Consider the following 137,319-nt stretch of genomic DNA (forward strand, 5'->3'; position numbering starts at 1 on the left):
GGTGCCCCTTTACCTCAAGGTTCTGCCCCAGCAGTACCCCCACACTCTGGGTCTATCCCTCCCCTCTATCCCCACCTTGCCTCAGTGGCTACTGCCAGGCATCATCTAGCCCCCACTCACTGGGGCAGATGCAGTCTGTAATGGCCACACATTATTGGCAAGGGGGTAGGACCTGCTGCCTTTGCCTATCCCCGGGTTACACCTCTGTAGTGCCAGTACCTTCTTAGGCCTTCACCCAGGCCTGAAGCCTGGGGGGTTACCAGGCTGGAGCTCCCCAGCTCCTCTTGCCCTGCTTCAGGTACCCTGCTCCCAGGCAGCTAGGCCCTTCCCACTCCAGGGCTAGAGTGAGAGTCCTCCAGCTCCTGGCCCCCAGCCCTCTTATCAGGGCCAGCTGGGCCCTGACTGGGTGTGGCCCCAGCTGTGACCAGCTCAGTCAGCCTAGCTTGGCTGCTTTTAACCCCTGTTCTCCAGGAATGGGCAGCCGCCCCACTACAAACCCCCATCACTGGAGGGTTTTTAAGAACAGATCAGACAAACACTGTCAGGGATGATCTCCTGCCTGAGCTCGGGGGGGCTGGACTTGATGACCTCTCGAGGTGCCTTCCAGCCCTACATTTCCATGATTGTTGCACTACCCTAGTGTGGCTCTTAGAGCTCGCTGATCCCCAGCCATTACTTGTGCATTTTGACAAAGTATAGACCCTTATATGCACTTACAGTGCCTCTTTAACCCATCTGTATTCTTGCTTAAGCTGTGCATGAGATCAATCTTTTACTAACAACAGTGTGCCCTGACTGTTACACGGTCGGTTCAGAGTTATCTCCTGGTCTTTGGGCTTCGTCGGATGGGACCCACACTTTATACGCTGTGCTAGTCTGCAACATTAGGGTTGGATTAGTGAGTGAACAATGCCCGACTGATTGGTTAAGAGGGGAATGTTGCAATGTCAAGGCAATGTTTTCGAGTGCGCATGCTCCACTGCGTGGCCACAGCCTTTGTAAGGGGAGAAGTAGTTAATGCTATCTCCTGCCCTTCCTCCCTGCACTGGGGTGTCCAACCCCACCTCCCCCCAGCACAGGGACCCTGGGGCCTCTCATGTTTTCACTCTTGCTCTTCCTCGCCCAAGATGCCAGAGTGAGCAGAATGAGTTGCCGGGATAATTGGTGCCCTAGCAAACAAGGGGTAACAACTCCTCTTCCTCCTCCCCCACCCTGCTCCCCTCTCACATCTTTCCAGTGGCATTACCGCTGCTGCTGGCACTGCTTTCCTGGAACTCGGACTACTCTCGCCATAGTAATTGACGGGGAATAGGACTTCTGCCCCTGTGGCTGAAAGCTGCGCTGAGGAGTCCAGGGCTCTGAGCTGGGCTGAGGAAGAACAGACAGACCAAAGATCTGGCGAGGCACCTAGGAGCTGGGCTTTGCCATGTTTCGCTCTCTTTGTGGATCCAGCCCGAAGACACTCAGAGCCCTGCCCAAGGTCACACCAGAGCAGAGAATTGAGCCTCGGTGTCTCCCGTGCCAGACTAGTGCCCTACCCACTGAACTACCACTGTGATTTAGCGTTTGTAGGGTGGTAACCCCCTGAGGCCCCACCCCTTCGGGCCCATCACATCGCACCAGTGTAAAGACATGTCTGACCACTGCCAGCCTTTGGTCAGACAGCTTCCTGCACTGACACAAGCTGGAAATGGCCCTTCACTGGTTATTTCTGGCATTGACTATTGCAGCTCCCCTCCCCTGGCCCCCCACTTCTCTCTTTCCCCGTCCACCCCAAACACGCCTACCATTCTGACCAACTCTCCCCACTCCTTAAATCCCTCCTCTGGGCTTCCGCTGCCGCTACAGAACCCACCCCCCACACACATCGTCACGGCCGTGCACCACTTCACTCAGCCATAAGCTTTGCACCCCTCTCCCCTGCAGCTCCTCCTGCTCCAAACCCACCAGCCCATCTCTGCTGCTGACGCCCAGTTTTGAATTTCCGTTTGCAAGGCTTGATCCGGCTAGAGAGGCCAAGTCTGTACTGCTCTATACAGCCGGGACAGTCTCCCAGTAACCTAGGTCAGTCCCTTTCCATCCTGTCCCATGGTGCCTGCCATCTGCAGACATGTTCTGTTTGTGTTGCATGGTCACGGCTTCGTGTTCTGAACCCTCCAGGGGAGGGACTCTGTTACTTGTTTAACATAGCATAATGACAGCACACGTGTGATGCTCCATAAATAATGAATGGTGAGGCTGAGTCAGAGAGAAATGTGCCGTCAATACCTTTTCCTGCAGCTTTTCTTTGGATGCTTCTGATCACCAGTGTGCTTAGTTTCAGAGGTTGGAGGAGATCACCGCCCAAGGTGAGCTAGCTGCAGTCTTGCAATGCTAAGGCCTTGTGGTCGATGCTGCCTGTGAGAATTAGAGTGCACTGATCAGCCTGTGTGTTGATAATGGCTGTATTAAATGGAAAGGTTTTGCATTGACGGGAGGAGAGGGAGACCAGGAATCATAGGTACAGAAGTGGAAGAACACAGGCGTCTTGGCTAAAGGCTCCTGAGAACTAGAAGTGCTATCCAAGCTGCTAGCGAGAGCTGCCTGGAGAAATTTGGACGTAATCACGTTCCATCAGACTATGTCGTTCTGTCAAAATAAAAACTCTTTGTGAAATCAGGCTGATTTCAACAGAATTTTGTTTTGGAAGGAAACTAGGGAATAAAAGTTCTGACAATGTCAAAACATCCTGGTTTGATGTTTTCAGAACAAAACGTTTCAATTTTTCATTTTAAAATGATTTTTTGGTTTAATTTTTTATTTTGTATATTATCTAGCATCATATTATAATATATATATTTTTAAAATCGAAATAACCCGGAGAACTTCTTGTGAGGGATTTTCCTCGGCAGAGAATTTCTAAACTTTCAGGTTTTGTTCCAATTCAAAACAAAGCCAAATTCTTAATTATTCGCCTCTTAGAGTGGGTAGGGCAACCCCCACCTTTTCATGTTCTCTGTATGTACATATATATATCCTTACTATATGTTCCATTCTATGCATCCGAAGAAGTGGGCTGTAGCCCACGAAAGCTTATGCTCAAATAAATGTGTTAGTCTCTAAGGTGCCACAAGTACTCCTGTTCTTTCTGCACAGCTGTAATGCTAGCACTTCATTTGGGTCTATTGGAGCAGGTTGCACTTGGCTCAGATTTTTGCGTCTACTCCCCGTCTCCAGGCACTCGGTGGATTTTGAGAAGCTGCTGTTTGGAAGGACCGTTTGACTCAGGTTTCTAGGAATAGAGCCAGATCACTGCAGGTTAGTAGCCTTGACAATCTGATGTCTGTCTGATGGCCTTGGCACTTTGCCTTGCTGGTCTCAGTTCAAGTCCTGGTGGAGAGACACACAAACATCATTCCGGGATGTATTAGCAGGAGTGTTGTAAGCAAGACATGAGAAGGAATTCTTTCCTTCTACTCCATGCTGATTAGGTCTCAAGTGGAGTATTGTGGTGCTGGACACCACATTTCAGGAAAGATGTGGACAAATTGGAGAAAGTCCAGAGAAGAGCAACAAAAATGATTAAAGGTCTAGAAAACATGACCTATGAGTGAAGATTGAAACAACTGGGTTTGTTCAGTCTGGAGAAGAGAAGACTGAGAGGGGACATGAGAACAGTTTTCAAGTACATAAAAGCTTGTTACAAGGAGGAGGGAGAAAAATTGTTTTTCTTAACCTCTGAGGATCGGACAAGAAGCAATGGGCTTAAATTGCAGCAAGGGCGGTTTAGGTTGGACATTAGGAAAAACTTCCTGTCAGGGTGGTTAAGCACTGGAATAAATTGCCCAGGGGGGGTGTGGAATCTCCATCATGGGGGATTTTCCAGAGCAGGTTGGACAAACACCGGTCAGGGATGGTCTAGATAATACTTAGTCCTGCCATGAGTGCAGGGGACTGGACTAGGTGACCTCTCGAGCTCCCTTCCAGTCCTATGATTCTATAGCTGCAAACACAATGGCACACAGCCACGCACAGCCATACACACCTGTAAAGACACACACACACATGCGGAGATGCACGCTGACCCACACAGTTGCAAACACAAAGGCACACAGACACAAAAGACATATACACACACACACACACACACACACACAGCAGATCAGGCTGAGGTGCAGGTCCTATTTACAAACCCGTTGCAATCAACAGCTTACACAGCAGCCAGCGTTGGGGCAGGCCTGGAGCCCTGGTGTCATGAACTCGCTAGCAGGACCCCGCTCAGCCAGGGGACACTGCAGAGGGGCACTCCTGGGCGTGACAGCGTGGATCCCGGCAGCATGTTCTGCTTCCAGCCGCAGCGTCCTGGCCAGGCAGGACTGATGGAAAGACTGGTCAGCAGGAGCAGCTGCCAACCCAGCAGGGCCCCAAGGGTGCGAGCGTGGCCAATAAACAGTGAGCAAACGCCGGTCCCATTGCTCTGCATTGCTCAGAAGGTTCCATCTCACCAGCATAACCAGTCATGGGCCCACGTCTCAGCCAGCTCATTCTCAGCCCAGCGCCAGAGGCAGCCGGGCATGGAGCGAGCTGCTTGTGTCTGGGGAGATGCAGCGTGTCCTCCGCACACTGCGCCATTGCCAGACGTATCGCCTCGCTCTGCTCCCCGCGGTACCCGGCGGTAGCTGAGTGCAGCCCTGCAGCGCCCCTGCAGGCAGCCATCCCACCCCACCCTCCGCGCGCTCCCGGCCAGAACAGCTCGCTCCAGCCCTGGTACGAGCCGCGCTGTGTGAGCAATGCCTCGCAGTCACGGCTGGCAAAGGCAGCTGACAGAGCTAATAAAATCACCGTGCGCCCCAGGCTCCCTTCCACTGCCAGCAAGAGATCATCGGCACCGGGGCAGTGGGCAGGCCACATGCAGGCCTAAACCTGCAGCCCTGGGCCAAGGGGCTCCACGTTCGCACCCCCCGTGGTTTTTACAGCAAGTGCTGAACCAGGGGCTCCCTGACCTCTGATGGTGGATTCGCTTCACACAAGCACCCCGAAAGGTGGCTCCTTACCAGTCTCATTATTACATTACAGTAGCACCCAGAGGCACTAAGCAGCAGAGGGTCGTTCTGTGCTCGGCGCTGGAGCCACATGTGCATAACGTCAAACCCAGGACTTGCAGCACTGCCGGGTCCAGGAGCTTGGGCCAAACCCTGTGGCTCTGCCCCTTTAAAAGCTGATTAACTGCCCAGGCCCCAGAGTGCCGTGGGAAAATCCCCTAGCGCCTCACAGTCCTCTTGCCGCTGCTTCCCGCAAAACTCTCTTCCGGCTTCAGAGTGACAGCCCTCGCTACTTCCCACCTGGCTCCTCCAGGCCTAGTCTGGGGGGTGCACAGCCCAACGAAAGCAAGGCCTTTGGGAGCTTCTCGTGACAGCCTGGCCCCGGCAAACACAACGGTGTCAATTGTTTCCATACCAGTGTGAGCTGAGAATGGGGCGTCTGCCTTTCCTCACCGTCCCCTGGCTCTCCTCCACTGATTGGCTAACTGGGGGGCAAGGGGGAGTTCAAAGGAGGACTGGGGGGAAAATCTTTCCTTTTCAAGCTTATTCCCCCCCTTTGAAATGTATTTAACTTTTCAGTTCTTGATTTGCACCTTACTGGTTTGCTAGTTTTTCATCGTCTGTAAGTGAAATTTCTTGGGCAAGTGCGGGAGTGGGGACACCAAGTCTTAGGTACCACTGAAGATTAAATGCCCCACCCCAGCAGCTGGGTACAAGGCTGAGCTCGCTTCACTGGTCTCATGTTATATGATCTGCTCTAGCAGCTAATCCTGAGACGTTGTCATCAGTTTGCCCAGGTTCACCTGCACTGGACTGTCTCCCATCCATCACTGTATTCCCTAATGAAACAGCCGTTCTACATGTTAGCCCCAAAGCCAGAATGTTTACAAGGCTGAAAAGCTCTCTGCTCCCCCCTGTAGGAGGAAGCTACTCCCAGCTGGAGTCCACCATCCTCCTGCCCCAGTGCATTTCTGTCCAGTGAGGTAGGGTGCACAGGTTGAGGTTTGTGTGTTCTCTGCTGATGGAAATGATACTATACGGTGCAAGTCAATGCATTTATGAAAGGGGTGGACATTGTCAAAGATACGGCCTGAGCAAAATGGGTCACTCTGAGCTTTCAAAGGAGGGATCTGGACTCTAGGTAGGGAACCCAATTGCAGCAGGGAAGCCTAGTCCAGTCGAAGGTTCTGCTTGGCTCTGGTTTCCCACGTGGAGAATATGAGCCCTGTGTCGAGCTGGGCTGGTGGCAGTGCTGACTCTGCGGGACTAAGCGAATTGGGCACAGCTGGGCTGGCAGAGCCGATTTCATGAAACCAGGCCGACTATCACAGGCGGTGCTGCAGATGGGACTGGAGCAGGCGCGGTGGAGAGACACTGCCTGACACCACTTCGCCACCCCTGGGTCTTTGTCAGTGAGACTCCGGGTGGGTGGAGATTGCCATGTGACTGAGGGCTCCCTGGACCCAACATGCCGGGTCGTTTACCCATAGGGCTGAGGGCTCAGCTGGGCCCTGCGGAAGCCTTTGGGTTTCACTAAGTTTATTATGATGCAAATAGCTTGCTAGTGTGTTTTTCCCAAATCAAAGGTGTTTTGTGGCTTCATGTTCCCAAAGTCCCGTCCCCCCCACTCCCCAAAACAGATTAAAAACACCCACAATGCTCCTGTTCCCACAGCGTGACCTGAGAGGAGGGAGAAGGATTTGGGTAGGGGCTCCAGCCATTCACCGTACGCTTTAGAAGGATCCCTGGATATCATTTAGCCTGGCTCAGCTAGAGACTGGCAGAAGGTGACAGTTTTTGCTGGCTGAGTGAACGCGCCCATTTCGGGGCTAAAGCTGCCAAGCCCCTCAGCTCCCATCTTGCTCGACAGGAACTGCCGGCACTCAGCAGCTGACAGGCCCAAGCCCCGGCCCAGTAAATGTTTAGTCCCTTCTCCTGCAAAGAGGCCCACCCTTTGCTTCATGTCTGCAAGCAGTCACATTGCACTCCGCGGGCTACACCCCGGTGTACAGACAAGCCGTTGCGGTTGTGTGTGCAGGACTGAGGTTAGGTAGAACAAATATCAAGGTGGTTTGAAATAAAGTTTACCGGTTGTGCCTACATATCTGTGAGAGCAGGTCAGCCATCTTCAAGTGGAATGTTTCTCCAACAGAAAATTCAGATTCATCCAAAGGGAAATATTTCACAGAAATGCGTCAAATTCAACAACATTTCATTTAGGAAAATACCAAAACAGACTGAAGCATTCCAGTAATGGGCAAAATGTTCCAGGGCCACTTTTTTTAGATTTGCCATTTTGAAATGACTCTTTGTTTCATTTGTTTTATTCGATATAATATTAAAAAGTCAAAATTGGAATGAAATATTTCCATGGACCCAAAGTGACCATTGGTTTAGAAAGTCGTTTTGAGGGAAATTTTGAGTCATGAAAAAAAATTTTTAAAAAATCACAGAATTTCACACAATGGAAAATCTGTCACACGTTTGTGTGAACATGGAGATTTCAGATACGTAAATGATCTATCGGATTCCTGCAGACTTGCTGTCATCAGTTACCTATATTCCTCATGTTGCACTGCTTAGTGACCTGAGAGATGCATCCTTACTGTCCACCAGGTCAGTCCCGCTGACCTCAACAATCCCACTCCAGCTCCCACTCTCACTGCGTCTGTGGCTGCCACGTTATAGCAATTTCCAGCACCATGTTTGTCCTGCATTTCATTCCTTGAGAGATCAGCTAATGCACAGTAGGAACATTATGTTCTGGTGACATCTGCGGCCCACTAATAATAAGGCAAAGGTAGACAATGAAACATAGCAGATCAAATTGCAACAGCTGTTTTACCAGAGAACAGCCACAAATGTTTACTGCTCTCAAGTCGTGCTGAATGAACTGATGGCGCTTGTCCCCGGGCTCCGACACCTGCTCCAACCTCCCAGTGGGATTGCACCCTTCAGACTGCCCTTCATCAGGAAGAAAACGCCACTGCCATCTAGTCTGAAACACATTTATCATTTCGAAAGTAAACACAGACACAAACCTCTCGGGCCCGGAAAGCAGAACTCCAGGCACAACGCTGAACGCCTTCCAACACGTGCTTTAAAGAAGGGACCTAAAAAGAGCGCTTAATTTAGAATTATGGAGCAGTTATATGTTAATGAAATATTAATTGACTATGGCAATTACTAAAGTTTAACAACTGTGAGAGATAATCCCATTGTGACTTAAAATTACAAAAGCATCGATGGTCTCATTAATAATGTATATGCTAGTAATGACCCAATTAAACAAAGGTACAATTATAAATATGTAAGCAGATTAATAGCAATCTAAGTGCACAGTCGATGCTTTTGTAATTTTATTTGAAACGTTAAATGATGGCTGATGACCTTTAAAGCATCCCCTAATTAATATTTAACTCATACTGTATTTTAAAATGGAACTCCTATGGCTTGGCGTAAGAGAAATTGTATATTGCCTTTCTTGGTGCCCTTTGACAATTATATCCATAACATTCAGGCCGTACAAGCTGTTTCCTATCAGTTAGATACTTAGTACCTGGATAGGAACTCCACACCAAGAGATGGAATTAAAGAGCTACCCAGTTACAACTGCCAGCAGAAACGTGAAGAAGTTGTAATGCAAACACTTCCTTATAGACCCGGACAGAAATCCTGGCTCTGGTGTAATCAATGGGATTTTGGCCATTGACCGCCTCGGGGCCAGGATTCCATCCCAGCCCTTAAACTAAATCATAACAATCATTACAAAGCTACAGGATGAGTGTCTTTGAGACGCCCACATTTAAACTGTTATGTACGTCCCGTCTTTGTACACTGATTTGCCAGTGTAGTTTAACACCATGGAAAGTGGAAAAGCTCTCATATACAAAGTCTAAGGCCTGATCCCGCCATGTGGTCGGATGGATCCCATCACCTGCCTTGAGCCCTCTGATTTCAGTGGGGCCTGGTGCAGGCACAGGGGCCTGCCCGTAGGGAGCCTACTGCAGGATGGAGGCCTCAGCTAGTGATGAACTCAGCCCGTGTGATGAGTGAGCTAGGGTGCTGAGTACGGAAGGCTTCAGAAACCAGTAGGGTAGTGGGCCGGCAGGTGGACGGAAGACCCTCACGGAGGCTGGTGGAGTTCCATGGAGCACACCTGTGCAGATCGGATGGTGACAGCAGGACACGGCATTGTATGATATGGGAAATAGGCTGTGATTGGACTGTATCATAACGCATACGCATAGGGGGAAGGCTGCACAGGTGTTGTTGGCCTGCCCTGACTCTGCGTGTTAACCATGCAACCCGAATGCTCCTTTAACATAATACTTATCTATGGACTAGAGCAGTGGTTCTCAACCAGGGGGCCGGGTCCCTTGCAAGCATTGTTTCAGAGCGTCCGCCAACCAGGGTCGGCATTAGACTTGCTGGGGCCCAGGGCAGAAAGCTGAAGCCCACCTCATGGGGCTGAAGCCTGAGGCCCCGAGCCCTGCCACCCCGGGCTGAAGCTTCCTGGGGCCCCTTGTGGCACGAGGCCTGGGCTGTGCCCTGGTGCAAAGAGAACCAGGCCTCTGTGCACAGGAGGTGGTGCATCCTACCAGCTCAGAACAGGGCACCTGTACCTACTGGGTACCACGTGCCTCACCTTGCCAGTGTGCTCCGGGCATGTGCCATCTGTCTGGCAGAGCGACACTTGCGCGACTCCCTGGAGCGACGCGCATGGTTTGAACCCAGCCACAAGCTGCGTGGTCCCTTATTGCCTCATCACCCCAGCCGTGTTCTTTCTTTGCGGCTCAGAGCGAGTCCGGCTTTACCAACCCAACCCTACAAACCCCTGGCTCCTTCTTGGCCTGCACATCCCTGCTCCGTTAGATTTCTTTCATCTTGCAAAGGTCACCGGCCCATCCACGCAGCCCGGAATTATTGATGAGACAGGTTCAGGCAGCTGTGATCTGCCAGCAAAATGGCCCACGTGCTGCTTCAGCCACTGAAGAACAAGCTCCCCCAGCCTCCCCTCTGCATTTCAGGGGCGCGAAGGCCTAGGAAAGGGACAGAGGGAGTGGCAGGGTCGACAACCACAGTTAGTAAATGACTGACACAGGGCCACGTTAGCTCAGCACTGCCCATTTCTCTCTACTGATTCCCACGCTGGGTGTGTGCAAGGGATAGACAGAGTTGCCTGTATCCGTGTAGGTCTTGTCCTACCCTTTGGGACACACCAGAGCTTTGCCATCTCTCATGGAAAGGCAGCTCACGCGGTGATGTGACCCCTGGGTGTATTTGTATTTGATCTATTTCAATAGCACAGCCAGGATGGGGGGCTGCGGGAGATTCTGCTACCATATGAGCCTGAACATTGATTTTAGAAAGACACCCTGTGATGGCCAGAGCAGTGCGGGAAAGGCCACCGAGCGGCAGCCAGGGGAAAGCCAGGTGTTTTGCTGGATTTGCAAAACGAAAAAACAAACAAAAAAAGCAACACTGACAGCTACTGTTGGCCTCTTCATCAAGGCCTCCATCTGGCAAAGCCCCCAAGCAGGTATATTGTCCCATTGACATCAATGGGGCTACGCGTGTGCTTAAAATGAACCACACACGTAAATGGTTCAGTGGTCGAAGCCTCCAGGGGCTTAAAAGCCGGGAGTCCGAGTTCTCAGCCAAGGCCACGCCTCTCCCCCAGACACAGAAGAGGAAGTTGCAGGTGCAGGCTCAGCGGATACCAGCCAGGTTTAACCCAGCGTCGTGTGTTACTGTTCATACACAGGTTGCACCATTTTCACACGAGCCCTTTCGTTCGACCTGTTCACGTCATTCTCCAGCAGTTCAGTCCCTGTGCAGATGACAGACGAGCTGCTGCTCTCCACGGCTGGGTGGCAGACAGAGGGTGTTAGGGAGTGGGGTCTCCCCTCCAGGGCACAGGGAGCATTCTGCCGTGAAGCTGACCCCAATGGCACCATGCCGGGTTTTGGGTTTCACTGCAAAGTGGGAGCTTGGGACAGATCAGCTGAGAGGCTGGCTAAGGTCACGGTGACACCCCCCCAGACACACATCCGCATCTTGTATCTAAAGGGGCTTCCCTGACGTGGTGCCTATTGTCTGTGACCATGACACACAGCCAGGAACGAATGTTTTAGGCCTCGGCTATGCTGGTACCAGCCCCCAGTGGCCAGCCCAGGGAGTAGCTGCACTGGGGCAGGTGGGCAGGCAAAATTTCTATGTGCCTCAGCAGAGCTCCTCCCTGAGGCAGCACGGTCTAGAGGCTAGGGCACTGGGGCAGGAGTCAGGGGACCCGTGGCCTGTTCCCAGCTGTGCACTGACCCGCAGGGTCACTGCCCCTCTCTGCGCCTCACTGTCCCCTCCCACGCTTTGTCTGCCTCAGCTGCTTTCACTAGAAGCTCCTTGGGGCAGGGCCTGTCTCGCTGTGTGTCTGTGCAGGGACTTGGCCAATGGGGACGGGTCACGGGGTTCACTCACCGCTAGGGGCGCCTTCTCCTGGCTGCTGTGGGGATTAGCTCCTTCCAGGGGCTGCGCCCTCCTCTGGTGGTCTCTCCACCGGCCATCCTCTCTCACCCTGCGGCCCCTCTGGCTCTAGGAGCTGCAGCTTCCTCTTCGTGACTCGGCCCTTTGGCCAGGTCACTATGGTCCTTCCTTTCCAGGCTATCAAAGTCTTTGGGGGCAAATTGTCCCAGGCAGTCCATTCTCCATTGCCTGATCTGTGCCAGTCCCCAGCGGCTGGTCAGGGAACTCTGGCCCACCCTCTACTCTGGGTTCCAGCTCAGGGGCCTCTCTTCAGCAGCCAAGATCCACACTCGCCTATGCCTTGTTGCTTCTCCTCAGAGCCTTTCTGGCCCTCCCCTCTCTCTGGGTTTGCCAATCACACACCTCCCTTTTCCCAGGGAGTGACTGCAGACTACTTCCCTGCAGCCCCCAACTTCTCTTAGCTCCTGGGCCTTATACAGGCCCCCTCCTCTTCCTGCCCAGCTGAGCCTTCTCGCTAATTAATCCCTACTCCCTGGCTCCTCCTCCAGGCACAGCCTGGGCAATTAACTGGCCCACCTAGTTACCTTAACCCCGTCAGGCCTTGTGTGGGGTGGACACCCCACTCCAGGCCCTGATCTCAGCTAGGTCCTCCAGATGCTACACATAATAATAATCCCCAGAGTAGACCAGGTAGGGTGACCAGGAGCCGGTTTTGGACCAGAAAACCCAGTCAAAAAGGGATCCTGGCAGCTCCGGTGAGCACCGCTGACCAGGCCGTTGACTGTCCGGTTGGCGGCGGCACCGTGGGGTGGGGCGGGCAGGCTCCCCGCTGCTAGCTGCCACATGGCTTCCAGGTCGGAAGCAGCTGGCATGTCCAGCTCCTAGCCTGAGGGGCGGCCAGGGGGGTCCGCGTGCTGCCCCGCCCGCAGGCACAGCTCCTATTGGCTGGGTCAGGGCAGGGGAGGAACTAGCCAACTTTATTGTGTACGTGGTACCCTATGATGGGTTCCTACCCAGACTAACAGGCCTCCTACCCCTTGTTGATACACAATAACACTGGTTCTGATGATATTATAAACCTGAAACCTAAGTACAGTGTCTGATCAGAACTCCATGGTGAAATGTTACCCCCTAATTCAGATACCCCATGGAGCTACCTTATCTGACGTCATGCTGGGAGTCCTCAGAGGTGCTGCAATTCCACAGAGCTACTTCAGCTCCTAGAAGCTGTCTTGTTTCTAAAGTGGGCTGTTTATTTTCTAATGACCTTTTTTTAAATTATGCATTTTTCTACCACCAGGGGAACGTACATCATCCAACAGCAAATAAGCGTTGGCAGTCAAAATGACGAGGCGTCTCTAAGGTGCCACAAGGACGCCTCGTTGTTTTTACTGATACAGACTAACATGGCTCCCCCTCTGAAACCTGCTGGCAGTCAGCCTCTTCTAGACTCTCAGGTGCAGTAGAACAGCTGTAATAGGTAGCAGTGGGTGTCCCTAGATCTGAATTTAAAGCCTATGGAAGCACGGGATGAACACCAGGACTCAGATCCCCAGCTGGTGTAAGTCACTGTAACTCAGGTGAGGTCAATGGCACCACACCAATTTACACCAGTTGAGCCTCTGGCCCTGCGCTGTGACACTTTGTCAATTTTGTAGCTGGGACAATCCAGGCCTGGTGTGGTTCCTGTCCTCCTTGCACAGTTGCCTACCAATGGGTGTTCAAATGTATGGGGCTGGGATGGCATAAATAGGGCCTACTCTCCATTGGCTAAGTGTTTTCTCTAGCACTGCATGACTCAGAGAATTGGCACTGGGCTATAGCCCCTTTCACTGCATGGCTACTGGGTCAAGTCAAGAGTGGCTGAAAGTTGTTACCATCTAACAGCTGCTGGTTGGACTATGTGAAGCTAAGTGGTGGTCTAAACCCTGTAACTGCCAATGTCACATAAAGCCCTACCCTAAATGAACACCACTGGCTGGATTCTACCAGCTCCATGTTGAGTAGTGTAGCCTATAGGACTAAGCTGCTTGTGTATATATATATCTTTTCTTATAGTTTAAGTATTTGGTTTATTGTAACAGGTTTATAGATTTATATTAAAGTAAGTTTGGTTGTAATGCAAGAGACCTACAGGCCATATCCTGTATGTTAAGCTAAAGCAAAGTTAGCATATCTATATTAAGACCTTTTACTCAGAAAGCAAAGTTGACCTATATATAGTGTGTTATCTAAATAGATGAGTACCCGCGCCTATGTCTATGACCTTTTATCTAGACCAATAAACAATGGAAAATGGCATAGGGTTTTTTCACAGGCTTAACAAGTACACCACAAGAGACTGTCATCAATACGCACATACATACTAGCCTATGGGGTAAGTGTACCCTAACATTTCTGTGGGTGAGGAATGAAATTTGGGCATAAGAGGAAGGATTTCCGGCATTTGCCCTATAAAAGAGGTAACCCACCTCAACAGAGGCTCTCTCTCTCTGTTCTCCATTTCTCACTATACTCTATTCTCATTTACTTCCTCCACTCTATCTATCTATGATGCCTACTACTATTTGTAGGCTATACTTGTTCTTCTTAAACTTTAAATTTCAAGGGAACTAGGCTAAGCTTGGTTTCCCTAAGTTTTATTCTTAGTTTGTTTATTAGGTTTTGGTTTAAGTTTAAGTTAGTCAAGTAAACCCTAGTCAGCTTTGATAGCGCTTAGCATTTTCTAAGCACTGCATCCCTCACTCAAGAATTGAGAAACCTGAACCGCAAGGCCGGTCCTGTGACTCTTAGCACCAGGTTATCAAGGAAGGGTGTGAGGATGTTAACCAAAGCTTTGTTGCATATAATACTATATTACCATATGTATCTTTTGAATAGCAGTCATGCAATTGTCACTTTGTAACTCTGGGTATTTTCCATTTCCTTACTATTATTAATTTTAATAAAAAGTCTTTAAGGCTATCTCTGTCTCAGTGTGAGCTTCCAGTCATATCCTTTGGAAATTCTGTGGAGCCTGATTCAGGGCAAGAACTTTTATCTTCTGATCAAACAGATTGGCGAGCCTAAAACCCATACTAATTAATATTGATGATAATAATTATTAATATTATTATTAAGATCAAATTAAATTAAATTAATACATTCAATTCCCATATTATCCAAATTAATATTATCATCAGTACACCCTCAATCAGGCTACAGTAGTCCCATTGAAATCAAGGCCAATGACAGAATGAGCGATGAAGACTGGCCTGTCCTTTCAGCCTCAGACTGCATCTATGCCGGCAGCTCCCACCAATGCTAGTGCAGACCAGCAGCTGACATGGGTACTACTGAGTGTCTGGACCTACATGGGTGTTTTCTGCTTCATTCAGGTCTAGACAACAGGTCAGTACAAATTCCAGCAGGTGTATACTATGCCTTTGGCCATGGCTCGTGCCCATGAGCGGCCCCACGATTAGCCCACCAATGGTAGGCTGCTATGATGGAGCGTTCACCCCAAAGGAGGCCTGAGCAGGTTCAAAAGCACCAATTAACCTTATAGGCTGCACCCGGAGGAGAGCCAGGGTGGGATAAAGTCTAACTGCAGATGAAGCCCAGCTGGGCAGGGGCAGGCTGGGTTTGTCTAAAGCCAGGCAGTTGAGAGCAGGAGGGGGCTGCAGGGAGGAGCACTGGCGTGGTCCCTGGAGAGAAAGGGAGTTGGCTAAGGACAACGAGGCATTCTAGGGGCGGAGTAAACCTGGCATCCAGACTGGACTACAGAGTCTGGCACATGGCCAATAGTGGGGAGTGGAGGAAGCTCGGACTGGTAAACCCAGCGGTGGGCCAGGCGATAGAGAAGTGAGGTAGGACGGAGCCCAGGGAAACAGCCATGGGGTCTGAGACAGAGCACACCGTGGTTGCTAGGCATAAGGAACCCAGAGTAGGGATGCGCTTGGAAAAGTGGCACTGGACCTGGACTCGGAGCAGAAGACTGCCTGACCCAGCATATGGACAGCTTGTCTAGTGGGCCTGTGACCCCCTGGACGGGGATGACAAAATAATGGCCTCACTGGAGGGCTGAGTCCCAAAGAGGGAGAGAGAAGGGCCACGTTCCGAGCAACTGCTGGAAAGGGACGGCAGGCCGGGCAAGAGCTGCTCCCCAGACCCAGCCGCAAGGAGGCGGCCCAGTGGTGAGTGAACCCCAGTACAGCTACCCAAGAATTGCCAGAGCAGGCGAGACTCCCGTGGTGATCTCTGCAGAGCAGGGTTGAAGCGCATTAGTGACACGGGAAGAAGAACCTGACATCTTTGCTGCCTGGGCTATTTCTTCTCAATGTGTAAATACAGAGCAGCAGGCTGTGTCGGGACTGCAAACAACACCACCAACAGAAAGGCTTGTTTTACACGGTGATAGTCATATCCATGCAGAATCAGAGACAAGGCGCTGTAGTTTTTCCCTTGATATAGATAGCTGAGGTTAGCCCCAGGCAGGGGATAGTGGGTTGACCTCAACTAACTCCATCAAGGGAAAAATGACCTGTGTTTTGTCTCCACTGGAGCCCTCCATCACAACAGCTGCCACAGTGTAGAAAAGCACTTTGACAGCCAGGACACAGCCGCAGCGGTGGGTTTGGCACTTTCATTACCACAACATGCAGTTACAATTTAAACAACGAAAACTTGCTTCTGTATTTTTCCCAAGATTAAAAGAAACAGCCACGCAGATAGGAGCGTCCTGACGTATGTTGTGTCCAAATGAGTCCCTTTCCCACAAGCACGAGAACAGAACGCTGGTCCTTCTGTGTCCCAGAAGTTGCAGAGCATGAGAAGAATTCTAAGGCGCCTGCGTCTGAAACAGACCCACTCAGCCCAGGTGTAATCTCTTCTCCTATCTCAATATTCGCCCTTCCCAGCGCACCCTTCCAGCAGGAAGGGCGAAGCAAAGGCATTTTGCACTGAGTCCGCCAACCGACAGCTCCCTTTATCATGACACTGCCCCACCCCACCAGGGTAGATGAGGAATGATCACACCCAGCACTTAAGAACTGATCAAAGCCATTTTACTGTGGAGATCTAAAGATACAAATAAGTAGCATGTGATGAAGTCAGAAGGACCCTCCCATCTGAGAGAAATCTGTGTTGTGTGTTGGTATGTGTTCCTTATTCAGTAAGCCACTTCCAACACTTGTTTGTGCTCTTTCTTGATATTTTGTGTGTGTGTCTCTTGTCTTGTGATCCTTTGCTGCGGCTCATTTGGAATACGTCAGGCTGTTTCAGCCGTGGACTTGCTGAGAGAGATTTTATTTTCAGGCATGAAGTTCGTTGGGTGGCTGTAGGAGAACAGAAGCGGAAATGTAATGTGAAGCTATGCTAACGAGAGAGCATGTGAACGGTCAGTGAGATTCAGTCACATGTCACTTGATGTTCTAAGACACGCCTGCAGTACCTACTGTATAGGGTCACATGTTCACAGAGCTCTCCTTAGCGCTCTAAATCAGGGAGTCTTGGGCAAGGACTGTGAACTGACCGCGTCTGAGAATATTAGCAGGATGGCATGTTGTATGTGGCAGCCGTAGAAGGGATAGAAGTACAGTGAGGTACCTCACATGCCCTGGCTACAGTTCCACCTCTGTAAGCTCGCTAACAGAGCCGCTCTACGCCAACGCGAGAGAGCTCTCTGTCGGCTTAATTACTCCAGCTCCAACACAGCACTGTCCACGCTTACATCACACAGCAGGGTGGTTTATTCACACCCCAGACTGACCTAAGTGGAGGTGTAGACATAGCCACAGTCGACACCACTGATTTACAGGCAGGATTAACTCGACCAAAAGCTACTCTGTCAAATGGCTCGGGCCAAATGAACCTGGTAAATGGCCATAACCCAGGCTTCTAACAAAGAGGATTCAAAGGGCCAGGGACTCTTAGCCAGGGAAGGGCCAGCCCTGTGCATGCCCTCACTGGAATGGAGAACTGGTGTCGCTGCGTATTTTTTAAAATACCAAGAGAACGTCATCTTGGTACCGTTGTGCTATTTACAGACTGCCCCCCGGCTCTGTGCGGTATAGGAGACAAGGCCCACGTGCCAGGGGTCACTGTCTAAGTGAGACACACGGAGCAGAGTCCAGGCAGCTTCGTGGTGAAGCAGGGTGGATGTTTCTCGGGAGATTGACTTTCTGGGGCTGTACCAAAGGGGTGGGCTTTCAGAAAGGACTGGTGGGAGACTGAGCATTGGAGGCATAGAGGGAGATGTGGCCGCACAACGAGCAGCTCAGGAGGAACCAAGAGAGAAAGGCCGAAGATGTAGGCAGAACCGGGAGGGTGAGCTCAAACCGCCTGGGTGGGCCCGAGGCAGGAGAAACAGGGCCTGCAGAGGAGCAGAGAGGACCAGGTGTCAGTGACGGCGCAGAGGAGCCCGTCTAGAGATGGGAGCAAGGCTGCTTGGAGCAGAACCTGAGGGGTGAAGGGAGGAACATCTGGAGGAGTGGGAGAGGCAGGGGGGAAGAGGGGCTGGGAGAGATGTTGGCGGAGGGGAAGGGCATGGGGCCGAGGTTGGGAGGGAAAGAGGCAGACAAAGAGGAGTGAGAGGGAGCAAGGGGGCAGGGTGGGAGCAGAGAGCCGGGAAATCTGCAGGGGGCCCAGAAGTGGCAGAGAGGCCAGGCTGCAGGAAGCCCCTTTGTTATAACAGCAGTAACACATGCCAGACTGTGCAGTAGTTGCAGCAAGAAAGGCTCTTGTCTGGGGCAGTCCCACAATGCACCTGGCGCCTGGGATTATGGTAGTCTGACATCTGTCCTGTGAGAGGAAGGACAGGCTGGTGGCTAGGGCTTGACCTGCTCCACCATAGACTTCCTGAGTGACCATGGGCAAGGCACTGACCCCTCTGTGCCTCCGTCCCCGTCTGGACCATGGTCCTAGGCTTGAGGGGGCTGCCAGTCGAGGCACCAATGCCTGGAAACTGACGGAAGTTGGTTCTCCCCAGCCGTGGGGTTGTACACAGGAGCTGTGTCCCGTGTTTGTGGGACGGCTTTTAGTCAACGTCTCCAGAACTCGAACTAGAAAGGGTGGTTGCTGCCTGCTGGTGTTCCAAAGACTGCAAAAGGCAGGCTGTGCATTTCAGGGGGATCTGCTCTGATGGCCGCGGCTGCTCGCCCTCTGACTCCATGCCTGGCAGCGCTATCCAGGGGGCAGAATAATCTCCTGGAAATGCAGCGCTCAGCATCGCTTATGGCTTATTTATGCTGAGCTCCTTTCAGACTGGCCTGGGTTGGAATAACTAATTCCTGGGAAAACCCTACGACGAGATGTTAGCACTGGTTTTCTCCTGCAGCCCATGCGTCACCTCCCTTGTGAAGAACAACCTGAGCCCAGGGTTCAGACAGCAGGAGAGGGCTATGACCCCCCTGGAGGATTGAGGTTATGTAGGAAGCACCGGCTCCAATTTATAATCAGATTGGTTTGTGCTGGGCCTTTGAAGTGGCCCCCCTGGCCCAGCACCCAGCCTGTGTCAAGATATGGGGGGATGGAGGGTGGTTGTTTTTTTGCAACGTAGTTTGCTGCAGGTCTCCTTAATACAATGAACCGCACAGCAAAACCTGCGACTTCTGCACTGATGGCAGATGAAAGATATGTCAGGATTTCAGAGGGGAGAGTATCCATCATGTTGATGGACAGGGCAGAGCCTTGCTCTGGCAATGCATGTTCATGTGCCGCTTTGCATCTGCATGTAGCGTGATGGATTTTCTCCCAGGCCTTTTTAGCCCGTGGTCCTCACTTGGCCATGGAAAATGAAAGGTTGCCGTCTGATTAAGAAGATGTCTTGTCACCTGTCTGAAGCACTTGTCCAAAACAGCTCTTGAAAAATGTCACTGTCACTTGGAACATTAGGCTGGGTTCGTCAGTAGCCAATCACTCAGCGCAGCACGACCCCATGGGATTTTTTCATTGCCTATTACGTTCTTCTTCTATTTAGGCTCCAAAGGCAGCACAATATTTACCTTCTTGACAAGGAGACCACATAGATTTCCTTGACTTAGTAAATAATATCCAATGGTGCCATCCCTGCCATTTGGTAAGGCCTGAAATCACAAGCCGAATGGAGTGCCAGAACTGATCACTGACAAGTATCTGTAACCCTGGGTATTTAAAGGGACCCTACTTGCTCAGAAATGGCCAATAAATCCATTCAGCAAACTCGCTGGTTCCCATCATGCGCTTTCTTTGCATTCTGGTCTATGAACTTTGCAATCCACGGCTGGGAGAGTTAGCCGGCTGTTAGCATGTTGGGTAATAGGAGCAGCAGGCTGCAATGGGTGGGTCTGAGCGCTGCTCGGGCATGACCCTGGTGTCTCTGTCATGTTGAAAACATTAGAACTGCGTGTGTAAAATCAAAATAAATGAACACTTCACACTGCTACAGGGTCTGTCTTCTCTGCAGAGTTAACCCGGGCTCTTATGTGGGGGCTACCCAGCTCCCTGCAGGTCCACACACAAAACCCTCTCACCCAGATTCAGGGGTGCTTTCATTCTGGGCTAGCTGGTCCTTTTAAGGGGATGTGGGGGGGCTACAGGCTGGAGCCTGAGTGAAGCTTTCCTTCAAGCCGGTAAACCAAGACTAATCAACTCAGGTACTGACAGTTCTCCACAATAGCCACGAGCCACATTTTTTGCCTCCTGATGCAGGATCTCAAAGCACTGTACTAACTTTCATCAAGTTAGCATCACAGCACCTCCAGGAGGCAGGTAATTGTTCTGACCCCCATTTTACAGCTAAGGAAACTGAGGCACTACGCTGGTGAGTGTCTTGTCCAAAGCTCATGCAAGAAGCCCATGGCAGACACAGGAACAAACCCCGGTCTCCTGACTTGTAGACATACACAGATCGCTGGAGTCTGGGTCTCCAAATTTTCAGTCCAATAAAAAATTGAATTGACTTAACTTTTCCCCTCTCTCTGAGTTCATTTTCTGTGACTAACCTAGCAAACAGGCTTATTGGCAAACCAATTTCTGACCAACAGCAAATTGTAAGCGAATATTAGACAATCTTTACCAGAAGTAAGAGTAAGAGACCCCAAGGCCTGATGATACCAATTATAGACTCCTCCAGTCAGGGAACAGAAACACTATCATGCCATCTGTGTCCAAACTGACGCAGCTTACGGTCCAGATAGTGAAGAACTGCAGCACAGGGGCTGGGGGGCATTTTTCAAATTTATAAAAATTGCAGTAAAAATGCCTTGAAAATGTTCATGAAATCTGGAAACTTTTTTTTATCATATTGGTCGATTTTGGGGGTTGTTTTGGTTTGGATTTATTATTATTATTATTTGGTTTTTCTTCCTTTTTTTCTTTCTTTCCTCACTTCTTTGTTCACACTTTTTCCTTTTTGCCTTACTTTTTTTCTGTTCAAAACTGGTGTTCTTTCCCTACCAGTTTTATAAATTGAAATGTTTCAGAAATAGGAAGAAACATCTGAAGAAGTGGGTTTTTTACCCACCAAAGCTTATGCCCGAATAAATCTGTTAGTCTTTAAGGTGCCACCGGACTCCTCGTTGTTTTTGTGGATACAGACTAACACAGCTACCCCTCCAAAAGGAAGAAATGTCGACACACATGAAAAACGGGTCCATTTCACATCCTGGGCCCGGAATATTTCAGAACTTTTCCGTTTTCCTGGAAAGTTCTCATTTCCTTTTTTGATCGTCTCAGCTCCTCTGCAGAGCAACAATGACAACTGGTGGAGACTCTTAAATAGAGGGAAATTCACCTGTCACAGCAATGCCCCTTCAGGGTACGTCGACACTGTGATCAAAGACACTCGGCAGGGCCGCAGATGGCCCAGCTCAGCTGACTCGGCTCCTGGGGCTCGGCGTGTGGGGCTGTACAATTGCAGTGTGGCCATTCAGGCTCAGGCTGGAGCCTGGGGTCTGAGACCCCGTGAGGAGCAGAGCCCCTTAAGAACCAACGTTTGGGCCCGGCAGAGGGGATGATCAGACCCAGCTGGGCAGAGGTCAGGTAATTCCCAGGAAGGCGGAAGGTACTCAGCTGAAGGAGAGCGACAGGAAGCTGGTTCCCCCTGGAGAAGGGGGCTGGCAGGCAGATGACCGGTAGGAGGGCTGGGGAATTGGGTTGTATGGTGTTTGGATAATGAATGAAACCCTGCACAAGTCCTAGACAACCCAGGGGGGCTGGAGGGGAATCCTGGTCCCACTGAAGTCAGGGGCAGTTTTGCCATTGAAGTCAATGGGGCCAGGATTTCACCCTCTGGGAGGGTTTAGGCCCCAGCCCTGCAGACACTTACAGGTATGCTTAACTCCCCCCCGGGGAGCAGCCCCACTGAAGCCAAACTGGCAGGCAAGTTAAGCGTGTGTATTTGCAGGCTCAGAGGGCCTTTCACTTGATTTAAACGGCACTCAGGCCGCGGCTAGCTCGCTGCACAAGGGCAAATTTCAACCCTTGGAATAAATTGAGAAAATTATGAATGGCCTGAAGGCAAATCACAAACAGAAAAGAGGTGAACTTTGTCCAGTTATTGACTATGAATTATTAGTTCAATCCTGGGTAAACAATCAGATAGTTCTTTGTCGTATTGTCTGTCTTTCCCCTCATAAGGGCAGCATCTCCTGAAATGCAACAAGGAAAGCGAGGAGAATGGGAGTCCTGGAGGAAAGGTCATTTTCCTGCCTTTGTGGCTTAAGCACATACACAGATAATTTCTTGTCAGCCACAGGACATTTTTTTCCAAGTACAATTCAGCAATAAATTACACAGCTCACATGCTTATCTTTACATGAATTGGATTTTTACACATGGCCACGCCACCTCTCCTGGACCATGCAGTGCGGAGCTTTAGCTGGTCACTGAGCCAGAGGTGTGTTTGTTGCAAATGAACCAGGTTTTCCATCCAAAGCCCATCAGCTGCTGAGGGGTCAAAAGGCTGAAGCTAGCTAAAATCCTGGTGCACCACAAAGAAAAGAGGCACCTCTGTGACATTCTTCTCTTCCACTCTAGTGGAAGCAACAATTGGGAAAGGCAAGGACTTTAAACATTCTAACACATTGGTGTTTGCAGTGTTGTTGTAGACCTGTTGGTCCCAGAACATTAGCGAGATAAGGCAGGTGAGATACTATTGGACCAACTTCTATTGGTGAAAGAGACAAGCAATGGACTGTGTGGGGAATGAGCCCAAGTCTTAAGTTTCCCATTCCTGTACGTGGGGGGAGAGGGAGTGTCACTATCTGCGACCAGGAGCCCAAATGAGAGTCTACAACAATTATCCCTGCACGAAACTGGTTTGGCCCTGGCACCTGTCCCCAGAAGCACGGAGAACATAAGAACGGCCACACTGGGTCAGACCAAAGGTCCATCTATCCCAGTATCCTGTCTTCCGACAGTGGTAGGGTGACCAGATAGCAAATGTGAACAATCAGGACAGGGGGTGGGGGGGTGGGGGTAATAGGAGCCTATATAAGAAAAAGACCCCAAAATCGGGACTGTCCCTATAAAATCGGGACATCTGGTCACCCTAGCAGGGGCCAATGCCAGGTGCCCCAGAGGGAATGAACAGAACAGAAAATCATCAAGTGATCCACGCCCTGTCGCCCATTCCCAGCTTCTGGCCAACATAAACATAAATATGTGCACAATCTACTGCGAGCAATGTCTCATTTTGATGATTCACATGGGCAGAGCTTAGAGTACCACCATCTTTTCTTCCCACTAATCTGACCTGACTACAGATTTATCCCGTATTTTCATAGACTCTGCTCTTCCCCAGGAATTAACGATAGAAAGTGTTTGAGAGGGGTCAGGGAAGTTCCAGAATTCCTAGTTCTAAAACTGACAACCCGTTGGTTTTCCACCCATGTGCTCTGCCATATCGCACAGCTCCAAAGTACACAACGCTGACACGACTTGAGTGACAAGAAGATTTAAGTGAACTCTCCCAAGGTCCAAAGTAAAAGCAAGCCAAGATATAAGTCTACGGAGGAGTGTTTTTCAGTTGCCATAGTTTGTTATTCTCTCTCTGGAGAGAGACACAGCCAGTGATTATGTACACGAGTGCTCAGGACAACAATAATGTACAAATCCAGCTGGGAAAAGCCCAGGTATGGAACAGAAACAGTCCTCTTCCATCACTATAAGGGGAAATACCCTGCATCACCCCCACCCATGAGATTCCCCCCTCCGCCCCCCGCACTCTCCGAGACAAGGGGAAGTGCCTTCACCACAGGACTCTGAAGAGAATGCACCCAACCAGTTGTTGTTCTCAAATTGGTTATTCATTCCCCTAGGTACATCTCTGCTGCCACCCTGGGTGTTGCTTGGGAAGGGAAAAAGCCTGTGTGCTTGAGAGCAGGGTTGTGAATCTGGATTTTAAAACACAGGCCAGACAACTGGCCTACAATCCTTCCTAGAGCAGAACTGTTTTTAAATCAAGATTGGATGTTTGTCTCTTTGTCAGTGGTGGAGAAGCCACCACAACCCTCGGTAGATTGTTCCACTGGTTAATGACCCTCACCGTTACAAATGTATAACTTATTTCCAGTCTGAATTTGTCTAGCTTCAGCTTCTAGCCATCGGATGGTGTTAGACCTTTCTCTACTAGAATGAGGAGCCGATTATTAAATATTTGTTCCCCATGTAGGTACTCAGAGACCGTAAGCAAGCCACCTCTTAACCTTTTCTGTGTTAAGCTCAATAGATGGAGTTTTTGAGTCTATCACTAGAAGGCAGGTTTTCTAATCCTTCAGTCATTCTCATGGCTCTTCTCTGAACCCTCTCCAATTTATCAACATCCCTCTTGAATTGTGGGCACCAGAACTGGACACAGGATTCCAAAAGCAGCCGCATCAGTGCCAAATACAGAGGTAATAGAATCTCTCTGCTCCTACTTGAGATTCCCCCAGACACAGATTGCTCACAGGGTTAGCCTTGGGAGGGTCTGCCCTGAATTAGACATGCCAAGGCCCTGGGCAATGTTCAGGGCAGGGTGGGTGGCTGGCAGGCTCCGTGCATCAGGCCTGATGGCGCCTGGGACCTTGTGCTGCCACGTACCCATTAGCTGGAATAACTGACCCCACCTCCATTCATGTCCCTGGGCACCAGAACCTGGGTCCACTCCAGCCTCTGTGCCTCGCTCGGGCAGCACAAAGGGGTCACAAGAGAATTCCCCGAGGGGAAGGGACTTCCCAACTGGCATAAAGCCAACAGAGCTACCTCCTGTACCAGCCCCGCCCCACCTGGGGGCAGGAAGGGGACAGCTGGCTTGGGCAGGGAGGAGGGCCAAGGCTGTTGTGCCTCACTGCTGGGAGGGGAGGGGCTGAGCTAGACCTGCAGGGGCACAATGGGGCAGGCTGGTCGGTCCCAAGCCCTGCAGGAATCAGCCCCAGGGCAGTTCTTGTGCCATGCAATTCCCCCTGCCAGCCCTTGCGAACGAGGACAGGAGTGTCCCTCCCTTCCCCCATGTGCCACTGGTGCTCGCTCTGCGCTGGGCCTGCCCCCTAATCCCCTTTGAATGAGGAGCCGGGAGGATTAATTTGACATGTCAGCAGGGGGGAGAGGGGTGTTTAATTCTCCCCAATCCAGGCCCATGTTTGGTTTATCTGTAATGACGCACAGAACGTGTGGCCAGGGTGAAATCACGCAGGAGAGGGCAGCGTGCAGCATGACTCCAAATGAACAGCTGCCCCAGGGGACCAGAACTACTCACAGCGCTTTGCCCTGGAAGGGCCAGGACACAGAACAGCCAGAGCTGGCCCTGCTGAGGGGCGGCACGGCTGGCACCGCAGGGCTGGCAGTGTTGGCACAGGGAGCCTGGGAGAGACGCAGGCTCCGCTGGGCTCAAGTTCTGACGGCCCCTGGAGCTGCCCTAAGTGGCAGCCCTGCTGCAACATCCCCCATGGGGCTTTGCAGGGGAGCAGAATCATGGGGGCACAGGTCTACTCCAGGCATTTCCCCCCCACCTCACAATCCCCCCCGGCACTCAGGGCTGCTTCGGGGTGGTGCAGGGCAGACAGAACCAGCTCTGTGTGCCTGGCCATGGGCTGGGGGAATTCCCTGGCTGGGGCAGGGGTGCCAGGCAGTGACAAATCGGGTCCCTGCTGTGACAGGCCCACACGGGGAGCTCAGCGGGAGGTCCCGGATGAAGATGACCTTTGCTGGCAGGCTCCGACGGGTCAAAGCACAGGCAGGGTGGGAAGGAGGATCAGAGACTGACCACAGATCAGTGATGTATTCCTGGCAAAAGCAGGCATTAAAAGCAGGGTATCCATTGGAAGCGCTGCTCTATGAACCCAGGCAAACATATGCTGCAACCTCATGCAGCCTTTTTCAGAGAACATCTGTTAACCCTTGCCTTGCTGCAGCCTCTGCTCTGGTGGACTGAGACAGGATTATTGCAGGTGTTCACAGCAACAATGACCCAGCAGGGGTGACAGCAATGGAGCAGGGGGAGAGGCCAGCCGAGGAGGTCTGTGGTGCCTGATGTACATGCTCTTATAGCACCGAGAGTCAAAGTCCATAACCTCCCATCACTCTACCCACCTGTAATTCTGTCTAACCTGGGGGCGCTGGCACCTGAACTGTGGTATGTAGCCCTGGCAGCGCTGATCTGCAGACACACTGGCAGGGGAATAGCAAATGTTTCTCCTGACTTTAATCGTTGGCTCTAAGGTGTTACATTATTCAATTAGTGAACGGTGCTGCAAGTGTAACGAAAGGCTCAGGAGGGACCATTAACTTTGGAAAATCATGGGAGACAGGAGAGCTTCCAGAAGACTAGAAAAGGGCAAATATAGTGCCCTTCTATAAAAAGGGAAATAAAAACAACCCAGGAAACTACAGACCAGTTAGGTATCAGACCAGTTAGCTTAACTTCTGTGCCAGGGAAGATAATGGAGCAAGTAATTAAGGAAATCATCTGCAAACACTTGGAAGGTGATAAGGTGATAGGGAATAGCCAGCATGGATTTGTAAAGAACAAATCATGTCAAATCAATCTGATAGCTTTCTTTGATAGGATAACGAGTCTTGTGGATAAGGGAGAAGCGGTGGATGTGGTATACCTAGGCTTTAGTAAGGCATTTGATATGGTCTTACATGATATTCTTATCAATAAACTAGGCAAATATAACTTAGATGGAGCTACTATAAGGTGGGTGCATAACTGGCTGGATAACTGTACTCAGAGAGTAGTTATTAATGGTTCCCAATCCTGCTGGAAAGGTATAACAAGTGGGGTTCTGCAGGGGTCTGTTTTGGGACTGGCTCTGTTCAATATCTTCATCAACGACTTATATTGGCATAGAAAGTACGCTTATTAAGTCTGCAGATGATACCAAACTGGGAGGGATTGCAACTGCTTTGGAGGATAGGGTCATAATTCAAAGTGATCTGGACAAATTGGAGAAATGGTCTGAGGTAAACAGGATGAAGTTTAATAAAGACAAATGCAAAGTACTTCAATCAGTTTCACACATACAGAATGGGAAATGACTGTCTAGAAAGGAATACCGCAGAAAGGGGTTATAGTGGACCACAAGCTAAATATGAGTCAACAGTGTGATGCTGTTCCAAAAAAAGCAAACATGATTCTGGGATGCATTGACAGGTGTGTTGTGAGCAAGACACGAGAAGTCATTCTTCCGTTCTACTCTGCACTGATTAGGCCTCAACTGGAGTATTGTGTCCAGTTCTGGGCACCGCATTTCAAGAAAGATGTGGAGAAATTGGAGAGAAGAGCAACAAGAATGATTAAAGGTCTAGAGAACATGACCTATGAAGGAAGGCTGAAAGGGAAGATCTATCAGGGATGGTCTAGACAGTATTTGGTCCTGCCATGAAGGCAGGGGACTGGACTCGATGACCTCTCGAGGTCCCTTCCAGTACTAGAATCTATGAATTATGACCACCTCGTCTCACCTCTTCCATAACACAGCCAGAGAATTTCCCCCTGGGTTTCAGCCCATAATGGGTGAAGCTCTGGCAGATCTTTCAGAAAGCTATCCAATCTCGATGTCCACATTATGGAGAATCCTCCTCAGCCCAGGGCAATGGCGTTACAAGCTTGCACCTTATGTCTAGTCTTGGTTCAGCTCCCAGCCACGGGATTTAATTCTGCCTTTGCCAACCTTTCCTCTCAGATATCTCCTCTAAGTGTAGGTGCCGTGGGTGGGGCCCCAATCAGCTCCTAACCTTCTCTAGCTAAGCTAAATCGATTGAGCTCCTTCAGTTCAGCAGGTGCACAAAGTTCCTGGTGTGCGCCAGGCTCCGGAGGACCAGGGTGCGCTAGGGACCCCCCGAGGGCCATGCGGGGAGTCAGTGATAGTACCGGGATTAGAGTTCTTGGCTGCCAGCCCCGCATTCAGGGAGTTAAAAATGACGCTAGACTGAACTAGGCACATTACTTACAGATTCAGCTCCCCGCCGTGTGCCATGCCTGGGCCTGGGCTGGGGCTCCCTGCACTAGCAGGCTCAGGGTCATTTCGTGTGCTGCTGCCTCTCCTGCTGGCAAGCGATTCTGCCTTCTTCCCATCTTTAATCCGGGTGGGAAACAAACCCAGGGACTAACAGATCCCACCTCCTAGGGGATGACGAGTCCTGTAGCACGAGTGACCCTGCACTCGAGCCTGAGACAGCAGGAGTGACGCCCTCAGCTCAAACGATTCCTACCCACCCGCGGGTGAGAAGCCGGAGGACAGGAAACCTCCCAGAGAAGGAATTGAACCTTTGCTGCCAAGAGGGTGTTTGGCTTGATGGGACCATTTCAATGGTAAGCCTGTTCCCTGTGTGGTTGTTTGTTCAGATCCCAGGCAGCCAGACTCCAAGGCACAGTCACCATCCATTTCCCTGTCGCTGCAGGGGAGGGCGTAGTGCTAATGACACCCTCCCACCGCCTTCCGCTGAGCAAGCTGGCGTAATGTGGGGGAGGAGAGGGGAGATCAGGCTCCACCCATTCCCCTCCCCTCCCCACTCCCCATGGGGGAATAGTTGTGCCAGAACCCAAGGTCCAGGTAGCCTACCCAGGGCTGTGAAGAAAGTTCGCATTGCCCCTGGCTCTCCTGCACAGAGCCACCGCTAGCCCATGGCACCACACCATTCAATGGTGCAAGGGTCTGTCGATTTCTAACTGGGGGGCTTTTTCCCATTCCACGTGCTGTGGGCGAGCCGTGCTCTTTCACACTGGGCTGTGCAGCACGGTTTGCAGGCTCTGGATGGCTTGCAAGGTTTCTGAGAGGCTGGAAGGGGCTTGTGGGCTGTTCCCTGAGTGGAAATAGAGCTTTTCCTACCAAAAAAGAAAAAAAAATCCACAAAACCCAATTTTGTCAGGTTTTTTTTAAACAAAGAAGAAAAAAGTCAATTTTGTTGGTGATGAAAACAGATTTTTTTTTCCCCACCAAAAATTCGATTGAGTCAGAAGCGGGGATTTCCAGTGGTAAGCCCCACCCCTCGCCTGTCTTGTCTCGATGAGTCTCCTCTTTCAGCAGGGGCATAACAATTTCTGCAAAAAAGCGCTCTTCACACTCATTAATGTCCCCCTCCTGCATAGCAATTCAGACCATCACAGGCTCACACAACACCCGCTCCAATATTACATGACCACGTGGAACACAGATATTACAAGTGAGATAATTCATGCAGCAACTCCCAACGCTCACTAGAGCCTAAACAAGAAATGCTTGTTCATCTCTATTTTATCAACATGAACCCACGAATGAGCCAGACAGATTCCAGCTCTGCATCTGTCTGTGTCCAGTTGAGACAGGAGGACCTTGGCATGTGCTAGCATCACAAATCCTGCCTGTTTGTAATACAGTAAACAACCGCTCTTCTTTGAAAGCAAAGTACTGTAGTTTTATCGGTGTGTGATTTCCCTAAAAATCAACACACTCCAATTGCAAAGTAACGCACATTGGAGGGGAAAATCTGTCCTCATACACCCTACAGCATTCTAAAGAAACTGTAGCCACTCAAGGAAGAATCCTAGCCATCAGTATAGATAGCTCAATGACAACCTCTGCTTAATGGGCAGCTGTGGTCAGAAAAGCAAACAAAGCATTATAGATTCTAAAGCCAGAAGGGACCATTGTGATCTGACCTCTGATATAGTGCAGGCCAGAGAACTTCCCCAAATAATTCCTAGCACAGACCTCTTAGAGAAACTTCTAATCTTGATTTAAAAACTGTCAGTGATGGAGAATCCACCACAATCCTGGGTAAGTTGTTCCAATGGTTTACTATGCCCAACATTAAACATGTACACATTATTAGGGTGCATAAGGAATTGGACGGAGATTAATCCCAAGACTGTTTTAGTGCGACTATATCGATCAATGGTGTGGCCTCACCTGGATCCAGGTGCAGTAGTGGTCATCCCATATCTAAAAGCGTATTGCAGAAATGGAGTGGGTTCAGAGATGATAAAATAGAAACTGGTCTAGAGGAGGGAGATCAGGACTGTCTCTTCTCCCTGTTTCATAACACAAGAACAAGGGGACAAGAAATGAAACGGAGAAGTGAGAAATTCAAACCCAAAATAAGGAAATAGTTTTGCATACAACATGTAATGAGACTGTGGAACTGACTGCCACAGGAAGTCATTGAGGGCAAGAATTTAGCAAGATTCAAAAAGGGATTGGACGTTTATATGGAGAACAAGAATATCCAGAGTTATCATCGTTAATGACACCAAAAATTCGACCAGGGTTATAAAACCTCATGCTTCCGGTCTTATGCCGATCTCTAACTATCAGAGACCAGAATGAGACATAACGTGGGGGACACATCCCACATCAGTTACTATGGGGTTTTTAAACCTTCCTGTAAAGCAGCTGTCGCTAGCTACTATCTAGACAGGATACTAAGCTAGATGGACCTTGTATCTGATCCAGTCTGGCAATTCCTATGTTCCTATATATACCAAGCAATAGGTATTAGAAATCTGTTTCGACATAGTTTGAATACAGACAATGTGATTTCCATAATGGTGCTAGTGATTTGTACAGGCAGGATATTTAAAACAAACAAAAGGAAGGTACGTCACACAAAGCACAGTCAACCTGTGAAACTCATTGTTATGGGATATTGTGAAGGCCAAATGTATAACTGGGTTCAAAAAAGAAATAGATAAGTTCATGGAGGAGAGGTCCACTAAAGGCTATTAGCCAAGATGGTCAGGGAGGGATGCAACCCATGCTGGTACTGGATGACAGGGGATGGGTCACTCAATAATTGCCCTGTTCTGTTCATTCATTCTCTCTGAAGCAGCTGGCATTGGCCACTGTTGGAAGACAGGATACTGGGCTAGATGGACCTTTGGTCTGACCCAGCATGGCCATTCTTATGTATGAAGCAGTGTGCTCTGCATGGAAACCAATGGAAATCAATTCATTGGCAACCTCTGTGACAAACCAATTTTTCAGTAACAAACCAGTTTATAAGAAATGCAAAGCAGTCTGCATGGCATTGGAAACTCTGTAGTAAATAATATAAACTGGTGTGTAAAATACAGCCCAGAAGTAGAGAATGCCCTATCTGGCATTTCCTTGTACTAAACTAGCTTGTAGCAGGCAAATGTATTAGGTCTCAGTCCAGACTTTGTAAAGAAAATGCACGTTATCGACATTTTTGCACGTGAAACTCCAGAGACGTCACAAATTATTCCAATGAGCCAATAAAAAAAATGGCTTATTGATTTCTCTCCATTGGCTCAGAGCCCCTATATAAACTTCCTCTGCACCCAATATAGAGAGAAAGGACATAGAGGCCTCATCCTCTTCTAATGTCCTTACTTGCTTAGTGATGCAAATACAAAAATCATTTGGCTTTAAAAGATCTCCAAAGATTAGTTCTCGGCTATGACAGAGGTCCCTAGTAGATAACACCATATGGAACTTAATTGAATGGACATAATGGCTGTGAGCTAGCTCATTCGGCTCATAATGAAGAGTCTAGCCCATAGCCAGGGTAATGTTATTGACAACCTAGTCATGTGGAATTCTGGGCAGCCACTCATCTGCAAGTCTCCCCAGCATGGTAGCAGAAACGTTAACAATCCCCTCTCGAGTGCGTCCATTTACAACTCCTTGCTAAACAGAGGCGAGGAGCGAGGAGAACTTGGAAGGAACGAAAAAACAAGCTCATAAGCAAAATTAAGCCAGTAGCGACTCTAGAATGGAGAGATGGACTCAAGCAAATAGTCATCCATCAAGTCCACCCCATTCCAAATGATTGCTACTAGACCAACCAGCTGTATTCCTCCCCCCGGCAAATGCTCTCTTCTGTTGGAAAAACCATGCGCTGTAACCTGCCACAGCCACGGGAACTGTATGAGTTTTGGTCAGGAATGACAACTGTGCAAACCTCCTAAGCAACGTTGAAAAAATCAATAAAAACACAGCCAGGTTCTACGGTGACCTTAGTTTGTGTCGAAGCAACAGAGAGTCAAATTCAATCGAATCCTTCAGGAAAAACAAGAGCAGAAGTGGCCTGCCTAGTCATCCGGCACTGAAGTGTGGTCACCTTGCTCCAGTGCAGTCCTGCCGCCCCAAGCAACCAAATGCCGAGTGGGGCATGCTGTGCAGATGGCTCGACGCTGGCCCACAGACAGCTTTGCTAATGGCATATTACACAGAAAAATAGCAACCCGCTTCCTCGACTCTTCATTCATTTGCCATGTGTCACCATTATTCAAGTGTTGTTAAGCACAGAGCCGGTGCATAGGATTATGAATTACAGCCCTGACGTGAAGAGAGCACAAGGTTTAGCCGGGCGACAGAGCCTCTGACATATGTGGATGAAACCAGTGCTTTGCGGGGAGCTTTGCTTATACTCCAGCAACACGCTGGAGAGGCAGCGCCCCACATAGGCGCCGACTCCGTGGGTGCTCCGGGGCTGGAGCACCCATGGAAAAAAAATAGTGGGTGTTTAGCACCCCCGGGGAGGAAGAGGTGGAACAAGGTGGAGAGCACTTGGGGGAGGGAAGAGACAGGGTGGGGTGGGGTAGGGTGGGGCCTTGGAGGAAGGGGTGGAGTGGGAGCAGGGCCTAGGGCGGAGCGGAGTCAAGGGAAATCAAAAAGTCGGCGCCTGTGCTGCCCCATCTCCAAATCTAAGATGTCCACAGCCACGGACGACGAAGGAGAAATCGGGCTATGGTGCTGGTACCTTATCGCTGCAGCCGCACGTCGGCTGCAGCCAGGGGACTTCTTAGAGCCATTAGAAAACGAGGCTCTGAGCCAGAAAGAACAGCTCACAAAGGAAGGAGGTGGCACCAGCTCGGGGGGAGAGTTCAGTTTCTCTGGGTGCCTTAAGTGGGACTGTCCAGAGGTTCAGACACTGAACGCTGAGTTTCCTAGCTCTCTAATGGCGGGGTTTGTTCTCTTTTGTTAGCAGCATCTGCCTAAGGATCTTTACCAATGAGTCACTGATCTGTAGCATTAGCATTAATGTCATCTTAAAGTGTCCGCTCTAGAAAGTATTGTGTATTGTAAACAGAGGTGACACATAACTGTGGATAGTGGAGGGGCACAACTGAAAGGTTCTGGGGGACATGTGCCCGCCCCAGGCCTTGCCTCTGCCTCCACCCCCTGACCCACCTCGGGTGCCTGCAAAGCAGGCAACAGGAAGCTCTGGGACTCCAGCAGCAGGGAAAGAGAAGCAGCCGCATGGAGCGGGGTGGGGGGGGGCTCAGCCTGCAGCCAGCTACCCTGCTGCTTCCCTCCGCCCAGTGCTGCCTGGACACACAGTGAGTGCCACCGCCAGGGGGAGTCGCTGTCTCCTCGCTGCTGGGCGTCCCAGAGAGAGATGGCCTGAGAAATCGTCGGGGTGGGGGGACGACGACGACATGACCCCACATGTCCCCCCCATGCACCGCCTCTGATTTTAAAGATTTTTTATCATACCCCTTTCACAAGTACTGAGGGCCTGTGGGTATCTAGACATCACAAGTGAAAATCTCCAGGGGTGGGGATGAGGTCTAGAAAGCTAGGCAAAGCTGCAGAGATGGTACCTATTACTTAAAGGGCTCCCTTACAACTTACTGTTAGATCACAGGCCACGTAACACAACAAGGATTCCTCTAGTCAAGAGACTACAACAGGCTGAAAAAATTATTTCTGACAAATCTAACAATGACACCGGCAGGAATTTGAAAGGTCTTGCACATGCATGAAGAGCAAATCAAACCTCCTCATAGGGCAGAGGGCTGGAAGTGACTTCCAGGGTCTTCAAGTCAGTCCCTGCTATTGCAGGCAAAGCTGTCCTATCATTCCATTCAGAAACGTAGCAGGTTCCCTGTTAAAGCTATTTAGTCTGCCCCCACTGGTCCCATGGGAAGGCTGGTCCAGAACCTCACCCCTCTGGTGGTTAGAAACCGTATTCTCATTTCCAGCCTGGATTTACTCAGGGACAGTTTATGTCCATTTGATCTTGTATCAACATCCTCCGTTAGCTTCAAGAACTCTTCATCACTCCCTGGTGTTTACCCCCTGCCACTAATGTACTTATAGAGAGCCATTAGATCCCCTCTCGGGCTTCACTGTTTGTCAACAACACTTGCTCTCTCTCTCTCTCATTGGTTTATAACGTAAGAAGATGCAATCCAATGACATTGACTCTAATTTTGATGTTACCCACTATTGATACAATATAATGAAACTGTCTCACACAGGGTTTATATAGCACGAAGAAAGTTGGTTTATTCTCTTCCTCAGAACAGATTTCATGCTAAATGTGAAATTGGTTGTTTGCTGTGGAAAGCATAAAATATCCATGGGGAACACATGGAATTCAGAACTTTTTGCATTTTTCACTATTCAGAACCCTGAGGGAAGCAATGAAACCAACCAGAATCACATCAATTTCACTCCGCGGCTGCTTCGCAAAGCTGAGAGGAACAGCAACAGAAGCAGCTGGAGCCGGTCCAACGAGGACACAAAGAGGACATGGGATCAGGGGATGGCATAGCAGAAACCCCATTCCCACAGCAGCCAAAAAGCTGGGGGAGGAAGTTAAGAATCGGGGATGCACCACCTACTCCCTTGCACACTGCGAGGGAGGGTTAAGTTAAAAGCACAACTCCACATCAGTTAAACAGCTCCAAGAGTCTCCCTCGGAAACAGAAAAAAAGAAGGAAGGCCTGTGTAAGTGGCATTGAGGGTTGACACTTTGCCCTGAGGGAAAAGAGACTCTGGCTCTGGTCAACAAAGGAGTGTGTTCCCCAAGCATGAGCCATTCACTGATAAATGAACGGACAGGGACGCTGTTAGCCCGGGTGCCTCGGATGAGCTCAGCTGCCAGGATGGAGCAGGCAGTGAGAAGTGGTTTCTAGACAGGATGTAAATCGTGTAGGGCTGAATGCACCTTGAACTGCTCCCAGCAATGATGCAAAAGCCACCGCAGATCCCATGCACAGCACAGCCATATGCTCTTTGTCTGTGAGGGCCCTTGCTAGATGAGCAGGCAGCCATGTGCTCACCGCGTCTGCTTCATTGCATCGCATGTTGGAAGCAAACTTTCTGTCATTCTCTCGTGTTTCATCCTTTCAAGCCGCCCGCCCGCCCCTTCTTTCCTTCTCCCTCTTATGCTGGTCGCTAACTTTTAAATGACTCTTCGTGCCTTTCCCTAGGACCTGTCACACCTCGATTCTTCAGGTGAACAGGAACTGCTTGAGGCAGGAGGAAGCAGCAGGATGAAAATATGACAGTGTGCATGTTGCTTTCTGCCAGCACCTGTGACCGTGGGAAAATGGCTGTCTTGGGGCCAGATCCTGCGCTCATTTAAACTCTCATTGCCTGAAGTGGGAGAATGAATAGGCCTTGGTGTATAGGGGTCGTGTGAAATGTTTTTAATTCACACCCTTGATTTTCACTGTCAGACCGGATCGGAACAAACCTCACAGCAGCCCCATGTGTCAAACAGTGAGCACCAGCGAGCTTTTCAGCCAGCCTGATGGCTTTGTGCCATAAAAAACCCGTAATCCAGGTCCATCTTTTTAGCTCCTCGCAGGTGGGACTAGAGCAGTGCTACGCTTCTATCGGGAAATAGACATGGCCTGCGGTCAGGTTTTATCACGAAGCTTTTCTCCGCTGCAGTGTGAAGCCAGGAAAATATGCCTGGAACCTGCGCACTCCACCCTTCCCGTGTGTAGAAACACAGAATCATAGAATCTCAGGGTTGGAAGGGACCTCAGGAGGTCATCTAGTCCAACCCCCTGCTCAAAGCAGGACCAATCAGCAACTTCAGCAGAATCTTGCAGAGACCCCGATTCCCCGGGCATGCAAGGAGACTCTGCTGTGAGGCGTGGGTCTGCACAGACTGAGGGCTTCAGGAGAACATGGGCAGTGTCATAACAGAGCTCTGGCTTCTCTTAGCTGGCTAAGCACCCGAGGCTGGGGAGCCTTCCTCAGATACGCCGGGATTTCCAAAGGCGCCTAAAGGGAATGAGATTCCCAAATCCCACTGAAAGTCAATCAGTTGGACTTGGGTGCTTAACTCCCTAGACTCCTGTAGCCGTCCCACCTTGTGTGATCTGGGATGTCAGTACAGCGCCTGACATGCGTTACTATGCCCTATACACGTCTCCATTTGTGCTGCGCAAGCTGGCAACGCCGCGGGGCTGCAAAGCTGCTGCTTGGTGAGAGACTCATCCCTACCAGCTTGGTTTTAAACAGGGAACCCAACAACATTCTCTTCCTGACGGCTGCTCTGCAGTGGGGCCAGGGCTCCAGGTGCGGAGCGCCGGGCACAGCGCGGGTACTTGCCCTTTCAGAGACCATGCACAGAAAACGAGGAATCTGGCAGCCGGACTCACACAACAGTCGCCTTTGTGTCTTTTGTGTGTGTCAGGCTGGCCGGCCTCCACTCTCCCCAGCGCAGGAGCGTGGCACAAAGGGGAGAGAGACACACAGCACAGCCAGCTGCCAGACAAGAGTGTTTTGTGCAGGCTGGTGCTGGTAACGTTGCTCCCAGAGAGCGGGGCTGCCCGTGGCCCAGCGGGAAGGAAGGCAGACACAGCCGGCCGCCGTCTTCTCTTGTCTTCTCCCCACCTTGTCTCCCTTTCAGACACAGCCCCCATTAGCAACAAAATCTGTCTGTCACGGCAGCTGTCTAATCTGTCGTATGGCACGTGGCTCTTAAAGCAGCGAGTACAGAAACTCCGACCTTCCCTCTCCACTTCTCCCACTACCAGATGCCCTCTCTCTCAAGCTCTTCCACCCAAGACGCCCCCAAGCATGCTGCAGGTTTGAGCAGAGAAATTGCTTGACTTCAACCTCTGCCATTGGCTGCTGTCACTGAGCACCCTACGGGCACCTCTCTCGGTGCGTCATGAAGGCACAGCAGTCTGTTCACCTTTGCTCTTCATGGCCCTAGTGCGCAAGCAAACAGAACAGCCTTGTGCTTTCGAAGGCGCCGCTCCCAGGCTCCCAGCTTTCCTGAAATCTGTGCCTCAAAGACAGGACCGGCTCCAGGGATTTTGCCGCCCCAAGCGGCGGGGGGGAAAAAAAAGCCGCAATTGCAATTGTGATCGGCGGCACTCTGGCGGCAGCTCCACCGCGACGCTTTCTTCTTTGGCGGTAATTCGGTGGCAGGTGCTTCCCTCTGAGAGGGACCCGCCTCCGAATTGCCGCCGAACAGCCCGACATGCCGCCGAACAGCCCTGCCCCTTTGCCGCCCCAAGCACCTGCTTGCTGGGCTGGTGCCTGGAGCCGGCCCTGCTCAAAGACCCCACCTGCACTCCACAGATAACCGTTGGGCGGCTCTTCCCCCAGTTAGCACAGTTACAATTTGCAGCAAAGGGCGGGTCTAGTTGTTTTGAAAGAAGGCTGCCTAGCTTTGGTGAGGTTTCATTGCTAGGCAGACAGGCCTACAAAGATTAGCAAAACGTCCCGATGGCCAGCCGTGGTCCCTGCAAAGTGTCAGTGAATTGGCACTGAGAAAAATTATCCAAGCAACACGGGGAAATGGAAAAAGAGAGAGGACAGATGGGTAGATAATGGGACCCGGCTTCGTTAATAATAAAGAGTATTTCACAGCTAATTACTAAAAGTAATAAAGAATACGCTCTGTCTGTTGAAAATGGGGTGTTATCATGAGCCAAAAATCTGCTATTCAGAGTCTGGAAAGACAAGTTTATCCCATCTGTTACCCAAAGCTGAAGAACCGTAATGAATGCATTTCTATAGGATGCAGTTTGCCAGCTTCATTCAGGCAACAGCAGCACAAAGCAAGCTGTGATTGGGCCTCATAGAGACATGGACTTAATTGTGCCTTGCTAATGAATTTAGATTTCATCTAATAGAACTGAACAATGGACGCAACCCCAAGCTGCACAAGAACGCATCTGCGGCATGCCTGGCTTAGTGGCAAAGAGCAACAGTACACATTTGCGTGGATGGGATGGGAGCAGCGGGCAAAACCACCGCTGGAGTGTTTGAAATACTGGTAACATCTCTGGGAGGACAGACTGAGTGAATGTGCTCCCTGTCGTCTCAGAAACAGCCAGAAAGCCTATGGCGTAGAGCTCTGGGCAAACCGACTAGGGAAAAGCTGGTCTGGGTCCTCTCTGTGTGTGCTAGTCTTAGAGACAATTGCCCTTTCAGCTACTTCTAGCTCAGGGAAGTCTGAAGCTTGGCTGTGCCTCCAGCCAGGGGCAGCCTAAAAAATCCAGGAGAAGGAAAATGCAGACAAATCGCAAGGTGTAACAAAGGTGAGCTCTTCAGGCTCACAGCACTCAGTGAAACTGGCCGTACTCTGAGCAGAAACAAGACCCTATCAATATCCGTCTCACCCTTTCAAACACACACACATATGGGCGTGTGTATTAATATACATACACACACACTCACAGTCAAGGGCAGTACGTACTGAACGGTCTGATTCTCCTCCCAGACGCCATCCCCTCCTCACTTGAGTTATTTTTTTCCTGAGCAGGTTTCCAAGGCTTGAAGATGAACCATTTCCCGCACAATTTGTATTAAAAATTCCACAGGCCCAAAGGACCAGAGTCTATGCTAATTTCCACGTGTCAGTGGGACTGCATGATTTCGAGGACCCAGGGAATTGCAAAAGCAGATACATTTGGTCAGAGACACGGTACTCTTAAAACAGACAACTCTTCACCAGGGGGGATGTTTTTCTCTCTCACTTGTGGCACTAGGGACGGGTTAATGCACTAGGAAGCAGCAGAGCGTTCTTCACACATGAACAACCAGTGTTTCTGGCTAATTCTTCTCTGGGATATGGCAGCACTAGTGAGTGTTCTGTTGTCGGGCACTCAGTTGGCAGCCTACCCAGATCCAGGGTTTTCACACTCATCCCGCCGCAGGAGAACATGCAAGGTTCTCCCCGGACAAGACCTGGAGTTTGAGGGAAATTATAGGTAGCCTGCTCTGCTCTACCTACCTAATCTCAGCCAGCCCTCAGGAAGTGCAGGGTCCTACGTTTCTCTGAGCATAGCCGGTCTACCAAGGAGTAAGGAGGGTGGGTACAAGCTCTGATCCAGCAGGGAAGGACATATCTGGAGGTATTTCCGCCGGTAGCCAGACCCCTTGAGAAGGGCAAAGAGGGCTCTGAACATTCAACAGGGCATGGGCCAGGAGGCAGACCTTGGGAGCTATCCACATGTGCAAGGAATGCACTGAATTTCCAGCCTGGTTCAGGGTAGCTGTTGGGGAGGTTGCTCGTGGTTGATGGGGAATGTCCAACCCACTTTAAGGGTATTGTGCAAAGAGCCACCCTCTCCATGCATCCTGTGAGTTTAAAGGGTCACAGGCCAGGATTGAGGGTTGGCCAGCTTTCTGAGCTCCAGTGATAGCCCCCCCGGAGGGCCAGGCTCAATGACAGACAGGAGTGCAGCATGGAGAGGATGGGCTCAAAGGGTTTGGAGTGAAGGCACCTTAGCACTAAGCCGAGCTGAGGACGTGGGTAGCTGGGGAGGGAGCTTCAGGGTCTGAAGGAGCAGCCTGATGGGCATCGATGTGAAGCTTTAATTCCCTCACTGGAGATCCTGAAAAGGCATCTTCATCATCCCCCTTGCTGAAGTTGGCTCTGAGTGGGGGGGCTAGTCATCTCCTGCTGAGTGGGGAGAGGACAGCAAGGGCCACATGAGAACTAGGCCCTGCAAGGACACTGGGCATGACCGTGTTGGCTGCTATTTTTATGATTGTTCTGAGATGCATCATGTTTGGAAGGGAGTCCAGGAGTTCTCCCTGAGTCACCATCCAGAGAACCAACGCTGATGCATGTGCTGGCAGGAGCTCAGACCAGCCACTCATCCACACAGAGAATTACACAGACCCCCTTCCTTCCTGCCCCAGTGACTCCCATGCTTTGACAAAGGCCAGGGAGCTGGAGGCCTGGACAAAGGGCAGGGTGCCAAGAGGGAAGGGGAGAACCTGAGTGTTGATGTGAAGATAGGCGTCCGTCTCATCAATGCATGTCATCCCTTGGGTCTGTGGCTGCCAGACTGGCCTGGGGAGACTCCATCTGGAATTTCAGGTAGTTTGCAGATTGATTCAGCCATTTCAGATCCAGGGTCGGTCTCCGTCCTCCTTATCCCTTGTGGGCCCTATGGGTCACGTATGCAGACGACACAAAGCTAGGGGAGGTTGGCAACACTTTGGAGGCTAGAGCTAAAATTCAGAGGGGTCTTGATAAATTGGAGATCTGGGCTATAGGCAACAAAATGAAATTCAGCAAAGACAAATGGAAGGTGCTACTCTTAGGGAAGAAAACCCAAATGCACAAATACAAAATGGGGGATAACTGGCCTGACAGCAGCACTGCTGAGAAGGATCTGGGAGTTGTGGTGGATCACAGCCTCAACATGAGTCAGCAATGGGATGCTGTTGCAAACAAAGCAAATGTAACGTTAGGTCGCATTAACAGAGGCATAGCATGCAAGTCACGGGAGGTGATAGTGCCTTTGCGCTGGGTAGGCTGGAGTACTGTGTCCAATTTTGGTCACTGATGTAGCGAAACTGGAAAGGATCCAGAGGCGAGCGACAAAGATGACCAGAGGGATGGAATGCAGCCAGATGAGCAACGGCTGAAGGAACTGGGTATGTTTGTTTGGAAAAGAGGAGCTTAAGGGGGGACGTGATAGCAGTCTTCAGATACTTGAAAGGCTGCCATACGAAATATGGAGAAAAGTTGTTCTCTGTTGCCGCAGAGGGCAGGACAAGAGACAATGGGTTCAAACTACAGCACAGCAGATTTAGATTAAATCTCAGGAAAAACTTCCGAACTGTAATTTCAGTAGGACAATGGAACAGACGCCTCGGGAGGTCGTGGAAGCTCCTTCATGGCAGGGTTTCAAAAGGAGGCTGGATAGCATCTGTCCTGGATGGTTTAGACCCAACAAATCCTGCACCTTGCCCTGGGGTTAGACTAGATGACCGTGGTGATCCCTTCTAACCCTGTGGTTCTATGACCCTGCAGTGTCAGGAATAAAACCCCTTAGCCTGCCTGGGCTGGAGCAGCAGAATAAATGGCCCCTAGCATGTAGCTATGATGATGAGCTCACAGAATATTGTCCCTTTTATGAGGGTCCCAAGGGAAAGAGGTGACGCTACAGTAGGGCCTTCAGGCTCTGGCCCAGAAGAGGCCTGGCTGGAGCTCCTGGAGGAGTAGGAGGGGTAGGGGCTGTTGACTGGTGCAGATCCAAGCAGGGGAAGGCACCAGCTAGTTACTCCCTGCCCTTCCTCCCCTTATTCTCCAGGGAGCAGATATCCTTGTTTCTTGTCTGGGACCCAGGGAGGCTCCACCGAGGCCTGAAGGAAAGATGGAGCCTCAGCAAGAGGTCAGGGAACAACTGGGAAGGAGAAGAGAGTGGGCCTGGGAATCCTGGAACTGGACTGGCAGATGAGGGGCAGAACTTACACACTCATCCCCAGAGCTGGCAGCGAGTGTGAGCCAGGCTCCGGGATTGTGACTCCAGGCAGCGGGAACAAGCTCTGGCTCCATTCAATCAGACACCTACCTAGACTCCTGATCCCTTGTCTATGAAAGCCTCTGAGTGTATGAAGATCTGAGGGAATTTCTGCTCAGCACTGCTCTCTGCTGCTGTAGATGGAGCATCCTGCGTGCTAATGAACCGGACTTACATGTGCATCTGTAACCTTCTCCTGCCTTCTGCCCTCCCGTGGGAACATGCCCCCACCCCCCCAAAGTGAGATGTATAAAGATGAGGCTGTCCTTCTAAGCAACACTTACATACATAACTGCTTTCGGTTTCTGAAGTCTCTGCATGTTCCTGCAGAGCTTGTAGGAAACCTGCCTGGAGAGTCCCATGGAACGATTTATGGGGCAGATCCTCCTCTCAGTCCCACTGGTGTAAATCCAGTCACCCCACTCACATCAGTGGAGTTCCTCCTGGTTTCTGCCGGGGGGCCTGAGAGCTGAACTGGGCTGGAGGTTTTGAAATGGCTTGGAAGAAGAAGACAGGCGCAGTATCCACATGGAATATGCCAATGAGCATGTCAGTGGCTGATCCTCATCGCTAGGACCTGGCACACCGAACACATGCAAAATACATGAATGTTTGTGAGGGCTCTGGTGCAAAAAGGATACTGACTCATCTCAGGTTACCCCTAGAACACATTTATAGGCTGCCACTGAAGTCCTCCCCTCTCCTAAACTCCTCTTTCCCGCCTAACCCCGCCTCCTTGCCTTTAACCCTCAGCTAGCCCCTGGACTGACCACCTTCCTGCCCTGCATCTTTCTGCATGGCTGGACAGCGCGGCAGGGGGCTGAAATAATGGCGCGCCTCCTCCGGCCTCACCTCCCTCCTGCTCTCAATCACGTTTTCACACATTATTCCTGGTAATTGGGTGGCTTTTCACGGAGCAGGTGTGCCTCAGCCTAGCAATTGCGGGGCACTAGCACTTTTCAGAGAGGTGATAATTACCCGGCATGAAGGGTTTCCGCGTTGCTCAGCGTCCCTCCGAAGGCCGCTGAGTGAACAGTAGCAACAAGAGACCAAAATGCTGCCCCTTGCTTAGGGATGCTTGTCGGGAGGAAGGTGGAACAAAGGTCTGATCTGGCTGCACATGTGAGCTACTCCTTACTTTGGCAAGGAGAGGAGCACTGTAGCAGTCATAGTGCTTTAGTGTATCAAGCAGACATCAGCTTGAATTCGAGTCACAGCCCTGCGCAGCGAAAGGCAGCTAAAATAGCCATGGGTAAAAGGTCCCTGCACATTCACTCCGCCACATTTCAGCTAACGGCCCCAAGGAACCCACTTGGCCCTCCACGGAGAGCCGGCCTGACAGCTTTCACTTGCTTTGTGTTGCAAAGGGACCGGGCCTCAACATATGCTCCAAACAGCTGCCTGAGCCGGAGCCTAGCTCTCGGGCAATCAGACCACAGCACAGCACTGGGGCAGGGGCTTGGGATCCAAGGCTAGACATGATTTTGAAATGAGAAATCAAACCCCAAAACCCAAGCAGAGGGAAAAGGGAGACATGCCAGAGGCGCCGCGAAGTCCACCAGGGACTTTGCTATTGCTCCTGGTTTTACATGGAAGGCGCCCAGACCCCAGGGTGATAAAGCTCTAAGCCAGACAAAAAGCTAGATGAAGTTAAGAGACACAGACACATCTAAGGCTAACAAAGCTTTAGGCTTCTTTTCAGAAACGCCCTCCCTGGGGCTGGAGTGGCAGAGAAGAGAACAAGCGATACTCTGCAATAAGGGAGCTTGTGTAGCAAAAAGAAGTTGGCTTGTGTAAATTAATCCCAGGGAGGATGAGGAAGACAAGGATGGCAAAGATGGAGAGAGTTTTGTTTTGGTTACCAAAGCCCAGCTGTCATTAAGCACTAGGCTGTTGCCTTTTGGAGTAAGAAAAAAAGGAAGGATGTGGGGGTTTTTTTTGCTGGTAGATGATGTTACTCTGACCCTTACCACAATAAAGGAAGGAACTTGTCCTTGGGTGTATTAGCAAAGATCTTGTGTTTTGGGGGGACAGCTGGGTTTGTTTGTAGTTTTCTTCTGGAGCACTGAGCATCGACATTAATCAGGTAGATTGGTGGGGACATCACCCCATGATTGCTGGCAGGGCAAACATTGGTAGAGTCTGTCTTTCTTTTTCTTTCTTTCTTATTTACTTACTTACATGGCCCAGTACATAGAATCATAGAATATCAGGGTTGGAAGGGACCTCAGAAGGTCATCTAGTCCATCCCCCTGCTCAAAGCAGGACCAATCCCCAGACAGATTTTTACCCCAGTTCCCTAAATGGCCCCCTCAAGGATTGAACTCACAACCCTGGGTTTAGCAGGCCAATGCTCAAACCACTGAACTATCCCTCCCACATCAGCTAGGGACTGGAAAGAAAAGAATCAAAAGTTCAACCAGTTGTGTGTATCTTGTGTGAATTCCTGTTATGCTTGATCAAGAGACATAAATACATGCAGAGGAGTACCAGAGTCCTCAAAGCTCCCCTCACCCATTTCAGCCATCGGGCAGTCAAACGGGAAATAGAGGAATAGTTGCAGCTCTTCTTGACTTTCCGAAACACTGTACTCATCCTGCTTTTAAAATGATGTCAGAAAGCCAACGTCCACCTCAGCAAAAGGCACCATGGAAGGTGGTGTGGGGGGGTTGTTCTGCATAATTCTGAACCCACTCAAAAATCATGGGTTCCGTAGTTTGACTTGAACTCAAATATCATGGAGGTTGTGGTCTCCTTCGGACCAAATGAGGAAAGGAGCAGAAAGGAGAAGATGCCGAAAAACCAGCATGAATCTTTGAGCAGGCAGGAGGGCGAGTGAAGGGACACAGGACCAAGTATCAACTTCAGCTTTCCATGGCACACAGAGTTGCGAGCACGGGGAAGAACTATGTGTGTGACAGGTGGCATCCCAGCCCAGCTCTGCCGTCTGCCAGGAGGCTAGCAGCAGCTCCGTCTCCATGCCCACTGAGTCTCCAGCCTCTCCACCGAGAGGGCCAGTCTTGCCAGCTACTGCCAACACAGGCCAACGAGGAGGCAGTGATGTCCTGCCTTGCGGAGTCATGTTCCCCAGCAGCTTCACACGTCCCATCGCGCAATATGCCTCTGTTCCTTACAACCTCTGCTTTCTAATGACCAGAGAGAAGGGACAGGAATGAAGAGGTGGAAATGTGGGCTCCTGAGGGCTACCAGGCACCAGTGCAGTGGCTTTCATTTATGCCCTTGCTCAGCTCAGACCAATCTACTGCAGAGGGCCTGGCTCCAGCAGGTCTTCAGGACTCCCCATGTACTACTCCATAATCCCCCTCGGAGGAGCAAAAAGCTTCTGTCACACTCCTCTTGCTTGGCGCCTGTGTCTCACTGCAAAATCTGAGCGCTTCCAATCCTGAGCTGCTCATTCTCTGCTCAAACTCCACGGGGACTAAGGCCAAGAAGCACCTGTCTTCTCCTTAGGGAAGGACAGTCTTCTCCCCACCTTTCCCAGGGGGTCCCTGTCCCCACTGTGGTGATTATTGGACCGAAACATTTACCCTAAGCAGCTGGTAAAAAGTATGTGAAAGTTTGTAAGATGTCACAAACACCGAGGACTTTTTGCCTGCCGGAGAATTAACCGTAGAAAATAGGTCAAGTTATTTTCAATAAATAAATGTTATGAATAGGTGCAAAAAAACCAGACAGAAAAACTAAATTAGTCCAGACAAAAATGGCCTTTTGATATAAGTAAAGAACTCTAGTGAGATCAGACCTGGTAAACAAGAAAATGTGGGAATGAAGCTACCTATGCTGAGTTTGGCCTTATGGAAATGGATTTAATTGATTGACTAAATAATGAGGATAAAATATGCCACCCACATTTACTCCTGTGTGAGGTTCTTAAAAAGAAACTTTGACAAAAAGGAAGAATCCTCTTTCCCCGGCTATCCCCTGACCTGCCAGGACTGCAACTCAGCTCAGGCCAGGAGGAACAGACTTTCTTCCCGAGAGGAAGGCCAGCTGGCCTCACTCTTATTCAAGGAATCACATCATCATGAAATCCAGTCCTCAGCCCACCAGTGGGGATAGCTAACTACCTGCCTGTACAGGGACGTAAGTTCCATATTGTTTTCCCTTCCCTTGTTATGTTGTTTTCTGCCCCCACACACCCCTTTCATCCTATCCTCTCTCTCATTCTCTGAGCTTTTCACTGAATACTCAGATCACCTATACTGCAGCCAGCTAAGTCTGCCTTTTCAAAGGAGAGAGGATCCAGCCATATGATGTCCCGGTTCAGAACGTGAACCAATTTGCAAGCAGCAGGCATTGTGGTCAACCAACCAGCCAAAGTGTCCACTCGTAATTACCCGGCGGTCCTGTGCTCCAAAAACCTCAGCCAACTCCGGATTTCATCTATCTTCTCTACCCTGTCTCTCCTCCACTGTGTGTCTGTTTGTTAAAAACAGGATAGGCGAATGCCCTTCACATCAGGACAGAGAGTAAAATCAACCCTTTCCTTTTCATCAAAGAAAGGTTATTAATGAAAAGAAGAGACTCTGATAGCTCTGGTTATGTTTGTTTTGCAGCCATTCAACCGCAGTTTCAATCTAAATTCTTCTTTTAATTCCTTGTTCTTTCTTTGCGTTTAAATCAATAAACGTTCAACTTGAATGAATGCTTTTGGGTGTTTGCCAACTCACCAAGTAAATCCTATGTCTGTGAAAAACTAGCCCTGAATGTATCTATCATTGTTTAATGCTGGACAGTCAGAGAGTTTATAAACATCTTTAAGTCTTTAGGCCTTTGAGATCAATAGCAATACACGCCCCCAGCTGTGTCTGGAGGGGAGGAGACAGGACATATGCTCTCTTACCCCCCTCCCTGCCTCATGGCCCATTGGACATAGGGTGGAGGAGAAGGATCTGCAGATGTTTGGACTGGCTGCCCCTGTGCCTTTCAGCAGGAACTGGAGATCACTCCTGCTTTCTATACAACAGCTGATTGGCACCCAGCAAGTGGGAAGATGGAAGCTCCTGAGAGGCAGAGGGTCCGTTCCTGTCACAACAGCTGCCTGGCGCTGGCAGCACCAGCCACCCAACCCTAGTCTGGGACATCAGTGAGGAAAGTCAGGTCCATTGGGCCAAGGACCCTAGGACTCAGCCTTATGCTTAGGCACCAAGAACTCCAATTACATCCCCAAGGCCCCTTCCCAATGCATCTTCCCAGCCCCCCACCCCCACCCCTGGGGCTTTGGCAACGCCGTGCTGCTACGTGCAGATGAGGCAGGCGCTGCGGGCTGGCGTGATCCACAGTGGAGCTGCAACTGGGAGCTGGTACAAAACAAAGGCAGTCTCCCTGTGGAGACGCCCTTCCTGCAGCTGGTGAGAGCCAGAAACTGTCAGGATTGCACGGTGCCTCGCCTGGCCCAGTCCAGCCCTCCCCTGGTGTGGCTCCCAGGAGCACGCACACATAACCCAGCTGCCTCTCTGCTCATTGGCTTCGTTTCTGTCAAGGTTCCCTCCCCACTCTGAACTTTAGGGTACAGATGTGGGGACCCACATGAAAGACCCCCTAAGCTTATTTCTACCAGCTTAGGTTAAATTTATGCTGCCACCACCAAGTACGTTCCAAATATTTAGAGAGAGCCACTTGGAACTCTGCCTTTCCCCAAATATCTCCCAAGTCCCTACCCCCCCTTTCCTGGGCAGATTTGAGAATAATTCGTCCCTCAAGTCCCTACACCACTTTTCCTGGGTAGGCTTGAGAATCCCCCTCACCAATTAGTCCTGGTGAACACAGATCCAAACCCTTGGATCTTCAAACAATGAAAAATCAATCAGGTTCTTAAAAGAAGAATTTTAATTACAGAAAAAAAGGTAAAAGGAGTACCTCTGTAAGATTAGAATGGAAGATAATCTCACAGACAATCAAATTCAAAACACAGAGGGTTTCCCTCTGGACAAAACTTTAAAGTTACACAAAGAACCCAAATTTATCCTCCCTCTTATTTGCAAAAGAACTCACAAACAAGAAAATAAAAGTAATCTAATTCCTTCTCTAAATACTCACTACCCTATAGGCGTTGGATGGTTCCTTCTTTCTCTGTCTCCGCAAAAGCCCCCACACAGCACAGACAAAAGACTTTTTCCCCCTAGCAGATTTTTAAAGTATCTTGTCCCCTTATTGGTCCTTCTGGTCAGGTGTCAGCTAGGTTATGTGAGCTTCTTAACTCTTTACAGGTAAAAGAGGAATTAACCCTTAACTGTATGTTTATGACAGTCTCATCTAGTGACTGGCCAGCATATTCCAGTATAGAACTTCTAGCCTCCATTCGCTCGCTGCGGCCTCTGCCTAGGAAATCCCCATCTCGAGAGGGAAGCTCCACACCGACAAACTGGGAAGGGAGGGCTGGTTGGTTTAGGTTTAGCTAATCAACGTGAGTGACAGATGTTCAAGTGGACACTCAAAGAAAGGGGGGAGGGAGGAAAACTGGAAGAGTCTTTAGGCAAATTATTCATCTGCAAAAAGATGTCTTCTGCCACACTTCATTTCTGTTAGGTCTGGCACTCATCCCCTGGGCTCGGTCTCTCCTGGGTGCCTGGTGTTCTCTTTGAACTCCGACATTTCAGAGAACTGAGAGCAACCGAGCTGATTGCACATCAAGCCCTCGCTCAGAGAGCAAGACAGCTTGGGAGGATTATCCCTGCCGAGCGGACATAAATGGATACTGTACGCGGCCTTCCTGGAGCAGTGGTGAGAGTCTGGGACGCCTACACCGTGTGAAGCTGCCTGCCCTGGGAGGCATAAGATGCACACTCCTCTTCTCCCCTCCCCTTTGCTTCCTTTTCATCTCCACATGCCCTAATCGCACTGGGGATACTGAGCAGCGTAAAACGGGCTTTTAAAAATGCTTTATAAAAACATGGGTGGGGAAAAGGAGGAGATAAAGGCGCATCAATGCATCTGGCTACAGGGGAACTGGGTGTTTTAAATGTTAGATCCTATCCCTCGGAAGAAGGTTACGGTATGAATACAGATGGATGCTGCGTGTACGTCTGCAGAGAGCTTTGGCTTCTGTTCTGACTGTCGAGCAATCAGCTAGGGGCATGCCTGGGAGCTGTGGGATATAAGTAAGATAACAAACATTAAAGTTTAATGATAAGAAAAAATTGCCTGTGAGATCTGTTAGAACATGGAATCACCAGTTCTAAGGCCAGAAGGGTCCATTGCGAACATCTAGCCTGTCCTGACTGACACAGGGCAGAGCACCTCACCCAGTAATTCCTGCATCCAGGCCAATAATTTAGGAAGTGGCAGACGCCCGATTGCTTGGAATAAACAAGAGTGGACAAATACAGAACTATCGTACCCAGGAGGGATGATGTAGATCTCTTTCCTCATCTCAAAATCTGGTATACCTGACTCTCAGCCATGGCACATCTTAAACCTGGAAACCAAAGCCAGTGGTCTTGATCGGCTGTCACGGTTACAAAATACATGAGAACAGAGACACAGAGCACTCTAACAGATGACCACAGATGGTATCGTACTTTAATCCCTGCATCTAAGAGCTGAATTCGCCTTCTGAAAGAACAAGAGCACTGCACTTATATTCCTCAACTCCCCAAAATGCCAGACCACATTGGTGCAAGAATCTCCGTGTGCAGAAGAAAAGAGCAGCTAACTGTGAAAGAACCAAACTGGGAGGGGGCTACTACTTTTGCATCCACATTGGCAGCAGAGGCACATCCACCATCAATAGCTATACTTTAAGGATTGAGGCTTGTCTACACAGGAACATCCAGGAAAGTTGATCTGAATTAACTAAAGGTGTGTATTTGAAGCGGACTAGTTAAACCACATTAAATCGCTCTGTGGGTGCTGTTATTCAGAATTAAAGTGGCCTTAATTTGATTTAGCTTAATTCACTTTGGAAGTGAATTAAAATAAACTGAATTAAGGCCACTTCAGTTCTGAATAAGGGTGTTCACACAGGGTTTTAATGTGGTTTAACTAATCCACTTCAAATTCACACCCTTAGTTAATTCAGATTAATTTTCCTGGATGTCCCTGTGTGGACAAGCCCTAAGATCTTCAAAGCTGCTTTGGAGGTCCAAACACCCACTTCCGTTCATTTTAATGGGAACTGGGAATCCTTAGGTAGCTTTAAAAAACTCATCCTAAAATCCTTCATTTCCAATACACAAAAAAGTGGGGTGAGCACTATGGGGCGGGAGCCCCCCTCACAGTGTGCATGTTCAGTGCCTAGCACAATGGGGCCTGGATCTTATTTGGGGTTTCCAAGCACTGAGTAGTATAAAGAACAATCCTTTTGCTCTGGGGGATGGACAGTGAGCCGGGACAGGCTGCTCGGGGTCAGGTCAATCAGATGCTGGTGGAGAATCACTCTCCATACATGAGGCTGTCTAATGACCTGCAGTCAAGCCTTGGGTAGGTAAAATATATACAGTTACCTGTGGGAAATGGATACTTCCAGACAGTATAGAGTAGTATCTCTGTATGTGAGGGGTATTAACCACTAGCTACAGGTGACATGATATGATACGATCTTATTGTTGGACATCGCAGCAAGGAAAGACTTCTGCAAATGCCGAAAATCCTCGCGTTAAAAGGAGGAGTCCTGGAACTGGATTCTGGGAGCTACACTTGCATGCATCATTTTCCTTTCAATGGCTGTCACGCTGGCATGTCTTTCACCCTAGCCACAAAGCCAACAGCTACCCGTGCTGCCACTCCAGGGTCTTTCAATATTTGGCCTTCTTGGTGCCAGTCTAGAGCTGGTTATCACCGTGTCCACGAGGGTGTGTCCATGTGTACCTCCGACTTTATGATTCTCTTACTGTTTTTGTAGAACTCCCAATGAGGAATGGCGCAAACTAACCCAAGCTCCCTGCCCTCGCTGAGGGGGTTCTGAGAAGGGAGCAGGTCACAACCGAGACCCAAGGTTAGGGACACAAAGGCAGCCACCTTCCTCTCCAAACTGCCCCCCAAGGGCTTCTGGGGACCACCGTGGGCTCAGTTTCAGGCACTGGTAACCAAACTGGGGAAAAACGTGGAATCAATGCTTAAAGAGAGGCGGGCTAGCAGTCTGAGGCTGACCTGCACTAGAAAGTTTGACTAGCATAATTTTGAGCCATGTTGGTAAAATCCTGACTTTCCGTCGGTGGCTCCATGAACAACATTTGCAGCCTAAAGGCACTATTTTACCAGTACTGCCAATGTGGACGCTGCTTTATCTGTCCCGGTGAAACCAGTCCTCCAGAAACAGTCCCACAATGCTCCTCCCCATGACAGTGACCACTCTTGTCACAATTGCTGCCTAGAGGTCACCGTCACTGAACACCACCATCCCTAAAGCCACTTTTCAATACCATTAAAATAGAAAAAGCAAGTATCAGATATGAAATTGGCCCCACCTCTGATAAATACTAAAATACCAACACAGCCCTTCGATCTGGACAAGCAGAAAATGTATTCCCTTCACTGAGGCAATTGCATAGATGGAGAGATAAGGGCGGTAGATTATGGGCATATAGATTATGAACAGAACAAGCAGCTAATCGCATTACCTTTTCACTGAGAGAGGATGGAATGGTAGTTGATCTAATTCGCTATTTTAGAAATACCCTCCATAGCTGAAGACATATTTACTGAGGAAGGCTTTGATCACTACATGGATAATGAAACTTTAAAACCACTCATCATCTGAGCAAAATATAGAGCTAGATGCAAATGTGCACCAGAGGAGAACCATCCCCAAACAAATTACTACGGCTGGATGGATTTCTGGCCAAAAACCTTTCAAATACAATGACTGGAGAGTATTCAGGGCTCTTTAGCTCAGGCCTCAAGCCAAAAGTATATGGAACCAGCTCTAATTAGTCATATTCATTTATTTTCAAATAGGATAAAACAGGAAATAAAAATGTAGTGACTGCCAACAAGTACCTTTGCTTTGTGTTTTCACCACTGTCCACTGGGATCAAGTCATATCATGTTAAAATTAGAAAGCAATAACATTCAAAGGCCCACAATCACAGACTGAAGGCAGGAGCAACAGGAATACCAGGTCTAAATAAACATATACCAGGCAATGTTTTTCTTGTGACCACAGCACCTAATCAGTGCCACCTATAGCAGAGTTCAGGTACTGGGTAGAAAGTTAATTGGGGTTAGACTAGTTTACTAGAAACAAACCAAAGAGACAGGATTTCGTATCAACAGTGCATCCCAGTTATAGCAAGTAATGCAGTCATTTGATTGGGAATTAGATGCCAACTCTACTCAGGTGCACCATGGGAAATAAAGGATGGAAGATCTCACTGAGCCCCTTGTCCTGCTGAGTAGGACAGAGGCTGTGGGAATGAACGCTGGCCCAGGAATTAGTTATGACATAGATGGCTTGAAACTTTAACCTAAACTTACTAGCCCAAGGGTTAGACAGCGTGCTCGGATCCCTCTCGGGATGGCTTCCCCCAAGGGTGAAAATAAAATTGAAAACTTACCGGTACAGGGGCTGGCTTCCCCCCCCCCCCCCCGAAAGGACTGGGCCTCAGGTGGAAGGGGGGTACTGGGGGTCAGCGTCCCCCCAGCCAGCCCTTCCAGGCTGCCTGGCCCACGCCGCCCAGGGCCCCAGCAGCGATTTAAAGGACCCAGGGCTCCGCCGCTGCTGCCACTACCGCAGCAGTGCTAGGAGCCCCGGGCCCTTTTAAATTGCCAGTCCCGGGGTAGCTGCTCCTCCTCCCGCCCCCCGCCCCGTTGGCAGCCAGGGCGGGCAAAAGGGGCAGCACCGATAACATCGCTGCCCCTTTTGCGCTCCCCTGTTGGCGGCCCTGCCGCTAGGGACCCAGCAGGGCCGCTGACGGGGAGCACAAAAGCGGCAACGACATTAAAGTGGCAGCATTTTAAAGTAAGGCGATAGGGGCCAGTACCGGTGGCCACTTTTTACCAGGATGCCGGCCCAGCCCGTCCTGCCTTACTTTCACCCCTGGCTTCCCCTGGAGCCTGCTTCTCCGTTACAGCAGCTGGGAGGTGTCAGCAGGGCCGGATTAGGGTTCTGAGGGGCCTAAGGCTAATGGGAGGGAAAGGCCTAAGTATCAACGACATATTGCAAAACAAATTATGAAGTCATCAAACATTTCTCTACATACATATTTCCATATTATTTATTTATGTAAAATGAACACGGTTTATCCTACTCTCACGACACTCAATTCTCCAAACAGATACGTCTGAGTAAGAGATAGCAAGAGGGATGCTACGCTGTCCTTCTCTTAGGCCCCCTTCCTCCGAGGTAGTGGAGTGCTCCTCTATATGAAGATGAACACTGCAACATTCCCCATCCTGCTCGCCTCTTTCCATCTGGTGCGTCTAACCTCAGCTCTCCACATGGCACAGTGCAAAGCCAAGCCCTGCAGGTGTTTCCCCCAAGCTATGGCCTCTACGTGACACACCCTATCTCACTCTGACTGCAGTCTGGGAGGCAGCCAGCTTTTATTATGTAAAAGAAAACCACTCAGGTGTAAAATCCACTGACACAGAGGAAGTAGGAGTGGGGAAATTACATTGGGTGGCATTGTATTTTAGGCTGTCTTGCTCTGAAAGTTGCACTAGCTGAGGACAATGAATTACTGTTTTCACACTGAACCCAAATATTATTTGTGGGATGATAACCAGTTTGTGTAGTTAATCTCCAGTGATTGACCACATCAAGCCACTTTGTCACCAAGCTCTTCCACAATTAGAATCAGAGAATAGAATCATAGGACTGGAAGGGACTTCGAGAGGTCATCTAGTCCGGTCCCCTTAGGGCAGGGGTCGGCAACCTTTCAGAAGCGGTGTGCCGAGTCTTCACTTATTCACTCTAATTTAAGGTTTCACGTGCCAGTAATACATTTTGACGTTTTTAGGTCTCTTTCTATAAGTCTATAATATATAACTAAACTATGGTTGTATGTAAAGTAAATAAGGTTTTTAAAATGTTTAAGAAGCTTTATTTAAAATTAAATTAAAATGCAGAGCCCCCCGGACCGGTGGCCAGGACCCAGGCAGTGTGAGTGCCACTGAAAATCAGCTTGTGTGCCACAGGTTGCCTATCCCTGCCTTAGGGTGACCAGATCACCCAAGTCAAATACCGGGACGGGGGGGGGGGGGGGAGGGGGCAGGGCAAAAACAAAAAAACACCCTTCCTCCACAAGCGCTGGAGGGAGGCCCGGGAGACGCAGGGGGAGCGCAGGGCCAGGGTGAGTGAGAGTCCGGCCTGGCCCCGAGCAGGCAGGACTCAGTTGGGTGGTAGGGAGAGGAGGGGGCGGCCCGCGGGGCCAGGCCGCGGCTGTTCTCCCCCCCTGGGCAGCGGGACTCGGGAGTAGCCGCTGCTGCAGCTCCCACTGCCGCAGGGGGAGGAAGCGGCCGATGGCCAAGCCCGGCGGCTGCGGCTCTGGCGCCTGCGAACCCCCCAAGCCGGGGCCTGCTGCGGGGTCCCAGCAGCGCGCACGCTGCGCCCAGCCACTGGCCAGTCGCGTCTGGGCTGCTGCCCAGCTGGGGCTATCCCGTGGTGGCCCCGGAGTGGGGGCAGCAGGCCCCAGCCCCCCCGTCCCGCTCGGGTCCCGCAGGGGAACGAACAGGGCTGGGCTGCCGATGCGTGCAAGCACTTCCGGGCTCCGGAGCATTTCCTTGTTTGTCCAGTGTCCCGACCGCACATCGGTCAGGATGTGGGACAAAAATATCAGGACAGTCCCGATAAAATCGGGACGTCTGGTCACCCTTGGTACCCTGCACTCATGGCAGGACTAAATATTATCTATTCTAGAATGTGCAATCAGCAGTCTGACATGACGTTTTTTAAGCATGAGTTCTATGTGCACCATCCCCTGTGGTTTGCATTTGTTTGTTTTAAGCTTTCTGTAAGAAAAAGGTAACAGCTAGAAGGGACGCAGATCTTTAGATGGTTGCCCAGTCATAATATTTAGCACTTCTGTACTATTACTATGTTAGCTCTTCAAAATCACTGTGCAAACATTAAACTTAATCTAAAGCCTTTCAGCTTTTGAATGACTAAGAGTTGACAAACAGAGCGATTCCCTGTTGTGTTCTCTGCCCCCCTGAACAAAAAGACTTCACTGAAAATCAGCATCTTTAAAGAACCATGAAGGATCTTTCAAAAGAACAGTCCAACCATGGCTGCTGTAGTGACACCCTTGTTACATCAGGTCTGGTGTTTGTTTAAGGCTGATGTTCCTGTTTCATTTGCATGTGTAAATCAAGCAGACCTTGCTTATTTCCCCTCCCCCCCCCCCTTAAAGTGCCCAGAGTTTAAGGAGGAGGAACGTGAATGAGATTCTGCTCATACCAGGTGTGAAAAAGCAAAAGGGACCAAAATCTAGTCTTGTGCAAAAATCTGTTCTCCCTGAAGTCAATAAGGTTACCCCGGTGTAATTGTCAGCAGGAATTGGCCTGTGTTCTCATTCCCATCTCGAATCACATTCCAGGCTCACCCAACATCTTCTACTTGGGAAAGAAGTTAGAGTTGGGGCAGAAAACTGAGGACTAACTTCAGGTTTATTTAGCTTTAAGTTTTTGGAATGAAACTCAAAAGAAATCAAATGTGAGGTACTTTTATGATGGATTAAACTGCTGGAGAACCAGCAAATGGACAGAACCTGCCTTTAGCTTATTCAGCCAGTCTTTTTATCATAGCCTGCTAAGAAGTGGATTTAAAATCCTTGAGGGAGAGGGGAGGGAAAAAACCTACAACATTGTAGGCTGAGTTTCCTCCAGTGCTTGTGCAACCCCTTGAAAGTACAAAGATGTGTTGGCCTGTGGAACTAAGTTGAGCATAAGGAAAGAACTTGGTGGCCTGTGCATCCCAGGACAGAAAAATACATCAAAGAAAAAATTGGATGGCTTTGATTTTTAGTACCGTTCAATACAGTATTGAATACAGTGCATCATACAGCTGAAGCCCCTTGGTGGAAGGTTCTGTAAAAGTTAAAGGACAGGTATCCAGAATGGGAGGTTTTGTTTTGCCTACAAATGTGTGGGAATTTGTTCCTTATACATGGAAGGGGGGGCAGTAGTTCTAGCTGGGGCTGAATAGAGTATGTGCAGGTTCTGTGCAAGCGTCCCACCCTACTGCTCTGGTACTGCGTCCTCCCCCCCTGTACCCGGCCACCCCCTTGCTCTGCCTCTCCACAGGCACTCACCAGTTGTCCAGAAACGGGACCCAACACACATAGAAGGTGACAGGCACTCGGACTCAGCGTCCTAGAGCAGCCTGCCAGCCTCAGCGGAGGAGAGGGACAGAGGGAGCCTCTTCCCTCCCTGACAGCTAAGCAGAGCTCTGGAGAAATCTAAGTGCCAAGCGTGGTGTTCTGTGATCTGATTGTGCGAGCCGGATTCCCCTGCAGGTCAGCTCCGGCTCCTGCTCCCAGGAACAAAGCAAGGGCTACCAGTGCAGAGATTCCGGTCCCTCCATGCGTCTGGCAGATACTAATCCCAGCTCTAAGTGGGGCCGGTAATAATTTTGTTTTACGGGCCAGGCTTGCTAAGCATCCCATAAATCCAGCAGCTGCAGAGGTCATCCTTCAGTGACATCGCATGTGGTTGCCTAGCTCGTAATTTCATCTCTAAATGGAAAATATGATAATTTTATGTTGGAGGCCAGAGCTCCCCGCCTGCTGTTAAACCAGCACATCAATAACGTATCAGAAATGGAGAGCACTGGAGCAACAGCAGAAACACAACGTCCGGAGTGCATGCCTCAAATAAAACGCCCACTTTCCGGGGCCTGGAGCTGGATTCAAGAGGAGGGGGTCTGGAGTTGCTCCCCTGAGGAGGACTTCTGTGCATTGAAGGAGCAGCTGGAGCAGACTAGAGTGACCAGATGTCCCGATTTTATAGGAACAGACCCAATATTTGGGGCTTTTTTTAATATGGGTTCCTATTACCCCCCCACAGCCCCCGTCCCAATTTTTCACACTTGCTCTCTGGTCACCCTATAGCAGACTGACCTTGCTGGATTCCCAAAAAAAACCAAGAACACAGCAGCCCAGGCCATCTTCCTCAAAGACATCAGGAGGAGGAGCTATTGTTCCACACCCCTCCAGAAGCACAAAGGCGTGTCCCAGGGCCTGTCTCCTGTTTATCTATGTACTGACCCAATGGCTTTAGCTTAGTTTTGCTTTCAAATCTTGAGGGAATTGAAAGACCAAACATAGTGAAATTCCCGTGTGGTGTGAAACCATGAGAACAGGATACACCAAAAGCATTATCTGAGCCAGGGGAGATAGAAAATGGCCAAGGAGCATGCAGGTCCAGGTCTAGAACAATGAATGGCACTAACCCAGAATGGAAAATCAACAGGTGGAAACCTGAAACATCCAACAGCAGATTTCAGTTACCATCTGTCTTAGCGACTTATGGCCCCAATGCTAGAGTATGTGAGCACCTCTGTTTTTCTTTCCCACATCTGAGCTTAATTCATTTAGAAACAAAAAGTGAGTTTCTAGCCCTTATAATTGCAGAGAAAAGCCATTGTATTAGGTGTCACATTATAGCAATACACCTCAACTTTTTCTATCCCATCTCCTGTCCTGCAAACCCATACAAACCTAATTAATTAAATGGCTGGGTCTCGGCTGGCTCTCTCCACTTGGAAAGTTCCCCCAGATCTTGGTCTCTGGAGAGCACTTGGCCAGAATTTGCACAGATGGCTGGATTCACTATTCTAGTGGCTCGCTGCTGGCATAAAAGACGTTAACTGCATGCCATTATAACCAGTGCTGAGTGGGCAGTTTATGGGCAAACATCATAAACATTAGACTCTCTGCTACTGCAAGGTTTTTCAAAGTATGTGTCTCCTAAATCATGGTAGCACCTAGGAACTCCAGTCAAGGTTCAGGACAGACAGACAACAAGGGCAGCCCTGCTCCAGAGAACTCGCACTCAGACAGGACACAGCAGGTGGAGGAAATGGACAAGCTGGGAGGGGGGGACAGGAGGAGGTACCCAAATAAAGCAGAGTTTAGCAGGAGAATGGAAATCTCAGCGGGCCACTTGGCTGAGCAATGCCACTAGTACAAGAAAGTGCCGTGCTGGGACGAGATCAGCTCACGCACAGACAGCTAGTTGAGGTGATGCTGACAGCAGAGGGAAGCACTTGGAAGTGTTCGCAGCCATGGTGCCGTCTCCTTTGGCTGAAGGTTCACACCCACAATTGGCCAATCCGGCCCATAGTTTAGGAGAGCTCTTGGATTCCCCGCAGAAGCTGGGTGTTCCCATTAAAGCACCTGTGAGTAATGCTCTCCTATCTCCCCACTTGGCTAGGAGACTCCATCCCATCCTGGGGATGATGACCTGGACTCAGTTATGCACACCCCGGTCACCTCTTGTCTGGACTACAGCACAGCGACGTACCTGGATGTAAAGCCATCCGCCCGTAGGAGAAGTCAGCCAGGGCAGAGAGAGAGAGAGAGAGAATGAACCACACATGACAGACAGGGTGAAAAGTCTGGTGGTAGAACCCACCCACACAGAATACAACAGAACAAGATTAAAAATGCTCCGGGAAAAACCACGAGGGGCCGATCACCAGTTTCTTTTGTGTTTGACATGGGAGGAGCCTCGATTAAGAACTTCATGAGCTCATGTGACAGATCTACGTCCAACTACCACGAGGCCAAATACATTGCACACACTTTATCTGTGCATATTGCTGTGCGCATCCAAACACCCCAAGCCCTAAGGCTGCCTCCTGCTGGCAGAGAGTAGCATTGTTGTCATTTGTACATTTGAGGGCTGCTCAGGGACTTGGTGATGGGGCCATTCAAGACTCTGGATAGACAGATGGCAAGGCATGTGCACAGTAAGGCAATCTGATATCCTTAAAGCCAGATACATGTCATAGGGTGACCTGCCCAGAGCACCTTCCTGTGGCAGTTTGCGGCACGCCAGGCGTGTCTGCCTCAGTTTCCCTCCTCCTGATTCGACAGTAACTCTGCCCCATGCTCTCTCACCTCAACAATACCCCTCCTAGGGACTGGTTTATTACCAAAACCATGGTGCACGTGGTCCCTAACAAAAGCCTCTAAACATAGTCCACTTAACACCCCCTGTGCAGGTAGTCCTCCCAGGACACCAACTCCCTTGACGTGAACATTTCACCCAAAGGAGTCAGGTTGTACACACCACAGTATGGTTTTATCAGGCTCTGGTATCTTCCCCCACACCTTGGTGTTCATCACTCCTCTGCTGTCCCTCTGCCCAGACAGCCCCCCAGCCCTTCCAGCTGAAGTGCAATCCCAGTCTTCCCAGCAGGAGCCCCCACAGCCTCCCCGCTGGGAGGTCATCCTCACCAGAGGAGGATCACTCACCCCCCGGCCCTCTCACTGCACCCCTGGGTCCAGCTCTCCAGTGTGGAGATGTCAGTGCGTGAGCCCCTCTGCAGCGCTGCTCCCCTGCCTACATATCAACTTGGCTTAGACTCCCGCAGGCACATCCCTCTGCTGCTCCTCCAGTCAGCCCCCAGCCCTCTGGCCCTGGCTCTCTGGAGGGGGGAGGCCAGCCAGCAAACTCCTCTTGCTGCTGCCTTACCTTCAAGCAAACACCTTCTGGCTCTGGCAGCTCCGCCCTGTCCTTCCTAACTGACTAGGCAGCATTTTCGGATGGACTCTGGCAGGCCTCACTCCCCTGGTCTCCCTCCCTCCTCTCTGATTCTCCCTGGTTCTTTATAGCCCCAGGCGCTGCCCATCCCACACTCTTACCTGGCCAAATGTGAGTCCCTGTTTGGACACAGGGGAGCTGGCCTTACTGGGGCCAGCCACCGTAGGACAGGCCATGCTTCAGATGAAGAAAAATGAGAGCGGACGATGATCTGAGCCCAGAATTCACCTTCAGAATGGCCCCTGAGTGAGATGTTCAGCTCACCTGCTGCTGCTGGGCCTTGCAGCAGAATATACAGGTCCCATAATGACTGGACAATGTGTGTCACTTTTAGCCGTGAAACCATTTCCCAGCACAACCTCCTCTTAGAAAAGCTGCATAAAAATATACCTGCAACCGTTGGGTTTTTATCTACGTTTGCAAAGCCCTATGCAAATTCACCATTTATAAATGGCTTGTAATTAGAACAAAAATAACCGTTTTCTACCAGAAGGCAAACTGATATTTTTACTCTCTTTTGTTAAGTTAAAACTATTCTCTGTTTACATGTCTCCTCTCCTAGCCCACGAGCAGTAACAAGCGAAGCGAGGGGCGGACCTGTCAGCCATGTATATTTGGGCTTCACTCTTAATCCCATCCAGACAGTCTCTGGGATTGGATAGAGACTGTATTCAGAACTGATTGATAGCCGGAGAACTAGCCACCCATCACTTGCCTACAAACGCAGGGAGGGCAGAAGTTAGAAGTTGCCTCCCACCAACCCCACTTCCAAAGATTCAGCAGGCATCTCACAGGGACTTAGACCCTGATCCGCACTCAGACCCCAGCCGGTTAAACCCTACACCCATTGAAGTCAGTGTGATTCTGCACAGGTAGGAGGTGCTGTCTGCATGGATCTGATTGCAGGACTGGGGCCTATATATCATTGTCGTTGTTCCTAAGAACGGGCCCGGGTTAACCTGACTGAAGGCTTTTCACTACATCAATTAACTATTGATCTCAGCTACTCTGCAACTATGATTCAGTGCATTTCTCTTAGCTCCCTAGTTGTCCCCACTTACTTTGCCAAATGACGTCCTTTGATTCTCCATCCTCAGGAACTCTCTGCTTTCACTGACCCTAAACCAATTCAATTTGGTTTCGTACCCTGTAACATGTCTTCATTCTCATTTGGAACAATTATTTAACAGCAAGGGAGTTGGCATGTTTTTCACCCTGGCTGGAGACCGCTCCATTTAATAATTAACATAATGTAACTTTACTTAAGAGGACAGCCCCTTTTAGCTCCCAATGGCTGGGCTGCAGAAACTTCAAACAATTCTGGAGTATGAAGAAAAAAAACTAACAAAATTCTCAGCTGGCAGGACAGATTCCCCCATTTCCCTCTCCAAAACACAAAGCGCTTGTTTCTCTGGAGAGTGTTGCTTGTGTTCCTTAGTGATGACTATCAATAAAGTTACTATGGAACCAACTTCAAGTAGCTTAAGGAGCTAACCAAATGACAACTACAAGGACATGGGCAACACCTGCTCTGTTTAGGGCTAAGCATCATGGGTAACGTTTTTGAGAACATTGATGTTAGAAGCCAGAGTCTCCTTGATTTTCCTGGCGTTTTTGGAATTTTGGGACGAGGGGGGAATCAGTAGAGTTGATTGCTGCAAAAATGGAAGGGGAGTAACAATGCAAGCAGGAAAGGTTTGCTAGCAGCCACGGTGTATCTGTTCTTTCATGTGCTCATTCCAAGGCCAGGCTGGCAAGTGTATTTACTTGGCTTTTTTGTTTTTAGAAGACACTGGGACAGCATGGGAGACCCAATTGTCACTCCTGACCAACAGCTGCATTGAGATGATCACTTGGGAGCTGTGGTCAAAAAGGTATATTCTCAACTCCGGCTACGGAGAAGAGTTCAGCATTATCTTTTGGATATCTTTGCTACCATCACCCATGCCTTTGTCACTGCAAGGTTGGACTGTTGCAATATGCTCCACATGGGGCTATAGATTAAATCAGTTCAGAAGCTGGAACTGGTACAGAAGACAGTCACTTGCTTCTTAAACAGGGCATCTTAAAGACAGCATCTATCTGCATAAGGAATTTCTATGGTCCACCATTACTATACAATCAAAGCTCCTCACAGCCGTGAATGTGTTTATCTGAACCCCTCAGTGATGCAGGGCATTGCTGTTATCCCATTTTACCGATTGGAATGGAGGCACAAAGAAACTAAGGGTCTGTCTACACGGCAACTAGACACCCACGGCTGGACCGTGCCAGCCGACTCGGGCTGCGGGGCTGTTTCCATTGCAGTGTACATGTTCCAATTCAGGCTGGAGCCCGAGTTGTGGGACCCTCCCACCACATGGGGTCCTAGATCCCGGGCTCCAGCCTGAACCCAGATGTCTACACAGCAATGAAACAGCCCCGCAGCTGGAGTCCCGTGAGCCCGAGTCGGCTGGCCTGGGCCAGCTGCGGGTGTCTAGTTGCCGTGTAGAAAGACCCTAGGTGACTTTCCCAAGGTTGCACAGGAATCCGGTGTGGAGCAGAGAATGAACTGAAAACTCACAAGTCCTGGACTACTGCCCTAGCCACCTGGCCCAGCCTCTGTCTCCAGCACCCCAAAGTACCTAGGCCACCAGGAGTGCTGCGCAATACATGAAGTAGAAAATCCTTCTTAACTCCTATGGCAACCAGCTTTCACCCTGGAGGGCAAGAGTTGATTACCCTGATTATCTTAGCCTGTGTGACTACACATGGAATGATCTCACCCTTTGTAAAATCCAGCCAGAGCATCTGACTTGATGCCCTCCTCCTGCTCAGCAACGACGCGCTCAACAGAGCTGCTTCCAGGGAAGAACAGCTCTGTTTGGGGTGAGACAAGTCATAGTCCGAGGCCAGAAGGGCCCACTCAATCATCTAGTCTGGCCTCCTGTGCCTCCCGGGCTACCCAACGTCCATGCTCTCTAGCACACTGCTGTAGAATAATACAGGGGGACTGATGAAATAGGATGCTAGGGAGGGTAAGTGGTGAAATACAGTGGCATCGGACTGCTGATTTGCAGGTCTCCCATCAATTCCCACCACTTTCTAAAGCTAATGATGAAGCCAGCTGTGTCCCAGTGAAGCCTGAGGAACGGAGTATCTTCCGAGTCATTGACTATTAACACAAGCCAATGGCTCTGCTGACTACACTTTAAGGTTATGCGCAATATAGAGCCCTTGAGCAGAACTCAGATTAATCATTCCCAGTGTTCTACTCTATATAGGTTTTTATACCATGCTCATCATCACTGTATTATCCAAGCACCTTCCAGTAGTCGATTAAGCACCGTAAGTGCACATCCGTCATGTGTTGTTTGTTCTCTCATCCCCCACAGAGAGAGAGAAGTGCTTGGAGCGGAGTGTCTTGTTTGGGTAGGGTTCTTTTGTTTGTTGGGTTAAATATCCCTGTTGCTATGTGTGTGCATTAGATAAGGCAAGGTCAGAGAAATGCACCTTGCACTTGGAAAGAAAAGTGGCAAGGTCTGCGATGGCCCATTGTTCCCGGAGGAGTTCACGGCACAGTTTTGGACCACTCCCAAAGAAGGTTCTGTCTCCTGCAGAGAGAGGAGTGGTCTTTGTCCCAGCGCTTTAAACAGGCTTTTAGGTATTCTGGTCCCAGGCCATGGAGTGCTTTGAAGAGAAGGATTGAGATTCTGAACTTGATTCAAAATTCTATGGGAGGCCTGTGTAGAGAGTGGGGGGCAGGTACACCGTGTTCACGGTAGCCTGTGTTGCTGAGAGAGGCACCAGTGTTTTGTACACGTCAATTTCCTAAGTGCTGCAGGTTTCATGTCCAGGTATACGGCGTTGCGTAGTCCAGCTGAGAAGTGACAACGGCATGGATAACGGAGGTCTTGTCTGTCAGGATGGGATGGATTCGCCGAGCCAAGCGGGGAGGGCAGGACGCATTACTCGCGCCCATTGTGATGGAAGAGCTCACTGTTAGCGGGGAATCGCCTGGACTATGGACTGAGCTGACTGTTTGTGGTGTGAACCTTCAACCAATGGAGGCTGCGAACTCCTCAAAATACTTTCCTTTGCCCACCTCTGTCTTGCTGAGTTTCAGCTTCAGCCAGCCGTTCTTCATCCATGAGCTGATTGCATTGAAGCCCTGGGCCATATTGGTGGTAGTGGTGCGGTCGTATGTGGTGAAGGATAGGTAAAGCTATGGATCAGTTGAATACTGCTGGCACTTGAGTCCAGGTCCTCTGCCAGCTCACCTAGTGTTTGCATGTAGATGCTGAAAATGACCAGAGACAGAACTGATCCTTGTGAAACCCCACAACTGAGAGGTCTAATGGTAGAGGTGCAGTTTCCCCAGCTACTCACTGGGTACATCTCTCCAGGAAGGACTCCAACTATTTTAGCACATTACCTTGGATTCCTGCCACCTCTCTCAGGTGAGACAGGAGAATTTCATGGTCGGCAGCGTCGAAGGCTGCAGAGAGACCCAGCAGGAGGAGAATAGATGTCTGTCCTCTAGCCACTGACAGGAAGAAATCATCCATCAGTGCCACTAAAGCAGTTTCAGTTTCTTGTCCTGTCCTAAATCCAGAATGTGTCAGGTCTAGGATTTTGGCTCAGTTAGATGAGTTTTCAGTCAGCCTTTTGGCTCGCTTCTCTGTGAGCTTGCACAGGAAGGGAAGGGTTTGACACTAACTTGGTTGGGTGGGACTGACGCATCCAGGGTGTGTTTCTTCAGTGTTGGTCGGGACTACTGTGTGTTTGAAGGAGGAAGGGAAGATCCCTTCTCTGTATGAGGCATCGGCTATTTCGATCAGAAGTGGCACCTGTTGGTCATTGCTCTCTGTCACAAGCCAGGAAGGGCCTGGGCTGGAGTCACAAGTCTTGGATCAGGACTCCTCTGGAGCATACTGAACTCTGGGAATGCAGGTGGACTGTTGGTTGGCAGGTGGAGGCAGACCATACCCAGGCTCTCAGATGTGCGTGACCTTTTCAGTGAAGCAGTTCTTTGCAGTGCCTGATGCTCAGATCTGGTGCAGCTTTGCAGGCACTCAGGATTGCTGACGCAATTTACCGGGTGGCTCCTTAGGGTGGGATTTGGCAGCCCCATTGGAGGCTGATAGGAAGGTTCTCTTGGCCAGTAGAACAGCCTCAGCACAGGCTTGGAGTAATGGTTATGTTTCATCCTTTCGCAATCAGCCTTTGTTTTCCGCCATCAGCAATCAAGTTTGCACCCCTCGCTCTTCATCCGGCACAGGCTGTCAGCAAACCCAGCAGATCTTGCTGGTTTTAATAGGTGGGTCACTTTGAAAACAAAGTGGTCTTGTGGTTAAAGCGGTGAGCAAATGAGATTGAGACATTGATTCCAAATGTCCTGTGCAATCTTGGCCAAGACTAGAGTGGAGGGAGTGACTGATGTTTTCGGTTCAGTGGAGGAAGTGAAAAATCTGGGGGTAGGGAAGGGAAAGGTTCCTTTTGAACGAAAACTGAATTTTTTCATTTTTTCCCCCCCTCAATGAAAAAATTGTTTCCCCCCCCCAAATGTTAATTCAAAATGAAATGCCGGTTCAAATGGACTTTTCCCCATTTTGTTTAGAAAATATCAATTTTTTTTTCAGAGGAAACTAACTGAATGTATTGAACTAGATGCCTAAATACAATGGGAGCGAGGCACCTAAATACAATGGGAGTTAAGCACCTAAATCACTTTTGAAAATGGGATGTAGGCCTCTAATCCACTTAGGTGTTTTTGAAAATTGTCTCCTGGATCTGAATACTCTCAAATGTTGAAGAAGTTTGGTGAACTTTACAAGTCTAGAGTCAACTTTTACTAGTGGTGTTCTATGTTACCTGAAGGGTGACCAGCCAGCTGTGCAAAATAGGCCTAAAATGATGCCCACCTTCTTTATTTTCCAAGCTGGGTATTGGCATTCTTCCTGCAATCTTTTTTGTCTGCTCCCATTTTGCAAGTAGACAGGGGATCAGAATCAGCTCGATTCCTATTCCAACGCTGAGTGGTTTTTCTAAGGCACCTATTCTGCCAGGGGATCTAATTGCCGTACCACAATTATAGATGGCACAGTTTACTGGCTATCCCCTCACAGCCTCCCCTGTTCCCAGAGTGCTTATACATCGGTTGTTGTTTGGGGGAGCAGGGGATAGTTTGGAGGTGTTTTCTTTTTGCTTTTTATTTCCTTCTTGACACACACTTGGCGTCACCGCCAGACTTTGCAATGGTTGGTTAGTCCTAGGAAGATGCCAAAGGACAGGGTGGAAAGGCGGAGAGGAAGGACAGCGAGACAGGCACGTGTGTTTAGAAGAAGGACCACCAAGTTAGAACTTTTAGCCCAGTGGTTAGAGCAGGGGTCGGCAATGTTTGGCACGCGGCTCGCCAGGGTAAGCACCCTAGCGGGCCGGGCCAGTTTATTTATCTGCTGACGTGGCAGGTTCAGCCGATCACGGCCCCCACTCGCCGCGGTTCACCGTCCCAGGCCAATGGGGGTGGCGGGAAGCCGCGGCCAGCACATCCCTTGCCCGCCCCGTTTCCCGCCAGCCCCATTGGCCCAGGACGGCGAACCGCGGCCAGTGGGGGCCTCAATCAGCCGAACCTGCTGCGTCAGCAGGTAAATAAACTGGCCCGGCCTGCTAGAATGCTTACCCTGGCGAGCCGCATGCCAAACGTTGCCAACCCCTGGGTTAGAGCATTTGCCTGGGATGCCGGAGACCCAGGGTCAATTCTCTCTCTCTCTGTCGCCTAGTGACTATTTAACTATCCACAGTGGAACAGTCATAGACCCAGAGAGAGAATGGTGCTGTAGCCTGGTGGTTTGGGCACCCACAAGGGAAGCAGGAGACCCCAGGTCCAGTCCCCCTGCTCCAACAGCCCTTTCTGTATTTCTCCACAGTGGAACAGCTTCAACTGGAGAGACCGGGGGAGCCCCACAGCAGCACATCCCATAGCCCAGTGCTTGGCGCGCTATGCTGAGAGGTGGGAGACGCTGTTCAGATCCTCTCTCCCGCATCTGGCAGAGAGGGGAGAATTGAGCCTGGGTCTCCCACATCCCAGCTGAGCGCTCTGGCCACCAGGCTGAAAGTCATAAGGTGGCATGTCCTCCTCCTGCGCCTGTTTCGTGTGGAGCGAGGTGGGCGCCTGACTCATTCCTGCAGGAAATGCTTTAGGTGCCCACGTCGCCAGACTCCAGGTGGCTGGGGCCTGTTCATGGGTCGCCAGCAGAGATCAGCACCTCCTTGTAGCCCAGACTCAGGCACCAATCTCCCTGACAGGGGCGGGGCTTAGCACACATCCCTCTCTTCGGCATCTCCCATTGGCTAGTTTACATGGCTTAGCATAGTGTGTAAGCTGTGTCTGAATGAGCTCTCCCCTGACTGCTAAGGGGGAGAGACTTCAGGAATAGACTGTATTTACATGAACTCACCTACTCTGCCTAAATATCCAGCAGATAGAACAGTGTTGCTGAAAGTGATCAACTTTGGCTGGTGTTGGGTTACAAGTCACCTTAGTACTGAATGCAGGAGTAGTGAAATGCTGTTATTAATGTTGTTGTCTTTATTATATGAGTAAAGGGAGCAGAACTGGGCTTAACCGGTCTTGATTGAGGGAGTCACCCTCAGCTGAAAGGAACTCGCTAAGCCAGGCGCTCAAATGCCAGATCCCTGTGAAAGTAAGAGAGAGGTGGGGACAGGAGGTGTGGACTCTGCCTCAGGGTCCCCCCATCTGGTTTAAGAGTCTTGTTTTGTTAAGTGCTCACTAGAGCTGAAATCCTTTGTGGTGGGGCAGTGTTGCTGCAGGTTCACGCACTCAGGGCTGACAATCACGGAGAGCTGGGTGGAACCGCAAGAGACTGACCTGCCGAGGTCACAACAGAGAGGCAGGTGGCAGCAGAGAGATTACAGGTGAGCCAGTGGGAGGGAGTGGCAGCTAGCGAGGTGGCCAGCCAGAGCAAGTGCTCAGATGGCGGCGCAGCCAGGTGCCTTCTTCCCGGGTGGGAGGTGAACTCACACAGATGCACCTCTGAACCCTGGGTCCTCACAAGGACAACCACTGTGAGTGGGGTGGGGTGAGGAAGCAGAGGGGCACAGAAAAGGAACTTTTGGTTGTAGAACTCAAGAACTTGAGGCAGAAGGCTCTGGCCCATGCTCTCTGGGGTGGGCGTCCAGCTCAGTTTTTTTATTATGAATCCTACTTGCGGCTTTTTCCCTAATTTAATGTCAGGTGACTTCCCTCCTTTCATTAAGTTTCTTTCCTATGCTCAGACTCTGTGCTTGCGAATGGGGAAGTATTGCCTCCTAGAGGCACCTAGGGGTGGTGTGTAATTTTCCCAGGTCACTGGGTGGGGGTTCAAGCCGGTTTTGTGTTGTATTACTGAAGAGGAACCCCTAGATACTGAACCTGGCCCTGGTTGCTGCCGACTGCACCTGGCAGAAGGGTTACAATTGCAATACCAAAGTCCCACCCTTAGTCTCTGTGCCTCAATTCCCCATCTTTGCAATGGGAATAACAGCAGCCCTGCCTCGCAAAGGGGCGGTGTGAGGACAAGCACACTAAAGATGAGAGGCGCTCAGAAGCTGTGGTCATGAGGCCAGATAAGCACCTCAGATGATGATGATTTTGTCTTCCAGCTAGAAGGTTTCACCCATGGAAAAATCCCAGTGACCTTCCAAGGAGAAGTCCCAGTTTGCCCACTGTCTGTCTGCAATGAGTATAGATCATCATCTTTTCGGCTTTGGGCTTATGGCTGCTCACACAGGCCATCTGGGCTGCCTGGTTCATTTTGCAGCACATATTGTTCTTCATTTCTGAGGGCTGGAATCTCTGGTAGCCGCTCACAAGAAAAGAGCCATTGAGGAGAGCAAGAGAATAATGCTACCGCACATGCACAGGTGGCCATAATGGTGCAGGAGCGGGCAAGGCAATGTTTATTCAAGCATCCATTTGGAGGGATGATAAAGACATTTGAAACAAATGATTTGGGGGAGGGGTGAAGGGAAAGAAGTAGGCAAAGGTTTCTGATCTGAGGGTAAGGGGCTGTCAAACTGGATGGTGCAGCAGGGTGTGTAGTGATAATAAATTCCCCTATAAGAGCTCCCGCAGCCCAGCTGGGAAACTTTAAATATGTTGCTAACAGAAAAGTAAAAATTAGACCATGGCCCACAATTAGCAATACCAAACCGAAGTGCCTTACATTATTTATCTATATATGGCATGTACCTGTGTTTAGAAATAACAACGCTGTTGGACTTCCAGGAAATAAAGAACAGTTCCCTCTAGATATTTATATCTAGATACACATATAAACATGGGGGCAGAGAGATTCTAAGGAGCATACAGTGTGTGACTCCAGTCATTGGTGTGGGTATACACCAGGGATCAGAATACTACAGGGGCCTCAGAATCTTCTTCTACTCTGAAGTTATTAGAATATTAATTAATTAACTAATTATTGATTAGAAAATTAATTAATTCGTGGAACAGTTAAATTCTTCATATAAAAGAGAAATGCAAAAGAATTATTAATAATTCCCAGTGAATTGAATACGATGATGATTATTACTGTTGTCTCATTGGTTATTGTAAGCGTGCGGGACTCACCCCTGCTGCGCCTCCTGCTGGTCTTCTCAGGAATTAGCTCATCCAACCATTAGAGTGCCCTCTGCAGGCCGGTGTCCCTCAGCCGCTGGCCCCGTGTCCCTCCCAGACCCTGGTTCCCCTTTCTCTGGGGTGCTGCCCCTCTGGCAATAACCCCCAATCACAGGGTCTCCCCGCCCAGGGGAACCCCCACCCACTATCCCCCCACCTCACTTCAGTCTTGGCTACTGCCAGTCACCACTTAGCTCCCGTTCACTGGGGCAGACTGCAGTGTATCGGCCACTCCTCACAGGCAAGGTTGGGTTTGGACCTGCTGCCTCCCTCTATAGCTGGGCTGCCCCTCTGCAGCCCTGGTACTGGTCTTAGGCCCTCAGCTAGGCCCACAGCCTGGGGGGTTTCCAGGCTGGAGCGCCCCAGCAACTCTAGCCTTCCCCTAGCCCTGCTCCGCTCCACTCCACTCCACTCCCAGTACCCTGCTCAGCTCCCTAGCAGCCAGGCCCTTCTCTCTCTACAAGCAGATAGAGACTATGTGGGCTCCTGGCTCCCAGCCTTTTTATACAGGCCAGCTGTGGCCTGATTGGGGTATGTCCCAGCTGCGGCTGCTTCCCCAATCAGCCATCCCCAGGCACAACCCTCTCCAAGGCTGCTTTTAACGCCTTCGATTTTAGGAGCTGGGTAGCCACCCCACTACAGTTATGTGAACAGATTATGGTGTAAGGAACCGTGATGATACTAGACTTACATTTCAAATGTGCACACATGATCCCGCCATACGGTGAGATTTGTTTGCAAGGGCTGCTTTTTCTCCAGATTATATAACAGGACTAACAGCTTCCCATATGCCATTTCTCTCAAACCCTGCTCATCTTCACTGTAAGGGGAATTGCTTGATATGCCATAAATTAACAGTTCGTACTACTGACTGAATCCCTGTTCATCTTAAAGACACATACTGTAGATGCCTGATAATGAGAGGTAGAGTGTTTTACCTCTAGGTCCCTGGTTCAAAGCCAGCCCAGCCCAGTTCAGCTAACAGCTTTTTAATCGCAACAGCTTTTTGGTCTCAGCCAGGTGTCTAGTGGAGCCACAACACCAAAAATATGCCCAATTGTTAGCTGCCTCTGCAAAAAAGCCTAGGACCAAATGGGCAAGGAAAGTCCCCCTCCTAGACAGCTTCTCTCAGGCACATTACGGGCCTGGTCCATTGTCAACTGGAGTCAATGGAAAGAATTCACTGGATTGGCCCCTCAGTGGATTCTATAGCATTACCATTGTTCATAATAGGTAGTGCACTACTGTAAGAACATAAGAATGGCCACTGGTCAGACCAAAGGCCCAGCTAGCCCAGTATCCTGTCTTCCAACAGTGGCCAGTGCCAGGTGCCACAGAGGGAATGAACAGAACAGGGAATCATCGAGTGATCCATATTGTCTTCGCTATATGACTTAACAGAGTGCTGTAGTCTTTGGGCTACCTCTCTGGTTCCTTTCAACAGAACTTTAATTCACTTTTATTTAAAAATGACACACTGATGATTTCACGTCTCCTCCACTGCATCAGATCAAACACATAACGGTTCGTCTAAAGCCTGTCTACAAGTCAAGAACAGCCTCTGCTCATTTAGACCTTTCATTAAACATGCAAAGCTGGGGGAATTACCTCCATGTGCTTTCTCCAAACTGTCAGAATCACCACCTGCCTAGACTAATCCTCAGTCAATCTCCGCATGAGAAAAGGGAAATATTGTTGAGTTAAATCTGATCAGGGCAATGACAACCAAGTCCAGTCTCGGGGAAGCTGTTATTTCTTCACAGCCAGGATGTTTTAGTTTAATGACTGACAGGCAAAAGCTGTTTTTCTGTTTGATATGCAAAGGAATGTTTAGTTAGTATCTGAAAATCCAAAGGCAGGGACCGGTGGCTCGTAGATTCCCTGTCAGAATCACTGACATTTCCGACTTCAAGTGTATTTCCTCCTCGGTTGAGTCCAGTTCCTATGTCACGATCCCCAGGCTGCAGTCCCCTCCATAGCGAGAGAGTGAGTGGGCCTGAAACGAAGTTGGGCCAGCCAGACCTCCGGATTTGCCTGAGCCCCCTTCAGAAGCTTGGTGGATCCAGACCAAACTGCGAGTGCAGAGCTCTTCTGTGACGATCCGACCCACGGGAGGGTTGCTCAGGTGAGAGTCAGGGCTAAGGCCTAGATCCTCAAAGGCATCAGGTGCCAAAATACCTTTGAGGATCCGGCCTAAGGCCCCCTGAGTTCAGGGTTATGCCTGTGGCACCGGGTTTACCAGTGGCACCATGGCACCGAGCCCATAATCAGAAGGGGCCCTGAACAGCCGGATCTCCCGGCCGGCTGAGCCCACCAGGAAAGCTGCCCCTGCCTTGCCTCTTCTCCAAAGCCTCTGCCCCTGCTCTGCCCCCACCCCACCTCTTCCCACCCCTACTCCGCCCCATCCCCACCCCCACTCCACCCTGTCCCCCCCAAGTCCCTTCCCCTGAGCTACGCATCTCAGGGGACTGCAGCAAAGGTCGGGCCTTCCCTGCACTCACAGGGTAGCAGTAAGTGGAGCAACCCGGTCCCAGCCCACTCTGCTCCGCCAGCTCGTGCTGGGGGGCAGTTTCCTGCCTGCCCCCCAAGCCTGGGGAGGAGATGTAGCAGTGGGGAAGGGGCATGGGATGGGGAAGAGAAGGGGAAGGGGGGAAGAAAGGGGGTGGGATGGGGAAAAGAAGGGGATGGGGGAAGCGGGGGCAGTGGGGAAGGAAGGGGCATGGGATGGGGAAGAAAAGCGGCGGGGGAAGCAGGGGCAGGGGAAAGAAGCAGTGGGGTTGAAGAGGGTGGGAAGGGGCATGGGATGGGGAAGAGAAGGGGATGGGAAAGCGGGGGCAGGGAGGAAGAAGAGATGGGGCGGTGGGGAAGGGGCATGGGATGGGGAAGAGAAGGGGTTGGGGAAGCGGGGGCAGGGAGGAAGAGGCAGTGGGGAGGGGAGGAGATGGGGCGGTGGGGAAGGGTTATGGAATGGGGAAGAGGGGACGGGGGGAAGAGGCAATGGGGACAAAGGGGGTGGGGGTGGGAAGGGGCATGGGATGGGGAAGAGAAGGGGATGTGGGAAGCGGGAGCAGGGAGGAAGCTGGAGCCCAGCATGCAGCATCCCCTTGGCAGAAGCTGGGGCTCCCCTATTAAGCAGGCCCATCAAACCCTCACCCTGACAAGCCCCACCTCCCCTGCATCTGTAGCACCCCAACGAGCCCCCCAGACACCCTCCCCACTGAGTCCCAACCCCCTGAACCTGGACCCCCACCCAAATGAACCCCACGTCCCCTGCACCTAGACCCCCCTGCTGAGCCCCAAACACCTCCACCTGGATCCCTGCAGAGTCCCACTGCCCCTGCACCTGGAACCCCCCAATGAGCTTCTGTGCATCCAGATCCCCCACTGAGCTGCCCGCACCCAGACTGCCCCACAGAGAACTCCCTTGCCTCCACCTGGATCCCCCCACACTAAGTCCCTCTGCACTGGGATCCTGCTGCCGGGCTAAGCCTGCTCACCCACACCTTGTGTGCCAGGCACAGGGGGGCAGGGCCCCAGGGTGATTCTGGGGCAGGCCGGGCCCTTGCCCTGTGTCAGGGTCGGCTGCAGCCTCACTGCCGAATCCCTGTCCCGGGGTGAGGGTGGGGGAGGCTGCAGGGTAATCTCCCACCTCCATGCAACCCGTGGCCTGTGCTCCCCACTGCCATATTGGAGCCTCCACATTTATTTATTGACAAATAACATTTGCAGAATTTTAAAATAGGGTGCACAGAATTTGTAACGTTTTGGTGCAGAATCCCCTCAGGACTATGGGGTGCTGTGCGGCTGTGATGGTGGGGCTGTGAGGAAGGTGGTGGGCAGTGGGGAGGTCTATGGCCGGGGGGCGCTGGGTGAGCGGGGTGGTGTGCAGGGTGCTGTGCAGTTGTGGTGGGAGGCCAGCGGGGGAGGTCTCTGGGAGGGGGAAGGGCTGGGCATAGAGATCTGTGGTGGAGGTCTCTGGGCGAGGGGGCGCTGGGCATAAGGGTGGGGCACTGGGCAGAGGGGCACACTGGCAGCACAGGGCTGGGCAGGCCTTTGTGCGTCTGGCAGCTGCAGGTTTGTAAACAGTGCCCTCCTGCTGGGCTGCGAGTTGTGGGGCTGCTCCCGCTGCACTGTGCCTCATTGCCCCCAGCCCGCCCTTCGCTCTGGAGACTGACCACCCCGCCCCCCTGCACCTTGGCCCAGGCGGGCCTACATATAGGTTTGGCGCCGGGCCCACAAAACGTTCATCCGGCCCTGCTTGCACTGTGCCACTGCAGAGAACGTTAAAAATCAAATGCACTTGACCCTTCCCCATTTCTGTGCTTTGTTTTGCATCTCGCGCGGCTCAGACAATGGAGCTAGATTGCTCGGCGCAGTCAGTCCTCTGCCCCCTGCGGTGGTGTCTGGGGATCAACAGGGCAGGGCGATGCTTAATTTAGAGAGATTTGCATGCCCTTAAATACGTCCTCACGGAAACGACTCTGATCATAGGCGGCTTGTCAGCCCCCCCCCTTCTTTTTTACAACACAAAGAGAAACATCCTCAGCTGCTGTTCATTGATGTAGCTCTGCCAAAGTGAATGAACTAACCTGATTTACATCATTGGAGGATTGGGCCCAGCATCTACACGGTTAGTCCTTACGCCATGGAAAGAGAGAGATTCTGGAAGGCTCTAGAATTCCACTCTCCTCAGCTCACAAATTGTTCTCGCCACAGTTCCCCCCCCCGAATACTCCCCCGCATCCCATCCCCCACACAAGGAAACGAGCATAGAGAATTTGGAACAGAAGAGTTAAAAGAACTGATTAGCCAAGATGGTTCTGCCCAGACAGTGACAAGACGAAATCAGACGTTCAAGCGTACAAAAAGCGCATACGCATCCCTCGGGAAATCAGCCCAATTCAATATCCTTTGTAACCAATTAGTCCTGCTTGATGCAGAGCTGCCTGGTGTGTGCTCAGCTTTTTATTTATTAGCATGTGTTCCCCGCACAATTCCCATCGCCGGTGGGCCGGTGAGAGACTTCGCGGAGCACGGGGCGCCACCTAAGCTTAGACAGCGCTGGAGGGACGGGAACGGCACTGCACTCACACGGCATCAGCAGCGGCATATGTTTGCAAATTCTCCTCTCCAAGAGCAATGGAAATGCTGGAGGATGGGGAAGAAAGGAGAAAGTGAGCCCTGGAGGGGCTAATGAAAGTAATTAATAGAGTGGCCAGCCCTTGATGCTGCTCATGCGCTGGGGCTAATCAGTGACTCAGCTCTCTTGGGGTCCCCTGGACAGGAAGCGTTTATGAAGTCAGTGTTCCCTTGTGAGGCGAGCAGGCAGTGCTTCCTGGAGTGCAGTGTTTGTCCAGGGCAGGCTGCTGTGTGTCTCTTTGGAGCCCGCAGCCGTGCCTGGCCACAGCTAACGCCCAGACAATGCTGCAACTCCCTGCTCGGCTGTGAGCCTCTGACGCCAGGCCTGAAACCTCACGAGAGCCCTGCGCCTGGGGTGGAATTCAGCCCTTTGTCTGGTACCGCTTGGCCTCCCAGCAGGAGTTCAGGCCTCGCCAGCTGCTGTCAGGTGCACAATGGTGTTTAAGGCGCACAGCGTGTTGCCATCATGGAAATGGCTTCAGCTGTTTAACCTAGAGACACTGGACCCGCCCCCCAGCTGGTGTAAATCAGTGTAGGTCTATTGATTTCAATGGGCCAAATGCAGCCATGGTGCAACCATGTACCACTCCACAGCTGTGAACGGAATGGCAGCCACTTCCACCAGGCCTGAATCTGGATCAGTGCCACCAACTTGCATCGTGCAATAAAACCAGTAACTGCATCACCGTCATTCCAATGACTTTATTGGTCACAGATGTCTGCCAGGTTTACTGAGCTGACACGTTGACATGTCTTCTACCGACTCAGTCTGACATCACCACCACCCTCTAAAGAAAGCCCCAACTGACACCCGTCAGCTCACACACACGGGATAAAAACTCCATAACATTCACCAAATAACCCCCCTCCTGTAGGCTACAGCATGGGCCCTGCACAGAGCCTAAGTGAGATCAGCCGTCAGAAATCCTCCCTCAGTAGCCAGAGGGCTGTGCCAGAGACGCACCAGAGCGAAGGAAACCCCCTGGCTACCGCGTGCTCCTGGTGGATTTACTGGTGCGTCAACTTGGCACTGCCCCTAGACTCTCTCTATGCACTGAGGCTGCTGGACGCCCCACGGAGCACCTGAGGGTTGTAATCTCCTCGTGTGGGCTCCCTGCATCCTACTAGCCGTGCCCTAGATCACTGAGACCGAACTGAGATGGAGCAGTTTCCTGAAGCAACAGCATAAAGGGAGACAATCTGGGCGCTGCTCCTAGGGTGACCAGACAGCAAATGTGAAAAATCGGGACGGGGGGTGGGGGGTAATAGGTGCCTATATAAGAAAAAGACCCAAAACTCGGGACTGTCCCTATAAAAAATCGGGACATCTGGTCCCTCTAGCTGCTCCGCCGGGCAAGGAGACTAGGCTCGATGAGTTTCCTGTTTGCCCCTATCTGTTTTATATTCCGGGTGCATGACCCCCGGCTCCCACAATCCCATCCCACCATCTTTCATTGGGGGCCAAAATTAAGATGATAGCGTCCCTTCATGATGCATAGAGATACAAGGACATTTCTAATGGTGCAGAGTTTGCAGCATGATAGAAGGAAAATCAATGCACTTGACTATAAACTAGCACAATTCCCAGAGGACTGTTTTCATTTCCTGTGTTCAGATCCACCTTCTCCTGCTGCCAGACAGAAACCTCCTCCGGGGCGGGGGGGAAATGTGTCCCAGACAAATTCGAGTTTCCCTCCAGAGAGATGTTTTCTATCCCCGTTTCAGAGACTTGGCACTGAGACCGATTCCATTGTGCAGCAGCACTGTGGGAGCAATGTATGAATGGATATTCCAGACATCAGAGGCTGGCCCTGCGCCCATAGGTCATCCAGCCTGAAACTGGTTACATTTCAATGTGCTACTTCTGTATTTTTGACCTTGAAATATAGGGCACCCTGGCACAAAACTGATCTATGCTGATTCTCTAGAGCCAATCTAAACTCTACGTACTGCCAGAACACACATATCCCTTAGCCGGTGTGTTGTATATGATTGACATATTGGGGAGGTTCTGAGAGGAGTTGGCAGGAGAACCTACTTGATTACTACAGGCCAGACTGTTCTCTTATAGAGTCATAGACTTAGACTTTAAGGCCAGAAGGGACCATCATGACCATCTATTCTGATCTCCTGCACGTATCAGGCCACAGAACCTCACCCACCCACTCCTGTAGTAGACCCCTACCTCCGGCTAGTTATGGACTTCCTCCAATCATGATTTAAAGACTTCAAATTACAGAGAATCTACCATTTACTCTAGTTCAAACCAGCAAATGGCCGGTGCCCCACGCTGCAGAGGAAGCAAAAACCCGCCAGGTTCTCTGACAATCTAACACGTGGAAAATTCCTTCCCGACCCCAAATATGGTGATCAGTTAGACCCCGAGCATGTCAGTGAGACCCACCAGCCAGACACCTGGGAAAGAATTCTCAGTAGTAACTTGGAGCCCTCCCATCTCCGTCTGTTGGAGATATTTGCTGCTAGCAGTCACTGATGGGCCACATGCCATTGTGGGCAGTCTCATCATACCGTCCCCTCCATAAACTTCTCAAGCTGAGTCTTGAAGCCAGTGAGGTTTTTTGCTCCCCCAGTTCCCCTTGGAAGCCTGTTCCAGAACTTATGACAATCAATGGCAAAACTCCCACTGAGTTTGACGACAACAGCATTGACGCTAACTTTCACCAGTAAGAGGGTCCACCACGACCGTAGAGATGGGTGGGTGGGTGTATATATAACTGCAGAAGAGATCTCAAGGATTGCAAAGTTATTTGTCTTGTATACTGGATGTATCAGCACTGGGATTTTGAAAAATCATCCAGTTGTTGTGAGACACCGGATGATGCGACAGACAATCTATAAATGAAAACGTCTTGTTTTTCCCTGAGGATTCCCATCCATCTACACACATACTGAGTTTATCAATGAAGCAGAGATAATTTAGGTAAAAGGCAAAGTGTCTGCAATTCCCACTAACTGCAGCAAACTTCCTTGAAGCAAGCCAGGGTAAGGGAGAAAGAATGTAAGCAATGGCATAAAGCATGATTCTGCTCAGACAAGTGTTTAGCTCAGGCTTTGTGGAGATCCACATTTCTTGTGTCTTGATGCCTTCCAGATCAAACGTGCTCCTTTGGGACCAGATTTGGATTCCCTTGCTCAGAGACAATAGCACCAAACAGCCCCAACTTGCTACTCAAAGCGATTAAGAATATTAGAACCTGACCCTTTACAAGCTGACCTATTTTGTAACCATCGCCCCTGCAAACTCAGACTGGGCTCTCAAAGTCAGGATAGGTTCTCTCCAGCTTACTCATCAGTGCTGGTTGGCCAGCCAGAAAAATATATCTAGGCACATCAAGAATCAAGGTAACTATCCCTAGGTTCGTGTGTGTAGCAACAGTTCCTATTACTAGACACTGACTAACAAAACTATACAGCAAAATTTCATCCAGCCAGCAAAGACTAACTATTGCCAGAGTAACTCTATGTGTCCAGCAATTATGGCACAGAGAAGCCAGGTACCAGAGATTAAGTTCACATTAGACTGGAATGAGAACAAAAGAGTGGGAGGCTTACAAAACCAGAGAGGAGAGGAACTGAAACTTGGCAGTTAAGGTGGAAATGAAGCAACCTGTCTGATGAAGGCTTAAGGAAATGAGCTGAAACATTCCAGAATTAAAAAGCCCCTACAAGAGCACAGATAAGGCCAACTAAGGAAAACAGGATTAAAATGCATGGAATTCAGAGCGTTAAGAAACATTATTTCTGTGTGCTGAATGCCCATCCCCAGTGTGTACAGCTGTGTGTGTGTGTGTGTGAGAAAGAGAGACACACACACACACTCCTGAGTGTGAGTTACACGTCCCTTTCTGTGCTCAATCCACCTCTGGGTCCTACTGCAACAGGAAGAAGCGTGGGCCTTGATGGCTACCATCCCTATCCGTCAGCAGGGCTCGAGGGAACAAGCCGCCAGTCAGGCCCCACAGGAAGGGGAGAGAGAAGCAGGCCAGTTGGAAGAAAAGAGCCATGCTGGGAGAAGAAAGACAGTGACCCAATCTCTCCCCTGGAACATGACACATGGTCAGGGTGTGAGGGAGCCCTGGCACCTGGAGAGGAGGGGTGCCCGAGTGAGAGCTGTGGGACTGGGGGGAACAGAGATCTGTGTGAGTAGGTAGGAGGGGGAGCAGCCTGCTAGGGTTACCATACGTCCGGATTTTCCCGGACATGTCCGGCTTTTTGGGACTCAAATCCCCATCCGGGGGGAAATCCCAAAAAGCCGAACATGTCCGGGAAAATTGGGAGGTGCTGGGCCGGGGGCCGGGGCCGGGCCGGGGGTGCTCGGTCGGGGGCTGGCCCGGGGTGCGGGGCCGGGTCGGGCCCGGCGGTGCGGGGCCGGGGGTGCTGGGCTGGGGGCTGGGGCCGGAGGGAGCCACTCAGTTGGGGGGTGGGGAGGGAAACAGACTGGGCCGCGCCTCCTCCCCCCCCCTTACCTGCTGCCTGCTTCAGGCTTCCCGCGAATCAAATGTTCGCGGGAAGCAGGGGAGGGGGCGGGGACTTTGGGGAAGGGGTGGAGTTGGGGCGGGGGCATGGGCGGGGCTGGGGGCAGGGCCGGGGCCCTGTGGAGTGTCCTCTTTTTGGACACTCAAAATATGGTAACCCTACTGTAGGCACACCTATCCGAGGAGCCTCTGAACTCTTTCGATGTACTGTACTGGAGGCTGGCTTTGAAGGATTGTGTGTCCCATGGTGCAGTGGTGGGCACCCTCCGGAACAGGACTGAGCTTCTGGGGTCAGAGACTGCTGCAGGGGGTCGGTGGTCTTAATTTGCGGGGCAGGGAGCTGGAAGACAGAGCCATCAAGTCACTCCCCTTTGGCCTGGGCCGAGGAGAAGCTGCGACCGAGCTGTGTTGAGTTGCCGAGGTTGAAGACACGCAACCAGGATTAAGGCTACACGATACTTGACCACTTGTTAGCGCTGAGCCTTAGCTCACGGACACCTTCTCCACAGCGAGGCACTGAGGGCGGAAGCGGGGGGTTGTGCAGATCTGAGCTGGGCTTGCAGACAGTTGAGGAAAGAGTTAGTTACCCCTGGGCTATTGCTCTCCACCATGACAACTGCTACTGCCAGCTAGTGCCGTGCAACCTAAGCCGGTCACAGTACAAAACTGCCTCACTCCTTGTTCCAGCTGGACGGTCTTCGCCGGACATACAGAGTGCTGGCCTGCACTCCCGGTCACCCGGCGAGGGGCCCAGGGCTGTATGCTTAAGGGACACGGTGCACGCAGGGTTGGGGTGGAGCTGTGTCTAAAGCCCAGAGGGTTGGTTAGGTTTACTTGCCACTTGTTGTTGAAAGCTGCAGCCATTAGCTGAGCTATTGCAGCACCACCTACTGGTCTAGTATAGATATAACACCTTAGTCTGCATTGACCTGGTGCATGTTCTATCTGTTGCATGCTGTTAGGGTAACTTGTAAGTCGAATTGTGTTGGTTTTATTTTGGGTGTTTGCTGCCTGCATAGGATCCATTATTTAGATTTTTATATCCACAGCTGTGTACGGTGTCTGTCCAGTTGGAGGCACTGCCAACTATAAATATTCATAGGAGTAAGAGGGCTACTGCAGCGGGGAGGCTAGCGAATTCCCAGCTAATTCCCCATCTCAGACCCTTCAGGATCTCCATAATCCTTAATGGCATAAGGCACCCAGGCAGCAGGTGAACGTGGCCTGCTCCAGAGTAACCCGGGAAGAAATGGGGGGTTTACTGGTTGGAGGGACAACATTTCAGTGGCATTCTTCTCTTCACACAACGCACAATCAATCTGTGGAACTCCTTGCCAGAGGATGTTGTGAAGGCTGAGACTATAACAGAGTTCAAAAAAGAACTAGATAAATTCATGGAGGATAGGTCCATGAATGGCTATTAGCCAGGATGGGCAGGGATGATGTCCCTAGCCTCTGTTTGCCAGAAGCTGGGAATGGGTGACAGGGGATGGATCATTTGATGATTCCCTGTTCTGTTCATTTCCTCTGGGGCACCTGGCACTTGCCGCTGTCTGAAAACAGGATACTGGGCTAGATAGACCCTTGGTCTGACCCAATATGGCCGTTCTTATGTTCTGATTCAGAGAACTTTTGGCTGCACACCCCAGTGTTTAGTTGCTCATCTGACACAAAACCCACGTTGGGGTGGAATCCTGTCCCTGCTGAGCCAAAGGTCAAATGCCCACGGACGTCAGTGGGGCAGGATTCCACCTTTGGAGTTTTGCCCCTCTTCAACCAGTGTACCTTGGTGCCTTTCATGTTGTTTATGCCTCGTCACAGCGGGGCTCTATCCAGTTCTCTAGGTGCAAAGCAACAATTGGAAATGCAACCAAAACACATCAGCTCAACATAACCAGAAAGGATCTCTTATTTCATCAAAATATGTTCTCTTCCCCACACCTCCAACCCTAAGAAATACGTTCCTCTCTGGTTGGAAAAGCAGAGCGAACACAAGACAGTGGAAGTGCCTGAAAGGTTTTTGCCGACTGGTTTTTTAAATCGGTGTCAGTCAGAGATTAATCTTTCACTGGAGCATCCCTTTATTTCATAATAAAGAAAGGAAATCATTATAAAAGTACATTGAATACAATCAACAACTGTAACACAATGTCACCTGGTCGGAATTTTTCCCGGGGAACAGTTTTCTGTTGGAAAATGCTGATTCAGCTAAATCAACACACGTCAGTGAAATTCTGTTCAAAAAATCAATTTCAATTTAAAAAATGATTTTCAAATCCTTTATAACATAACACCAGAAGCGGTGATACCGGGATTCTTTGAGTTTGAGCTTGTGGAATTCGGTTTGCTAAGAGAATCATTTGCTTCCCTGGATTGTGCCAGGCACTGACAGGTAGCACCACAAGAACGCTGCTCCATTGCTGCCTACTGCAAGATATGGCACCTTGTCTCTAGCACATTCCACCTCCACCGCGCTAATGCTCAGAGGGAACTAAGCATCGTAACAAATGGCCAGCGGCTGAAGCATGAAGCATACCCAGTTTACTTAGGCGTGACCCTTGACTGAAAACTGACATACAAAAGCCACCTGAGCAAAACAGCAGCAAAGGTCAAGACATGCAACAAACTTCTCAACACACTGGCAGGTTCTTCATGGGGAACGGTTGCTCCAATCCTAAGGACCTCAGTCCTTACCAACTCATACTCAACTGCAGAATACTGTGCGCCACTATGGAGCAGGTTGGTACACACCAAACTTGTTGACCTGCAACTCAGCTCAACCATGCGCATCTTCACAGGAACTCTCTGACTAACTCATCTTCCATGGCTTCCAGTTCTGAGCCAATTGCTCCCCCTTACGTCAGGAGGGAGATCGCAGCTGGCAAGCTGCTTGGGAAGGTACTTGCCAACCCAAGCTCGCCCTTGTTCAATGACCTTTTAGCCCACAAGCCACACATCTTTCATTACAACACCCACTGTGGTCCAGGTTGCCACGCCTGGATGTGACAGTGTGGTGGGAAGACTGGTGCTTAATATCAAACACCAATCAGTTCCTCATCACGACCCTACTGCTCGCCTGCTCAGCTTTGACCAGTCACGTTGTCAATGGGTCCTTCTTCACTGATTCCAGATTGGGCAAGGCCTCTGTGCAGCCAGTCTGCACCTTGGGGTCTTCGAGACAATCCAAGCCGCAGCTGTGATGCCGCTCAAACAATGAAGTGCACTGTTGAGAAATGCCTGTTAACCAAATTCGAGAGCTCCACTTGGCCACTTAGAATGCTATTGCTTGGCTTGGCAAATACACAAACGCTAAATAAATAAAACAAAGAAACAACTTATAATGGATTATAACATTTTAAAAAGTCAAAATTGAAATGAAATGTTCAATTGCCCCAAAACAAAATTATTTCGGAACTGTTGTTTGGCAGGGCCGTTTTGAAGGTAGCCGTTTTGAAACCAAAACAAACATTGAAATGTTGGAATTTCCCACAGAGTGGAAATCCAGTTCCCACACCACTCTGTTACCAGCCATTCAAGAGAATTCAGTATTTCTATGGAGAACATTCCTCTATCTTCAGATTTATGCTGCAATAGAAGAGCTTGTCCAAATCCACCACCTTTCAATATTCCTTGTTCCTGAAGCTTTCGGATGATAGCAACCACCCAGCTCACTTAGACAAGCAGCGTGCAGGGATTTTTATCCAGACACATTTCCTAGCTCCTCACAGTATCATGGCCAGGTCTAGGGTACAGAGAATCCAATCAAACATGAAGTTAATCCAGACTGCACCTGTGCAATCAGAGCCCAGGAACCCAGCATCCAAAGAAATCAGTTTAATATAATGTAGAGGCTGATGGTGGATAGACCTTACAAACGTCACAGGCTGAATTTGAATCTAAACCATCTAAACACCAGGTTATCCCAATTCTTCCTCCTCACCAGATAAAAGCTGAACAGTACACATCTCCCTGCCCCGACACCACCTTCCTCATCCTTTTTTGACACACCCCTGTCTACAGCTCTCAGGCAAGCCCTTGGCTTTCTCCACAAAAGCCTCAGTTGCCAAGATGACGTCCAGATTCCCAACGGCTTTCCTCCCTTCATTACCGCCCCCAGAGGCAAGGCCCATGCTGCTTCTCTGTGCACTGTGGAGTTCTATGAAGGGACCCGCTGTCCAAGCCACAAGGGTCTCCATTTCTCTTCATCTGCAGAAGCTCCAGGTGGCACAAAGGACACCCAAGCCAGCCTAGGGTACAGAACATAGAAAGACTTCAGAGGCTCCTCAGATAGATGTGACAACAGACCCTGAAATGGATTGCGTAAGGCAGGAAGAGCTAACTGATCGCCATATTTGGGGTCGGGAAGGAATGTTTTTTCCAGGTCAGAATGACAGAGACGGCGGGGAGGGGGGGGGGAGTTCACCTTCCTCTGCAGCATGGGACACGGGTCACTTGCTGGCTTGAACTAGAGTAAATGGTGGATTCTCTGTCACTTGAAGTCTTTAAACCATGAGTTGAGGACTTCAGTCACTCAGCCTGAGGTCAGGGGTCTGTTACAGGAGTGGTGGCGAGGTTCCGTGGCCTGTGAGGTGCAGGAGGTCGGACTAGATGATCATGCTGGTCCCAGTCTGTGGATCTATGAGGAGATCATGACGGTGTGGGCAAATAGCGCCAAAAAGCCAAGTGGGGAAAACCCAAGTCTTGTGGAGCAGCCTGAGGAGGGGAAGGAGGGCCCAGTGGTTAGAGCAGTAGCCAAGGTCTTGGGACACCTGGGCTCACTTCCCTGCTCTGCCATAGGTTTTCTGTGTGACCTTGGGCAAGTCACTTAGGGCCAGATTTTTCAGGTATTTAGGGCCCTAAAGATGCAGATAGGTGCCTTGCAGGATTTTCAAATGGGCCTAGGCACCTAACTCCCTTTGAAATCAGTGAAAATCTCACAAGACACCTACACAGCTTTAGAAAGCTGGCCCTTTGCCTCTCCGTGCCTCAGCTCCCCTCTGTACACTGGCCCTGCCCCACCTCCCAGGGAGCATGAGGATAGATGTATCGAGAGACTATGACAATGGGCCCCAGATAAGCACTTAAGAATGATCCCCAGGCTGGATTGTTTGATTTAGGCTCAGGGAAAGGGCCGTGCTGCCCCAAATTTCAAGTGCGTGGCAGGATTCCTTAGCAGTGGCCCCACTCACTGCAGCTGCGTTTAACCAGTTCTTAACTCAGGAAATGCTCTGCCCACCAACAGCTCTGAGTGGACACTTGTTGAAAATCATGAGGTACACAAGGACGCCTGATTTTCACGCGGACTGGTATAGAAAATAATAATAATAAAAGATGGCAGCCGTGGAATCCGCCCTCTCATCACCTATTCCTGCCTAACCCTCCTATGCCATGGGTGAAGGAATCCACAGCGTTGTGGAGTGAAATGATGAATGCACACGCGTGTGCAATAGCAGCTATTCTGGGTCACACGCCGTGTCCATTCCCTGCCTCTGGCATGGCTGCACATCACCAGCCATCCCAGGAAAAATCCGCTCATGTGTTCAGAGGCTGAATTTCCAAGGCATGTTGCACTGCATGCCTGTGTAACTGAGAGGAGAACCAGGCCCCTCCTGGTGCAGAATTGCAGTCCAGCTTAAACCACTCAGTCGGTATTTCTCAGGGCAATGCAGCTTTTAGCAGACTCTTCCCCATAGGAAGCTTTTCACCAGGACCAGATGTCTCAGAAGGCTGGTGACAGGATCAGGCTTTCCGTCTCCAGAAGCCTGGGTAGAATGTAGCAGGAAGAGCCGTCGCTAATTACCAGCCGACAGCTGTTCAGCGATCAGGGGGAAATGAACGAGTCTGGTGATTGGCGATGGCAGTGCAGGCCCCTGTGGCTGGGGCTTCACAGCTCAAACGCCGATCTTGTGGGCACGCTCAGCAGAAAGGCTGGGGTTCAGAGCCAAGAGCCGAGAGTTAAGCTCCTAAATCCATGTCCGGACATGTGTCTGGTTACAAGCACCCAACACCTCCCACTGAGCCAACGGCCATAAAAGACCAAACTCCCCTCCCATCCCCACAGGCGGGCTCTCCAGAAGCGGCCTGAGGTGGGGATGGGGACTGCTGGAGGGGCTCCAGTCTCCAGCACTGCCACACTGGCCCAGGTGCAGGGGAAAGGGGGCATGACCAGGGAGCCACTCAGTCCTGCTGATCCCCAGCTGCTGGAATGACCCTTCGGGGTCACTAGCAGTAGGTGTAACTTAGAGCTCCCCTGAGCATGCTCTAGGGTGTGGCTCAGGACCAGACTTTCATGCAGTGGCTCCAGAATAAAGGGGTGCAAGAAGGGGGCTTGATAACACATTCATGTCCTACCACTGCCTTCCTCAGCTGGGCTGGGAGCGGCAGAGCCTATCCGTGATTATGGATGGAAAGCCAGCACACAGCGTCCTACAACTGTATCCAGGAGAGGGTCTTTAACCCGACAGAAAGGGTCAGTGAAGGGTGCTTGACAGGTTGGTAATGGAGTGTAGAGCAATTGCCTCCAGGTCATGGCCTCAAATACAGGTCAGTCGTAGTGAAAAGTGACTGCCCTATTGGGCTTGCTATCGGAGTCGCGGCAGGGTGAAATGCTCTGGGCTGCGTTACACAGGAGCACAGAGGAGTCAGTCGTGAGAGTCCTTTCCAGCCTTACAGTCTCGGACTCATTTGAAGGTGCGTGGTAACACGCTGAATGTAAAACCAGCTGGTGGCCTAGATACAATTGCTATGTGCTAGTGAACACATGGTCAGCCTGAGCAGCGAGACCGGGGTTGAATAGGGCGCGCAGAGTGTCTCTCAGTGGCCCTGTCTGACCAGGGATGGGGAAGCCTGCACTGTTGAACTCTGCTATTACCTTGTCTGGAGACATATCCAGAATCCTGGACTCCCACCTTGTCAATCTGCCACATTGCAGGGCACTGAAATTCACGCAATTTAACATCTAGAGGGAAGAGGATTTTACTCCAAGGACATGGAAATTAGACTGACTGATGAAATTCTGAGGTCGGTGTAATGACGTTTGTTCATAGCTCTTAACTGGTGGAAACAAATGAATTTGTAGTGCTGTTCATTTCTGTAGATCTCCTTTTAATCTGAAGAACAGCACCACAAATTTATTTGTTTCCACCAATTCAGAGCTATGAACAAACATAATTGTTGACAAAAATCTGCTTCGTCATTAGCTCAGAAAGAAACAGAAACTGTTGCAAATCTTATGCAGTGAGTGGAGATTCTGCCCATCGATGATTTAGCAGATTGACCAGAAAATAGATTATTTTTATTAAATGAAAATAACTACAAGAGGGTTTTAATTAAATTCCCACCTGGGCATTGAAGCAGGTGAATGGAAGTTGCCTCATGAATGATCAGGCAAAAGGCCAGAAGCCAAACACCATGAATAGGACTGTTCTCCTTATGAATCGCACCACTCATCCCTTTTACTTTCGCTCTAAGTGCCCAGGGAGGGCGTTGGGAGGATGGCTGTGCAGATGGAAGGCACTGCCCTGATAATGAACGGATTACTTCATCCTGCAAACAGGCAGCACTACAGACACACACAGGCTCTTCATTGTACTGCAGAGAATCATTGTTCCAGGGATACCCTACAGGAAAGGATTTGCAGATAAGGGACACGCCTTCCTTGCTTCTCTTGCGATAGACACTGGGTGCAAGGTTCCTTTGTTGCACAGTAAAAGACTGAACTTGGCCATGCTCTTGGTGTGTCTAAGCTAGGGTGATCAGATGTCCCAATTTTATAGGGACAGTCCCGATTTTTGGTTTGTTTTTCTTATATAGGCTTCTATTATCCCCCACCCCCATCCCGATTTTTCACATTTGCTGTCTGGTCACCCTAGTCTAAGCCCGAGCATCTCCTGTGCCTTTAAAATACCTGGCAGAGACAGAGACGGCCAAGGGGTCCTTGGAATGATGTGGTTTTTTCATATAATGGATGTCACCTAAAAATGACAGATGCTTTCGGCTGTGCCCACTGACATCTTTAAGGTACACTGGCAGTTTGGGAGAAACCAAAGTGAAGTGAAGAGAGTAGGCCCAGATCCATATCAGTATTTAGCCACCTAACTCCCACTGAAAACAATGAAAGTCAGACACCTACATTCCTTTGAGGATCTGGACATCAGTTTTCTAATTTTCTATATTATATTTTCTAACGAATTTAAAATGTTACGCTCATTGTTACATTTTGTAAAGCAAACCCCATCCCGGGACAACAAAGGAACCCATCTTAGCCTTCCTCTCAGTCCCTGACCTTCAAAGAAGGGGTGTCAATGACCAGAATCCATCCAAGGAACTCAATTACTTGAATTGTTGCAACATCTCCTACAGGAGAACACCGTCAATGACGTCACCATTGCTCACAGACAGGCCCATCCCAGGAGGATGAGATCACACAAGAGGATGTTAGAGGAAACACAACATGGCTTTTCATTGGCGAGGTCACCCACTGGTGAGCGGGGGTTACATGCCCGCCTCTATGCCTGATCCACACAGGACATGAATCTGTAATGGCTGCGGCATGCAGGGCCTACCTCATTAACTCAGGCTGTAGAGACTCATGTGTTTAGCTGTGGAGGTCCCTGTGTTGGCTGAGATGGTGGCTGTCACAGATACAGCTCAGCAAAGTTACTGGTGCTGCTTCTCTCTCTTGAAGAGGCTACCTCCAGGTTTCTGGTATTACGATATCTGGAGTCACTCCAAATCCTTGTAAAGAAATGGAGGATGACAGGCTGAAAGGACCCCCCGATCTTGGGCCCTGTAGCAACACATAGAGCCTAGCTACAACACAACCTCTAAACTCCAGGCTTCTCCCGAGCTGCCCTGCTAGACCTCAATTATGCCATCCCCTGGGAACTGGGATGTGCCTAGTCGCAAATGCGCCTCATCTTCCTGGCACTGCTGCTCACCACGCACTCTTAGACAGAGACCTGACTTCAGCCACTTCTCTGAATCTCTTCCAGGGCCAGATGTCTCTTTCAGTGTGGTGGAGACTACAGTTCTTTGCCAACCATCCAGATGGGCGTACCAGGAGCAGTACTCACCCAGTCAAAGTACACATGTTCCCTCAAAAAATCATGACCCCCTTTAGTCTCATAATAAATGTACAGCTCCATTTGACAGCTATAGTCAGGGGCTGGTTCTCACCTACAGGTCTTCCCTAAGCCCAGAATCCACATACAAATCCAGAAAAAATGGAATATTTCTGCTGAAATGATCAGCAGAGAAAGAGTTATGGCTTACACTTAGATTGTCATCACTAGGCTTCAGGGTTAACAGCCCAATGAGGTGAATGGATAGCTCATATTTCCCAGCACTGTTGTTTCAGGCTCTCCATCTGCAGCCTCAATGAGAAAGCATTGCATCAGTTCACACTCAGATGGTTTTCTTTACAACCATAAAATCTCAAATGGGGTCACCAGGGTTATGCTCAGTTATGTACAAAGCCCTGGTTATTGCTGACATTAGTGGTTTTATTCATTGACTTTCCTATGAGGATAATCTCTTGCTCTCTGAGTTAATCTCCCTGAAGAACTCAAAGCTGTTAGCCCGATAAACTCAATTCTAAAATGACTGGACATGTTTTTTGCTTGATTCCTCCGCTTTAATTAGACTGTTTGGTTTTTTTAGACCAGTAAATAATTTAACTAACCATGGTGGTTTCTGACACTATTGATCCACAAAGATGAAATAGGTTTGTCACAGTCAAGTGAGCTAATAGCGCGTGTGTGTGTGTGTTAGCATGGACAGTGCCCTAGGTAGTATAGTTAAGCACAATTCAACACAATAGACTGGATTAATTTGTTCCTTTGAATCAAGGTTTTAGTACTTTGTAGGCAGAGTAGAAAAGCGAAACACACACTCTGTCTCTCACGCTGTATCCCTGCTACAATCTACACCAGAAAGATTCCTCTAGCAGAGAGCCGTGATTTCTCAAGTATTGTTGGGAAACGGTGTATTCTACCCCAATGGCCTTACTAAATCACCCAAGTCGCTAATCCTGCCACCAGCTTGACACAACTGAATGCAAATACTCTGGCTTAGCAGCGTTATAAATGCCAAGGACTGCACACAACACTCCTCATGCTGGAAGAGAAGAGATTTGTCTTTTAAATTTCAACGCATTTCCCCACTTTTCCACAGCGGCATTCAGCAAGATGAGGAAAGCGTCTTATTAAAATCACTCCCGAGCCCAGACATCCGCATGAGTAAATAGAATCAGTCAGCCAGCTCACAGAGACCAGAATGGCTCCAGACAAGCCACTCATTATACTATACGTCATTCCTGACTGGGTTATTAGCGTTCACCAATCCCGCTCTTAACACCTACACTTTTCATCAGCGCATCTCAAGGTGCTTTACAATGGAGGTCAGGACCATTGTCCTCACTTTACAGATGGGGAAACCGAGGCACGGAGACGGGAAATGACTTGTCTAAGGTCATCATGCATGCCAATGGCAGACTGGAAATAGACCCCAGGTCTCCTGAGCCCTATCCACTAGGCCACGCTGCCTCCCATAAAAATAACCACATAACCAGAGGGATTTAACTCCTCAACGCTTCTCCTTAGGTGCATTTAACAGGAGCCGAAACCCTGGTCTCCTTCCCCAGGCAAAGCTCCCAGTTGCGTCCATAGGAATTTAAATTGTCTAAAGGCTAAGTCATGGAATCTGGGAACCTACCTGCCCCCTTTGACAATCAGGGATTTGGGCTCCTCATAACAGGAACACAGAGAAAGGAAAATAGTACACAGCCTTTTAGAGCGTCTCATTTTTCAATTCAAATGAACTGGCCTTAGATTGTCTCTTATATAAATTGTGGCACCTGATCTGTTCAGAAGTTCATTCTGTAAATAGGCCCCAGTCTGCAGCCGTTCCTCACGTGAGTAATCCCAGTGACCCCACTGAGACTGGGAGTGGCAGGATCAGGGCCTTTACGGAGTCTCAGATTTTAAAGCCAGAAGGCACCATCGTGATCATCTAGTCTGGCCTCCTTCGTGGCAGAGGCCGGACAAGCTGCAGCTGGGGTTGCTGCCTGTCCGGTTTTTGGCTTCTGTGTCCGGGTGCCATTTAGGGTTGCCCGGTCACCCCATCCCCCCCATGCACTCCAAGCAGAGCTGACAAGGGAAGGTTGACACAGCAAGCACCTGTTGGACATTTCTCATGAGCCAGCCCAGCACCAGGGGGGGTATCTCCTTTTTGGGGCATCTGTGAACAGGGGATGTCCCGGGGGCAGGGCATGGGCCAGGCTCTGCTGGCTCTGCAGAAAGCTGGAGCGGACTCTGAGCATTATTTATACATGCTAATTTCAGGGGGCAAACTCCACGACCCCCCCACCCCAATTCACCAGTTCTTCCCCCGTTCCATCAGCTCTCTCCTGTCGCAAGCGCATTCATTCTCTAAGCCCCACTAATTCCACCCTTTCCAAGAGCACACAGCACACATCCTCCCTCCCCTCCCAGCCTGTTCCCAACCCATCCTCCCCTACCCCACACCCAGTCCCTCACACAGGCTTGGCCGGGCACCTTCCTCTTCTCAGCATAATTCCTGCGGCTGAACGAGCCAGACCTGCCTTTCCGTTCCTCTCCCATCGGCTCCTCCCAGCCCCCAGCCCGCTGTGGTCCCCTCACCAGAGCACAGAAGCTGAGGGCAAGGCGGTCGCCTGGCTGGGGGTCAGGGAAAGACGGGGAGAACGGGTTCTGAGCCTTGCCCTCACCCACCCTGGCAGCTGGCCCAAAGCCAGAGACTCGCTCAGTGGCAATGGAGCCCGGGGACAGGCCACGGAGCCGGCAGTGAGGCCGATCTCGGTGGCTCGGTGCTGTGGAGAGGATTCTCACCCAGCCAGTGGAACAATTTCCTCCCCAAGCCCTCCCCCATAGGGTTAATCTGAAGTCGTGACACAGCCCCAGGCTCTGTCACGAGGGCACAGCAGTGAGCCGGTTCGGACAGAGCAATCGCGGAGCCAGACCTGCGCCCCCTGCATGCCGCCGAACTTCCCGGCTTCAGCCAGGGCTGCAGATGGGCGGGAGATGCCACCAGGCAGGCTTCTCCGGCGGGAGCTGTGACGAGGCTGAAAGCAGAGAACAACGGCAGACACACACCAAAGCCTCATGGCAGCACATTTTGTGCCACATTCCGGCCCTCAGCCTGTACTGACAGCCGTGGCTAGCGGTAGGCTCCAGGGGCTCCCATTGCAAGCCAGGCAGGAGCCGGGCCTTACAGACCCTCTGAGTTCTGCGTCGGGCAGTTCTGCCTTTTGGGTGCTTCTCTGAACTGACCCTCCCACCTCTCTGTGGTTCACCCATTCCCAGTCCTCCCTATTGCTCTGTTCTGGGAGTGGGAGATTAAAATCCCACCCCCAAACCAAGAAACTGACCCCTGATCTTAATCTGGCTAATCCCCTTCTCCTGCTCTTCCATCCACCGCCATCCTCCCTCCCGATCCAAACGCTGTCCTGCCCCCACCTTTGCCAATCCTCCCCCAGACCCATGGCAGCCGCTGCTCTGCTGGGGCTAATTTCTTTTTTCACCTATCGCCCACTGCATGGCCTCTTGTGTCTCGTGAGCTTTAGCCCGGCTTTGACCTGCCGTTATGGTCTGTTACGTTCACAAACCCCACTTTCCGCAATAGCCCCGCATGGGAGGGCACTACAGCTGTGTAGCATACAACCCTAATTTCAAAGGGCCCCCATGTACAATACACTTTCAGCCTGGCTTTCACCACGCCTCCATTTTTGCACCTGCAGGTTAGGATCCTGGGATATTTAAGTATCCACGTGTGTTTGTAACTCACAGTTGTCATGGATACAAACATCTGCAAGTGTAACATCGGGCCCACATTTGCACCTATAAACTGTGGACTCAGAAGGGATCCTCAGCTGGTGTCGATCGCGAGATAACAGAAGACCTTCACCTGGTCCATACATCTCAATATCTGCTATCCCCTACGCCCAACACATCTTGCAGTAGATCAGCAGCAGTCACACAAAGCAGACGCCAGCCATACTGTCAGATATTGACCCATGCAGTTCACAGTCCTAGGGAAAGACGGCTCCAGGCAAGCCACAGGAAAGTAGACATCAGTAAGATGGTCCTACTGCTCTATTTACATGCCAGCAGTCAATAGTCTGCTATCTCCTGAATAAATCCTTTGCTTCAGACCACACTAATTAAACTAGAAAAAGAACCAATAAAGCAAGTTGACAAAGTGGAGCACAAAACCCATCTTTCTTTGAACAAAGCCATCAGTAACCAACCTACACTGATATTCTTTTCAATTTAGAGACACTCTCAATGTCAGTAAGCCCCCAAATGTAACCTACTTTTTTTTTTTTTTGCATCTATATGCAAACTCCATGTAATTCTTTATATGCAGCTTTGGAAAGCAAATAAATAACTGCTTCAATGATCTTTATTTCGAAGAACAAAATCGATGCCTCCTACCCAGCACTGGAAGAAGAGTGCGATGGAGGTAAAACATTTCATTAAGGAATCAAATTTCATTTCCAAGCTTCTGGGGGATTTTTATCATTACAGATGCTAAGAAATAATTATTGTAAAAATATGATTGACTCCTCCTAATCACAATATTATAAGATATTTTAGAGCAAATTATTCTGAATTATTATTATTAGCAAGTCCATTATGTAGATTGAGCTAAAGCCATGAAAAGATCAGAAGATATCTCTCAGTATTATTTTGGTGAATTTAATCCTGTAGCAAATTATAAGAAAAATATCCTTAACACTGAGCTTCAGCAGGGGTTTATGGAACCCCCATTGTTCATGTGGAATATCCTTTTGGGGCTAGATTATTATCATTCGGTGTTAGTAATCCATAGGTTTGGAAACATTAGATTTGTATCGGTAAATCTCAGTGAACATTGATTTTACCATACATGCACAAACCAATGAAAAAATATTTCCATTGATAATAATTGAAATGTGCAGATAGACAAAGTTAAAAAAAAAAAAACCACCCCACAAAACCAGCTGTTTGAGAACTTGTTAGAGTTTGATTTAAGGATATTTACTTTGTATATTTTGATGTGATGTCAAAAATTTGTGTTTTAATGGCTATAAAGGGTTTAATTTTGAACCTCAACTTCTACTGTTGTTATTATTGTCTGCTTCCTCACCATCCAATTCCCCCAGAACTCCCCACAACTGTCAAAACTGAAAATTGATCAAAATAAAAAAATGCTTCAAAATAAACATCGATATTAGCCGTCAAAATTATAAAAAATGGAATTCTGCCAAGCCTAGTAATGCAATATCACCTCTAGGCTCCCGTCCCAGTCAGCCCCCTGTGCACTGGGAGCAAGAGAAGATCCTCCCCCAATGAGCTGACAGCTAGCAGAGACAGGAGGACGGCAATGCCATTTCGCCACAGCTCTCGAGGTGGTGAAATTTGTTTTCGTTCCAACTTGCCACAAAGACCCGACCTTTCAAACACCTTCATGCAAACAGAGTTGGGTTGAAATGAGCTTTTACTGTTCAGGAAAAGGGTGTTTATCACCTATGGTGTGGGAGCGCCACGTTCAAGCCACTGATTCAGAGCAGTTTTGCATCCTGGATCATTCTGAATGATGCAAACCTGGGACTTGAACCTTGGATTTGCAGCTAATGTTAAAATAGATATAGGATAAGGCTTGATATAAGTAGGATAGCAGTATGGGGGTATAACAGGGGTGTGTATTTGCTTGTTGTAGGCATATGGGTAAAATGTTGGGATTGATTAAGTCCTTCAGGCCCCAGGCCTGTAACATATTTAGCTTATCCCAACAGGGCCTCAGGCCTGAATTAGGCTGCCACCAGTAGCTAACTGATAAATAGCCTGGTACCCGTACAAATTTTCGGTTACAGTAAATAGATGTGCTCACTGCTGATCTTTGGAAAATATATCTTGCAATGTGCCAGTTAAAGCTGCTTAGAATATTTCTGAGATTTTTGCAGACACAGGGTATCAGCAGTGTGCTAACCACAAGTAGTTATGTAAATGTTAATGAGTATAAGGCGGACTAACAGGTTAGCCTATGAAAAATGTGGGACCCCAAATTTAGTGGGGTTTGGAAGTATAGATACCAAAAAGGGGTTAAAACCTTCATGAACAAGTCTGAACCCCAGCGGGTGTCAGCATAACTCATTAGCAAAGATGTTGCCTGGCCTGCGCGCTGTGGGAGACACCAGGATGACAACCCCCGTGATGAGGAGGACAACGAGGATGAGGATGATGAAGAGAATGACTGACACCCCGGGGGGGTCCCTAAGCCAGGAGACGTGACTGATGCAAGTACCAGTTTGTATTATCGCCCTATCTTCTGTTCTGTGTCCGTGTTTGTGGCATGGTTTATCTGCCTAGGGACATTATTACTAAACGGATGTGCAATCAATTTAACCTGCTTCTCGCATGCTCCTCCGGGCTCTCATTCTAATGATATTGGCAAGAATCTTCCTGCTCTTACAAACCACTGTAACCACTGTGGTCTGAGGTATCAATCTATCAGTCAGACGTGGTCAATGCCTCAATCAGGCTACAGTCGCCTACATCCCAGGCCAGGGACCCTAGCCACCAGGGTATAGAGATAGACCCATCCGTTATTACACCTATTGGGCATTATTCTGAAAGCACCGTTGGGGCTCCCGCTGGGGATCAGGCCTAGAGGGGGATCTGTAACACACACTCACCTGTGTGCATGTAGGAAAGCCCCAAGAAATTAATTCCTCCAGCCTGCAGAGCAAAACTGAGCCCATCTTGGCACTCAGAGATTACAGAGCCTTATTCTGATCTGACTTACAACACCACATCAGTGCAATTAGTCCTGAGTTACAGCAGTGTGACAGCCCAGTTCCTTGATGATTGGGTCGTGAATATCTCAGAACGTGGATAAGAATGGATTCATTCGAAATGTTGTAGAACGATAATACCGCTGCATATCAAGAGCTCATTTCCCCGGGAGCCCTGGAGCAAGAGTAAATTGCACACCCAGAGAGTGTGCTGTAGTATACACAGAGGGTCCATAACAAAGGGAACGGTGCTGATGTCGGGCTGGAACAAAAGAATCCCAGGATTTTAGGATTCTAAGGAAAGTGGTGATTTGCTGGGCTGTGTGGTGTATACTAAGCAGCACTGGAGCTACAATACAACAGGCAGGCGTCTAGAGAAGCAAAATTTTAAAGACAATGTGACTGGGAAGGCTGGGTGTTTCCTCTGTGACAAGGGGAGACAATGGAGCTAAGGAACTGCTGTTAATCAGGGGGTAGGAATCGACCGTCATTCAAAGCAGCTGAGATAAGAGGATATTATCGGGGAGACAGGGCCCCATTCTGCACTCGAGCAGCAATCATGCTGTCTCACAACCCGATTTCTGAAGAGAAAATTGGCCCTCCATTCAAACTGACTGGCAGGCTCATTATTTTTACACACACGCGGCTGGGCTTATATTTTGCTTCTTGCCACCAAGTCAGTCACTTCCTTTTCGTCCTGGGGCTTGGGTTTTCTTTTTCCATCACGGAGTAATGAGAGGGGATGATTGGGAGACACAGTGCTGCCTGGTCCTCCGTGCTGCCTCTCAGACCCATCCCAAGCCTCACTGTATCCTTTGCCTCATTGGCACTGTGCTAAGATGTCGCCATCAGGCCTATAAGGGGAAGAGAAGAGGAGTCATTCAATGCAATTACCCTCCCCCACTTGCTCCTTCCCCTCCCCTCAAAAGGAGCCTCTGATGTGACATCTCAAGGGAAGAATTGGTTTCTGAAGCTCAGCTGAATTGCCGAATAAGAAGATTCAGTTTTGAATACCCATGCCCCTTGTTTTTAAATTCTAGTTGCAGGCCTCTTAATTAGTAGAGTTTCTCATTTAGCAGGAGGAGGAGTTTGTGGTAATACCTGCAATTTGCTAAGCATTTCCTAGTCATTCAAGAAGGGACCATCCTGGCCCAAAGAAGCAAAGAGAGTCTCAGGATAGACAGAAAGGCAAACAAGCAGACAGAGGTCAGGGAAAGGGAACAACCAAAGGGATCAACATGCTGAGTAGCAAGGCAGGAAGGGTGGGGATGGGGGTGTGTCAAGAGTGTTTTAATGTTGGAATAGTACAATGCTGGCGGATGCATTCAAAGAGGTCAAGCCATGCATGGGGGAGCGATGTGGAAGAAGCTACAGCGATGATTGTGTGAGAGACGAGCGTAACAGCAAACAGGTGAACATGGATTTAAACATTCCGGGAGTTGAGGAATTTACATGGCTAGTGAGAAATTACTGGGAAGTTTATTATATTTTTTTCCTCGCCCTTCGTTTTATTTTTCTCTCTGGCCACCCGTCATTCCATTCAGCGTTATGCAAAATTTCTAGACTTCCCCAGCAAATGCATTGTTCCAGCTTAGCAGGACAGGGAGGTGAAGTATCAGAAACATGAAGGCACTGACTGTTACAAAGCCTTTGAGAATGGATTTGAAGATTTGAGTTCATGTGCATTATGGAGATGTTGTAATGTAATAGAGATTCACTTCAGATCAATAATTTATCTCCTGCTTCCCGCTGTTATTTTCTTTGATCATTATGCCCCTCTGAAAAAGGTGCTAACCTCGCAAATGTTTGGAAAGAATCAATTGCAATCTAATTCTATGTACAATATTACTGTGAGCACACGGCATTTACTGCATAGAGGCGAGCCAATTCTCTCTGCTAGATGCAGATTTTAAAACCACCATGGAGCCTGTCTGCTCTTCCTTCTGATCTTTCAAAATGTATTAGCACCTCTGATTTTTTTTAACCATCTTTTAAACCTGAATTTCATTATGAATGGCTCCTTGGAGCTGGACTTTCTGTTCCATTAAAATCTGCTTAATGGAGACAACAGATGCAGTTTTAATACACTGAACATTTTTCATAGTCCAGGGGCACTTCACAGCAGAGAGCTGTGCAGAAATTAGCACTTGAGATGACCAGAGTATACCCATTTGATGCTGATTGCTGTTGTGTAGTTTGAAGATTAGCTCTCCCGTGCAAGCTCGGATGGCCAATAAGACTCATGCACTTGTGGCAGGGCTGTCTTTGAAGTGCAGCACTTGCTGTTGTTTTCTGCATGTGCGTTTGTCCTGGCCCTGGACAATGGTGTTTTCTTCTAACAATGGGACACCTTAGTTCATTCATCCTCCTTCAGTGTTTCCCCAGCTGGGCTGAGAAGTATGGCCTTCTAAAGGGCTGTATAGTAACCCACAATGCTGCTGCCTCTCTCCTGCGGTGGAGTAATCCATGTCCTATTCTGCCCTATGTCCAGGTTCGCTGCCACAGCGTCCTGTGCTATCGCATCTGCTGCTTTGCTCTCCACCATCATCACAGAACTTGCCTTCACCCACCTCATACAGCCGGTAGTTTATGTTGTTTGAGCAAGAGTGCCTATCTCTGTAGGATAATACATGCACACATGGGTAGGGTTACCATATTTCAGCAAGCAAAAAAGAGGACGGGAGGAGCCCCGCCCTAGCCCCGCCCCTGCCCCTCCCACTTCCCGCCCCCCCAGAACCCCCAACCCTCCCCCCGTTCCTTGTCCCCTGACTGCCCCCTCCTGGTACCCCTGCCCCTAACTGCCCCCCAGGACTCCACTCCCTATCTAAGCCTCCCTGCCTCTTGTCCCCTGACTGCCCCAACCCTTATCCACACCCCCACTGCCAGACAGACCCCTGGGACTCCCATGCCCCATCCAACCACTCCCCACCCCCTGACAGCCCCCCCCCCCAGAACTCCCAACCCATCTAAACCCCTCTGCTCCCTGTCCCCTGACTGCTCCGATCCCTCTCCCCACTCCTGCCCCCTGACAGCTCCCCCCCAGAACTCCCGGCCCCCCACCCCCCCGCTCCTTGTCCTCTGACTGCCCCCTCCTGGGACCCCTGCTCCTAACTGCCCTCCAGAACCCCACCCCCTACCTGAGACTCCCTGTTCCTTGTCCCCTAACTGCCCCCTCTTAAGACACCCCCCAACTGCCCCCCAGGACCCTACCCCCTACCTGTACCCTGACTGCCCAAAACTTTCTCCACTCCCCCCAAAAAGCCCCCCCTGAACTCCCGACCCCCCCCCCCCGTTTCTTGACTGCCCCCTCCAGAACCTCCCTGCCCCTTCTCCTGCCCCCTGGCCCCCTTACCCTGCTGCTCAGAACAGGGTGTTGGGCTCTGTGCGAGCCGGACACGTGGCTGCGCTCCCCAGCGCAACACACAACCCGGTCCCTGGCCCTGCACAGTGCTGCCGGAGCCGGGCTGCAGGGGAGAGCTGCCGGCTCAGAATGCAGGGCAGATCCGGCTCCTCTACAGCTGCTCCGGAGTCCAGCCCGGGACTTTCCTGCAGCCCTCCCAGCCGCTCGCTCTGCTCTGCCGGGGGAGGGGGGAAATCCCGGACATTTTGAGTTATTTACAAATTCCCCCCGGACGCTATTTTTAGCACAAAAAGGAGGACATGTCCGGGTAAATCCGGACGAATGGTAACCCTACACATGGGGGGGGCGATTGCAACCATAGTAGCACCAACCTTGTCAAGGGACCCTGAAGGAGTAGGGATTAAAGGATGGCAGGCCAGAACGTTGTTAGGATGCTCTCAGCCTTGCCCAGCAGGCCGCTAAGCTCAGGTCACAGCCCCCCCAACAGACCACACCATAAACTCAATCAAGGAGGCACACGGCAAGCTAGCACCCAACAACAACAACCAAACAACAAACTGTCCCGTCCCCCCCAGCGTCATGCAATTGCTCCGCCTTCTCCTGGAGAACTTCCTCACAACATTCCTGTTTGCTGCTCCTGCTTGCTAGCCAGTTGACAACAGCCTCACTTGGCCAGGCCACAGAAGGGAAACTTGAGGCAGGAAAGAGTTGTTGAGGTTTTTTGAGGAAGTGATAGCCGCTTAAAACTCAAGTCATCATGGAAATTGAATCCTAACTCCTTTACCCATGGATTCACTGCTCCTTCTCCCAATTTTAGCTGAAAAATTGTAAACCGCTTTTCTAAGCTTTAAACCTGTTTCATGCTGCTCTAGGGTGCTCATGAACTGTGCCAGGAGAGCCCAGATAATGTCTGTTTATCCAGAGAACTGGTACAGCCCAGCTACCAGCGGTGCAAGCTTACCCTCCACATGCTTTCTCAACTCCAAGCCCAGTGAGTTCTTGACTTCTCAACTGCCACTTCCCAAAACAACCCACCAGTGGTGGTGGTTTCATTCACAAAGCAGGACGTTATTAAACTCTGTGCACCGCTCTGTCCATGCGGCTGAGTTGCTTCCAGCCTACCTCCCTGTGTTCCCTCTTCCACTGGTGTCCCGTCAGTAACTCTCCCTCCAAGGAACATGGGCCCTCTGACTCCAGCTCCACTGACCCTAATACAGTGGGGATGGTCTTTGTGGTGCGGACCTCTTTCCACTGGGAAGTGAAGCAAGCCCATTGGACTCATTTCACCCAGGACACCAAACAGTCACCAGATAGTAACATTTTTTGGTCCCTACCAACATGTGCTGGATTTGAACAGCTGACAGAGGTGAAAGATTATAGATGTCATTACCCGAACCCAAGACTGGATGCCTTTCTGGAAGATCGGTTTTAGCCAACGCAAGTCATTGGGCTCAATGCAGGGGTGACATTTTATGGCCTGTGATATACAGGAGGTCAGACTAGATGATCTGATGGTCCCTTCTGGCCTTAAACTCTCTGCTTGAATGAACCCTTGCTTGAGACATGCCGTCGTCCTGCAACGGAATATTCTAGAGATACAATCTACACAAGCTAATGTCTCCCCATCTTGCAAATCCATCTAAACAAGCCAGTATGGTGTGATTTCATTTGGCAATGACACAAAGCATGGAGACTCTGGCGTTTCTTCTGGTGTGACAGTCTTGCTTTCTGATGGCGACCGTGATATGCAACAGCAATAGCTCAATATATTGAGAGTTTTTATATGTCTCTCTCGTTTCCTTCCCTGTTGGCCAATGTTTCATCTATTCATTTGTGGTACTTAGATGTACAGCTATCATCCTGTTTACTTATAAGTGGTAGCATTATTACTTTAAATAAAATGATTTTCAGAATAAAATAAATGACTCAATACAGTTCACTAATCAATGTGTCTGATACATAATCCAATGTATTTCACGTGCAGATCAATTTGACTTAAGAATTAGTGACTTGTGTTGAAGCATATTAATTACAGTTCATACAGAAACAAATACCACACAATGTATTGTGATTTTCATAACAATGCATTACTCATGCAGTCAGACAGTCCAATATTCCACATGTGCTACACCATCGCCTAAAATTCCTCTTCTTCCTTTTCCTTCTATCCCTAGATCTCAGAATAAACATTTCATTTTTTCTTAAATTCGTGTCTAGCTCTTTCAAAAAGGTTTAGCGTTTGCGATACTCTTTATGAAGGGTGCTGTCAAAGTGCTCTCAATTGTCTTATATTGTCTACAGAGTTTCCTGTACAAAACAATAGATGTGTTACTTGAGTCCTTGACTGTCATGCACAATCCATTTCATCCCAGCTGCTGTTCATTTGCATTGGTGACAAGTTACAAGTTTCAAACAGTAATACGTCGAAGTGCATTATGGAACTTTTAGTGCATAGTAGCAGGGTCCACACAGCCAGCTGGTGTGTGGCAGGCTAGTGTGCCGTACCTTTACATCCTGGCTTGCTGTGCATTAAGTCTCCATGTAGACAGGCTCCAAGTAGCATGACCCATCACTTACTTGCTATCGCATTGATGAGGTTTTTTTGGTACCCAAATCTATATCTCTGTGTGAGTGTAGGGGGGAGAGAGAGAGAGAGAGAGAGACCTTACATAACTTCCCCTCTGAGAGCAGATCTATGCTAATCAAAAGTGCTAATATGTCTAAACATGAATATGAAGATAATTTTGGATGTGATGGGAGTAATATATGGGTGGCGTGATTTTATCGTTATTAAGCTGTCAATCAAAAGCTTGTTATACATGGATTGGGTGACAGATCCAGGTACAACAAGCTTCAAGACAACAGCTCAATTACACTGAACGTCAGTCAGGTTGGGGTTCTGCTGCTATATGTACATACATACAGCAACGGTTTATTGCAAAAATGTCTGTGGTTGAGGCTATGTCTTCTTCTTTTCATACATCTTAAAAACAGCAATGGTAGATTTCCAAGTCTACGTTGGCAATACAATTAATTGCTTCAGGTGATGTGGAGTGGATGGAGTGGATGGCAGAGATGTCACTGGAATATGACTATTTGGGGACATTGATTGATTAAGGGTTCCATAGTTCGAAGTCCGTTTCCACAGTAACAAATAGGTTTATGTCTCAGTCCCCAGCTATGGAGAGGTTAGGCACATCAGCCATGTGATGTTGGGAAGTAATTCAAATCACACCATATTTTCTGTGAAGTGAAAATCCATTGTGTTCTTTAGCTGGGTCCTTAATGAGGTGTTTATTCTGGATGTTGACATCCTTCCAACTTGCTCACCATTCATCTTTGCAGGGAAGCACTTAGTCTTCAAGGTCTTTTGTGCTGCAGGCCAAAAAGGTTTTCTGGATTTGAGTCCGAAACTTGGTATATGATGTAGGTCTTCATGTATTGGAAGATCCTTGTTCCCTCGCATATGGTGGAACTCCCAAAGAATTCTCAACTCATGGCCAGTTTTGGTTGGGTGGATATGCACAAGTACAGGAAGCCATGGTTCTGACATGGTTCTGACATTGATTTTACTGTGCCGTAATAACCCACATGACAGAGTTAAGCTGAGAATCGACAAGTGAGATGTGAGAGCTATGTGTTCAGACAGGTGAGCAGCATCCTGCAGTAGGGTAGATAAGGGCCAGCGAAAAGGTCCGTAGAGTTTTTGCATCAGTTTCCCAGTTTGTTCCCTCCAGTTTCTGAATGAGACGTGGTATGTGAGGCTTGGGTCTAATGTTACACAAAGATATTTCGGGGTGGCATTGTGTCTTATCTTCTGGCCACAGAAATCCAGGTGCAATTCGACCTTAGCCTTTCAATTGGTCAGATGAAATGCTGACACAACAGTCTTATTAGGCTTTGGCTTTAGTGGTCAATATAAGAAATATTCTTCCATGATTTTAAGGATAGATTTTAGTTAGAATTTGTTCTATGGTAGGTAAATACCATGCCTGAGGAGTCAGAGCAATGTCATCAGCCTAGGGAAATTTCTGTGATGATATTCAGGGAAGGTCGCCGCTGGTCCTATGATTGATCCCCGTGGTAGGCCATCCGTGAGAGTGCGTGGCCTGCTGCTCCGGCCAGCAAGGAAAACACACGACCTTACAGTTGGACAGAACTTCTCGGAAGAATTTTATCATTGCATTCCATGGGATAATTTTGCTGGCTTTCAGGAGAAGACCTTCCTGTGTAGGGTGTCCTAGGCAGCAGAGAAATCTAAGAAAGCTGCCCCAGGCTTGAGTTTTTGTTGGAATCCCACCTCAGTGTGTGTTGTCAAGGCTAATGTTTGGTCAGTGCAGTTGCAGCCTGGTCAAAAACCCACATGTTCATTCAACTACATTGATCTCACAAGCAGTGTAATCCTTGCCAGGAATATTTTCTCCAGAAGCTTGGACAATATGATATAGGTGGGTAAGATGGAGGATTACTTGTTGGCTTTCCAGACTTGACAGTGCCAATAACCATAGCCTCATGCCAGGTTCTTGGGACGAGCCCTGGGGAATGGATTTTGGAGAACAATGCTGCCAGCCATTCCCATCCCTTGGCTCTAGGGTTTTTAAGAAATTCTGGAAAGACACCATCAGGTCCTGCAGCTTTCCTGGCTTTCATGAGTGAAAGGGTCTTATTTACCTCCTCAACAGTGAATAGCAACGATAGGGGAGAAGGGTAGAGCGCTGACTATTTGTCAAAGCTCTCTGCACACGTTGCGCTTTATAGGCTTGTCCCCTGGTGGTTTTGAGTTCATGAGGAGTGTTCTTGCAATCCCATCTGCTGAGACTTCAGGGTTTCTATCTTTCATTGGGTTTACAGCCCCAACCTGTCACAAGTTTTGCAGCTGCAGTGAGTAAAGTCCAGAGCTTCAGCTGTCTTGATCCATTTTTGATGGCGCACTAAATTCCGAGACCCTAGCAGGGACTTGGCAGTGTTTGGGTCACTCGATGTTTGGTTCTCCTTTAATAACCTTTCCGTTTCTGATTTGCAGCATGGGGTTTATCTTTTTCGATAGCCATGAGAACTTTTCTTTGAGGTTATTCAGCTGATCTGAGTGAAATGGTTGGCGTTTTCAGTCTTCAGTGGAATCATATTGATGGTGTCCTCAACAGTCACAGCAAATCCTGACCAGTTTGCCTTTTGAAAATTCCATGGTGATTTGGGCCAGGCCAATATGGATGATCACCGTTCAATGTTGACTATGTAGAAAGTTGCTAAGAATAGTCCTGGAGGCATTCTGAGGGATCCCAAATGGTCTGTGGTGATGAAACACCAATCTGAGCTGTAGTCTCTGATCCAGCAGGCAGAATGAAAAGTGCTTCTGTCTTTCTCATCCATCAGAAGGTCTTTAATGACCATTTCACAAGTGCCTCGCCCACGGTATCGTTACTATAATAGCCCCACATCTGGCCTGGCTATTGAAATCACGGCCATATAGGCTGTGGGTAATGTGAGAGAAGGCCAGTCTGTATTCGGGGTTTATACACGTTAGCCACCGTTATCTTGCCCGTTCTTATTGAGAAGGCAAAGGTTCTGGAGTTGCTCCTATCGTCTACCGTGTTATAATCTTTGATGACCTGCTTGATGTACATGGCAAGGCCGTGTTTTGAGTGATGGAGGGAGGCAATGAGATTTTAGCTGGCAATACAGCAGTGTGTGTCTTGGGAGCCATCTTTAAAATGGGCTTCTTGTAGGGTGATGACGTCAATCATGTTGTCTTGCATATTGTGAGCTAGGTTGTGGCTTTTAGGTCGAGACATTCCTTCAGTTTTCCACCGGCAAATTCACAGAACTGGGCTGACTGTTCTCTTAAAGGGTTCTGGAGGGAGTCACCCTTTGCAGGGTAACTATATCCATTGCTGTTCAATCCAGGACTGCACTGAGCAATGTTCGGATGCTGATTTGATGACACTGTTTGTGCCTTAACACATGCCAGGACAGACCGTGAGAAGGTTGCCATCACCTGCCCCATTGTGTCTTTGTCTCTTGTGAGTAGTGTAGCCACCCAAAACTCATGCTGTTAAAACTTTTATATCCCCACATATACTACCTCTCTCTTTCTTTCTGACACAGACACCGGCCCTAAAATGGAAACGGAGACTGTTTGGCTCTCTCACATGAAGCCCAATGTAGGTTTTTCCACCTTCCAATGCTGGGTTGTACACTTTCCTGTTCAGTACCCAAAGCGTATAGACTGATTCTCACTGCTAGGATTTTCTCATTTCAAATCCATGCCCTGGGGTAGCATATATTTAAAAAGGCCTAGACCAGGTCAGCAATTATCGGTATTTGCCCATTACTCTGCATAAGACTTTCAAAACCTCCTCTGAGAAACAGCCAAACGCACTACAAGATCTGAGCATCCATTAAACAGCACTGCTTTCAAATGTACACTGCCCACATAAAAGAAGAAATGCTAGCCATAAATCGGTGAAGTCTCTCAGGTGAACCATATAACCTGGGCAGCAAGAGGCCGCAGGCTTTTCGTTTGCCGAAAGAAAGGGTTGATTTTGTGAGTGGAAGGATGGTCTTGTGGTATTGGCACAGGCCCAGGAGACCTAATGCACATCCAGCTTCCTGTGTAGAAATGGTAGGATCCCCAGAGGCCCTGAGCACCTGCTGTTGCTATTGACGTCAGTGGGAGCTGCACTTAGCACTAGCACCGAACATTTTTCAGACTAAACTTTTTTTGTTCTTTTTTTCTGAAAAATGCTGATTTGGGTTAAAAAAAAAAGTCACAAATTCGTGTAAATTCACCAAATGGTTTTCTGAGGGGGGAAAGAAAAAAAAAATCTCCCCCCCTCCTTGAAATATTTCATTGTGATATTTTCAAAACAAAACCTTTTGATTTTTCTATTCAAAATTACTTTTGAAATTAGCTTCAATTTTTTTAAGTTAAAAGAACTCCGAAACGAAACATTTTGTTCTATCTAAACCAAAAGAAAATTGACTTGTTGGTTATCCAAAAATTCCAAAAATGTTCTTTTCAGGTCAACCCAAAACGAACTTTTTACTGGATTTTTCAGAACAGCCAGAAAAACAAAAACAAAAAATCAGTTATTGGCACAGTTCTACTCTATCAGAGCTCTAATTGAGACACCAGAGTTTGACTGCCCTGGGTAACTTTAGGCCCAAAATCTCAGAGAAAGCCAGGAAAATGCCGAAGTTACAGTCCCTGCAGCAAAGTTAACTTCATCACATTGCACATTCTGACTATTTTATGGAAAACATTCAAACACAGAAGCAGGAATACAATATGCTACATCTTCAGCAAACAACAGGCTAGGTTATGAAATACTGGAACATGGCCTAGTTGAGGTTGCTGAAAAAGATTAACCAACTTTCATTGGCTTTGAGTGTGCATCCCACCTAGGTGCCACTTAGGTCCTCAAAATAGGACTTAAATGGGGAACAGGCACAGAACCCTCTGCCCATGGGTACATTTGTTGATTGGCTGGCTGGTTTTTCTAATGGAAATTTTTGACTTTTTGGCGAAAAATTAAAACCAAAAATGTTCAGCCAAAATCTTTCAGCTGAAAACTGAAAAAATTGATTTGGAAACACTGCAGCAGTGCCCCAGGGGTACTGTAACTGAGGTGCATCATTCCCTCCTTCTCTATGGGCTGGGTTCCCTGGCTGGACTACATCTCTGATGACAGTCTACTGTGACCAGCTGTGGTACATCATGAGAGTCCCATAGTCACAATGCATCATGGGATATATAGTCCAGCTGGGGAGTCTGGCTCAGAGAGGAGAACTAGGGGCATGAGGCACAGGGGTGGTGTTTCCAATTTAAATTTTTTTTTTTTTCAATTTTCAGCTAAAAACCGAGGGAGAGGGGATCAGTTTTCAGATGTTGGGATTTTGACGATCCCCCTCCCCTCCCTACCCAAAATCAATATTTTCCACAGAAAGCGGACATTTCCTGAAAAAATTAATCTAATCAAAAATCCAATTTTCTATCAAAAGTTGCGATGGAAAATTTTCAGCCAGGCCCTAGTGGAGACCTGTTGGGTGGGTGATCATCTAAACTGTTTCTACACACATCAGACTGGCTGGTTGGGTTGCAAATCATTTGGGAAATCAGTTTGCCTGCACTTCTGTCTGTCTGCTGATTGATTGATTTGTGGAGTGTACCAGTGTAACCATCTTTTGCCCAGGAAGGAGTATATCTGAGAGGGGTATGTGGTGCAGGAGAGACACACACAGTCAGAAAGAAAGAAATCCTTGTGACGCTAGCTGCGTTCTAGTTTTTAATTTTAAAAATAAATGGAGTCTCATTCATCAAATACCTAATTATGGCTTTTCTTTAAAGCAGGTGTTGTCTGTTATGTGTGTCGATGGGAGCCGGGTAATCAGCCGAGCTTTATCCTTCCATTGTACATATTTCAGGGCTCCCATAACGTCCCTCACTTCCTATTTAACAAAGCTGGATTCATTATCACATTCACGTATGGTTACTGCAGAGTCTTTTATATCTTGGAGGCGCTGTGAATCTGTTTAAAATGGCTTTGCAGCAAGGAGCGATGCTATTTAATCATGCTGGCAAGCGACTAGACAGGCCAGTGTTCCTGTGCTTTCCTGAACACCAGAATAGGCCACACAGTCACAGATAACAGTGTGTTCACTACGGTTGTGCTTTCACGGCTGGGCACCATGCTGTAGAATGAACTCAGCCCACCCAGCAGCTGAACCCACCCGGTACAGACACAAACACAGCCAGCACTGAGATGATAGTGGAGGGGTGGGGAGAAGGAGGCAAATATGATTAAGAGGGAATTTTTTAAAATTACTATTAAAAAAACCCAGCCACCCATGTTGTCCCACTGATTTCATTCCTGTCGTAAGGTCCTGCTGGACCGGGTATGGAAGAGGGGCAAAGTCTGGCCCTGAATGATTTTGTCACTAAAGCCAACCACGGCACACTATCCCCTCCTACTGTTCGTTACCTCCACTCCACTGGCTGCCTCTTGTCTGTAGTTATGTTTGAGAGGCAGGGACCACATCTCCTCAGCCTAGCTTGACTCTTCCTCCACAGAGAGCGCTCTGGGCTCCCCCTGAGCCATGCAGTACTCCCAGCCTGTTCAGAGTGGAAGCAGTCACACAGGGTGATGGGAATCTCTGAAATTATTCAATAAAAACAATTTGGGAAATCGGAGATGGAACGTTGGGCCAAGCGTCTCATACCCGGCGCCTCGATCCGTGTTTAGACAGCTACACTGGCACTTTTACAGGGGCTAAGTGCACAGATCCCATTAACTTTCTAATTAACACTCCTAGCTTCCTTTGAAACCCCCAGCCCTATAGAATAGATTCAAGGGCTGGCATTAGGGGATGGCAAGCAGGTCAATTGCCTGGGGCCCCAGGCGGCCCCGTGAAGCTAAGTTACATCATAGCTACAGAGTCACTGGGTAAATGTAATGCGAGTATGACAGTAATTTAACCTCTATACGGGAAATAAATCACACTAAAGCAGATATGTTCAAACTGGGGGGGTGCCTTGTTAGGGGGGTGCAGAGGAACATTCAGGGGGAAAGCAGCAATGCCAGGCGGCTAGAGCTTCTACCCCAGGGGCTTCAGCCATCAGCGGTGGGGGGCCACTCCTTATTTTCTCCCCTGGGTCCCAATGAGTCTAATACCGGCCCTGATAGATTCATGGGTTAATGACAGTCAGTGGGAGCTGCTGGGTGCTCTGCACTTTTGAAAATCAGGCTTATTATTCAGGTGCCTAATTAGGAATTTAGGAGCCTGACTTCAGGCCCTCACTGTTTTAATCCTGACCTTATTCTTTTTTCCCCAGTCCTGCTGCAGCATTCGGTGCTGGTCCCTGGGAAAGGCATGCCTGCTGCACGCTGCAGGAACCATACACAGCACACGCAGGCAGCCCTGGGCTTTACCGATCTACCACATGCTACTGCGATATTCAGACAACGTTTCAGTTCACCTGAATCTGATACCGCCTGAATAGGCTATAAAAGACCTCAGTGAAAATTCACCACAAACTCCAGTGCGACAGATACGGTTCTTTAGCGATTAAGGCGTTATTCAAGATTCACATTCACGTCACTGTCCCTGATCCCACTAATGTAGCAAGCGTGTTTGAGCCATTCTATAGCCGTACAAGGCTACAACGCAGCAGCGCTGTGATTCATGTGCTCTCTGCAGCAGTCTGGCTAATACCCACCCTGAGTTAAAGGCTGTCTACATTTGTTTACATCCCCGACAGATGAGATAAAATGCCGTTTTACAAGTTCTCAGCAGAACAGGGAAAGATGCAGCGTCTCCTGATCTTTCTGACCTCTGCTGATTCCTAGCATCTATTGACTCTGAAGTTTACAGAGATGTTCGTTTCTTCTGCAGGCAATTTCCCGGGGATGATGCAGCTCATCTCTGTTAGCAAGTTCCAGGTTTGCCAGAACTTTCTAGTTATTTTCTAGCCCCTGAAACTTTTTGGTCCATTTTAGTCAAGTGCTGGTCACCTCATCAATCTGCTTTGCCAGTCCAGCCTGGGTATTTTGTAGCTGGGCTACAATTGAGTTTCTGTTTCCAGCTGATTAGGTTTGATTGCAACCATCTCTCTGTTTTTTCTGAGAAGCTTCCAGACCCCTGTTTTAATTCCTTCTCATCTCATGTTAGGTTCTCTTTTAAGTCCTTCTGCTCCACTTCGATTCTGCCAGAGCCTGCTCTGACTTAGCTTAGCAAGGGGAATATAACCCACAATTCCTCTCCTTGGAAACTCTATCCTGCTTCCAGCACCAACCAGATGAAAAATGGGAGTCAGAGACAAATGTAGATAAGGGGACCTAGGAAGGGGAGAGACGAAGGGCCAAGGGGGGCAGGAGAGGACATGTGGGGAGCCCAGGATATGAAAGGAAGGAAAGAGAGAGTAGGTGCTAAAGGGAAACAGGGGTATCCAGGGAAGTGAGACAAGGGCAAGAGAGCTGAGGCTGGAGAGAGAGAAATGGGGGTGGGTGGGGTAGAGGGATACAATGAAAAGCAGGAGAAAATAATGTAGAAGGAAGAAGACAATAATCGGGTATGGAAACACAACAGGAAAGTGAAAGTGGAAGAGGGAACAAAAGAAAGAGGTTCTGAAGAGACGGAAAGCGCAAGACGAGATGCGCACAGCTTTAAGGTTAGCGCCTTCCATTTGTCTATTCATCCTCCAAACCATTGCCCTGCATTTCCCGAGCAGAAACAGGGGAGCTGCAAGGAGAATGTTGTGTATATACCGAATCTGCATATTCATTTACATTGCAAATGCGGTGTGGACGTCCAGCCCCTGGGAAGTTGCCAATGCAGCTGTTGGTGCAGGACAGCTCCTGCACTAGGATATAGTCTTTGCTCAGCCAATAATGAAATGTAGAGGAATCGGGCCAGCTCCCTGGCTGAAGCCAATGAAGCAACACTAAGTAACACCAGTTGAGGATCTGGGGAATCATTTCAGTCACCAGAGAACTTTTGCATTGGCTCCTGAACTTAAAAGATGCTTGGAGAAAAAACCCTTACCATTTCCCCCAGAGGGCGCTAACGTTCACCCAAAGGATTTACCTAGCTGATACTAAGATGCACATGCAGTCAAGACTTCTTGAAAACTAGACTAAATAACAGGAGTTATGTTTTGTTGCTTCCCCCAAAAGACGGTGTCATTTTTTTCCAAACAAATGTCAGGTAGTTTGTATGAAAGAAAACAGCTACACACAATGCCCAAACGGCCTTCCACACAACTCAAGGTCAAGCTTTGTCTTTCTTGTTTACCGGGACCTTGCCCTGCCTTGAACTCTACAGCTGAGAGAGGCACCTGGAGTCTGAATAATATACTGCAAATAAACATCTCATTCTACAGTGAAACTATACAAATCTGGTAAATAGGAGACCCACTGAAATGTGTTCTTGTATGTAACAGTGAGGATACTTCTTATGGTTTTGAACAGATCTAAAGTTTTGTCAGGGCAATACCCCAGATTCCCATCAGGCTTCTGTGCAAGCAGAAAAAGTACCAGTCTTGTTACTAACCAGATCCCTGATCCCACAGACTTGCACTCATGACAAACTGTACACACATGTACATATATGCTCCTGTGCATAACGTTACTCATGTGCATACATGTTTGCAGGTTCAGGATCTTGGTGTTGGATTTTTTACCATGATCCAAGATGATCATGAAAATTGCAGAGCTTAGACTTTCTGAGGACATCAAGAAGGTAAGGGCAGCAGCAGGACTGGAAGCACACACAGGACAGCCGTATCTAGCGCGGCAGAGGCCAAGCGAGCATTTGCAATTCTTTCCATATTGGAATCAGAACTCTGTTCAAGAGATTAGCTCAACCTCCATTGCCCATTCAGCCCTTGGCCTTTTGGCTGGGAGTGCCAACAAGGGTGGGTTTGCCATGTGCATACATATCCACTAGGAACTGGACCGAGACTATTCATTCATTTCATGTAGGCAGCCAAAGAGCCACAAGATTTCCAGCCAAATTGATTTGGAGTGGGCTGCAGGCACTGACCTAGAGATAAAATTGTGTGTGCACTAACTACCACTATATTTAACCAGGTCATGTCCCCCTGCTCCCCCGCCACTCGTTCATGCTGATAGATGTTTTTTTTCTCCCAAGGCCCCCTTTAAGTGACCTATTAGCATGGCTTTCTATCACCGTTCTCCAAGCCCATGGCCGCGGTGCTTGAATTCTGTTCACAGATAAAGGTGTTCTACACAGGGGCTGTGAGCATGGGTTTGAGCTCAGTGTGGTTAGCCTAATTTTAAAAGGGAAGCAGCCCATCCTGGAACTGCATTTCTTCCCCGCTTAAAGAAAGCGAGCAATACAACAGGGTGCCGGGGACAGAGCTGGAAAGTGCTCTCATTATAATGTGATGCCTTCCGTCACCCTCAGGACCCCTGACATACCGGTACTTTGGGGACTCCTGCCATAGGGCAGAGGACACAGAAAGCCCCACTTAATTTGGGTGCAGCTGGCAGGATGCATCCAAGCCAACTTTCTGGGTTGCAGTCTTGGTGCAGAAAGTGAGGGAACTGCTCTCAGGCAGGCTTAATGCGACTAGCTCAGAGCATAACCCTGTGCACGGCCTAGGGCTCGTGCCTCCGACAACTTCGGCAGTTTGCTTGGAGCACGAGCAGAGCAGACTGAAGTGAAGACTCCAAAGCTGGTGGCACAAGCTGTTGTGACTTGTGCCTGCCCTTATGCATGGGCCGGTGCACAGGTAGTGGCAGCATTCATATTAGCAACTGTTCAGCCCATCTGTAGTCACACATGCTTAAAAAAATGCAAAATTAAAAGTGACTAGCTCATCTGCGAAGCACTTAGCATCGCCAGACAGAGAGGAGACAGGGCCCTCTTGGATAGCCTGAGTTCCAGGGTGGGGGTCCCCTCAATCCTTCATTAAAGATCCTGGCATTTGGACGCATGCATTTGCATGGAACAGTTCTCCTGGTGCTTTGTCCAGTTGGCACTGTCCTGCTCTCCTCCTTCTCCCCACAGGGCCCTGCCTGGGCCCTGCCATCAGTGCTTAGTCCACTCTTCTCAGAGCATTTACCCCACCTCCATGGGTGCCAGGTTTGTATAATTTTTGGGGGTGCCCAGAATGGGTCCAAGCAGAGCCATCCTGTCCATAGGATGGACCTAGGCAACCACCCCGGGCCTCGCGCTTTGGGGGCCCTGTGCTTCAGGGGGACACGGTGTCCAGGGTAGCCTGGGGGGTTAGTGGAGGGCCAGGCACTGGCAGCAGCTAGTGACCTGGCCCCAGCCCGCCCCACCGGCTCCCAGCGTCACTCAAGGGAGTGGGTGGAAGCCAGAAGGAGGTGGGGTGGGAGTTTGGGGGAAGGGGTGGATTGGGGGCAGGAAGGAGGCGGGAAGGGGGTGGGTCACTCGCTGCTGCCGGCGCCAGGACCCCCGCTAACCCCCCAGGCCACCCTGGACCTCACGTCCCCCTGAAGCGCAGGACCCCCCAAAGCACGGGGCCGAGGGTGGTTGCCCTGATCCATCCTATGGAGAGGACGGCTCTGAAAATATAAGCCCAAATATTGGTGGAACTGGGCCCATGGTCCTAAATATTGGTGGAGCAGGGGCACCACGGGTCCAAATAACTCGCCGCCTATGCCCACCTCTCTCTCTCTCTCGCTAGAAGTCAAACCCTGGGAGAGCAGCTGCCATTCCCAAGGTACATTTAACCAACAGTGACTTCACGCCGGTGTTCAAAGTACCAATAGGACTAGGCGTGGAACAGGCAGTCACTGGGGATAACCTGATATCATCTGAGTAAATGGTAACTTTGTCATAGTCACTGCTATCCCTGCTGGATGCAGACCTGCTGCCAGAGTGGGGTTATTGTTAGTTTTGCAGTAGTGTCTAGGAGCCCTAGTCCTGGAGCAGGACCCCCCTGTGCTAGGCGCTGTACAGACAGAACAAAGGGACAGTCCGTGCCCCAGAGACCTGACAGTCTAAGACAAGGGACATGAGATGGATACAGACAGGCCAGCAGGGCAGTACGAGGAAGCAATGAGAAGGTACTGCCACTGCTCGGCAGGATGGGCCGTAGCTCAGCACAGCAGGACCCTAACCACTGAGTGTCTTGAAGGCATCCCGGCCAAGGAGAGTTTACGGAGGGGTTTGGAGGAGGCGGGTTTGGAGGTGGCCACAGGGAGCTCCTGCCATGTGTGCGGGGCAACGGGGAAGAAAGCAGGAAGATGTTTGTCGGAAAACATGACCAGTGGGCGATGGAGGCAGGAGTGAACATTTCAGCACTGAATGAATGAGGACAGGTCAGGACAGGAGAGCCTGGGAAGGGCCTCGAAAGTGAGGCTGGGTAACTTAGGTGTGGTGCAATGGAGCAAGGGGAGCTCGGGAGGGTTGGAAAGAGTAGGGCTGCTCCAGGAGCAGAGCAGGGAGTGGATTGTTACTCAGAGTCACGGTATGATCTGTGGCTCCCTTTTGGCTCCAGGTGTGGCCAGCCCTTACACCCAGCATCCATTACTTCCCCCTTCCCACCGGCTCTGTGCATTGAGAGGAGTGGAGTCAAGGCTTCACCCATTCCCCGCGGGGAGAGACAGGTCTCCCGCTGCCCTGCGCCATCGCCTGAGTTTAGGGCAGTGCAGGGCGCTTTGCTCCCCACATGGGTGCACAGTGCAGGTCACAGGGATTCACAAAGCCTGAGCTGGTTGTACCCTCCCTCCTCCCAGGCTGCCTGAAGAGTTTCTCTTTTTGCCAACTCTGCCCACCCGTCTGTCCCAGCTGCAGCCCCACCCTCCCTCACCTGCACACAGGACACGTCACGCTATGAAACGTTTGCTTGTATTGAGTCAAAATCCCCTCTGAGCACAGCAGCGGATTGAGCAGGACAGCAGCACCAGTGTGGGAAGGAATGCAGCCGGGCCGTGAGACAGCTCTGTGCCTGGACAGCATCTTCCCCCGCTGTCAGACTGCCCGCCAAGGCCTTTCCAGCAGAAAGGGCCTGAGCCGGTGGCAGTCAAGGCCCTTTGCATTGATTTCAAAGGGCTTTGGATCAGGCCCACAGGCGGCGTGCCTTTGTTTTTCTCTCTTCAGTACTTCCTTATCAGGAACAGACTTCTGAGCCTTTCATGTAATGTCTGCAGAGCCGGCCGTGATGTGAAATGCTGGAGAATAAACAGAGCTATTGTCTCGCTTAGTGTTTTATGCTCCAGCCCCTCCGTGTGGCATCTGATGAATATCCTGGGGTGCAGTTAGACAGCCCCCTTTTACCTGGTTGGTAAGATGGGCCCAGATCTGCTCCGAGAGATGGGGTACAGGGGAAGCAAGCAGCTAGCTGCAGTCACTGTATTGATTGGTGTGGGATGTGATGAGACCCCGCTATCCATTCAGGAGACTGGGTGGGTGTAACCCACTGTCCTAGCGATGGGGGGAGACCTTAGGGAAGCTCCTTAGCGCTGCAGAGCAGCGACACAAAGGGAAGGTTGTGCCCTCATGCACCATTTCCAGGCCACGTGAGCTGGTGGGGCTGGAGCACACAGTGCGTGCTAAGCTACTACCGAGGAGCTGCTGGGTTTGGCTGAGTCCCTGGGGAGCGGCAGAGGCAGGACAGCTGGTTGCAGGGCCAGCTTCAAGTTTTTTGCCACCCCAAGCAAAAAGATTTTCCCGCGCCCCCCGGCCCCGCCTCAACTCCGCCCCATTCCAACCCCTTCCCCAAATCCCCGGCCCCGCCTTCTCCCCCGGGCGCGCCGCATTTCCCCTCCTACTCCTCCCTCGAGAGAAGCGGAGCGGCGGCGTGCTCAGGGAGGAGGCAGAGGTGAGCTGTGGGGGGAGCGGTTCCTCTGCCCCCCCCAGGGTTACTTCCTGTGGCCATCCCCACCACTGCAGCTCACCTCCGCTCCGCCTGCTCCCCTGAGTGCACCGCCACCGCTCCGCTTCTCCCCCCTCCCTCCCAGGCTTGCCGCAAAACAGCTGATTCACACTGCAAGCCTGGGAGGGAGGGGGGAGAAGCAGAGTGGCAGCGCGCTCAGGGGAGCAGGCAGAGCGGAGGTGAGCTGAGGGGGAGCGGTTCCTCTGCCCCCGCCCCTCCAGGGTTACTTCCTGCGGCCCTCCCCGCACCCCCCACCGCCGCAGCTCACCTTCGCTCAGGGCCGGCTCCCGGCTTTTAGTGCCCCAAGAAAAAAAAAAAAAAAAAAAAAAAAAGGAGCCGGAGTGCCGCCCCTTGGAAAATGCCGCCCCAAGCACATGCTTGGAGCGCTGGTGCCTAGAGCCGGCCCTGGCTGGTTGCAGGGACAGGGCAGAGGAGCCAGGCAGGAGGTTTCAGCCCGAGGGGTTTTGCCTGCGTGTCTTGTCCTGCATTGCTGTCCCTGCTCCAGAAAAGCAGAACACGTGTACACGTAAATAAACAAATCACACGGAGCAAATACCCAACCCTGCATTCCCCGATCTCTGCTCCCAACGGGAAAGTGACCAGCGGGACCCTGAAAATCTGCTCTGCTCGGCAGAGGGCAACAGCAATCCCCACTGTACTGCATGCCACCCATGGGAGCCGTTTACACTTATTTTAAAATTCTCCTGCCTTATCAAGCGACTGAGGCCTGGGGTGTGTGCTGGTACATAAACTACAGGCCTGAGGGGATCACATGCTCCTTCTCTAAAGAGACGGCCCACCCAGGTTGTAACCAGGACCATATTAACCTTTTGTGGGCCCCCAGCACCCAGAGCATGGCCCCGCCCCCACTCCACCTGTGCTCCGCCATGAGGTCCCACCCCCACTCAGCCTCTTCCTCCTGAGGCCCCGCCCCCATTCCACCTGTGCTCCGCCATGAGGTCCCGCCTCCACACAGCCTCTTCCTCCTGAGGCCCCGCCCCCATTCCACCTGTGCTCCGCCATGAGGTCCCGCCTCCACGCAGCCTCTTCCTCACGAGGCCCTGCCCGCCACTCATACATGGGGAGGAGGCGGAGAGGAGCAAGCTGTGAGTGGGGCCTTGGGAGGAAGAGGCCGAGCGGGGGCGGGGCCACAGTCCAAGCATCAGGGTCCTCTCCTCTGGGCTACCTCAGCTCCTATCTCCCCCTTTAAACCTTGCTCTACGTTGTAGTGCTACTGTCTCTGCCATTTTGTGTTACATTATCACCCCCACAGAGAACTTTTCCACTCCCCCTTTCTCCAGTGTGGGTAAATACCAGGGCCCCTATTTTGCAGGTGCAGAAGTAAAGACTTAGAAATACGACGTGACTTGCCACAGGTCACCGAGCATCATACCAGCATCAGCTCCAAGTCGTCTCACAGCCAGGTCTATTCCTGCTGTCTTTGGCTGCATGGCCTTTCAGGCACGGCACTTCCACCCCCACCAAGCTAAGCACATGCTTATGTTTAAGCACAGGCGCAGTCCCATTGATCTCAGTGGGGCCATTCGTGTGTTTAAGTGTTCTGCTTGATTGGGTCCCCTAACCTCTCTGACCTGCGGTGTAAATGAAATCCAGAAACCTGCAGGATTTAAGGTATTTGCAGCTACATGGAGGGAGAAATATAATTTCCCATTTCACAGGGGGAAAAACAGCCTCAGAGCAGGACAGTAAATTGTCTATAAGGCCCTGCAATCTAGTGAATTAGCATCAGGCTGGGTTCCACTATTGGATCTAACAATGATTTGCTGTGCAACCTTGGGCATGGTACTTAACTATGGGAGTTTGTTTGCCCATCTGATAAAAAGAGGGTGATGATATCAACTGACTAAATAATGCTTGTCAAACATAAGGCTGCTTAGACCAGGGCACACAACTCAGGGTCACCAAGCTGACAATCCTGAGCTTGAATCGTGGCTTTTTTAGCTCCTGTAACTTTTCCCAAAGTTGTATTAACAAGCAGCAACTCTTTGTTCAAAGCTGTGTTTTTGGTCAGCAGAAATTTTTCAAAAATATCAAGTGAAAATGTATTTCATTCACAGTCACTCCAATTTCACAGAAATCTTGCAAAGCTGAAAAGAGGCATATTTTACCCACTTTTGTTATGATATTGATCACAGAGGTTCATTGCTGTCTAGATGAACACTAGACAAATTCATGAACAATGGTGTGTTTTCAAATATAAAAAAAACAGTTTTCCCATTTGTCCCAATGAATTCCATTTCCTTACACTTCCAATACATTGTTTCCACTTTAGAGTAAAAATGAATTTTTTCAGATGTCCTGGCTTTAAACTCAGCACTCACATTAAAAAGGTTTTTTATGTACTCAGATTCATTACCATATATGGAAGACAAATCACAAGCTCAGAGGCTCTTAAACCCAGCATTTTTATTGTGTCCCCAAGCTACAGTTCTGGCTTCAGGACTCTGAGATGGTGAGGGTTAAGAACACAAGAACTGCCATACTGGGTCAGACCAAAGGTCCATCTAGCCCAGTATCCGGTCTTCAGACAGTGGCCAATGCCAGGTGCCCCAGAGGGACTGAACAGAACAGGGAATCATCAAGTGATCCATCCCCTGTCGCCCATTCCCAGCTTCTGGCAAACAGAGACTAGGGACACATCAGAGCATGGTTTTGCATCCCTGCGCATCCTGGCTAAAAGCCATTGATGGACCTATCCTCCATGAATTTATCTAGTTCTTTTTTTGAACTCTGTTATAGTTTTGGCCTTCACAACATCCTCAGGCAGAGAGTTCCATGGGTTGACTGTGCATTGTGTGAAGAAATACTTCCTTTTGTTTGTTTTAAACCTGCTGCCTGTTAATTTCATTTGGTGACCCCTAGTTCTTGTGTTATGAGAAGGGGTAAACAACACTTCCTTATTTGCTTTCTCCACACTACTCATGATTTTATAGATCTCTATCATATCCCCCCTTAGTTGTCTCTTTTCCAAGCTGAAAAGTCCGAGTCTTATTAATCTCTCCTCGTATGGAAGCTGTTCCATACTCCTAATAATTTTTGTTGCCCTTCTCTACACCTTTTCCAATTCCAATATATTTTTTTTTTTTGAGATGGAGCAACCAGATCTGCATGTACTATTCAAGATGTGCGTGTACCATGGATTTATATAGAGACAATGATATTTTCTGTGTGTGTTATGGGGTCAAGACTCACCACCGCTGGCGCTTCCCGCTGGTCGCTCTGGGAATTAGCTCTGTCCACTGCGGTGCGCCCTCACAGCGTGGTGTCTTGTCCGCTAGCCGTTCTGTTCTGCTCTGGGACCCGCGTTGCTCTCCGCTCAGCAGCATCCCCTTCAGGACACTGCCTCCGGCAGTGCCCACTACTCCAGACTCACCCCCTTCAAGGGGGGGAAGCGGGGAGGTTTAACAGCAGTCTTTGGGACTTGCACCTGCCTCAGTGGCCAACCGCAACCCACAGTCTAGCCCCTTAGCACAGGGGCAAGTTGCAGTCCGTATTGGCCACCATCTTCTGTGGCCGGGCGCAGTATAAGGGGAGAAGGGGGGGACCCAGGCCCACCCGCAACTCTGGGTCCTGACCCAGGGACCCTCTAGCAGCAGTCTCCCTCTTCCTTTCTTCCTTCCCCTTGACTGCCTTGTTTCCCTGGGCTACTTCCCCTTTGGCCCTATGCACCTTCTCGACCCTTTTCAGCAGGGCCGCAGCCTGGCAGATAACGGGCTGGAGCTCCTATCTGCTCCAAGCCTGTCCAGCACTGCTCTGTCCAAGGTGCTGCTCCTTTCCTCAGGAGCCAGTCCTTCTCCCTTGTTGGCCAAGGAGTAACTGCCCTCTCACCACCTAGGCAGCCTTTATAAAGGACCTAGCCCAGTCCTGATTGGCTGCCTCTTCTCCTGCCCTGATTGGCTCTCCCCGGGCCTTCTCTGATTGGCTGCTGGTCCGCGCAGCCTCTTTGGCCTAGTTCAGCCCTTTTTCTCAGGGTGTGGGGCACCACCCCAGCACATAGTCTTATTATCTATCCCTTTCTTAATGATTCCCAACATTCTGTTCACTTTTTTGATTGCTGCTGCACATTGAGTGGATATTTTCAGAGAACTATCCACAATGACTCCAAGAGCTCAATCTTTAGTGGTAACAGCCAATTCAGATTACGTTTTCCAATGTGCATTACTGTGCATTTATCAACCTTGAATTTCATCTGCCATTTTGTTGCCCAGTCACCCAGTTTTGTGAGATTCCTTTGTTACTCTTCACAGTCTGTTTTGGATTTAACGATCTTGAGTAGTTTCGTATCATCTGCAAATGTTGCCACCTCACTGTTTGCCCCTTTTCCCAGATGATTAATGAATATGTTGAATAGGACTGGTCCCAGTACAGACCCTGGGCGACACCACTATTTACCTCTCTCCATTCTGACAACTGATCATTTATTCCTACCCTTTGTTTCCCATCCTTTAACCAGTTACCAATCCATGAGAGGACCTTCCCTCTTATCCCATGACTTCTTACTTTGCTTAAGAGCATTTGGTGAGGGACTTTGTCAAAGGCTTTCTGAAAATCTAGGTACACTATAGCCACTGGATCATCTTTGTCCACATGCTTGTTGACCCTCTCAAAGAATTCTAGTAGATTGGTGAGACATGATTTCCCTTTACAAAAACCATGTTGACTCTTCCCCAACAAATCGTGTTCATTTATGTGTCTGATAATTCTGTTCTTTACTATAGTTTCAACCAATTTGCCAGGTGCTGAAGTCAGGCTTACAAGCCTGTAATTGCCGGGATCACCTCTAGAGCCTTTTTTAAAAAACTGGCGTCACATTAGCTATTCTTCCAATCATCTAGTACAGAAGCTGATTTAAATGATCGGTTACATACCACAGTTAGGGCTTGTCTACACTATTGCTTAAGTCGATGTAACGTACATAGCTCAGGGGTGTGAAAAAGCCACCCCCTGAGTGATGTAAATTATATCAGATTAAAGCGGTGTACGTACCACGTTATGTCGGTGGGAGATGCTCTTCCTCCAACATAACTTCTGCCTCTTGTTGAAGTGGAGTAATTATGCCGACGGATGAGCACTCTCCCATTGGCATAGTGCATCTCTTCACCAGATACGCGCAGCTCTGCTGATGTAGCACACTAGTGTAGACTGGCCCTTAGTAGTTCTGCAATTTCACATTTGAGTTCCTTCAGAACTCTTGGCTGAATCCCATCTGGTGACTTATTACTGTTTAATTTACCAAGTTGTTCCAAAACCTCCTCTAATGACACTTCAATCTGGGACAGTTCCTCAGATTTGTCACCTAAAAAGAATGGCTCAGGTTTGGGAATCTCCCTCAAATCCTCTGCCATGAAGACCAATGCAAAGAATTCATTTAGTTTCCCTGCAATGGCCTTATTGTCCTTGAATGCTCCTTTAGCATTTCGATCCTTCAGCGGCCCCACTGGTTGTTTAGCAGGCTTCCTGCTTCTGATGTACTTAAAAAAAATTTTGTTATTACTTTTTGAGTCTTTGGCTACCTGTTCTTCAAATTCTTTTGTGGCCTTCCTAATTATATTTTTACACTTCACTTGCCAGAGTTTAAGCTCCTTTCTATTTTCCTCAATAGGGTTTAAAGGATGCCTTTTTGCCTCTCACTGTTTCTTTTACTTTGTTGTTCAGGTTAGTTTTTTTAAAATCTGTTGAAGCTTTATCTGAGTGATAATCCCATTGAGCTTATGTCACACAAAACCATAACACAGTGCGATTGTAAAACTGCTGTTCTGATTGTAGCGTCACAGCATGAGATAAGTCCTCTCCAGGGATTTGTCATGGCACAGTTCTCAGAAATGCCCAGAACAAGAGCCGCTTTGGGGTGACTACATTTGGGGTAAGTCAATAAGGATCAAGGTTATAGTTTTCAAAAACATCTAAAGGTGATTTAGGAGCACAAGTCCCACTGAGATGTGTGTTCCTAAGGCAGATTTGAAAATCCCACCTATCAAAAGTCAATGGGATTTAGGCTCCTAAGTGACTACGTTACTTTTGAAAATGGGAGACAGGCTCCTACATCACTCAGGCCAGGTCTACACTACAAAGTTATGTCAACATAAGCCACCTTGCATCGCCTTCGTTGTGCCTGTGTCTACACTTGGATTTGTCTCCCACTGATGTACGACACCGTACCACCGCCTCTCCCAGCGGTGTTGAGCGTTGGTCGATGTACTGAGGTGGACTCCATGTGAATGTAGACGCTGCATTACTTACATCTCCCCTAACAGTCCTCCAGCAGCTGTACCACAATGGCCAACACTGACCGCTCTGGTCACCATTGTGAATGCCACACCCCACGGGTCATGTAGGCTGGAAGGCTTCCCCTCCCCTTTAAAGCCCCAGGAATGTTTGAAATGCCATTTCCTGATTGGTCAGCACACCTAGCAGCTCTCCATTGTTGTGTGCAACTGCCCAGCTGACCGTGCCGGCTACACGCTGCAGACGTGCTTCGGCCTGGAGTAGACAGAAGATATTGGATCTCCTGAGCCCGTGGAGAGAAAAGGCTTTGCAGGCTATAAAAACATGGACAGATTGCTCGGGGGATGCAGGAGAAGGGCTACGACAGGGACCAGCAGCAGTGCTGTGTGAAAGCCAAGGAACTGAAGCAGGCATACCAGAAGAACAGGAAGTCAAACAGTCAATCTGGTGCCGAGTCACAGACCTACCACTTTTACATACAGCTGCATCCTGTGCTAGGTAGAGACTCCCCCCTCCCTGCCCCCCACAAGACCACTGTGGACGGGTACCCCAAAGGAGCCCAAGTCACAGGTCCCTGCTGTGAACAGCAAGGAAGGCACAGTGGATGAGGAAGAGGAGGAGGATGGGGACATGCAAGCAGCGGCTCCAGTTATGGTATGAGCCAGGACCTGTCTGAGACTCTGCCACAGTCCGGTCAGTCCCGGCCATCGAGCACAGGCAAGCCCAATGCCAGCTGGGGGAGGAACCTCAAGTAAGTGTGTAAATGTATTTCCCATTACAGTGATGGCGCTCCCAACTTAACAAGGCACGGCTATCGACTTTTCATTAATTTCCTCATTCTAGACAGGTACCGCTGTTTCTAGGAGTGACTTTGAGAGGGAAACGGCTCTTCTTCTGCTCGGAACAGAAGGATCTGTGACAGCGGCGTGAGCCCTCGCCAGCCACAGAGCAGCAGCTGACAGCGTGATACAGAAAGCCCATGTGCTGTGAGAAACGGGAGCGGTAGTTCGGTAGCAGCCCACCCACTCTGTGTAACGAGCACCAGGGAAGTCGACTTCAGAGCCACAGCTGCCTGGAGAAAACCTGAGGAACACTCAGCCTCAGCGAATCGTCCCTTGGGGTTGGCCTTCGCCAAGCAGAATGAACGGGCGCTCTCCTGGAGACAGACAGTAAGGACGCTGGCTCCGTGTAAGTCTCAGAAACAATCCTGCATCGGGTGCCTTAGCATCCTGGGAGGCACTGAGTGTGGAGATGCTGCTGAGATATCTGCTGGCAGAACACACACCCCTCAGCTGTCCACAGGGCCCCAGGGTAATGACAGGGGTGGCATGTACAGGTAGCTGGAGCTCTCCATACTAAGGAAATGTAAGGTCACAGCTCCCTGACAGCCGCAGACAGAGTCATATGGCCAGAAGGGATCACTAGATAATCCAGTCTGACCTCCTGTATATCCCGGGCCACCAGCACCACCCAGCACCCACACACTAAACAACAACGGAAATGAGACCAAAATCAATGAGACCCGCAGGAGACTAGACTATTCCATGCCACAGACAGAGAGCAGGAGGGCCCGAGGTGCACCAGTGTCCGAGGCCCCTGCAATGGCAGGGAAATGATTACACAAGTTACAACCAGCTAATCCTAGCAAGTGACCCACAAGCTGCTGAAGAAAGCGAAACTCGCACAAGGCCACTGCCAGTCTGACCTGGGGAGAAATTCCTGCCCGAGCCCACATATAGCAGTCAGCTAGACCCTGAGCATGTGGGCAAGAACCAGCCAGCCAACCTCTGTGCTCAGCGCCACCTCAGAGCCTTGGTCCACCCTGCCCAGTGCCCCATCTCCAGCCATGTCCATCTTTGATGCTTCAGAGGAAGGAGATAAAAAACCCACCCAGAATGCACTGGGGGGAGGGGGAATCCCCTCCTGACCCCTGCTGGCGGCTAACTGAAACCGTGAAGCATGAGCTCTAAGAATATAATACATAAACTGGCACTAGGAAGGCCAATGGCTCATAGCCTGGGATGACTGAGAGAACCCCCTCTGTTCACACCCTACACAAGATTGTAAAAATCTTGGCACAAAATATGCCTTGAGAGGTATCATTGAAAACGAATAACTCATGGGTCAATAATATCATGGTGAAATGTATGTAGCAACATTACCTGTAAAACCATGAAATCCCCCTGCTTAATATTCTTAGCGCATGTTCATACCCACACGGCCCTGCCCAGGCAGAAGTATCCCGAATGAAGAACTGTGCATTTACCTCAATTTACATTCAAGTAGTAAACAAAGTCCTCGAGACAGCAGAGAGAGGAGATGGCAGGGGACAAAGTAAATTTGCATTTCAGCAAACACAGGGGAGAAGAAACAACATGGAGTCTCCTTCAGCCCCAGACTCCATTTTGCCTTCTTTACTGTTTGAATAAACTTTATATTGAGCGGTAACACTCAGAAGAATCCACTTCAAGGATTCACTGAACTACAAAAGAAAGGGACAGAAAACCCCAAAGGATCTCTCTCTCTTTCCTTCTCTCACCTAAGATGACAAAGAAACCAGCCCTTTGACTTTGGGGGAGATCCTGACCTAAGAATTTGGGCAGCCTTGATGCTGGAATCCGTGGTAAGGATTTTACCTGGAACCAAGTCCAGCTTGTTACGTTTTAGTTACTAGAAACCATTTTAGCTTCATTTCTCTTGTAATCATTTCTGACTCTAATGCCTTATATTTGGACTCACTTAAAATCTCTCTCTTTGTAGTTAAATAAACTTGTTTTATTTTCTTAATTAAAACTAATCCAGTGTTGTGTTTAAACTGAGCTGTTTGGGTATTCCAGTTAAAGTAGCAGACGGTTGAATATTGACACTTCACAGGGGCACGAGACCGGTAATATTTGAACTGCCCAGGTCAGGGCTGCACAGTGCAGAACACACGTTTTTCGGAACATTCCGGACAGGGAGTGTGTTGGGGTCACCCTGCAGGTAGTAACCAAGGCTGGTGGGAGCCAGAGTGCGGCTGAAGTGTTGCTGACAGGCTGCTGAGGTCAGAGCTGCTGGCCCAGGGCTGTGGCTATACAGACCTGCAGGCTGGTAGGCTGGTTGTGAGGGGCCCAAGTTGGGAGCTAGAGCAGCAAAGCATCATGAGGCACCCAGGGTTATAGAGCAGGGGTGCCACAATGCCTCGCTGGTCAGGATTGCACCCCAGAATGTGACAGCCTGTTGACACTATTGAATATTCAAAGTGCCTCTCTCACCGTCAGACAGTGAACCAAGCAATCCAAGGCAGTTGGGGTCGCAGCTCCGGAAGTCTCAGCCGGGGCTCCAGAAGGTCTGACTCATTCTGCATTCATGCAGAGAGTGTGTGCTGAAGCCTCCAGGAGAGGGCGCTGCCTCATGATCTCACAAAGGAGTCGCCAGCCATCAGCCGTCGCCGCTGTTTCTCAATCTAAATGGGAAGGCAAAAGCCAGGGATTGTGTGAACGAACTGTGTGCGTGGAGGAGCCAGCAGAGCCCTGCACTGCACTCTCCAGGAACAGACACAGCCAAAGCAAACAGTTCCTGGGAAGCTGATGCCGCTCCCCAGGCTGGCCCCCAGTTGCCATCACAGCCCTCCCAGACAGAGGTCTCAGCCCTGGTGGCTTGAGGTGCAACTCAGCCGTGAAGCTAAGAAGCTTCCCAAGGACCAAGAAGTCACACTGGAGGCAGTGAGGAAGCTACCGGGAACAGGGCAGACCGGGTGCAGGATGCCAATCGAAGGAAACCCCAGTCCCCAGCTCTGGGGGGGTGGGGAGCCAGAATCTATCCCAACAGTCCCAGTTGCAGTGGGGGCTGCTCTGAGAGCCATGGCCACAAGGGAACTCATGGGCATTCCAAGAACACTGGGGCGCTAGCAGCTAATCTGTACCGGAGACATACCTACCACTGCCTCAAAGGGCCAAAAACCGCTGAGAAGCTGGACGCACAAGTCCACAGAGTAGGAATCCAGTGGCTATGGTGTCTCTAGAGACCTGTCACCTCTGAGCAAACCCCTACGCGGCCGTCGCACACACCACAATGACCCAGGGCAGGATGTCTGCTGCCCACGAAGGCCGCTGGGTCCTCTCCGGTAGTTAAGCTAATTTCCCTGGTACCATTGGGTTCGTACGTCCGAGCAGAACAAGTCATCGGGTGAAAGCTGTCTTTTATTTGGTCACTCTTTTGTTTACAATAGTCAGTGCAATTTCCAAGGCTTTCTGCAGCTCAGCACAGCCCCAGGGAGGTATAGTTCACACAGCACTGAAGAGAATATTGATTTCACTCAACCAATGTATTTGTGAATCTGTTGGCCTTCCCCATGATCAATCCATGAGCGATTGCAAAGCTATCCACAGTATCCCCTCTACGTAAACACACAGCCTCACAGTAAAACAAATCCGATAATAAACACCTCTGGAATATAGCAAATATGAAGACGGCATGACAAGTCCCTATTTCAGGCTTTCACTTTATCTTAATACAGTGTTATTGATTTACCAGCACTAATGTACTTCATAGGAAACAAAGACTTGGGGTTCGCTTGGTTGCTTTTTCTCTCTGCCTTTTTCCCCTGATTTAATTTTTCTGTCTTTCCATCTCTTCCTGCATGTTCCCTCTCTTCTTCCCCTTTCATTCTGGCCTCGAGGGCTCCTCCCTTTCAAACCAGCGTTGGCACAGTCTTTAGATAACCCTCTGCCCAACCATCACAACCATCTTCACGTATAGCATCGTGGGCACAATAAAGTTACCGGGGGGGGAGGGCTGCGAGGACCACGCAGGGCCATGCTGCAGACCCAGGGTCCTGTGTGTGGCAGGGGGGCCAGTACTCATGGGTTGCAGCCCCACTCACAGGGAGGAGTGAGATGGGCACGGAATGGCAGGGTTCCTCAACTGCTTCTTGGCAAGTAGCCCCGTGGGTATTGGGGATCCTCCCCCGGCCTCCATGGGTACAGGACACTCTCCCCACTATCCCGGGCCTCTGTGGGTACAGGGCACCCCTCCCACACCACTCCAGTCCCCATGGTTACAGAGCACCCTCCCCACCATCCCGCACCTCTGTGGATACAGGGCACCCCACCCACCCCACTCCAGGCCCCATGGGTACAGAGCAACCTTCCCCCCTCATCCCAGTCATCTGGGGGCACAGGGCATCCTTCCCCCATTTTGCCAGGTCCCATAGGTACAGGGCACCCCCCTACCCCCATCCTGGGTCTCTGGGGGTACAGGGCACCACTCCCCCACCACCGCCCCAGGCCCCATGGATACAGGGAAACCTTCCCCCCTCATCTCAGTCACCTGTGGGTACAGGGCACCCATCCCCCCTCATCCCAGTCACCTGTGGGTACTGGGCACTCCTCCCCAGGCCCCAGGGGTACAGGGCACCCTCCCCCTATCCTGGGCCTCTATGGGTAAAGGGCACCCCTCCCACACCACTCCACACACCTGTGGATACAGGGCACCCTTCCCCCCTTCATCCCAGTCACCTGGGGGTACAGAGAACCCCTCTTTCACCTCCCCAGGGGTACAGGGTACCCTCCCCCCATCCTGAGCCTCTGTGGGTACAGGGCACCCCTTCCCAGGCCCCAAGGGTACAGGTCACTCTCCCCCTCATCCTTGGCCTCTGTGGGTACAGGGCACCTTCCCACACACTGCTCCAAGCACCTGTGGATACAGGGCACCCTTCCCCCCTCACCCCAGTTACCTAGGGAACACAGCAGAGAAACCATAAAAAACCTGGTTTGCTGTGTGAGAATGGGGAAACTGAGGCATGCTGCCTCATGGCATTATTGGCTGGATGCCAAGAGAACTAGAACAACAAACTGCCTTCGAGCTAGTCAGTGACTAACCCCCTTGCAGTAAACGAAGAGGGGAGGTGTGAAGCTCTGTACCTCGGGGGAACACCCAGCACCTCCATGTTCATCCTTATAATATGGTTGTGTGGTATGCAATGCAAAGTTTGTCATGTTGGGTGTCTTCAGAAGGCTCATGATCCACTGAGCATTGTTGTTATAGTGATGTTATAGTAATTGTTACAGTAATGTTATAACTATATACATGAAATTATAACCTATGAGGCTGAAAATGTGTCCTCATGACTTAAAATAAGCCCAGGCAAAAACTCTCCAAGAACAGAGAGGCAGTTCACACATCATCAGGGCAGGTATGAGACACACCCAGCTCAGCCTCACAGGACCAAAGGACGCTGGCCTAGGCAACAACAAAAGGATCTGTTCGAGTGAGTCACCCCCCTTCCTTTGGGCAGTTTGGGACTGTGATGAGGTAATGCCCACCTGACTCTGAAGGGTCTGGGGCAAAGCTAAGAGGGAAGAAAGGACATGATAAAAGGGAGAGACATTTGCCAGGCTCTTCCTCTCAATTCCACCTCCATCTACAGACACCACACCAAGCGACTGAAAGCGCTGATCAAAGGGGAGAGCCTGGCTGAAGGGCAACCAGCCAGCCTGTGGTGAGAAGATTTAAGTTTGTAAGAAAATTGAAAGTGTTAAGACCTTCTTAGGATGTGTTTTGCTTTTATTTCATTTGACCACATCTGACTTGTTATGCTTTAACTTATAATCACTTAAAATCCATCTTTCATAGTTAATAAATCTGTTTGTTTATTCTACCTGAAGCAGTGCATTTGGTGTGAAATATGTCAGAGACTCCCCTTGGGATAACAAGCCTGATACAATATCAATTTCTTTGTTAAATTGACGAACTCATATAAGCTTGCAGCGTCCAGTGGGTATAACTGGACACTGCAAGACGGAGGATCCTAGGGTTGTGTCTGGGACTGGAGATATTGGCTAGTATCATTTGGTTGCAAGTAGCTGGGAGCAGCTTACACGCCAGAGACCGTGTGTGAACAGCCCAGGAGTGGGGGTTCTCACAGCAGAGGAGGGTAGGGCTGCTCCCAAAGTCAAGGATTGGAGTGACCTAGCAGATCACCCGTCCGGCTAACTCCAGAGGGGAACGTCACAGCCGCATGGGGCAGAATGGGAGCCGGATAGAGAGCAGCAGCTGGGAAATGGAAGCCACATCTGGGTGTGCAGGGTATTGAGACCAGGTCCAACAGGTGGCATCACAGCCCTACCACGGTAACAGCTGTTCCCAGCCCCCGCCTTGCTCGCTGATTTGCAGCCACACCCTCTTGCCCACACACTGTCCTCTGACAATCTTGGCTCTTCTCTGTCTCTGTCCTTGGCCTTCCCATTTTAGAGGGAAGCCCTGTGTTCATTCATGCTGCCCCATCTCTCCGGCTCCGGCCCCCTGGGCCACCCCCTGCTCTTTCAATATTGCTTTTGAATCTCACCCCTACTCTGACGGTCTGCAGAGACTGTTTAGGAGGGCTCCATGTTACAAACACTCGTGCCACAGCACAGCTGTCACAGTTCTCTGGTGAGGGCAGGAGTCTGCCTGGCACGTGTCAGGGGAAAGAACTCAATGGCACGAAGCCAGTGTAGAGAATCCCCTAGACTCACAGAGCCCCATATGGGCTCTGAAGGATGGAAGGTCAGACCCCCTTTGGGTTACGGGGGCAAGTCCATATTCACTCGTTCCATATTCAGGCATCCTGCCGTGCAAAGATCATTGAAGCACAACCTCATGAATCAGTGGTGAAAGTACAAAATAGTCCTGGCCCCTAGAGCTGGTCAGGAATTTTTCAACAAATTGTTTATCTTGTTAGAAAACATTGAGTCGTCGAAACCCACGTCGGGCTTGATGAATCTTTTGCCTTGAAAAAAACATTTGAAAGAAAGTTTCAAAAACATTTCCACATTCTCCAAATGAAAAATTCTGGTTTTCTAATTTGCAATGGCATTTAACTGGGAACTTTAAGCTAACTGGACTGAGAAAAGGGAAGGAAAAGGGTGGAAATCAAAATGAAACATTTCAGTTGACTTGAACTGATTTCCCCTCTACTCCCAGTTTTTCAATGCATGAACATATTCGAGGGTTTGACTTCTTACCCCAGTTTGGGACAGTGAGTTTTTTCTCACTCAAGAAAACGATTTCCTGCTCAGTTGTATGGGCAATAAAAATGTTTTCTGAATGCTCAGCAAGAGCGCTGGCCCCCTAGGTGTTAGCCTGCCTCCATTTGCTTGGTTTTCACAAGCCTCTCTCTGTAATGCTACAGTACGTGTCTGGGAAGCTTTGTGTTACCATCTGCGCTAAAAATTCAGCTCAGTTCTTCTCCCTCCCTGTAATTAAACAGCAGTTTGTATTTTCATATCTGGCCTCCAGCCAACCCCCTAGGGCTGCCTTGTCATTGGCCCCCACAAACTTAACAGGGGTGGGCCTGCTAAGTACTTGGATAGAAAACCCAGATGATACAGATAATGATTTGGACGGGGGTTGGGGGGGAGGATTTCTCTCTGGGTCAGAACAAAGCCAGTGGCCCAGCATTAGACAGAGGAGAGAAGAACACGTCTCTTGTGGGTCCATCTTGCAGGTGAAATAGTAGATCAGCAGATCTCGCAGCACCTCACTTCTTTAAATATATCCCTCCAGCCCCCTGTGAGGTAGGGCAGTGTTATTATCCTCAATTTACAGCCTGGCACGTGAGACTCAGAGACTTAACCCAGGGCACACAGGAAGCCTGGGAGAGCAAGGAATCGACCCTTGCTCTCCCAAACCCAAGGCCGGTGCACCGGGCCGAAGGCCAGAGATTCTGACTACCTGTGGTCATGGCCCTTTCCAGAGAACCTGAGGCACTCACCTCAGTGTCCTGGATATGTTCCAGTGGAGGTCATTGCATTAGGCCTATCGAAAATTTCCCGCGCAGTTTCAATTGGATTTGGTAATGGCGATTAATTCTTGTTTTAAAAAGTTGAGCAGCTATTTAACAGCTAGCAACGGCTGTATTTCAGGGGTGCATAAAGGGAGCCCAGCAGAAATCTAAACAAAGAGAAAGAGTAAAGTACTTAGGGACCCCCTGCAAGTACATCCACCGTCTGAAATGCAAGATACTCGGCTAAATCTCCATGCTTCCACTGGCGATGTTTTCATTTTCTACTTATGCCGAACTGCACACATGCATTAGAGATATGCCTTCAGGAAATCTCAGCTCCAAGGCCAGAGACAACCATTTTCTGCCTTATTATAATTTTGATGCACATCTAGCTTTGATGTACAACAATCCTTGTAAGAATAATGCTAACATTAGCTGCCAGAGTTGCACTAGCCGCGGCTGATCACAAGCACTGTCAGGTAATTATGTTCAGTGATTTAGGTTAATTTCACAGACACGTTCCCCTTCTACACTTAATCTCCAAAACCTGGTCAAGTAGTTGCTACTTCAGAGGACAGGACAGGAGCAAGATCTTGTTCTGAAAAACAAAAAAAAACATTTATTTTTTTGCAACGCGCTGGAGCACTTAGGTAAAACACCCCCAGATGAGAACGGAAGCTTTTGACACCCGCTTTGCACTGTGCTAAATGTCAGCACATGATGAGAGGCAACAGAATCAGGCCCCTAGTTTCCAAGGCCAGAATGGACCATTATGATCATCTAGTCTGACCTCCTGCATACTTGCACCCAGGGATTCCTGCAGTGGAAGGAATTCTCCTCTTCACTACATAAGTGACATTACCACAAGTGCCATAAGATCATACGGCAGCCCCCCCCCCCCCCCCCCCAGAAAGCCAGACGCGGTGCAGACATTTGGAAGACGCTCTCATTTTCTCCATCCCCCCAGACAAAGAAGGAAGCCCCCTCCCTCGCTTAGCCCTTCATCTCACTTTGCCCCTCCGTGTGTTTCCAAAGGGATCATGCAAAGCCTAATCATTAAACCTTAGCTCCAAGCCTCTGCTGCTGCCCCAGGAAAAACACTCTGAGTGTGCCAGGTCCCTGCTCCCTGGATTAGTTTCGTTGTCGATATCATCTCCCTGCTATAATACATAAATGGATTCACCTTGCCTGCAGCTCCTCAGCAAAACGTCTGTTTGCATGAGGTCTGTTTTGCTGGCTTCCTGGCTCATCTGGGGAGCAGCTTGGTTACAGGTCTCCATGCTCACGGCCTAGAGCAGGACGGAGACGGGCCGGTCGATCGAGCTGGCGGTCTCTCACCCGGGCTCTGCCGTTTGGAAGGGAAGCCCACCGCTTGCCCTGATGTCAGCCACATTGCTTGTGCTAAGCCCAGTCCCCTGTGCTCCTAAACTGGCTCACAGAGAGGGGCTCTGCGGTGGATGGCTGGAAGAGGAATGCCGTCCGTCCCTCCCTCGGTTGCTGCACCCACAGCACTGAACTCCCACGCCAGCTCAGGCTGGAGCCCTGGCTCTGGCAGCCTCCCCCTTCACAGGGTCCCTGAGCCCGAATGTCTACACCACAATTAAACAGCCCCGTAGCCCGAGCCCGGCGAGTTGGGGGTGCTTCATTGCAGCGTAGACACCCTTGGGGATCAAATGTTTCTGGCAGATTTTTGGGATTGGTCCTTCCAGCTGGTGAGGGGACGTTAATGGGATTCTCCATCAGGCAGGATGATCTCTGGGATCTAGTGCAGACGGCAGCACCCCCGATTGGTCAGCCCAAGGGCGAGGGCGGGGCAGCCAACCAAATCAAGAGTACAGGATGCAGCTACTTATGCAGGGAGATCATCAAGGAAATGAGCCAATGGGCACGTGCCCAGAGGGCAGGGAACTTGAAATAGGAGTGACGGCTGGCAGCTGCTGTCAGAGACCGCGAGTCGGGACTGCTGAGAGTGCTGGGGCCATCGGCTTGCTGTGTGCCACGGGGCACGTCGTTTAAACGCTCGGACTCTGTGAAACGGGGACATCTCATGGGGGGAGAGAGCGGCGGGTGTGAATTAGGGCTTGTAAAGCATTCTATGATCCTGGGATGACATAAATACAAGGCAGCGGTTATAGAAATAGTCAGGCATGGAAATGGTGCTCCAAGGCTAGCCTGTGCATTGCTACCCTGCCAGGAACTTGCTACCCTTCGTGGTGTGCATTAGCCACGTTAGTCTGAGGCCCCGATCCTGCGCCTGGTCAGGCAGATCTCCACTGAAGTCCTGGAGGCTCCCCGCAGGGGGACGTCCATGGGAAGCAGTGTATAGAGAGGCGTGGACAGATCACTGGACTGGGACTCAGAAGACCGAGATTCTATGCTTGGCTCTGCTTCTGGCCTGCCGGTGACCTTGGGCAAGTCACTTCCCCTCTCAATGCCTCGGTTTCCTTGTCTAGAAAAAACAGAGATAAGGATCTGGCCTTCTTCAGTGAAGCGCTTTGAGATCTACTGATGAAAAGAGCTAGAGAAAAGCTAGGGAGTATTAATTATTACAGGATCAGGGCCCAGATTGGGCAGCTGTAGCTGCCTCTAATACCGGCCGGTTAGCAGTGACATGGCCCTGGACACTAGATGTATCGCTAGCCTGCAGCGCTCTGCTCTCTCTCCGTTCCACATGGTGCCTCCCCTTGCACTCTCCCCATACAGGGTGCAGCAGAGCACAGAGACAGCCCGGCTCTCCCCACCAGCGCCCTGAGCTGGAAAGTGGAAATGTGGCCAATCAGCAATGGGTGGCTCTCCCCTGCACGGCTGCCCTAGGTGCTGGAACTTGGGGAGCAGGGGGTACGGCTTGAAGCAATTTCCATCCCATACCAGGTTTACAGTTTGGTCCTATGGCTCTCCGCACCCCTGCACAGCTGGCCGAGGTGCTGGGCACAATCTAGCCATGTGTTTCGCTACGCCGGCCCGGACTCAGCTTGTCTTCGAGATAACAACTTTCCATCTAGTCACTGTGTTACTTTCCTCTCCCCCGCTCTTCCGTTGAGCAGGAGTTAATGGCATTGATTGTGTTGGCGGTTTCAGGCTTTCCTTCAATTATCTCTTTGTACCATTCTTATCAGTACCGTAGAGACTGGATGGGAGCAACAGCTGGCGAATGCAGCTTCACCCAGAACTCAGTAACTGCTGGACAGATTGATAAATATTTGTCTCGTCTCTGCCCCCTCTGCTGGGAGAAGATGTGTGTGTGGGGGTAGGGGGAAGGGGGAGCAGTGTTTTAAGTGCTACCATTCTCCTCCCCCCTGGGCCAGAACAAGAATCAAATTATCATCAGCGCTGCCCACATCTAGTGTGTGCAGAAAGCCGGGCCTGCGCAAACTATGAACGGCAGGTCAAGAGACTGGCACCTCTTCTCTATTGCACTGGCTGCCATTCCTGCGGAAGATTAAACAGGGAGCGGGGGGACTGCTTGCTTGGAGACTAGGGGTATAATGGATTATTGACTGGCCTGTGAAGCACAGACAGCTATTCACTGCTGCTGCAGACCAGCGAGTCCTCAGCGAGACTGTTTCAAATACACTCAGTAATAGCAAACGGCCCACCAGGCACCGCCCGTCATTATCGTTTATTGGGAGCGAACGACACAGCCGGCCATCACTCGAGCGCTTGAGCGGAGGCGCCGTCCATCACTTCCTGCAGGGGCTGTCACTGGCAGTACCACGGTCTCCCAGTGAGGCTCTCAGCAGGAAGTGGGGTGGCTGCAGTGGGTCTAAAGCAGAAATGGAGGGGATCACTTTAAATCGGGGATCCCCTCAATGTTTGTCAGGGGAGTGTTTCTTCTCAGCATCCCGTCTACGCCAACCTGGGACGGCCAGGGAACGGGCAGTAACGAAGTGTGAAATGGAAGGACAGCAGCCTCGGTATTCTAAGCACATGGCTATGAAATGCCTGTCTCTGCTCGTGTCTTTTGGGGAGATACCTTCATAACTTAATGATGAAGGAGAACTCCCTGGAAAAACACTGGGACGTTCAGCCCAGCTGATAACCTGTCATAGGAGAGAGGCTTGAACGTCAAGCAGCAAGTTTGTCACATTGCCTACACCAACCAAAGCTGACAAAAAAGCGAAAATGTTCAGTTAGCTGTTAGTGTCACTGTGCAACTTTTCGCAAAACTTACAAACTGTCCCGGGGCCTCTGCCAAACAAAGAGCAGAGTCCTGAGGCTGAAGGGTTTCTGCTTCTGCCAAGGTCTCCCACCAGACAGGGGTTCCTCAGGGGCAGGCTGAGCGTTGGAATTGATATTTAACAATGTGGATTGTCCCAGCAATTAGTCCTGATCTACATCGAGAGTCAGTCCCCTTCCTGGGACTTCAAACTCAACGAGGATCAACCAATGGGGAGTACACTTCTCAGAAAGGGGAAGGCCAAAGGGACCTGTGTATATGGATATATGGGGCTTTGGAACCACGGTTGGCCCTAGACCAAATGCCCCAGATCTGGCCCAGTAAACTGATCATTTAGCACTCAGCACTGCTCCCTCCATACATGTAAATATTTTCATTTTCATTTCTGAGAACAAAAGCCAAAATGAGGCTGTGGTGGAGCAACTGCCACACACAGGAAGGAGGAGGGTTAAGGCAGCCTTGAAGAGAACCCAGCCAACCAGGAAAGGGTTTATTGGGAGAGCCAATCAGGAGAAGGCTTGCTGGAGCAGCCCATATATAAAGGGCTGCTCAGCAGAGCAAGGGGCAGTCTCTCCCTGGAGGGCAAGGGGGAAGGACTGTCTGCCAAGGAGCACTGGAGATACTGCAGTGCTGGGCAGGATAGCGGAGCAAGAGGAGCTGACCATGGTCAGACTGAGGCCCTGAAGCAAGGGCAGGGAAGGTGCTAGGACTATGGGGGAAGTGGCCCAGGGAAAGTAGGCAGTGGGAATAGGAGGAGAGGCAGTAAATGGCTGCCAGCTATAGGGTCCCTGGGCCAGGACCCAGAGTAGCAGGTGGGCCCGGGTCCCCCTCCCCTTTACCTCTACTTGTCAATGAAGAGAGTGACCTAAATCCAGACTGCAGTTTGCCCCTGAAGCCGGGGCTAGACTAGAGACTGCAGTTACCGCTGAGTCATGTGGAAGGACTGAGGACCACCTGTCCCCCAAAAGGAGGGGAGACAGTGGGCTGAGGCACAGCCAAAGGGCTGTGTCCCGAAGAGGACACTGCAGTCTGGGAGCAACGTGGGTCCAGATGGTGGAGACGATGGAAGAAGTGGAAGTAACGGCAAGTGAGACACTGCTACTAAAAGGTGCCCTGGTGGTCCAAGAGAGCTAATTCCCAGTACCACCAGCAGGAGGCACCGTGGCGGTGAATCAGCCCCGCTACAGAGGCATTTCATAGATTTCATAGAATATCAGGGTTGGAAGGAGGTCATCTAGTCCAACCCCCTGCTCAAAGCAGGACCAATCCCCAGACAGATTTTTACCCCAGGTCCCTAAATGGACCCCTCAAGGATTAAACTTACAACTCTGGGTTTAGCAGGCCAATGCTCAAACCACTGAGCTATCCCTCCCCCCAAGCCAGGCATCCGTGGCCTGCTATTATTTGTTTTCTAAAGAGTCTGGCTGAATATCAGATGCTTAAACAAACTTGTAATTAAAATTACGTCCATAAAGTAACCTCCCTAAGGTGAGCTTTGCTGCTCAAAACCTCTAAATGAGCAATATTCCAAACATCCCATTTATAAACCAATACAATACTCAACTCATGTGTCAGAACTGCTCTCCTGGCCAATACGCTGGGCATTGAATCAGGGACCTACAGAGCTAAAAGCATGGGCTACTACAGCCTGAGCTAGAGTCAAGCCCCGTAGGTGGGGGAGTAACAATGCAGATCCCCCCAAGTGGCCCTATAACATACTCCCCAGTAGGTTACATCACCACTCCCCCAATCCACCCCCCTAAAGCCCTCGCCCAACCCTGCCCTTTTGGCCAGAAGACAGTAATTAAATTACCCCTCTGACCCAACTAGCTCCGACAAGGCCGAGGCAGACTGCTGGCCATCATGACTACCGCGGCTCTGAAGTTTTTGTTCCCGTGTGAAATTTTTTGATGAAAACAAAACTTTCATTTTCAACAACATTTACGCAGAAATTTTCTCCAAAACCAAAAGATTTCAGCCCAAAGCTGAAATATTTCAACACCAACAAAAAACCAGTGTTCTGCAGCAACCAGATAACTTTCCACAGGAAATGTTGTCTTGTCAAAACAATAATGTTCCGTCAAACACCAGTTTTGAGGGAAAGTTTTCGACAAGTAGTGGTGACTACTTTCCTGAATGCACATCTCCTCATTCACCTTCCTAGCTGCCTCGCGTTTGCTGTTGTTCCCCTTCAACGCACGCAAGGGACTACGCTACCACACAAGAGCAAGCGCTCAGTGCAGAGAAGCAATTACCCAGCACTGCCCGTAGGATACCTGTGAAAGAAAGGAGCAAACACACTCAACTGCTACTCTCTCTACCCCAGGCGGCCACCATAAATATGTCCTCTGAGACTGTTCCTAACAGCTGCTGGTACAAAGGACGCCAGCAGATCTAGAGAGTCAGCATGGACGCCCGCCCTCCATCCACCGCCTGGAGGGGATCATTGATCAAGGCAACCAGACTAGCACAGTTTCGGTACCATACAAGGCCTGAGGCCAGACTGACTGGGGTCAAGGGAAGCAGAGGACTCCAGACTTTACCAAGGTGTCCTGGCACAATCTTCTCAGCCACGCCCCACCCCACAAGGAGTGGGTCAGGAATGAATCATTCCAGCTCAACCCTATGAGACCACCTGGTGCACGGGGCCGTGTTTACCGCTACCCTAATGGACTGGCCATCACGAAGGGCTGGATCAGCCTTTGCAACCCCGTATTCGAACTCAGATATTTTGGCGCCCCTTCACGTTTACTGCAAAAGCAAGTCAAAATGGGTCAGCGGTAGAACGCTCAGCCTGCAGACGGTGTGTGTGTTTCGGGAGGCTGATCGGGTGTACTCAACCTTGAAGGGAAGGGTGGGCAGGGAAGTCAGTTTTCTTTGGTTTAGATTGCAATAAAAGATTGCTCCCCTTTCCCCTCCACCGGATTGTGACCCCCATCCCCGGTGGAGAAGCACTGAGCTAGATAGAACGGCCTAGCCCGGCTCACGCTGGTGAGTCCTTCGAAGGCAGTGGCACGCTGTGTGTCATTCAGAGCTCACCCTGAATAAGGCGTGGTGGGGCAGCTCCCCACCCCAATCAAGATGGGGTGAAAGGGCTCATCTGGGCCCAGCCAGCCCAACCCACCACACCTGTACCGCTCTCCAATCCTGGAGAAGGACGGGTGGCATTTAGGAGCTAGCGGAGCTGGTGCACAGAGCTCTCTGCCCCAGGGAAGAGGCGTCGTCTACTGAGGAGACTGCTTGAGAGCACCAGCTGCCAGACCCCTCGGAGGAACCAGCTTTTCTTTACTGGGGTTCAGCCTTGGCTGTTTGGACACCCCAGTGTGAAGTAGATCCCAAGGACTATCGGCCTTTACCCTGCATGAGACTCGGGGCCCTGCACTTTTGAAGGTCATGGAGGTATTTTACCTTTTTCTTTTGGGCTACTTCAGTGCCCTCAAGAAGGGCGCAGATGCCCAAAGAGGTGCAGCCGGAGGGCTGTACCCCAAGTGTGGAACCCATGCTGCCATCCAGAGAAAAACACCCAGGACAAGAGAGGTGCCCCCTCAGCCCAAGGGGGCCATCAGAGAGGTACAATCCATCATGAGTGTGGCACCATCTAACCTAGAGGGTCTGCTCTTCCGAGATGCTTTTCAACCTCAACACACACTGACTTCAGTGCATATTGAGGGTGCTAAGCACCTTGCAGGACGCACGTAGCACCTTTCAGTCCCACGCGCCCTCTGACTTAGACTCCGTAAGTGGAGGACAGGTGATGTCTACACTTGGAGCTGGAGGTATGATTCCCAGCTTGAGCTGATATATACCTTCAAGTCAGCGGCACTGCTATGGGTACCCGCATGGCCCCACAATATGCCAACATTTTTATGGCTGACTTAGAACAACGCTTCCTTAGCTCTCGTCCCCTAATGCCCCTACTCTACTTGCGCTACATTGATGACATCTTCATCATCTGGACCCATGGAAAAGAAGCCCTTGAGGAATTTCACCATGATTTCAATAATTTCCATCCCACCATCAACCTCAGCCTAGATCAATCCACACAAGCGGTCCATTTCCTGGACACTACTGTGCTAATAAGCGATGGTCACATAAATACCACCCTATACCGGAAACCTACTGACCGCTACGCTTACCTACATGCCTCCAGCTTCCATCCAGGACACACCACACGATCCATTGTCTACAGCCAAGCTCTAAGATATAACCGCATTTGCTCCAATCCCTC

The 137,319-nt window shown here is 50.0% G+C and overlaps 1 long non-coding RNA gene across 1 annotated transcript; it reads right to left on the reverse strand.

Annotated features, from left to right (window-relative positions):
- Nucleotides 1-16,562: 16,562 nt before the first annotated feature.
- On the reverse strand, nt 16,563-60,269 carry LOC117879605. The gene is made up of 3 exons (XR_004646329.1): nt 60,147-60,269; nt 29,837-29,958; nt 16,563-16,819 (listed from the first exon to the last, which is right to left on the reverse strand). It is a non-coding gene; the product is annotated as an uncharacterized LOC117879605 (long non-coding RNA).
- Nucleotides 60,270-137,319: the final 77,050 nt, after the last annotated feature.

Source organism: Trachemys scripta, chromosome 6 (genome assembly GCF_013100865.1).
Source record: "Trachemys scripta elegans isolate TJP31775 chromosome 6, CAS_Tse_1.0, whole genome shotgun sequence".
Lineage (NCBI taxonomy): Eukaryota > Metazoa > Chordata > Testudines > Emydidae > Trachemys > Trachemys scripta.